General features: G+C 42.2%; 1 protein-coding gene and 1 pseudogene across 2 annotated transcripts; one reads left to right on the top strand and one right to left on the bottom strand.

The window, feature by feature from the left end:
* Positions 1-12,173: 12,173 nt before the first annotated feature.
* Positions 12,174-120,063, top strand: STON2 (stonin 2). Of its 2 annotated transcripts, XM_044917841.1 has the most exons (7): positions 12,174-12,334; positions 14,190-14,474; positions 34,253-34,450; positions 65,396-65,566; positions 109,050-110,888; positions 116,898-117,100; positions 118,463-120,063. In XM_044917841.1, exons 1-7 carry the CDS (start codon positions 12,247-12,249, stop codon positions 118,544-118,546), a joined length of 2,868 nt encoding a protein of 955 aa, XP_044773776.1. In that variant the 5' UTR covers positions 12,174-12,246; the 3' UTR covers positions 118,547-120,063. The 2 variants fall into 2 exon arrangements, with proteins under 2 accessions (XP_044773776.1, XP_044773777.1); XM_044917842.1 differs by lacking the exon at positions 65,396-65,566.
* LOC110571491 lies at positions 82,003-82,505 on the bottom strand (annotated as a pseudogene).
* Positions 120,064-122,377: the final 2,314 nt, after the last annotated feature.

Consider the following 122,377-nt stretch of genomic DNA (forward strand, 5'->3'; position numbering starts at 1 on the left):
GAATGACTGGTGGCCCCAGGGGCGTTGCCAGAGCACCTGCCTTTGTTTTCGGGGCCCTCACCCTTTCCCCATTCTGTTGCTTGATTGACAACAATGTGCAGACCTTACTTTTGGAATAATGCTGCAATCGCCTGACTACTCTCACCCACATTGTCTCACTTAATAATTATTCAGAATTGTAAAATTGCCTGTGGTTTCAGGAAATTCCTGCCTTTGTTATAACGTGTCTGGTACCTGCCCCTCTCCTGCCGACAGAGTTAGCACTGAGGATATTTGCTCCTGAATTTACTGAGTTCTTTAGCAGCATTTTCATTTTTTTTTTCTCCAAGCCTGGGATTCAGAGCATCTCTCATGGAGAACGCTCCGTTCCAAACTCTTTTTCTGTTTCCACGAGGCCAGGTAGAGAATGGTCTGGTTGGTCCGGGACCTCTGCCTCCCACATGTCCATGTACTGAAGAGCAGAGCATGGCAGCTCTCCCTAACTTGGGCTCCCTCCTCTTTTCTGTCCAGTTGGAGTCACAAGGTCCTGGGCTCTGAGTGGAGCTTCATGGTGTGTCTCCACACTGCCCACCCTCCTGTTTGGCTACAGTTTCTCTCTAGATGACCTGATCCATTCTGTGTTATGATGACTTTCCAATTTCTATTGCTAGCCCTGAGCTCCAGATTTGCATGTTGAAGTACACAGTTGACCTCTCTCTTGGATGTCTAGTAAGCATCCCAAATGCATCATATTTAAAAAGAAATATTTATTTTACCCGTAGATTCTGACTCCTTCCCTCAACCCAGTCAATGGCAGTACCATCCAACCCAGTCCTCAACCAGAATCCAGGAGTTACTATTCCACCCTTGCTCTCCCTACATATGGTATCCATCAGAAACTTGGAGACCCTGCTTCCAACATCTATCTCAGATATGCTTCATTCTCTCCATCTTCGTTGCCCCCATCCTGATTCTGGCCACTATAATTTTTTTTTTGATAAATGAAACTACTTTTGTTTTCAGTTACAGTGTACTAAGTCACATTAGTTTTATGATATCTTTATTACCCTGTACATTTATAATCAGTAGTAAGAGAGTTCTTAATGCTTTGACAAAAAGTTTTAAAGATCACAAAACAATCATATTTTTCCCTTTGATAATGAAAATTGCTTTGCATACTTTCAACTAACATGGTCATTTTTTAAGGAAAAAAATTTTTTTTTTAAAGATTTTATTTATGTATTTGATAGAGAGAGACACAGTGAGAGAGGGAACACAAGCAAGGGGAGTAAGAGAGGGAGAAGCAGGCTTCCTGCAGAGCAGGGAACCCGATGTGGGGCTCGATCCCAGGACCCTGAGATCATGACCTGAGCTGAAGGCAGATGCTTAATGACTGAGCCACCCACGTGCCCCAAGAAAAATTTTTAAATCTGTGTTCCAATACATAGAAAATTTACCATCTTAACCATTTTTAAGTGTTTTTTAAGTTCAGTGGCATTAAATACATTCACGTTGTTGGGCAACCATCCCTACCATCTATTTCCATAACTCTTTTCATCTTTCGGAAGTGAAATTCTTTACCCATGAAACACTACCTCCCCACTCTCCCCACCCCTACCCACTTCAGCCCCCAGCAGCCACCATTCTACTGTTTCTGTGAATGTGACTACTCTAGGGACCTCATATACGTGGAATCATATGATATTTGTCGTTTTGTGACAGACTTATTTCATTTAGCATATGTCCTCAAGGTTCATCCACATTGTAGCAGCATTTCCTTCCTTTTGCTGGTTGAATAATATTCTTTTGTATGTAGATAGCACATTTGTTTATCCATAACCCCAGGGATAGGCACTTGAATTGTTTTAGGCTGCTGTACCTTTCTTTCTTTTTTTTTTTTTTAAGATTTATTTATTTGAGAGAGAGAGAGAGAGAGAGAGTCTGTGTGTGTGTGTGTGTGTGTGTGTGTGTGTGTGTGTGTGTGAGTGGGGAGAAGGGCAAAGGGAGAGAGAGAATTTCAAGCAGACTCCCCACTGAGTATGGAGCACAACACCATGGGGCTTGATCTCATGACCCTGAGATCATGACCTGAGCTGAAACCAAGAGTTGGATGCTCAACCAACTGCGCCACGCAGGCGCCCCTTCAGGCTGCCATCATCTTTCATCTCAACTGTATGACAGCTTCCTAACTGTTCTTTCCACTTCTACTCTTTCCTCTTCCCATCTGTTCTCCACTCAGCTTCTGAAAAGGCGCATTAAATTTTGTTGTTCTTTAAATCCTTCATTGACTTCTCATCGTGCTTAGCATAAAATCTGAACGTCTTAGTTTGGCTTGCAAGATACTATATTCCTAAAAACGAACTGCCTTTACAACCTTATCTTAGGCTCCTTGCTCACTCTACTCCCAGTTCAAGGTTTTTCTTGTTTGTTTGTTTCTATCTCAGACTCTGCCTTTGGTTCCCTCTACCTTGAATACTTTCTACTTCCTGTCCAGTCATGGTTGGCTTCTTCTCATCCTTGAGGTAGTAATTACATGTCACCTCTTCAGAGAGATCTTCTTCTATCACCCTAATAACTAAGATCCCTTGTTATTCCTTGTCTTAACCCTGTACTGATTTGTAGGTATTTTACTTGTTTATAGCTAACTTGTTTCATCCTTGTTTTCCCCTCTTGGATATAAGCCCCTTGAAGGCTTATCTATTTCATATTTATCTCATTTACTTTTTGTATCCTGAACATCTAGCAGGTGTTTGCTAACAATTTAGTGGATGAATTAATAAATATCCTATTTAAAAAAAAAAAAGTTTGAGAGGCGATTCCACAATCTGTTCTACTTCTCCTTGCCTTCCTTTTTGCTCACTCTCCCCTCATCCAGCCTTTAATACATTCTAAAATGTTAACATCCCTTGTTGTTCAGAAGAGTCATTGGTGTGATATCATCATTACTGCACCAGTAAACTGGTTGAATATTCATTAGCCTCCTGATGTTCAAAGGAAAGGTACCCAAAATTGTTCTTTAATTTTTTATATTAAAATGATCACCCTTCCAGCCTTGCCCCATGTCTCTGGAAAGACAAGCTAATTTTGTAGTGGTCTAAGTAACTAAGGAAGAAATCCTATGTAGTATGTTCCAAAGTGCTACATGTGTAATTTTGTGTTCTTTTGCTGTTTGTATTATTTTTAATTTATTCCCTACTAGGGATAATAGTTGATGTCAGTTGAAATGCAGTCCCTTACCCATACTGGGAAGTTATTTTTAAAAGACTTGTCCCTCAAGATTTTGAGCTTTAGAATAAATTCTCCCATTTTTAAACTATGAAGCTGGCATGGGATGGGTGGGTCCTCTATCCACAGTATCACAGAGTTGAAATTAAGGATTGGCCCTCTGTGTGCTCACTTGGAACTGAGTCTTCTCCAAACTTATGCTTGTTGTTGGCAGGATTCAGTTCCTTGTGGCTTTAGGATTGTAGTCACCCTGTGGTCATCTCTGTCTCAGTAATGGAGACCTTTCCTCTCACACTTTGAATTTCTCTGACTACTTTTGCTACCAATGAGAGAAAACTCTCTGCTTTTAGTCACCCAGGATGTGGAGATCATATGGGGGTCATCTTAAAATTCTTCACAGTTAATCTAGAATTGCATCCATCTTTATGTATCAGAAAACCTTATTACAGTAGTTTAAACAATATCTTTTTCACATAATAAATATAGAGATGAATGATTATTGATACTGGCTCAGTGGCTCAGTGACTGTGATTCTCTTGTCCTTTCATTTGTGGTTGCAGTGTGATTATCATAGCTCCAGCCATCACAACCATATTCAAGAAAAAAAGAAAAGGGAGAAGGATCGGGGCTGCATGAGCATTATGTCTACTTCATGGAGACATGCAATGCAAAGCAAGACAAAATAAAGACCAAAACACTCTCAGAACTTTAGTTCTCATCATACCTCTATCTGTGTCTCATTGACCAGAATTTGATCAAGTGGCTACCGCTAGGTGCAAGGGAGTGGGAAAACAGGAGTAGAAATTTTTTGTGACTGGCTTAACCAGTAATGACCCATCCCCTGGTGCTGGATGAGGAGAATAAATGGATATTGGGTATCCAGCTAACATAACTGTTATACCTATTTTCTGAAAGGCAGAATGTGGTGTAGTGGAAAGAGTATAGAAGTTAGAGTCAGGAGACTTGTGATCCTGTCCCAACTCTGTCATGGTTCACTGTGTGACCTTAGGTTAGTCAAGCAACCTCCCTTAGTCAGTACATGTAACTATCAAATGAGAGAAATACCTGCTTTACTTAGGGTTATTGTAGAATGAATTGACATAATCCATGAAGTTCTGTGCATCCTGGAAATATATACTACTAGTAATTTTTGGTTTTTGGTATAAAAATAAGAGTATTTCTTTGATTTCAAGAAATGTATTATAAAAATATTTTATAATCTCTAAAATGAGATGCATTTTACAATCTATGGCATCTTAGTTTCAGTGAAATATAATAATATTTTGTTTAGCTTCTTGGAAAGTCTTAGGGTTATGCCTAGGAATATGGCCACCATTGGGACCCGCAAGATTCCTATAGACTCCTAGGCAACTGAGAGTCTTATGATGGAACATCTAAAGTGATAGACCTATGGCTCTAAAATACAGATGGAAAGAAATTATCCATACCAACTTCTTACTTTCATACAGGCAAAATATTAGTATTCCTATTCCAAATATGAAACTAAAGTGAGCTGAGTTTACCAAGATGGAGTAAGCCAGGACCTCCTAAGAGTTTGAGGTATTAGAAAGTCTTCTGCAAACCTTAAAGGGTGACTTCCTGCCAGGGTTATTCATTATATTCTGAATGTAACACACTGTTCAGGCACCTGGGAACGTCCTTCAGGGTCACTGCCTCAGGAATGCACCAAAGATCAGATACAGCCTGTTTTTTAGGCCAAGCATGACTTAGAGACTTGATTCTGAATGTGGAGCCATAGAGTTCTTTAATAACACAGCTATCAGGATTGTTTATTTTGAAGAAAAATCACATAATAAAATATTTGTAATTATAACCTTGAGATACACATATATGCATGCATGTATATATATATATTTATATGTATATATTTGTGTATGTGTGTATGTGTATATAATACACAAATAATGACTTTAGAGGGGACAAAAACAGACATGTAGGGATGGGGAATTATGGTGTATGTGATTGAAAGAGAAATAGTGGGGAGTTGGTTCACAGAGAATCATGGATACATACTGATGTTGGTTGAAATAGGATATATATTCCTTTTGGAGTTCTTATGTATGGTTGACTTGAGGCTAGGGTGTTCATTTTATTCAACAACTTCCAGGGGAAGAGGAGTGATCAGTCTTTTCTTTTTTAGTTTTTAAAGAATAATATATTTAAATGAAAGAAAAAATGGTAAAAAGATAGTAGAAGCATACAACCAAAGCTACTTACCTTTTCCTTTTGGGAACATCAAAGCACCTGTTAATTAAAATGTGTGTGTGTGTGTGTATGTTTGTGTGTGTGTGTGTTTTCTCCAGTGTTCAGATTCTGTTAAAATGAACTCTGTTCTCTCCTAAAGAAAAAGACTTGAGAAGAAGGAAGAGAAGCAGTGTTCCAGGTCTTGAATCTGATATAGGTCTTTGTCGTAGGGCAATTGTGCCTTCCGGGCTTGTGAAGTTGTGAAACAAGTGGCATGGTTACTTTAACTTCATGATTAAATCTTTGTGATTTCTTTAGCCCACTGTGACAGAGGTCTCAGAGTACAAAACCATGTTGGATATTATTTTGTATCATACATTGCAAATTCTGAGTGCGTAGTAGATGTTCAGGAAGTTGGTTGAATGTCTTGCTTTAGAAGAAAGCTTTGCAGAAATACATACGATCTATGTGGTCTTAGTTTTTCCTTCTTTCTTCCCAGTTTTCTTTTTGACCTTGAGATGCTTGTCTTTGATCAGAAAAAGGCTGAGGCCTTACTTTAGGGTTTGGAATCGGCAGTAGGACCTAGTTTGAGATGTTTCTGCATAAACCCCAAACAGATGGCTGGATAGCGTTTGCCAGTAGCCTCAAAACCCAACAAGTGGATGCAGACATGTCCAAAGTAACTATCTAGTTGAATACATATGGCAAAGAGATAGAAGAGGGAGCTGTCTAAATTCTCAGATTTAAATAACCTTTGTGGCTCACTAACCAAACAAGAATTATGTTACAGTATTATAACTCATAGTTAACCTAACAAAACAAAACATTTTCTCAGCTCTGAAGGGATGGAATTCATCCATATAGCTATATGAAACCCTCCTTTCCTTTTCGTATGATTTATGAAAGTTTTCTTAAACTTCTAATGAACATTTCCAGGACATCAGTATAAAATCACCCTAATTTAGATGATCTGAACTGGACTCTTTTTTTATTTTTTTAAATGATTACAAGTCAGAAGGAAATATTTCAGGGGAAGACTTCCAATTTTGGCTGTAACTGGTAACAAACTAGTCTTTGTGCAGTGTACAGCCATGAAACTACTGGATAAAATGTACGAGGCAACTGTTTTTAGGTATTGGTCAACAGAAATCACAGTATTTCAATCCTGAGAGAAGGAAAGCTCATGAGGTGAGCCTGATGATTACCTTGGCTCTCTTCCAGGGGAGAGTTTCCTGATGCAGCATCATATGCTGGAGTCTACACTGAGCACAGCAGTCCTGCTGAGCTAACGAAACAGAGATCAGAGTCTGGGGCAGTTGAAGCATCTGGAATCTGCTGGACAAGGCATTAGAGAAGAGAGAGTAGCATGGGGTAAGGGGGAGCAGAAATGTGTCTGGGTATACCCAGGGAATCCTTGGCCTGGCTGGAGTGCAAATGTACAGACTGAAACCATGTGAGATTTACCAAAAGTGGTGGCTCCAAGGTTGAGAATGGGACCAAAATACTAGAGGTCAAGCAATATTGGGAGTTGACAGTCCAGCCCAGCCACACTGGGAAGATCTCCTTAACACATTATTAACATTCTAAGCATCCAGAAAAGACACAGAAAGTCTTTGTCTTAGGGGTAAGGAACAAGCTTTCAAGCAGGGTTGGTAAAACTCTTTTAAAGAGTTAGATGGTAATTGTTTCAGGTTCTGTGAACTATACAACATGTTATAACTACTCAAATTTGCTGTTATAGAGCAAAAGAAGCCATAGACAGTATGTAAATGAATGCACATGGTTTTGTCTCAGTATGACTTTATTTACAAAAAAGGGCAGAGGGCCAGCCTTGGGTCATGGCTGTAGTTTGCCTGCTGCTGTTCTAGAGTAAGACCTACTTCAAACCCACCCTAATAAGGCGTAGAGCCAAGTGCTGCTGAAATCCACCATGGAGATTGAGTTTGGAACTTGAGTTCTGCAGTTTTAGAGGAGCTTTGGAGACATCTTTGGCTTTTCACAGATCCATCCAACAAAGTGGAAGCCTATACAAGATGAATGTGAGCAAGCATTTTGACTTCTGTCAAAAATCAGCTCTGCAGAGGAAGATCAAATCCAGAATGTCTTCAGTATATCATCAACAATTAATAGGTATGCAAAAAAAGTCAATAGAAACTAATCCCCAAATGGCCCAGATGTTGGATATGGCAGTCAAAACCTCTAATGCAGCTATTACAAATATGTTCAAAGAACTAAAGGAAAACATTGTCATAATGAGTGAACATATAGGGCATCTCAGGTGAGAAATAGAAACTATAAAAGAATCTAATGAAAATTTTAGAATAGAAAAGTGGAATAACTGAGATGAAAAATTCACAGAATGAACTTAATGGGAAATAAAGATGATAGAAGAAAGAGTCAAGGAACTTGAAAACAGATCAGTAGAGGAGGAGAGAAAGCCAACTCCTCATCAGAAACAATAGAGACCAAAAGACAAACTACTGAAGGAAAAGAAAAGTCAACCTCAAATTCTATGTCTACTGAAAAATATCCTTCAAAAAACAAAGATGGAATAAAGAATGGACTATTTTAGAGCCATGCTGTTCAATAGAAATAGAGTATAAACCGTATATGTATTATTTTAAATTTTCTAGTTGCCCCATTTAAAAAATGTTAAAAGAAACAGGTGAAGTTAATTTTAATTGAGCCCTAGCACAGAGCTCAGTATACAGTCCTGATGATGCTGGTCCCTGACTTTGCCCAAGACACTGAGGTCCTGTTGTGGCCGATAGCTTCCATCTCCAAGCTTCTTGTCAGTGCAGTCTGAGGAATGTTAATCTCCTGTAGGCACATTTCTTCAGTCACTCTCCCCTCTTAAACCTTAGGCAGCTTACCATTTCCCTCTGAACTCTTCTCCTCAGCTGTTAAGTCTACCAATCCTCTCTCCCCACATTTCCTCAGTAGACACCTCAGCTTTTATCAGACTGACCTCTTCACTGGTCTAGAAACAAGCCCAAAAAGTCTGACTCTTATTCTTCCCTTATGCTGATCCTCTGTCCCGAGGATGTCCTTAGATATCCTTACTCTTCCCTTCTGGTAGTCCAGAACCAAGGATATCCTTCCAATCCAAGAAATCTCGGTTTTTCAATGGTTCCAGCCCTTGCAGATCTCTCTCTGGCTAGACAGCATTTCTGGTATGTCCTGTAGCAGAATTATTTCCAGATTTGTTGTGTTTGCTCTTCTGTGTCCCCAGCTAGATTGCAAGCTGCTTGAGGGTCACTGGCTCAAAGGTGCTTAGTATATGTCCAAACACATAGGGCTCATGAATGTATATCAGAGGATTGGCACACAACAGACCCATTTCTGTGACTCCCATCTTATCCGCCGACTGTGTTTTCCACCCCCAGATTTTAGTGTGTAAGGGATGCTGAGAAAGAAGCTGCTCTCCGAAGTGGCAACCCAGAGACTTCAGTGAAACTTATAGTGTCTCTTGGTCAGTCCTGCTGCTGATACTGAGTCACTACCCATTTGTGGTGATTTTAAGCCTCACTTTATGATTCACATTCTAAAAATGGGGTGAGGTTTTTATAGAGAGCCCAAATTCCAGTGTGAACTTAGCCTCACGATTATTGGGTTCCTCTGTGGTTTCCAGCTGCTGGTACAACCACATCTCGTGGCTTATTGGATGTGGCTGTTTCATGGCAAATACCCAGAATCCGTTTCACAGGATTATGATAGGTGGTTCGCTGTAATAAACTTGTTCTACCAGGCTTTCTTGGGGCTGCTTATTATCCGTAACCAGCCCACGTCTGGATCTGGGATGGACAAGCTAAGGAAGTGTAGATAAGGCTTTGGGGCTTCTCTTTCACTCATACTTTCTGAGTAGTAGTCTTGGTCCCTTAGCCAGACCGTGCCTGTATCTGTAAAGAGGAGGTTGAGTGCTTGACTCCAAGTAACATCTGGGAGAACTGGTCTAAAAATGATTGAAAAGAGAAATCCCTAATGCCAGAATGTGGAAATGACAGAAACGGCAGGGAGAGGTTTCCATGAAATTTGCATCCTAGTCCCAAGACTTCACTAATGAGCTGGGTGACTTCTGGCAAGTGATTTAACAACAGCAGTGATGACTATAGCTGACATTCATACGGAGTTTGGACGGGAGCCCGGCATGTAGTAAGCCCTCTGTGTGGTCACCTGTGGTTACCATCGTCATTGTTACCGAGGGCTCATTACTCCCAGTACTAAGCACTCCGTGTATATTATCTCTCTTAAGCCTTAAAATTATGAAGTGAGTCTTGTTATTCCTGCTGTACAGGGGTGAAATGAGGCTAAAAGGCTGTACGGGATTCAAATCCCAGGCCCATGCTCTCATTCTCTGTTGCTACGTTTGATTTCCTTAGGCCTCAGTTTACTCATCTGTGAACTTGAGAGTTAGACTGTTGGTCTTGAAAACCTTTGAGCTCTAAAATTTCTTGGTATTTGTCCCATTGCCCTCACCCTTTCCCTTCTCCTCTTCCCTTGTCCCCTCTCCCCCACCCCCCCCACACTCATCTGTGAATTTTGCTGGATTCATCATCACGGGGTTGGGAGGATGTTTTCCCCATTGAGCTATGACGCTGCATGTGTCAGCACATGGACTTGTATTGTGGCTTTTTTGTTGTTGTTGGACCTGGCTTATATGCTGCTGTTATAGGGAGAGGAGGAGTCTTGACTCTTCTCTTTTGCTGTCTTATCTTGGCCTGCAGCCACAAACTCATGTTTGATAGGGCTTGAGAACAGCTTTCAGGGACAAGCCCGCCAGAGGCAGCCCTAGGGTCTCTGGGCTCTGCGTGGTTCTCTGGTGAGATCTGGTTTTGGAGCTCTGTACTCTCCAGGCTGTTTGCACACGTCTGGTCCCGTGGTTGGTAAGAATCTTTGGAGAGGGACTTGGAAGAGAGATTTCCAGGCTTTCCATTCTCTGCACAGCTGGGGTATCCTGGCAGATTTCCACATGGGGAGTTTTCACAGATCGTTTCATTATGGTTCTGTTGTAATTGATGTTTGTAAAGTACTTTAGTTGGGTGATTTTTGCATATATTCTGGTACTTTTTGTGTGTGTGTGTGTGGCTGTGATCCAAAGATCAGAGTGTTTTGGCACCAGAAGACCGAGGTTTCAGGGATGTATCGATCACTTCCTAGCTTGGTGCATCTAACACACCTGCTTATTATATCTCTAGTTGATCATTCTGTGGATATCAGGGAGAAAAAAGAGTCCATTTGTCACTGTTCTGGGATGTGTGAATTCTTCCAGTTAGAAGCCTGGAGGAAACATCTTAGGGCACCAAACAAGGGCCTGGAAACAATGAAAATGTTGGATAAGCCACTCCTCCCACCCCAAATTTCTTCATCTGTAAAGAAATTATAGTTATATCTGCCTTACTCAACTAAAATGGCTATAGAATCAAATGAAGTATCATTTGGCTCAGGTCATGATCTCAGTTGTGGGATCAAGCCCCGCATTGGACTGTGCTCAGTGCAGTCTGCTTCAGATTCTTTCTCCCTCTCCCTCTGTCTCTCAAATAAATAAATAAAATCTTCAAAAATATATAAAAAAATATGTTTCTGAAAATTATAAATGTATGCAAGCAGTTATTTTTAGGCAGTATTGTACAGCAAAACTGTTTTAGCTACCAAAAAAGACAAAAACTATTACATATTTCTGTTCTGGTTAACCCCAGCATAGATTATTTATGGCAGGTAATAATCTATACTACAATTTCCTCAACTTTTTTTTTATTATGCACCAGTCAGAAGGCTATGAGTTAAATTTTTCTAGACTAAAACGAATATTGGAAGTATTCCATTAATAAGAACTGATATTGTTCAGGACAAATAGTAGCTCTTTTGTGGAAACACATTAATTTTGCATTATTTCAGATTTTATTTATCATAAGAGCAAGAGCTAGGTTCAGATTGTAAATGGACATTAATAGTACAAACAGAATTATGTCTATTAAGTATCTTTCTATATACATAGAACATAATTGTGATGTGAGTAAAGGCTAGACTTTTATGTACTAATTCAAATTGGCCTAAATTGAAAATATGTTTCTTTAACTCACATTTTTTACTAAAGCAAATATTCCCTTCCCATTTACTCCAAATGAACAAGATGACTCCATTTCTATTTCTCTTGATTGGTAAACCATGCTTGGAGGTACCATCTGGAGGTGGTTGGGTTTCTGCCAAGGATTTAAATCAGGCTTGCAAAGAGCTACCTGCCTAAGGCAAGAAAGTGCTATGATTTAATAGGAAAGAACATGCTTTTATTTTACCATCTAGTAAAAGAAAGTGAAAATACTTTGAAAAGTTTTAATTTTTGTTTTACAACAATGGCATTGTATTATAAATAGAAGTATTTCCAAAATATAATAGTTGGAGAAATTTAGGATCTGATTGCTAAAATTTGCATGATTATTTACAAGTCTGATATGAAGGCCTATACAGAGATCTTGATGCTAAAGGCAGATATTTCTATACAAGACGTGGGGACAAGACAGGGCAGAGAGAAGTAATACAAGCTGGAAACCACCCACACCTTTTTGTGGGCAGTGTTGAAAACCCTAGACCTGTGTGGGTTAGATATAATGTGATAGTTGTCCTTTTTAATTTTTATTATTTTTTTAAACAGATTTCTGCTCGGCAGATTAGCCAAAGGCAAGAGGGGCCAATCTCTCTACGTTCTGAGTGCCACCCTCTACAAGATCCTCACACCAGAGCCAAGACCCAAGTCCACTGTGCTACCATACCTCCACCCCAGACATTACTCTGGGGTCTGTCTGAGGCCATCAGTGTGAAGATGATCAGTGCCTTCCTAGCATGACGACCTTGGACCATGTGATTGCCACCCACCAGTCAGAGTGGGTCTCCTTCAATGAGGAGCCACTTTTTCCTGTCCCTTCCGAGGGTAAGGAGCACTCTCATTTCTTAAGTGAAAAGATCAGCAAAGAACCACAACTGTTTATAATGACTTCTACTTGATCATTCTTTGGGTGGCATCTTAATATGTGAAAAAGAGCCGGTTTGTCACTTTCCTAAGGTGCACATTTTTCCACTTAGGAGCCTGGGGGAAGCATTTTTAGGAACCTTTGAGTCCCAAACAAAAGGGCCTGGAAACACCAAAAGTATTGGGTGCTTTCTTCTAAGGAGCGTAAACTTCCTATTTACAAACTACTTTATACTCGGCCTTTTAGGGTGTCACTCCCAACAGCAGTTTGGAGTTCCTCGGTTTTTAAAACATAGCTGTGAAGAGTGACAGGCACTAGAGACAGATTGCTTGGGCTCGGATCCTGGCTCTGTCACAGCTAGCTGAGTGATATGCCCTTGGGTAGACGGTCTCTTTAACCTCTCTGTGTAGTTCTTTATCTGTGCAGTAGGGGTAATCACAGTACCTTCCTCAGGGGGGCTGTGAGGATTAAATGAATTAATATATGTAAAGTGCTTAAAACAGTGCCTGGCATGTAGGAAGAGCTCAGTTAATTGTCATCCACGATACGATGAAGATGGCTAAATTGACTTCTAGGGACCTGGTCCTTAGGGATGAAGGTCAAGGTAGGGGACGGGAGATGTTTGCAGAGCCTTGTCCCACTGCAGCTACCACTGCCAACTGCTATCAGCCCAGCTTCATTGAGAGCACCTGGAAAGCGTGAGTTGACAGGTGAGCCGTCCAGTATGGTGGCCATGGGGCTATTGAGTCCTTGAAATGCAGCTAGTCGGAATTGAAATGTGTCTTAAGTATAAAATACCCACACTGAATTTCAAAGACCTAGTGAAAGTAAGATATTTCATTAATAACTTTTATATTAATTACATGTTAGAATTATAAATTTTCAACATAAGGAGTTGAAATTTATATTAGTAAAAGTAGTTCAGCTCTTTCTACTTTTTTGTAAATGTGGCTACTAAAAAAATTAAAATTACATATGTGGTTCAGCTTTTATTTCTGTTGGGCAGCGCTAGTCTAAAGGGTTTGGTTACATGCAGGTAGACTAGGTTGTGTGGCTAATGATGGCAGAAAAAAATTTTATATTAGTACTTCGATTTTTAAAAAGTTCTCATATAGTAAAATTGACCGCTTTTGGTATGCCGTTGAGAAACTTCAACAGATGTCTAGATTTGTGTAACCACCACCACCATTAGGGTATAGTTCTTTAAAAAAAATTTTTTTTTGAAGGCTGTTATGTGTTTCAGGACCAATAAAGTGCTAGAAAGTTAGGGGCCTCATTTAGCTGGGCCTCATTCAGCTGGGCCTCATTCAGCTGATTGTTGGTACAGAGTTTGCACCTGGGCAGTCTGCAGACACGTGTAGTGTGGACTGCATGGAGTTTGAAGTATGAATTTGAATGTGTTTAGTCCAGACAGAAGCTCTCCTATTCAACCAAAGTCTCCATCAGTCCCTGTTGCCTTTTGCTTTTCTTGTTCGACTCAGTTATATTTCTGTTTGGCCTCTATAAGCATTGTTGTTTGTGACTGCCAAGGCCTGGAGTAGATGCTAGGATAAGAACAGTGAATAAGATTTCCATTCTCAGCTTGCCTGGATACTGAATGTGGGCATGCTGAGGTTATCCTTCATACACATTATTAGGAAAACACTCCTTTAGCATAAAGGCAGTTGGGCGTGGCTGTTTCTTCATCCGCACCCACTCACCGGAATGGTGAGTCTTGTGATCACCCCTTACATATCCTTGGGATTTTCCTCCATGAGAGTTTTGAAGGGTGGCCTTCCTCACGTGATTGATGGTGGTGTCTGGTATGTGTTTCAGGGGTCGCCGAAGAGCACCTCCCAGCACTGTCGTCTTACTCAGACCAGTCTGAGAGCTCCTCCGGGGAGAACCAAGCGGCAGAAAGAGGCTCTCAGGAGCTTTCCCACTCAGAGCAGGATGACTCCTCTGAAAAGCTGGGCCTCATCTCTGAAGCGACCTCCCCTCCTGGGAGTCCCGAGCAGCCCCCACCTGACCTGGCCTTCGCCATCAGCAACTGGGTTCAATTTGAAGACGACATGCCCTGGGCCAGCACATCACCATCTCAGAAGGAAACAGGTGAGACAGGTGGGAGGCTGGGAAGGGTTTGGGCTTAGGTCCATGCTCACCAGGGGAGCTTTGCCATGAAGAGGTGTGTAAGGACTGCTGGGAATCTGCTTTACCAGAGCCCTCAGGCACCGGCCACACAGGATTGCTGGCAGAGATCTCTTCTGGCTTAATTCTACAACTAGGCTTTGTTATCAAAGCCTATGGAAGGATTTATGTGCTCTGGGCCATTTTTAGCCTTCTGTACTTGTCCCTGGCTGTTGACCTGTCTTTGGAAGTATGCATATTTATTTACCTATTAGGTATTGGAATTATGTTTACTCAGCCCCTAAATTATAAGCTCCTTACAGGCAGGAATGAATGTCTCTCAGAACATGAACCACCATCAATTTCTAATAGAGTCACTAGTTAAACACGGATCTTCTTGTGTCCCAGACCTGTTAGAGCTAAATCTTCAGGGGTAGGGACTGTCATTAATGATAATTCTCTTACTTTGTGGCATTGCAGTAGCCAGAAGCTGCACGGGGGAGCTTAGCGAAGCCAGAGTTGTTTAGTCCCCTCCCTGGTGACCTGGCTGCTTATTTTATTGTGCACTAAAGCATGCCAACACTGACTGGATAGCCTTTGTGACTGTCTTAGTTCTCTATTTGCTGTGTAACAAATTACCACAAACTTGGTGGTTTAAGCAACATAACTATTTTCTTATAGTTTCTGTAGTTCAGAAGTCCAAGTGTTGGACGTGGTGTCACTGGGCTAATTCAAAGCATTGGCAAGGCAGCGTTCCTTCCAGGAGGCTCTAGGGAAGAATCTGTTTCCTTGCCCTTTCTAGCTTTTGGATGCTGTCCACATTCCATGGCACGTGGCCCCTTCTTCTGCCTTCAAAGCCAGCAATGCTGCATCTCTCTGTGACTTTCTTCTGTAATCTCATCTCCCTCTGATTTCTGCCCGCCTCTTCCACTTTTAAGGACCCTGTGGTTACATTGAGCCCACCAGGATAATCCAGGATAATCACCCCATCCCAGGGTCCTTAACTTCATCACATCTGCAGAGTCCCTTCTGCCATGGAAGGTGACCTATTCCCAGGTTCTGGGGATTAGGACATGGGCATCTTTTGGGGGGCATTATTTTGTCTACCACAGAGATCTACTAGAGAAAAGTAAGGTAGATACGTTTTATTTTGTTGGTGGGTTAAATGTTTTGCTAGTTTTAATTTTTAAAAACAATTCTTTTGGTTTTCAAACATGTTTTCAGCACCAATAAAACAATTGTTAAGAAAATATAAAACATAATTCTATATAATTGACACTTCCATTTTTACATAATTTACATATTATGTATACTTTTTATATTTTTATTTTTTTTAAAGATTTTATTTATTTGAGAGAGAATGAGAGAGAGAGAGAGAGCACATGAGAGGGGGGAGGGTCAGAGGGAGAAGCAGAGTCTCTGCTGAGCAGGGAGCCCGATGCGGGACTCGATCCTGGGACTTCAGGATCATGACCAGAGCCAAAGGCACCAACTGAGCCACCCAGGTGCCCTGTATTTTTTAAAAAGATTTTATGTATTTATTTGAGAGAGCGAGGGAGACACAGCCTGTGCACGTGCATGAGCTGTGCATGGGGGAGGGCAGAAGGGGAGGGACAGACAGACTCCCCACTGAGCAGGGAGCCCGCCTGACCACACAGGGCTCATCCCCAGGACCCTGAGATCATGACCTGAGCCAAAGTCAAATACGTAACCAACTGAGCCACCCAGGCACACCTCTACTTGCTCATATTTAAACATCAGATTTGGGGGCACCTGGGTGGCTTAGTCGTTAGGCGTCTGCCTTAAGCTCGGGTCATGATACCCAGGGTCCTGGGATCGAGCCCCGCATCGGGCTCCCTGCTCCACGGGAAGCCTGCTTCTCCCTCTCCCACTCCCCCTGCTTATGTTCCCTCTCTCGCTGTCTCTCTCTCTCTCTCTGTCAAAATAAATAAATAAAATCTTAAAAAAAAAAAATACTGTATTTAAAATGTTGTTTGAGGGGCACCTGGGTGGCTCAGTCTTTAAGCGCCTGCCTTCGGCTCAGGTCATGATCCCAGGGTCCTGGGATCGAGTCCCGCATCGGGGTCCCTGCTTGGCGGGAAGCCTGCTTTTCCCTCTCCTGCTCCCCCTGCTTGTGTTCCCTCTCTCACTGTTTTTTCCTCTCTGTCAAAAAATAAATAAAAATCTTTAAAAAAAAATGTTGTTTGATTCCTGAGATTTTTGATTCCCCAAATTTTGTACCCAAAGGGAGTGTGCCTCACTTGCCTTACCCTAGTCCCAGCTCTGCATTCTAATAAGGTTATGGAATGTATTGATATTACTAGAGAACAAGTAAGAAATGACAATTTTCAAATGTGTTGAAAGCATTATTGTGGCTTCAAAACTGCTCAAACAATAATCTATATGTTTCCATATGTGAGTTTAACTCATCCTTCTAGAGGTGGAGCCTGTAGGCTGCCTCAGGAGGAGCCTGTAGGCTGGTTTTCTAGCAGCCTTGAGGCTTGATGTGTGGGCAAGAAGCAGGAATAAAGCATGTGTAGGGCCAGCCCCACTTCAGGTAGTGTTCCAGGGACCCAAGAACCATGCTCAGAGCATCAGAGTGGTAAAGGAAATGGGTAATAAATCCAAGGCTCCGATTCCACCTTTCCTGCCAATACCTAGCCTGACCCATCAATTTCCCTATTACCCAAACCAGCCCCACCCATGTAGGCTAATTCCCTCATGGGTTTCCTCACACAGACTGGGTTTGACAACAAGGAAGAGTGGTTGATGGAGCTAAGGTCATGTGATAAGGAAAAAGGAGGCTTCGACCCTGTCAACATGGGTAATGCAGACATCCCCCAAGATAGACAGTTCCGTTCTGATGGCTATTGGGCAGCTCAGATTTTAATTTAAATCCAAAAGGTTGAGGTACTGTGCATTGTCAGTAATATTATATATGTAACTGTGGGCATTACACCAAAATAACACAGATGTTTAACAGAAGTCTGTTGCAGCAAGTATCCTCATAGTGATAGAGACAGTCTGAGGCTTCTTGCATTCACTGCTGCCTGCTCTGTTCTTTTGGTAATACTGAGTTTTCCTGGTGTGATAGGCAAACTAATGGCCTCCAAAGATATCAGGTCCCACTCCCTGGAACCTGTAAATGTTCACTTATTTGAAGATAGGGTCCTTGCAGATGTGATTAAGTTAAGGATTTTGATTGTTTTTATTTTTTAAAGATTTTATTTATTTATTTATCAGAGGGAGGGGGAGAGATAGCACAAGCAGGGCGGAGCGGCAGGCTGAGGGAGAAGCAGGCTCCCTGCTGAACAAGGAGCCTGATGTGGGACTCGATCCCAGGACCCTGGGATCATGACCTGAACCGAAGGCATTCGCTTAACTGACTGAGCCACCCAGACTCCCAAGTTATGGATTTTTAGATTGATATTCCTGGATTATCTTGGGTGGGGGCCCCTAAGTGCAATCACCTATGTTCTTTTAAAAGGGAGGCAGAGGGAGATTTTGCCCACACAAAGAAGGCTATGCAAAGACAGAACAAAAAGGGATTTGAAGATGTGACCTGGAAGATTGGAGTGATGAGTCCACAGCCGAGGAATTCTGGCAGCCCTGAGAAGCCTGGAGAGGCGGGGAATCTGTTCTCCCCCAGAGCCTCTGAAGGGAGGGCTGCCAGGCAGACATCTTGATTTCGGCCTAGCGATTCTGACTTCAGACTTCTGGCTTTCAGAACTGGGAGGGAAGAAAGTTCTGTTGTTTTAAGCCACAAAGTTTGTGTTAATTTGTTATAGCAGTTCCAATAAACGAATGTACCAAATCTCCAAAATCCTAAAACGGAACCATTTGCATAAGACTGAAAATGAGTCAGTCTGGGCTAGGGGAGCATCTATAATAGTGCAGGCCATTATTAAGCATCTGTGTTATCCAGTATGTTTTATTTCCAAAGTTTATAGCCTTTTATAATTTATTCATTGAGTCACTGAATATTTATTAAGCACCTCCTCTCCGTAGTTATCTTAGGTGCAGATATTCAAATACAAAACTGGGTAACAGAGTGTTCAGAATTTAACAGAAGTCCGTTGAGCTTCTTCCTGGGTCTTTTAGTAGGAATCCACAGCCAACGTATGCTCCCATGATTCCCCCATCTGCCTCCAGTTGACCGTCTTTCAGTTACTGCATGTCTTAAAAAAAAAAATTTTCCATCTCATGGTAGCTGAAAATTTGAAGGTACTTTGAGGAAGCAAAGGAAGTAGTAGATGTGGGGAGAATTGCTTGCCTAGAAGCTTCATTTTATAACCAGGCCCATCTATCATCTCTTCCTGGGAAGGATCAAAGTTTGAATTTAAAGCATTTTCCCTCATTATTTATCATTTGATTGTGGGTCTTCCCCAGAGCTCTTGTTCAGTTTTGCCCTGGATCAATGGTGCCCACTTGGAGAAAACCATGTGTTGGCTGCATGGCCAACTTCTATGAAATGAGTGGCCATCTGGTTCTTTTTAGTCTAATCTGACAATATAGAAATGATTTGTCCAAAAATTTCTCATTTATCCACTCTAAAAAATGCTTCTCTTAGTGTATTAATTTTCAGCAAGCAGACCCTGGGCCTGTTTGGGGCTATAGCTTCACGCTATGTATATCAAGTAAACTGTTTTTTAGTATGGACAGCCCATGATTGAAATAGAATCGGGGCAAGAGAGATCCTTGATGTGCTGTATTTAAACATGCAGGAATTGGGAATCTGTTGGTGAACTGTGGAATGTATCGGTGTGTCTCAGTGCATGTAGGTGGTGAAGTTCAGCCAGAAATAAGGAAAGTCTGTGGAAACTGTTTACGGCTTCAGCTATCTTTCTAGCCGCATCAGTATCACTAGAGCAAACCAATTCTCGTCCCTATAATGTAGCTGTGGTTTCTTTGTTTCTTCCCACTTTATTCCCGTGTCCTGTCTGCTTCTGTTATGTGCCTAGCACTTTCTGGTCAGACATCTCTGTGTCAGGAGAAGGGGAAAAATGTGCATTTTGGACTTGGGAGAAGGAAAGTTTCCTCTACCTTTCAGAATTTCTTCTGGCTGGTCTGAGATTTTAAATTGACATGAGACAGATTCATAGGAGAAAATAAAATATAATTTTGTACTAGGGAACCCCCATAAACAGGAGGTTCATAGGCGGGTAAAATGAGGTATATATGCCATCCTGAGCTAAGGAATGGGAGAGGGGCCTGAGGCTTCAAAGGGGAGGAGGCCGATTCACAGGACAGTAAGAAGAGCAGATGCTTGAGAATTAGATATTTGCCCTGCCATGCAGATGAGTCACTCGGATAAAATTTATCTCTACTGGTAATAACCCTTAGTCTGGGAAAGATACTCCATTTAGATTCTTTAGGTAGTTAAAGGAAGGGCAAGATTTTCTCTCTAGCCCACAGGATCTCAGTTGCCTTCAGCTCAAAAGAGTCCACATGCCAAACTGGCACATTTTGAGGAGACCTGTCTTGAACCCCTTCAGCCCCGTCCCATGCAGCCTCTTTGTGAATATTTTTTATGAGATGATCATGATCTTGACCTAAGAGAAGGAGAATGAGAAAGGAGGATAAATGGAATGGATTAGTGCTATTCCTAGTCTGGATTTTGGGAAGCAAACAGTGGAGCCTTACTAAGCCAGCTGGTCCATACCCTCACATCCAGGCTGGCAAGAAGTTGGGAAAGAAAGCACACGTGTGCACACATGGAGTCGTTAGGTGGAGAAGTGTTATGTGGCGTACTCCTTTTCCATCCCCTCCCCCAGTTCCCATTCCTGCACTGTTTACAGTTTTCCTGGCAGACGAAGAGCAAAAAACCAAAAGAATTTATCTTTTAAGCTGTGCCACCTACAGATAAAACCAAGAGAGCATTGGATTTCAGCCTGGAATGGGACTGTACTACTTGCTCAAGTTAAAATGCAAGGAGGCTGAAGGCACAGTGGAGTAAGGGACAAAGAGACTGTCACTAGTGGTAAATCTCTTATTTTCGTGGCATATGATTGTCGGAAGCTGCCCTGGGGCACTTAAATAAGCCAGGGAGTTGCTCCTCCCCACCTTGGTGACCTGGCTCCTGATTTTATCTTGCACTGAAGCATACCAAGGTTGACTGGACAATGAGGAGCAACAGCTGATGGGGAAGACAACTCCAGAAATGCTTTAAGTCCATCAGGGGGACACCTTTGTTTTGGATTTAAACTAGTGCAAGATTTGAAATGAGTAAGTGCCGTCACAGTTGGTCTGGGAAAACAGAGACACATCATCTCTCTCAGAAAAAATATGAATAAAATCAGTCAATTGAGTGACAAAGCCTTTTGGTAACTACCTATATAAGAAGGATTGCTGGCATCAATTCTTGGACCTGAGGATGCTAAGAATGAGGTGCATATGAAGTTGTGCCCCTTTTGTAAATATGGGTTCCTCCATTAAAACCTCTGAAATCTGATGGAGGCCGAATGTGGAATTCATCTCTCTTTGACTTAACAAGAACACTTTGGCTCAGGCCATGTTGTTAAGTATTCTCTTTAAAAAAAAAGATTTTTATTAGAACCTTAACTGCCAAACACTTAAACTTAAGACTTAAAGGAGCCACGAGAATACTGTTCACATCTTAGTCTGAAAATGCCATGTGATTGAACTGGGTTACCCACTGGAAAATGTCAAGAAATTTAACTGAACACTCATTTGCTGAACCCCGAATCCTAATGCACAGATGTCCTGCTAAACCTTGGAAGAGCAGCAGAACACAGCAGATCCAAAGTGTTAAACAAGAAAAAACAAAACAACCCACCAAACTTCTGGTGAATCTGTTCAAATCAAAATAGAATCTTTATATTGTTCTCTAAAGAAATATTTTTGAAAATGAACCTAACCCCAGGTGGTATTTTATTCACATTGGGTCCCTTAGCACTAGTGTTTCTGAGTTTCCCTGGTGGCAAAAAGTTCTCCTAATTTAGTATTTTGTCTCCTACGTTTTAAAATTCCACCATGTGCCAGGAGGAATGTAGCAGTCAGCTTACATATCACCTAAAGTCTTTATAAAGATCCTCTCAGAGCAAAGGCTGATTCCATGTATATGCATTTTACAAGTGTATGTGTGTGCTTAGAATATGTTTGCAAATGCATGCAGATAAATGGACTTGAAAGAGCAAAGTTCATTCCCAAAATTAAAAGGAAAAAATTGTGGCACTATTTTCAGCATGAAGCTTCCTGTTCACTCATCGTGTTATGCACTGACCTTCCTCCACAGACATGGCAATTTGGGGCAAGGCCAAGGCTGAATTGGACCCATTATGCAGATGCTGCAGGATACGCATAATTACAAGCATAAAAAAATGTTCATTTCCGGAACATTTGTTGCACAGCCCAAGCAAAACACTAATATTTCCTTGTGCTTCGAATATCTTCCCCAAAAGCTTGGGCTAAGGCCTTCCCATTGTGTCTGGGGAAGCTAATTATCTGGGACCAGAGAAAGAGCCGCTTGTTTGGGGGAAGACCAGGGATGATGTCAGCCTTTAAGAGGGAGGCAGGGGTGACAGCTGAGAGACTTAATCCTGAAGAAGACTAGCCCAGTGGTTAATTTCTGTTATACTTTTTATTCTGGCTACTGAGGGGGAATTGGTGGGTGGGAGTGGGCTAAGGTCCCAACCATTTGGTGAACATGTAGCCAAGGCCCATTGCATTTGGCAGGCATATGTATTTCCCTCTTCAATAGAGGACGTTTTATTTTCATTTAATACCTTGAATTGTTCTCTGCTTTTAGGAGTAATTAATGACCTTTCCGGAATCCATCTTCGACAGTGATGTACTGAGGAATGGATTCTAACAAAGCCCTTCTTCCTTGGGGCCTGATGCCCTCTGCCTCTCTCCACTGGGCACCACTCTGCTCTAATCACTACCTCTCCTGCTGTTCCTGACAAGCTCATTTCTGCTCTTGCTGGTTCCTTGGCCCCCAGAACTCTTCCCCTACATTTTCACTCAGAGCTCTGCTCAAGCATCATTTCCCCTCGCCCCCACCCCCTTTTTCCTGCATTAAATATCTTTATAGCCCATGTTTCTACCTGAAATGAGGTTATGTTTGTTTGTTTATTGTCTCTCTTCCCCACTAGAGGAGAGAGATACTGTCTATCTCATTTACTCTCTATCCCAGAATATGGAGCATGGAACTTAGTAGGTACTCACTTAGTGTTTGTTGGATTAATGAATGAAAGATGAAAGATGTATATGAAACATCCCGCAGAATGACTGACTCCCATTTATGGGGCAAATGAGCTGTTAGGTAGAACTTGAGGCATGGAATCCTCAGTGAAGATGTTATTATTTTTTTTAACAAAATAGGCAAAGAAACTAGGCTGGCCTCTTCCCCATCATGCCCTTCGGTTATCAGCGGTCATCCGTTTTGATTTCCCATTATTATACACAGAATGCACACACACAAACGTGCGTATACATAGCACACAGATACACATACATATGTATACACACATAGTATATGTGCATAACATGTGCTTACATACACATGTGTATATAATATACGCATAACATAACTATGATACATATACAAACACACATATTTTTCCTTCTGGGAGCTGCCTTAGAAAGCACAATTAAAACTGTCCATTATATTTTTGTCATATTTGAAGCTATCATCATGCCATTTGGGCAGGGGAGAGGATCTTTTGAAAGTGACTTCTTCCAGTTATCTAAAAGGGACTTTAAGTATTTTACAAAAACTCCAATATTCTCCTCTTCCAGAATGTGCTAGCTTACCCAAGGGGTCCTTGTGGCCTATCTCACCCTCAGCATGGGACACAAAACACAATAAACTGCCAAGCATGCATTAATTAATTCATTCATGCAAAAAATATTTAGGTGCTGGGAATGCAATTATGAGAAAATTGGCCATAGTCCCTGCTCTCCCCATGCGGAGGTTACCTAACGGTTGGGCAATCTGTTACCAGTGAAGCCTTCTGGGGTAAGCAAGAGCTCCTCTGAACCAGTCCTGGGACAGCTGCTTGGTATTGCCAACTATGAGCTACCAGGGGACCACAAATGAAGAATGGAATTAGATCTATTTTATATTAATGCGTGGGCATGTTTACAGCATTGGAGAAATCATATAGCCCTAGTGAGTAGACATCAAAGTATAAATAAAGAATACGGCATCAAAATGTATATAAGTATTTAAATTTTAGTCTAGGATCCCAAAGGATAAGAAGAAAATATTGTAGTTGCTGTATTAATTGTTTTAGCTGACAGCTTGTCAGTTTATTATTCATTCAACCAATGGTGCTTTGAATTCTCACTATGTGCCAGTCACTGTTCAGGGCACTGGGGATACAGTGGAATATTCTGGCCCCATGGAGCATACTTTCTGCTGGAGAAGCCGTACCAGAAACACAATAAGTATGTAGATACAGTGTAAGTGTGTTAGACAGTGTGGTTAGCAGGAAGGAGAGAAACATGAGGGAAAGAAAGAGAATGGAGTGAGGGAGGATGTGAAGTTTTACATAAGATCAGGGAGTGAGTCTCTGAGCAGTAACTTTTGGGTGAAGACATGGGCGAAGTGAGGAGTGAGCCTTGCAGAAATTGGGGAAGGAGCTGTCCAGGTGAAAGGAACTATAAATGATGAGCCTCTGAAGGGGTGCGGTGTCGTGTTGGTGGTATGTGACTGGAGTGGAGTGACATGGGGAGAAGAGAAGAGCATGGGGTGGAGAGGTCATGAGGACTTAGACCACGAGGTGCTTCGAGGGTACAGGGAGGACCTTGGCTTTCGCTGTGGATGAGGTGGGAAGCCATCAGAGTTTGAGCAGTGATGTGGTGAGGTCTGACTTTGATGTGAACAGGTAATTCTGTGAAAGCTGTGTGGCTGTTGCTCTGGTGAGAACAGACTGAGAGGAGGAGGACACTTGGGGAAGCAGGGTGACTTGGTGGGGGGCCCCTGTCACCATCCAGAAGGGATGGTTTTTCCATGAAAGAGGGATGTGCAAAAATGACCTCCAAAGGCCACAGGAGCCCTAAGGCCAGAGAGAAAGGCCAACAGGTCCACCTTGATAAGAAATGGTTTATTAAAGGGACTTAGGGACAGACGCATGTCTGCAGCTGCAAGCTGAGTAGATCTCTGTGACCCCACTTCCCATAAGACCTGCTTTTGTAGTCCTAGAGGCTGGGGAGTAGTGTGGGTAGACCACCCCAGGGGGAATGTTTGAGAGCAGTTGTGTGTCACAGTCATCTCTCCTGCGCCGATTGAGGATGGTAAGCCCCAAGGGTGTACTTAAGGGTGAGGTTAGACAAGAAAGAATGTTGGGGGATGGGGCTGTGCTCAAGAAGATGTCAGGTCGTCATGCAGATTTTTCCGCAGATCTGTCCCGGGATGGCGTTAGTCTGGGTCACACAGCAGTGTCTTGGGTCAGGGTGGTAGCTTGGAGATGGTGGGAAGTGATTGGATTCCAGATGTATTTTGAATGGAGGACTAGCAGAAGTTATGATGGGCCAAATGTGAGAAGAATCAAGGGTGGCTCAGTGGGTTTGTTCTGAGCATCTAGAGGGATGAAGGAGCTGGTGTGGAGGGGATAACAGGAACTTAGTTTCAGATAGGTAAGGTTGGAGACCTAAGTGGAGATTTCAAGTAGATTTGGACCTAAGTTTAGTCTGGAAGTAATAACCACTTGACCCCTTTTCAGTGCTTCCTTTGTGCACTTTTCCACGTGGGTACAGTTTTAAGTCCCATTTTTAAAGGTGAAAACTTTACAGCAGAACAGATAGATTAAGTAACTTGCTTCAGGATGCAAGACCAGATGTAGAATGAGACAGGCAGTCTGGATCCAGGGTCCTTGTACTTAAGCTCTTAGGAAAGGAGGAGTCGCAGATTTCTATCTTTTTTTCACTTTATTCTTTGCTGGATGGATGTGGCTGCGAAGAGCCCTGGTGACAGCAATCTGCTGTCCTCTGGCCCAAGTATCAAAGGCCTGGCCCCTGGGAGAAGAGTCAGCTTCAGGCTCCACACTTCCTCTCAATAGTTCAACTCATCTTGTGGCCTGAGGACATTCACTTCAGAACCTAAATAAAGTGATTCATCTGAGATTTCTTTTCTTTCTTTTTTTAAGATTTTTAAAATTTTTTATTTGTTAGAGAAAGCACAAGCAGGGGGAGCAGGCAGGCAGAGGGAGAAGCCGGCTCCCCGCTGAGCAGGGAGTCCAAGGCGGGACTCGATTCCAGGACTCTGAGATCATGACCTGAGCCAAAGGCAGTTGCTTACCCGACTGAGCCATATATCATATCATGTAGATATGATATATGGCAGTATCTCCTACACATGGATGTAGGATAAAGTAGATGGTCTTTCACTCTCTTTATGGTTCCTTTTGTAAAAAGAAGTTCTTAATTTTAATGATACAAAATTTGTTTGTTTTTATGCTTAGTGCTTTCTGTGTCTCGGTAAAGGAAATCTTTCCCTATCCTGATGTCATGAGCATATTTGGGTATATGTCTTCTAAAATATTTCTTTCTTTTTTTTTTTTTTTTAAGATGTATGTATTTAGGGGCTCAGATGGTTAAGAGTCTGCCTTTGGCTCAGGTCATGATCTCAAGGTCCTGGGATTGAGCCCCACATTGGGCTCCCAGCTCAGCAGGGGGTCTGCTTCTCCCTCTCCCTCTGCCTCTCCCCCTGCTTGTGCTCTCTCTGTTTCTCTCTCTCTCAAATGAATAAATAAAATCATTAAAAAAAAGATTTATGTATTTATTTGAGAGAGAGAGAGAGAACACATGTGAGTATGGGGGAGAGGGGCAAAGGGAGAGAGAGATAGTCTCAAGCAGACTCTGTGCCGAGCTTGGAGCCTGATACAGAGCTTGATTTCACAACTCTGAGATCATGACCTGAGCCAAAACTAAGAGTTGGACCTCAACCAGCTGTGCCAACCAGGCACTCCTAAAATATTTCTTGTGGAGCCTTTTATGCTTTATATTCAATCCACCTAGAATTGATTTTTCCATTTGGTGTGAAGTAGGAGTTTAATTTCATTTTTTTCTATATGATATTTTACTATTATTTCTAATATTTTATTCATTTTTAACATATGTTATTAAAATTCTACTTTGTTCATATCTAAGAAGTGTGATTCTGCTTATTAATATGAGGAAAAATATGCAAGGATTTTGATTGAGAATGTAGTAAATCTATAAACCAGTTTGGGGAGAATTAACATCTTCACAACATTAACTTTCTTGAACCTAATTATATCTCTCCACTTATTTAGATCTTCTGTACAATCTGTTAATAAACTTTAGGAGTCTCTCCTCTGAAGACTTGTGCATCTTTTGTTAGATTTATTATGATATATGCTTGATATTTTTGTTGCTATTATACATGCTACCTTGTTTTAAGTTTAATTTTCTATATATTTCTTTAATTTTCAGAAATGCAATTATTTTTATATATTTATTTTTAAAAACACAAGTACTGTGCTAAAATTATTTGATAATTTATTAGGGTTTCCTGGTTATTTTCTGTACACAAAAATATCATCTGCAAAGAATAGGTTTGGTTTTTGTCACTCCTTTTTTTTTTTTTTTTTTTTTACTGCCTTACTATGTAGGTTCTGACCACAAATAGGATGTTGAATAGAAGTAGTAGCAGGTACCCATCATCTTGATTAGGATCTGCAAGGGAAAGCTCTCCAGCAGTGCACGGTGTTTGCAAAGGGTTTTGGGGTTAGCTCTCCTAGGTTTAGGGAGCTTCTTCTGTTTCTAGTCTGCCAAAAATTACTACCACGAATAAATACTAAAATTTACTCAGTGCTTTCTCTATATGTATTATGATGATAATATGGTTTTTTACTCCTTTAATATATTATTATGGCGAGTTACATTAATTGATTTAGTAACGTTAACCCACACATTATCAATAGAGTGATATTACCTCTAATGGGGCTAAAAATAGTTCTTGGGGGGGGCAAAGAAATCTTATTCTTTTTATGTGTACAGCATAGTTATATATACAATACATGATAGATATACAGTATATCTGTCTTATTAAAATTTAAAAGGGAATTGATAAACTGGACCTCATCAAAATTAAAACTTTTCCTTAATAAAAGGCCCTGTTAAGAGGATAAAGAAAGAAGCTATAGACTGGGAGAAGATATTTGCAAACCACATATCCAACAAAGGACTGGTATCTAGAATATATAAAGAAAATTCAAAACTCAACAGTAAAAAACACCAAGCAATCTAATTAGAAAATGGGCAACAGACATAAACATATGTTTCACTGGAAAGGATATACAGATGGTAAATAAGCACCTGGAAATATGTCCAATATCATTATCAATAGGGAAATGCAAATAAAATGAGTTATCATACACACATATTAGATGACTTAAAAATAGTGGTAATACTAAATGCTAGTGAGGATGCAGAGAAATTAATTGCATGTTTAGTTTTATAAGGAACTGTCAAACTGTTTTCCAAAGTCATTGTTACAGTTTACATTCTCACCAGCAATACATGAATGACCCATTGTATGACCTAGCAGTTGTACTCTGGGGCATTTACCCCAGAGAAATGGAAACCTAGGTTCATATAAAAACCTATACAAAAACCATACATGAATATTCAAAGCACCTTTATTCATAATAGCTAAGAACCAGAAACAGCCAAACTAACTGTGGTTAGTCCATACCGTGGAACACTACTCAGCAATCTAAAGGAATGAAGTGTTGATACATTCAATACCTTGAATGAATCTCAGAGGTATTATGATGAATAATAACAGCCAATCCTAAAAGGTCACATACCGCATGATTCCATTTATGTAGCATTCTTGAAATGACAAAATTATAGAAATGGAAAAACAAATTAATGGTTGCCCTAGGTTAGGAACAGGGCATGAGGGGAAGAGGTAGAAATGAATATAAAAGGTCAGCATTCCTTGTGGTGATGGCACTGTTCTGCATCCTGACTGATGGTAGATATATAACCTACACACTGATAACATGACATAGAACTAAATACATACCTAAGTATAGGTAAAACTGGGGAAATATGAGTGAGATTGGTAGGTTGTATTAATACCAATTTCCTGGTCATGATATTCCACTGGGGAGGGGGTACTTCAAGGGAGAGGATGATTGGGGAAAAAATTTGTCAGTGGAGCAGTAATGAAAAAAATTGAGAAATACTGTGTTAAACCGACCTTGCATTCACTGGATAAATCCAATTTAGTCATGATGTAATTCTCCTTTTCATCAGTCTCTAGATTCTCTTTGATAATAATTTATTTGGGATTCTTGTATCTATGTCCATGATTGAGGCTGACCTGTAATTCTCATTTTGGATAATATAAGTATAAATCAGATATACTTTGTCAGGTTTTGATGTCAGGAAATCCTTACCTCATAATGTGAGTTGATGAGTGGTCTCTCTTTTTTGTACTCTGAAGGACTGAAATATATTTTTTTCTTTAAAGTTTGCTCGTAATGTGAGTTGATGAGGGATCTCTATTTTTTTGTACTCTGAGAGACTGAAATATTTTTTTTTCTTTAAAATTTGATAGAATTTTTCAGTAAAACCACCTGGCTTGACATTTCCTTATGACAGTTTAAGGATTGATTCACTGTATTTGATGATTATTGGACAAGTCAGGTTTTTGACTTTCTTCTTGAATCAGTTCTGAAGTTATAATTTCCTAGAACTTCTACAGTGTTATCTTTTTTTCAAATGTATTGATGTAAAGACATTCATTATTTCTCCTCATTGCCTTCTACATGTATATAGCATTTGTAATTATGTCTTTTTTCATTCTTAAGGTTATTTGTGCCCTCTTTTTTCTAGATTTTTCTTGACAGTTTTTCAATTCTATTACATAGTCTTCTTAAAGAACCTTTTATCGATGTACTTTTTAAATTTCAATAACTTATGCTTTTATGTTTGTTATTTCCTTTCTAATACTCTTTATTTTATTTTGCAGCTCCTTTTGTAACTCAATAAGTTGGAAGCATATTGTATTAAATTTCAGTTCTTTTTTAATATAAGCAATACAGCTGTTCCTGATAGTACTGCTTACCTGCATTCTTAAAGTTTTCACGTATACTATTTTCATTATTGTTTGGTTCTGAATATTTTCCAATATTAATATTTCTTCGTTGCCAATAAATCATTTAAAAGTATGTTTCTTAGTTTCTAAATTTTTCAAATTGTCTTCTCTCTAGTTTAAATAGATGCTAGTTATATCTAGATAAGTGGTTTGGATAACTAGAAACTTCATTGTATTGTGATCAGTGTTCATGGTCTGTTTGATACCAGTTTTTGTTATTTGTTAAAATCTGCTTTATGTCATAGCATGTGGTCACTTGCCATAAGAGTTCTAGGTGTGGGTTATGAAGAATATGTATTCTTCATCTGTTGGTCTATGTATGACCATTAGATCAGCTTGTTCATTTTGTTGTTTATATCTTCTGTTTCCTTGCTGATTTTTCTGCCTGCTTGATCTATCAATTATTGAGAGAGGTGTGTTTAAAAATCTCCCATTATGATTCTTAATTGCAGGAAACAAACTGAGGGTTGCTGGAGTGGGGGGTGGGGTGGGAGGGATGGGGTGACTGGGTGATAGACACTGGGGAGGGTATGTGCTCTGGTAAGCGCTGTGAATTGTGCAAGACTGTTGAATCTCAGATCTGTACCTCTGAAACAAATAATGCAATATATGTTAAGGAAAAAAAAAAGAAGAAGAAGGTAGCGGGAGGGGAAGAATGAAGCGGGGGAAATCGGAGGGGTAGACGAACCATGAGAGACGATGGACTCTGAAAAACAAACTGAGGGTTCTAGAGGGGAGGGGGGTGGGAGGATGGGTTAGCCTGGTGGTGGGTATTGAGGAGGGCACATTCTGCATGGAGCACTGGGTGTTATGCACAAACAATGAATCATGGAACACTTCATCTAAAACTAATGATGTAATGTATGGGGATTAACATAAGAATAAAAAAAAATTAAAACTCAAAAAAAAAAAATCTCCCATTATGATGATGGACATTTCTTGCTTTCTGCAGTTCTGTCAGTTTTTGTATTAATAATTTTGAGACTAAGTTATTAAATATATACCAATTTAGGATTGTTATCATATATTTCTGATGAATTAAAACATGTAATTTTATTGTGACCCTTTCTAGTACTGCTTTTTACTTTAAAGTCTATAGGCTACAATAGATCAGGTTCTTTTCATTAATATATTGTCTTGTATGACTTTCTCATCCCTTTACTTTCATCGTTGACAAATCTTTGTATTTTAGATGTGTCCTTTGTAAACAGCATATTGGATTTCATTTGTTTTTTCAGCTTGATAGTCTTTTTCTTTTAGCTGGAACTTTTAGTCCATATATGTTTATTATCAAGCACTGATATAGTTTATTTCTGTAATATCATGCTTCTTTTTCTCATCTTTGTTTCCTTCTTTTAAATTAATTGTAGTTTTTGTTTGTCTAAATTGTCTTTTTATTCCACTGACCTCTGAAGATCTCCTCACTGTGCATATAATCCTATTTGACAGTTATTTTCTATCAGCTCATTGAAGTGTGCATTGGCTTCTCTTATTGAGAAGGTGGTAGTCAATCTAATCATCATTCCTTTGAAAGTAATCTTATTTAAGATCTTCTCTTTGTCTTTGGTCGTGTATGGTTTTGATGTCTACTTGCACAGTTATTTTTGGTTACCCTGCTTGAGATACCATGGAATCTCTAATCTGACAAATAAAATCTTTCATAAGTTCTGGGAAGTTCTCAGTCAGTGGTTTTGTTTTGTTTTGTTTTTTTTAAATATTGCCTCTCATTCTCACACTCTTCTTAGGAACTCAGGTTATATAGATACCTACAAGACCTTCCTGCTTTCTCTCCCATGTATTTTAAAGATTTTAATTTTAAGTAAGCTCTACACTCAAACATAGGATCTCAGACTCTGAGATCAAGAGTCGCACACTCTATGGACTGAGCCAGCCAGGTACAGTTCCCGTGTGTTTTATTAGCACCACGCTCTAACCAACTGAGCTAACCGGCCACTTGGTTCCCGTGTGTTTTAATCTGTCTTTCATGTTTTCCTCTCTGTCTTTCTATGCCTTCTGGACAGTTTTGTATTTACAGTGATATTTTCCTTCTCCAGAAGCTCATTTAGTTCTTTTTCAGTTCTGTGTGTTCTTTTCTAATATTTTCATTTTCTTTTATTCTTTTCTTGTATCCTTAAACGTAGTTAACATACTTATATTTCCTGCTTAGTAATTCTAGTGTCTGAATTCTTTGCAGGTCTGATTCTGTTTGCTACACCCCTCCCTCCCCTCCATGTGAAACTGAGGAACATTCTGTCTTGGAAGGCTGGCTTTGAGGTATCTTCCTCCAGAAAGGATTAGTATTTGCTCTTCCCAGGTGCCTGAGGTCACTACCAACCTGGAAATACTTCAGCTGTGTTCTCAGACTGGAAGGTTTTCAGACCACACAAGTAGTTTTAGCTGCAAGTCCCTATGTGGGACAGCTTATAGTTATAAATTCTCAGGAGATTTCTTTTCTCTACCCTGCACCCAGGCTTAAGGCTGAAAATTTTCTTTGCTATCCTTAGCTTGGGGGTGGGAGTTATTCCTAATCTACCCTTGAACAGATCCCTTTGGGAATTCAAGCTTCATGCATCAAATCTTCCGTTAGATTTCCCATCTTGAGTTAGTCCTAGGTTTTTCTTCCTTCTGCCTTCTTCACAAGACATTTAAAAAAACTCAAGCTGAAGAGTCTCCCTGGTTTGTTCAAAAGCCCCAGAGTGTGAAAATCAGGTTGTGTGCTGTTTACCATTCTGGGTTCTGACTTGAACTTGGCCTCTGACAATTCTTTGCTTTCTTGCTCATGCTGTAATGTATTTTAAATAGTGTTACTACATTTTACCTAATATTTTAATTCTGTTTCCCTAATAGCTTAAAGTGTTTAATCCTTAATACTATAGGAAATAGCAGTCCTATAAAAAGCCATTACAAGTTCAGCTTCGCTTTTGGCTTTTTGGTTGTTTATTTTTTCTTCTTTAGCCTTTTGAGTTTTATAGGTACAAGTTTGAACAGTCTTTACTTAGCATAGACTGTTAGGAGTGATTTCTGGTGTTTCTGTTGACATAACCAACAAATATTCATTGAGTACCTATTCACACCAGGCATTATTCTAGGAATGGGGGTGCAGAAGTAAACAAAATGGGCCAAAATCCCTGCCTTCCCACCAAGGAGCTTAAATTCTAGTGTGGAAGATACTGGATATGTAGTACATTAGATGGTGATACTGCTAAGGAGAAATGAAGCAGAAAAGGGACTTTGCATCTTCGGAGAGAAGAACTCAGGAATACCTTACTGAGAGGGTAACATTTTTAAGAGAGAGCAGGGGTGAGCCATGAGCACTCCAGACAGAGAAGACCTACATGTCTTGTAACTGTCTAAGAGAATACAGAATGAAAATCCTCTGTGGTTTCATATTTGTTCCATGTCACATATATTGCTATTTATTCTTTTTTCCCAATTTTCTCTTAACCCAAATTTCTCTAAAGCCAACTCTATAATTTTGATTCTCCAGCTAGGAGAACTGACCCTCCCTCCCCTTTTTAAAGATTTCACTTACTTTATTTATTTTTTAGGGAAGGGGGAGGAGCAGAGGGAGAAGGACAAGCAGACTCTGCGCCAAGCACAGAGCCCGACACAGGGCTCGATCCCATGACCCTGAGATCATGACCTGAGCAGAAATTGGACACTCATCCGACTGAGCCCCCCAGGCCCCCCAGAGAACTGACCCTTCTTGAACAAGCTATTTAACCTCTCTTGAGTCAGTTTTCCTTTGTGTCAAATAAGACCACTGCCTGTCGCTCAGGATTGGTGGTGAAATGAGGTAACATTTGTAAAAGTGCCTGACATTTCATGAGGACTTGAGAAATGCTAGATCTTTCTCTTATGTTCTTCCTTCCCTGTCCGCACTCCCTTCGGCGCTTGTTTTTGGTACTTGTCAATACATTTGCAACAAGATCCTCATGTAACACCAGGGAGAAACCATGTGGTAGGTTATTCACTGAAGACAAATGAGGAACATTAGAAAATTTCATTTAAAAAAAAGAAACTTTCCAGAGTGGTTTTGAAAGGCTGAATTTGGTGCTCAGGGTTCAGGAGAGAGTCAAGCCCTGTGCATTTCCCCCTGGAAGTTCTTGTTCATTGTATTATGAATCAGCAGCTCCAGGAATCTCAATTTGTATATGTAACAGTCTGCAGAATCTCCAGGTATAGTCAGGCTCAAGCAGGGGCATATCACATTCCTGGGCGAATACATACATATTCACCTATCTTCTCTTATCCCTTAACCTAACCTAGCTCTGATTTTGCAGTGTAATTTGGTGAATTTTCTTGAGATTGTTAGCATGCCACTAAGAATGGGTAAGGGTAAGGGTGAAAGTTTTGGTTTGGATGAAGCTGAAATCTCAGTTTAGAAATAGAAGTAGAGCTGATAGATCACTACTTTTCTTTAGTGAGATTTTCTTCAATTTGAGAGTCATGAGACCCCCTTCTTTGTGGTACTGGTTTTGATACTGACTCACCGTGGGCTCTCAGTCCATCATTTTCCCCTGTCTATCATGAGTGATATTGCCATCATTTCCTTGCCTTATATGGCCGTTGCGATTTCATAGGCTCTGAGCACCATCAAGGTAAGACAAGCACTAAAGATAAGCAGAGCACAACTATTTATATTGTATGCTTTTGGGTTTTGGTCTGTTCCCAGCCTTACCATTGACCGTGCCCTGCTGGACGTGCCCTTTCTTCGACTCCCTGAGGAGATGCCCTCTGACCTCCGAGAGCAGCTGGACCACACATTCTGAAGATACCAGTAGTCCTAGTTTTGATCCCTCATACACAGACCTGCAGCTCATCAGTGCTGAGGAGCAGAGGAGTGGCAAGGCTTCTCAGGCTGACTCAACTGGTAAGATGGAGCCCAGAAGGCTTTGCATATCACTTTTGGTGACCCTTTGCTGCTCCTAAAATCTCTGCAGCCAGCTTTGTTTGCAGAATGAGTTCAGTGTAGCAGTCACCCAGTCAAAAAGCTAGAATACAGAGTGGTTCAAAATTGCATTAGGAAAAAACACGTACACAGATTGGCGGATTGGTTGGCAGAGTGTTAATCCTGGGAAACCATTTGACATATCTTAATATGCTGTTTTCTCATATTCAGTACAAGTACTGTTCCTTGTCAGTTTATTTTCTCCTTGCATGACCAAACTATACGTAATATGCACAAGGCTGAATCTTTCATCCACTCACCTGTGCACCTTCCCTTTTCAGCAAGAGGGAGGTAGATTTAAGCAGAGAAAAAGCAAATGTTATGTGAAGCAGAATGAGAGTCAGGACTCAGCCGCTGTGTCCAGACTACAAATCATTTTGCAGTTATGTTTATTCTGTTGTGCTTGACTCGAGCTATACTTCAGTCTGTAACATCCTGTGGTCTCATTTATTAAATTTCTAGGTGTAAGAAGGATGCTGCTGACTTTGCAGGTGGAATAAGGGCCTGTTAACAAGCACTGTACTTGGGTTAGATTTAGGATGGCATTGAATAGATGTAGTGTGTTCTTGGTGTTTTTTTTTTATTTGGCCCAAGGGATTATTTTCCTTTGAAAGTGGTAGAATTACCGATAATTTCTCTGTGGATGAATTTGCCAGGTGTGTTCAACAATATTTGTTTTTCTTCCTCAAAAACATTGTTTAGGCATTTGTCTCTGGATCGCTTTTCAAACTTGGGTAACATTTGCCCTTATGCTGTGTGTTATTGGAGGGGTCTACACATAGAGTTCTTGCAGACTAAAGGGTTCAGACAGGATTTGGATTGGTATTTGATAATACTGCAAGGAATCCTAGTTTATCACAGTCTGTCTTCGCAAGCCACAGTCCCTTAGAGCATTTTGTTTTTACACACTCTCCATTCTGGTTAATCTCTGTGGCTGATGATCATGGTCAGTGGCTGAAATGTGTCCCTACAACCCCGTCTCCACTGTGGGGAGCCTTTCATGGTGGGAAGGCACCATCAGAAGCCGAGGCAGTTAGGAAGAGGCTGTACTCTGCCCTCTTCCTTCGGGTCTCCTGGCTCTCAACTGCCTTTCCCAGCCTTCCCCTGGGGGATGCATATAACACACTGGTTAGGAGCATGCAGACTCGGGTTAGACTGCTCAGATCCTCCTCCTTCCGTTTACCAGCTGTGTGACCTTAGGCAAGATCATTAGTATCTTTATGACTCTGTTTCCTTACCTGAAAATTGGAGATAGTAGTCGTACTTACGAAGTTGTTGTCCATTCCAAGTGAGACGGTCTATGTAGGACAACTTACATGATGCCGGACACAGAAGTGATCAGCATGGATGGAGTTTCTCCCCTCTCCTGCCCTGGGGTTCTTATCGCTTCAGAGAGGGGGAGGTGGGCTTCCCACTGTGGAAAAGTCAGGATCTCTAGGCTCAGGCTGGTTTTTTTCCCAGTGATCTCTCTACTTAGATGAAAATCCCTTCAATTCCTAGAGGTTCCAGGGATGAAAATCAGAGTCCCACTCTGAGTTGGGCATGATTAATCTGTCTCCAAAGCTTATAATTATTTTCAGTGTCTCCCTTTTCTGAAGCCATGTTAACAGTATTACAGTTCCCACTGAGAGAACCTCTTCCCTCATTGTTTTGGTCAGGGTCCTGGCAGTAGGCAGATGGCATCCTCGAAAAGTTCATCTGAAGAGGGTGTCATGAAGGGACTGCTTCCAGAGGCGGCATGAGCTAGAATCATGGAAGAGGGACTTCCTGACAGGTGCTGTGGCTGTAAGAAGGACAGAGCCACCTCCAGAGATTTGGCGCAGTGGGGAGTGACGGGGGACTAAATGCCCAGATCTTGTGCTAGGGCTTCCTCCTAGCAGATCCCAGCTGGAAGTCAGAGGTCATTCCACAGGCCGTAGAGCTGCTGGAGAAGGGGGAGGAGAATGGATTTGGGGTGAGGGTGTGGGTGAAGCAATTGCAGAATAGCCAACACACTTTAGCTCAATGGCCAGTGACTCTGGGTGACTCTGGAGAAGCAACGGCAAAATAGGACTGTAGAATGGGGAGTGATGAGCTTAGTTCTCTCCTTCAGCAGGAGACAGTTTCTGTAGCTACAGGAGGCTAGAGGGGGCCTTTTGGCAACCGTCCCTTTTTACAGAAGTAATAATAAATCATAGCCAGCACTTCCTGAGTCTGTGCTATGTGCTAGTATATGATGTGTGTCATCCCCAGCCTTGACAACAATCCTGCAAGGCAGATATTTTTCTCCCCATTTCCTACTTGATCCCGAGTCTGGAAGATGAAGATGCTTGTCTGAGATAATACCACTAAGAAATGGATGAACCTGGATTTCAGCCAACGGTCCAAAGCCTTTTACCGTGATTCCCAAACCTGGAAGTGACCCAGAGTCATCGTGTTTATCATTTTGCTGTCTTACCTTCCAGACCTTCTGTACAGATACACGTACTTTGCCATGGGGTTTATCTTTTTAAAAAATTTTTTAAAAGATTTATTTATTTGAGAGTGAGCATGTGCACACACAACTGGGGGAAGGGGCAGAGGTAGAGAATCTTCAAGCAGACTCCCTGCTGAGCGTGGAGCCCCATGTGGGGGTCGATCTCACAACCCATGAGATCATGACCTGAGCCAAAACCAAGAGGCAGACGCTTAACTGACTGAGCCACCCAGGCGCCCCAACTGTGGAGTTTATTTTTGACATAAATAGAATCAAAAGGTTTTTTAAATAAGATGTATAGTAGGTGGAGTCTGAGGAAGAAGTTCATGTTTCCTTAACAGATATGAGCACTTCTAGATAACTGCTGGGTTTGTGTTATGGAAACAAGTTTCTAGACACTCCACTTTGAAAAGAAATCTCCTCATTCGTTAGTAATCGGCCAAGGGCCCAGGTTGGCCCAGGGGCATGCCTCCATCTCCTTCCCACCTCACCTGCACCCAATCTTCCAGGCCCAGAAGTGGCAAGCAGCAAGCCTTGGGGGCCTGGAAAAATGAGAGGCAGTGAGGTGAGTGGCCCAGGCTGTGTGAACAGTGTCTGGATGCAGCCCCAGATAGAGAAGCCCCAGGAGCCTCTTTCTGAACACCCTGACCTGTGTAGTCAAGGGGGACTTCGGCTTTGAAAAGCCTTTAACTCATCCTGGGTAAGGAAGAACAAGGTTTAGGAGAATGACCCGATATTTCTAAACCTGTGGCATTTATCTTCTACTTCAGTAGTGGGGAAATTATAAATGCTTTCATTTGAGCACTTGAGAGCTTCAAAGAAATCCAGACACACTGGAAAGCCCCCCAGTCAGGTGGCTACCTGTCCGCCACCTGGCTCCAGGCCTGCGCCAGTGGTCAACCTCTTGGAAGGCTCTACTGGGAGGCTGGGTGGTTCAGTCAGGGTACACTAAATCCTTGTGAGGGTAAGGAGCAGATTCTGGTCTGTCTCTGTCTCTGGGCACATCCTCTCCTCGGAGCCGCCATTCCTCATCCGTGAAGTGGGGCTGAGTGTTTCTGCTCAGGCTGGGCAACAGAGTGTGTGTGGAGGTGCTTCATGCAGCGCAGAGTGCAGCAGGAATTTTTCAAAAATCCTAATTTCACAGCTCTGGGCCTCATTTCCCTTTGCCATGGGAAAGAAGGATAATTACTGCCCCAGAGGACGGTAAACCATACACATGGTGGGATGAGACCTGAGGAGAGTTTTGCAGTCTTCAGAAGTGAGCCGTGGGGTCATGCAGAGAGGTGCTGTGGGAAGTTCATTGTGGTTGCTTTCTGGACCAAGGGCTTGAGGGTCCTGGGGAGCAGCTGCCTTGGGGAGACTTTTGGTCTTTGCCCCCTGCCCCATGCCTTTTAGCACTGCAGAGGGAGGTATAGAGGGGGGAGAATCGCAGCCTCCATCAGGAGCGCCCTCGGCCCCAGCTGGCCCGGGCTTTCCCTGGCAGCTCGCTCTGCGAGCCTGCAGCTGGGGCAGAAGCTCTGTGATTCATCTTCTGTGTGCAGAGGGTTACAGGGGCCCAGGCCCAGCCTGTTTTCCTCGGCCCCATTGCTCTGTGCTGGGCCGCAGCAAGCCGCAGACTCCTCCCCGTCATCTGCCGCAGGACTTCTGCACGGCGTTGGCAATCCCGATCCCCAGCCTACTTGTGGGAGGGCAAGACTCTGTGATCAACCTGCACTTTCTTCTCATTTTCTCACCAAGGGGATAATGTGGAGGAGGAAGGCAAACAAATCCCCTCACCTTGGTTACATCACAGGTACGGGGCAGAGCTGGAGAGCATGTTGATATCTGCTCTGGGATTCAGCTCTCCAGAGCAAAAGGCAGGAGAACTGGGAACAGGCAGGATCCTTAATAACACTTGTTTTCTCTCTCACTCCCTGCCTCCCCGGGGGCCCCCTTTCCCTGGATGACAGATACACCCTATCTTCTTCACCAGACAGCCTCCCTCTGTAACGCCGGTAGTTTTCCATGGGATGATAAACAGGAAGAGTGTTGGGGGGAGTAAACATAAGCCTTTGGAAGTCCGTGGCAAGCAGGAAAGAGAAAACACAGAAATGTCTGCAGGAGCACATGCTGTTGTGAAGTGGTGGACTTCCATTTTGGTTTTCTTTTACATACAAGATAAGTGGAGAGTTCAAGTGTGGGATTAGAATGCTCCATTTGCATCAAGCCTGGATGAAGCACACATAGCAGGTGTTTAATAATTGTCCGTTGAATGGATCCTTGAATGAAAGGAGTGAGACTGCAGGTGGGGAGAGTCATCTGCATCCCAGACATCTGTGTCCCATTTGGGTTTAAGAGTCCAGCATTTCCCCAAAGTGTATCCCATGTGGCCGTTCAAGAAAAACCAAGATGCCAAGGGCCAGTATGTTAAGTCATGCTGGGCCCCCTCTGTTGGAGATTCATAGCGAGTGTTAGATTATTAAAGACTTCCAAAAGTTCTGAAATTGTATGTAGGTGTGTATATGTGTAATTTCTATGTATACATATATGCACATAATTTCTATGTGTATCTACACATAGAAATACACACACATATTTACGTACACACATATATTTACGTACATATGAAAATACATTTAGCCTTCCATTAGCTCATACTGCCTCCCTGGTCAGATCTCAATGTTCAGAAACCCAAAATATATACACTGGCAAATTTGACTTGGAAGTTCTTGCCATTGCTAAAGTGTTGGGAAACCAGAAAAAAATATTTCGATGCATTGGTCCAGATTTACAAAGTTAGCCCTGCTATGTCTCAGGCTCTGCTATACCTCTTGGCCTTTCTTTTAAATTCTGGATTCAGCAGACCCAAGACTACATTTTGCCAGACTTTCTTTGTACTTCAACCTTCGTGGGTTTTAAAACAAATGTAGATCGTATGTTCTTGATTCATTTGCATTGACCTGATCACAGTGGAATTCTGTCAGAACAGTAGGATATCCCCAGGGATCTTGGACTTTTTTTTTTTCCCCTCAGAAACAAGTATTTATACTAGGTAGAAAACTATGGGCTTGAGACCTCAATTTTTGTGATCTTTTTAGATGCTCAGAAAGTTTCTCTGGTTATTGTTAGTTAAGGATGGTGGGAGAGCATTATCAGGGCTGTGTGACTCCTTATAAGATAGGACATTTTTCTCTGTTGTCGGTTTTCTCCTAGTCCTACTGCAGTTGGTAGAGCACTAGACAGGAATTGGGGTCCAGATTCCCAGTAAACAGTAATTATCATTGTGCATGATGGAGTCATGGGGAGGTTCTTGTTCTCAAGACACATTCGTATTTCATGACTTTTTTTTTTACCTTGACTATATTTTCTTGGAAGACAAAAATAATTTGTTTTTAAAATTCTTTTGCCCAGCTACAGATTTCAGCAATATTCATAGTCTTCCAGTACAGTAGTCTCCTCCTCAAAATCAAAGAACAGTAGAACATTTTTTAAGAAACAAATTACATCCTTTTTGTCTTTCAATAATATATATAAATTTGGCCTCATTTCTGTATTTAGGGTGTCCCAGGATCCTTGATATTCTTGTCTCCATTAAGTTGTTCAATTTGGATTTTAATCAGTGCTGAAAAACAAACAAATGAAAGAACTCCCTCTAATGACTGGTTTCTTTGAAAGTTTCTCCAGAGAGGTTCAAAAGTTTCTCAGAAACACAAATGTTTATTGAGTAAAACTGGTATTTTACCAGTTGTTACAGATACAAAAATGAGTAAGTTATGTGATATCCCAGGACTCCTACAAAGAAATGATAATCTGCAAACAGATTTTTTGCTATTAAAAGGATTTTCAGGGCGCCTGGGTGCCTCAGTTGGTTAAGCGGCTGCCTTCGGCTCAGGTCATGATCCTGGAGTCCCTGGATCGAGTCCTGCATCAGGCTCCCTGCTCGGCGGGGAGTCTGCTTCTCCCTCTGACCCTCCCCTCTCTCATGTGCTCTCTCTCATTCTCTCTCTCAAATAAATAAATAAATCTTTAAAAAAAAAAAAAAAGGATTTTCATACAGGGGCGCCTGGGTGGTTCAGTTGGTTAAGTGTCAGGCTCTTGGTTTCGGCTCAGGTTGTGATCTCAGGGTCATGAGATCCAGCCCCGAGTTGGGCTCCACACTCAGCCTGGGGTCTGCTTGAGATTCTTTGCCTGTCCTTCTCCCTTTGTACCTGCCCCTGCTTATGCTCTGTCTCTCTCAAATAATTTTTTAAAAAAAGGATTTTCATACATAATTTCAATTTTTTTTAAAGATTTTATTTATTTTTTTTGAGAGAGAGAGAGAGAGAGAGAGAGCACGAGCAGAGGGGATGGGCCTAGAGAGAGGGGGAGAACTCCCTGCTGAGCAGGAAGCCCGACTCAGGGCTCCATCCCAGGACTCTGGGATCATGACCTGAGCTGAAGGCAGATGCTTAAGTGACTGAGCCACCCAATCATCCATCATACATAATTTTAAAAGTAGTTTCTATTTATAGAATAACTATTACATGCCAGGAATATGCTACACACACACATGCATTATCTCATGTAATCTTCACGCTCTTAAAAAAGTAGATATTACTACTTTATGGATGCAGAAACAATAGCTAAAGAGATTAAATGGTTTGGCTAAAGCCATACAACTTAAAGGGGTAGTGTAGGTGTTCAGCCCAGCTGTCTCTTCTGGGCTCACCTGCCCAGTGCCTGGTACCATGAGAGGTGGTGTTTATGACCCAGTGAACCGTGGGAAGCAGTCACGGAGAGCCTTCTGCACACCTGCTCCTACCTCCTGGCGTTCCCAGGGGGCTAAGTACAAACCTGCCTTATGCGCTCATCTCTGGACGGCAATGCCTTGTTTAGGGATCCCACTCGACCGAAGCCTTCTTGGAAGCAGGAACCCCCTTGTGTTCATTTCATATTCCCAGAATGCTGCCTGGCACATTGAAATTATACAGTGGATCTTTGTGGAAGAAATGAACAATTCTGATATAGGGCTGCAAGACCCTTCTTCCCAAACCTGTTCTCCAGTTACTGACGCCTAAGGGTATTTGCCGATTGAAATGTGGCTTCATGATGGGACGGAATTAAAAGAGAACAAGTAGGAGCATCTAGTGTGGAAGGACACCTCTTTTCCCATGTTTTCAAATAGTCTCCATTCATTTTGTTTCTCCTGTTCTGTTTTGGGGGATTACTCTAACCTTTTGAATGTGTTTTAAAAATTGATGTACATGGATGTGTGTGGGTATGGTGGGGGGGGAGTGCTCCCTAAGTTGGGAGTCTCAGATTCTCACCAACCTTATACTTTCTGCATGTCCCTTCCCTACTTAGCCATCTCAGACACTGGAGAGATGGTGAGATGGGGAAGGCTTTTCTGTGGTAGCGAAATGGGTTCTTGTGGCTGTTGGACCAACTGTGTGGAGCAAAATCTGAGAAAGACAGGCAGAGTTTAAGATGTTGTGTTCCAGGGCCGCCTGGGTGGCTCAGTCAGTTAAGCATCTGCCTTCAGCTCAGGGCAGGATCCCAGGGTCCTGGCTCTCGGCTCAGTAGGGAGTCTGCTTCTCCCTGTCCCTTTGCTCCTCACCCCACTCGTGCATGCACGCTCTTTCTCATTCTCTCAAATAAATAAAATCTTAAACAAAGAAAAGATGCTGTGTTCGAATCAGGGAATCTGAACTAGATATTGTGGGACCACTTAATTAAAAACCTGTGACCTTCAACCAGAGATTCTGCAAGTCCCTTGTAGAATTGCTAAAGCACTAATCCTAAAGAGGAGGTGACGGCTGAAATGCCTTTTATTGATTACCTTCTGTGGTGGTCTTTTTGGCCTTATGGTCCTCTTTTTATAGATGAGGACACCAATGCCCGGAACCACACATGAGTTAAGTGACAAAATTGGGATTGACTCCCAGAGTTGCCAACACTCTGCAGCTCACCCAGTCCCATAGGGTAGGGTTTAAGATGTTGTATCCTTTCAGTTCCAGACAGATGATCAAAACTGGGTATTTGCAACCATGTAGAATACAGAGGGTCCATGAATTTGGATGATAGGTCTTTATTGTCTCTCACCTCTGGGGGCTTAGTGAAATGAGCATATTCAATGATTCTGGATGCAGGCAACAAACCCCAGTTGATATTAGCAATACCACCCACTTGATAATCGAGAGAAATCACAGGTGTTTCCATAGTAAGTTAGAGTTGTGACAAATATCACAAATGATCACTTGTTTCATTGCTCCTTGGAAAGCACGGTAGTCATTGGTTGTATTACTGGTAGGGTTAACATGCTGCAGTAATCCAGGTAATGTATATGGTGGCCTGGATTAGGTTAGAGGAAACCGAACAGATTCAAAAGACATTTAGTATTTAGAACAGATGGAATCCCAATCGTACTGTTTCTCTCATTAGGCTTCAAAATGTTCCATTTCTATGTCTCTACTTACTCTTGCTTTTTACCCTGAATAACTCCTTTTGTTCCCATGTGACAGAGTCCTACAGATTGTTTAAGATGAAATTCAAGTGAGGTTTTCTCATGCAAAGCCCTTACTTTGTGCCTTGTATGGTCCTAAAGACTGGGCACTCCTGAGTGAGCTACCCAGAGGGAGTTCTTCCTTGGAGCTTTACTCGAGGTCCCGGTCCCTGTTCCACCTCTGTTTCTGGTTGCATGGTCCTTTCATCTCTGGACCAAAGTCAGGTCCTTGAGGGCGACAATGATATTTTCATTCTTGGATTGTCCCAGCAGTCTGGTCTCCAGCATAAATGCCTGGAACTAAGGAGGTGTCCAGTGGATGTTTTTAGTTCCGTCTTTCTTTGCCCCATTGCGTCTTCACGATACCCTTGCCTCTGACCTCAGAAAAAAAGAAAAGCTTGCCTCCAGACACCATGGCCCCAGGTACACCTGTCTAGAAAGAGAACTTAGAAAAATAGAAATGAGTTTATCAGGTCATAATTTTGAATTGTTTTACAGAATATTTTAAATGTCTGTCATCAAATTCCCCCTTTAAGGATGTTATCCCCCAATTTAAGTAGCTTTCCCGGTGAGTGATCAACATCACTGATTGAAAGGAGATTAGAAATTGCTCACTAAAGCTCTTGTGCAAACCACTTGACACCCAGCGAAGTCGGGCTTCAAGAATAATTATGAGCTATGCTTTTCTCAAGTAATAAAATGCTAACTCGAGCACAACAAAATATCAGTGGACATAAAGTGCCCAGACCACAGAGGCTGGTATGCCGTGCCCTTTCAAGCATTCATTGTCATTGTTCCTGAAGCTTTCTGGAAATAGATGTCTTCGTATTTGGTCTGGGCTCATAATAATTGGTTTGGATTCTTTAACTATCACAGACCTTTACAGTTAGAAGAAATTTAAGAGATTACCTAGTAAAATGTCTTCATTTTATGGGGGAGAAAACCAAGGCCTAAGTATTGGCAGCAGAGCCAGGCCTTATAATTCCTTATCCCTCACCCACCATTTGAATTATTATTGTTATTATTATTAAAGGTATTTATTTATTTATTTTAGAGAGCGAGCGAGTGGTTGGGGGAGTTGCAGAGGGAAAGGGAGAGAGAACCTCAAGCAGACTGTGCTCTGAGTGCAGAGTCCGACGCAGGGCTCAATCTCACGACCTGAGCCAAAACCAAGTCAGAGGCTTAACCAACTGAGCCACCCAGGTGCCCCCGCTTTGGATTATTTAAAGAGATTGGCCCGGCACAGCTGGCTCTTTTTCATTTTATTCCTCTCTGAATGTTTCATCATCTTCTTTTCTTTTTTTCTTTTTTTCTGAATTAAACCCTCAGGAAAGAGGGTTCAGTTCACTCGTGAAAAGGTTAAGAGCTCTGGAGCCAGTGGAGATGCAAGCCTTCAGATCCAAGGAACCATTTTTTGTTTTTTTTTTCCTTAATAATTTTGACATGAGATGTGACCATGGAAAGTCTCTAGACTCCCAAGCTAATGTGTTTTAGATCACACAAATCTTTTCCTGGTCCTGAAGTCTGGTGGGGCAAGGTCTAGGTCTTTGTAATTCTCTTTGGGGGCCCTTGTGCAGTGAGCTGCAGGCCATCTTACTGATGACACGCTGAAGAGCTTCTCTTTACCGATCTGTTCTCACCCACCTGACTTTACTGCAGGGGCCTCTTCCTTCCATTTGCAAATTCCTCAGAGCTTAGAACAGCTCCTTATTAATGTTTTATTAACATAAGCTTTCTTGAAAAATGGGATTTAACTTTTCATGCTTGTTTCAAGGGAGAGAATGAATTCTCATTTTAAATGAGGAAACAGATTGTGGGTCAAGTGAGGGAACAGATTTTACTATTTCCTATAAAAAGGCAGCTGTCTTTGGTAGAATTCACATCTGCCATGAGCCTCAAGAACAAATTCTTGTCACCACCTTGTGGTTCATCTAGAAACAGAGAGAAGTGCTAAACACAAGGTTATAAACATCAACAAGATGTCAGCCCTTCCCGAAAAATAAAATAAGATGAAAATTGAGAGGGAGGCGAGCCGTAAGAGATGCCAAACTCTCGGGAACTCTCTCTTGTTGGACAGGAGGTGGGAGGAGGGATGGGGTGACAGGGTGATGGGCATTAAGGAGGGCACTGGATGTAATGAGCACTGGGTGTTGTATCCTACTGATGAATCACTAAATTCTACCTCTGAAACTAATTAAAAAAAAAAAAGATGTCAGCTCTCCCCAGTGGTAGCACCACGGGTTGCTCATTGGCTCTTTTGCTGTGAAATGGACAATTGATTTTTTTTTTTTTTAGTTTTTTTTTTTTTAGTTTTATGTGGAGTGTTATTGGTATTAGTTTACTAGGGCTGCCGTAACAAAGCACTGTAGACCGGATAGCTTAAACAACAGAAATTTATTTCCTCATAATTCTGGAGGCCAAAATTCCAAGATTAAGGCATCAACAGAGTTGGTTCTTCTGAAGCCTCTGTCCTGTTTCTTCACGTGGTACTGTCTCTGGGTGTGTCTGTGTCCTGATCTCTTCTTCTTATAAGGATGGTCATACTGGACTAGGGCCTACTCTCAAGACCTCATTTTAATTTAACTACCTCTTTAAAGACCCTATCTTCAAATACAGTCACATACTGAGGAACTAGGGGTTAAGATTTCAACATATAAATATGGGGACACACAGTTCAGCACATAACACTATGCAAACAAAAGTTAGAAGTCTTCTCCCTTCCCTGCTCAAGATACACAGATTGACGCTATAAACCCATCCTCTGTAGTCTTTGTGGGGCCCATCATTAACAGTGCCACTTGCTGTAGAAACTGGAGTTTGCATCTGATGCTCAACTACCTCCTTCAGCGGTAGTAAGGAGAAAGGAACTGGTTATACCTCATAAATCCCTCACTGGGTGGCTCAGTTGTTTAAGCATCCTACTCTTGATTTTGGCTCAAGTCATGATCTTCGGGTCACGGGATCGAGCTCAGCGCAGAGTCTGCTTGAGACTTTCTCTCTCTCATAAGTAAATAAATAAAATCTTTAAAAAAAAAAATCCTTCACTCAGCCTTTTCACCTGCTTATCTACAGAATGTCTTGGTGGGTCAGCAAGGAGCAATTTATCCTGCTCGACTGGTTGGCTTCCATGCCAGTTCAAAAGTAAATATGTTAGTTCACAAAAGAAGAAATGCAAAGAAGTACTATGAAGAGATGATTAGCCCGCTTTCAGTCATACAGATTAAACAAGAACGTCTGTCTCCTTGGTAGAGTTTAAATGATTGAAAGCATCTCGTGTGGGGAGTGGAGAGTTGGGACTTTGCACGCCAGGAGTGTGGAAAGACCTTCCTAGCCCTTGGTGTCAGTTTAAATGTCACACTCTGTAACTCCTAGTTTATCCCTAGGAAATAACTAGACATGTGCCTGGGTGTACCATGCAGTACTGCTTACATTAGTAAAAGCAAATGAAACCAAATAGCCAATCACATAATCAAATAAAATGGAATGCTGTGCAGTCATAGAAAGTGTCTCAATTATATTTTTAATTGAAAAAGGTAGGTTAGAGAATAATCATTGTATATTGTATATACATTATACATTTTGTGTAATGTATAATCATTTTGCTGTATTGGCCTATATATAGTTTTGTTGTATTAGTGTGTGTGTACATATGTATATATGTGTATGTATATCTATATGTGTGTGTGTGTATATACATATATATTTGTGTTTCTAAGTATATACAAAAAAGTTTGATAAGATATATCCCAAACTGCTAATATTGGTTATCTCAGGGACTTTCCTTACTGTGTATATTTCTGTGGGATCTATATTGTGTATAATATTCATAGATCACTCTAAAAAATCTGAAAAGATAAGAATGAAAATATTTCCATTTAGAAAATTAAATATGTTACTGGAGCTATTTTTAAATTTTATTTTATGATGTGTCTGGGGGCAGGCTTATTTGTCAGGGGTGGGCTGTTGAATGCTGGTCTCTTTGCTTTGGGGTAGGGGGTTAGTATTTCAGATATTGCTGTCATGTACTTGTGTTTCACTTTTCAGCAACATAATGTTAGTTGCATATTCTTGGCAGGACGTAGATATAGTGTAATGGAAAGCTACAGTTCTCTGGGTTGGATAGAGTCAAACACCATCTCTCCTACTCTCCTGCTCTGTGATATTCAGCGAATTATTTAATCACATTGACTTTTAGTTTTCTAACTGCAGAATGGAAATAATAATGGTAATACTGAGCTTGCAAGTTTATTCTGAGGGTTAAGTGAGACCAGGTACGTAAAGTTCCTGGAATATAATAAGGAGTAGCCATTCTGGTGATAGCTGTATAATGTCGTTTTCAGAATTCCCCATATTTTAAGAGCTAGGATTCAGTCTGTGGGAAGAAAATTTCTTAAAGTTGTGGAAAAACAGCTAAATCAAACCCAAAATAAGTTCTGTTTTATGTCCATGGCTGTTTTTTATAAACCACCTTTACAGTAGGGCAGTTTCTTTTGTTCTCTCAGATCCCACTGATTGAAGGGTGGCTCACTCACATGCTTTGTGAAACCACTTTTGTCTTTGGCTTTTTTTTTTTTTTTTGGCATGGAAATCCGGAAGAAGAGCTTTCCTGAGAAGAGGTGGGAGGGAAGGTGGAGAGGGAAGGTGGGGAGGGGGGGCTAGGGAGCAACCACCAGGAGTTGCTCCCCCTGCCCCTTCAGGATTGGCTTGTTTGTACAAATTGGTTGCCTCAAGCAACACGTTATTAGTTTGAGCCAGAATGTATCCTGGGAGACTTACTGCTTTCCCTTTGCCAAGTAATTGTCCTTTTCCCGCAGAGGATGCTGGGATCGTGGGGGCATTTTCCACTTTGGCTGGAATTAGTATTAGTATGTGTTTCCCCCCCTTTCACTGAGTGCTGTTTGCAAGGCACTGTGTCATTTCACTGCATTCAGAAAGCAAACAGTTGTGAGCTATTAATGTTTATTTTCAACTCCTGGATTTTTTCCTCCTTCCTTAAATACCTCAGTACTGGTGTCTAAGGAAAGAAGATTCTATTATTGGTCACAATATTCACAGTCCCTCTCTATGATGGAGCCTCCCCCACCCCCAGCAGCATGTTCCTGCCCCACTGACATCAGGCTTGGCCAGTGAAATGCAGGTGGAAGTGAGACTTCTGGCATCAAGTTCTAGATGCTTCCACCACCAGTCCTTTTCCTTCTGTCAGACTCACCACATGCCACCCTCAGACCCTGTCTTGGACCCTGTTTTGGTGCTCTTCTGGCTTCACTTGTCCCCAGTCCCCATCTTCTAGATGGTAATCTGGGTAATCTATACCCAGGACTCCAGAATCCTCTTCCTAAACAGCCCCGGGCCTGCATCCCGGCTTCTTCCTGGATGTGTATCCCCCGTGCGCCTGCACTGCTAGTATGTGCAGCCCCGGGCCTCCGGGGGCTGGGAAGAGAGCTTGAGTGTGTGGCTAGGATGGGGTAGCCTTCATGGTGCAGGCTGGGGTGGGCTGGGCAGGGGGAGAGGAAGGGAACAGGCTTCAGGCAGGTCCCCTTCCTCTTGCATGCTGATGTTTCTGTGTGGAGCCCTGAGGAGTCTAACAAGTTGCCGTTCTACCTTGGCCTTTCTGGGGTTGTTATGAACATATATCCGTCAAGGAGGACAGGACATACTTTATTTAATAGGGTTTTTTTTAAAAGATTTTATTTATTTGAGAGAGAGAGAGAGCACGAGCTGGGGTAGTGGGAGAGGGAGAAGCAGATTCTCCACTGAGTGGGGAGCCCGATGTGGGGCTCAATCCCACGACCTGAGCCGAAGGCAGATGCTTAACCGGCTGAGCCACCCAGGTGCCCCTATTTAACAGTTTTTAACTTGGTCTGTACTTTTAAATACTGAGACGTACATTAGCCAGCATCTGAATTCTTAGGGCAGTGCCCGCCAGTGCTGGGGATGAGTCCGATGTTCTAGACAGGGCCTGCTCTTTTGGCTCGGGCCTTGGAATGATGTGCAGCAGAGCTGCAGCTAATTCTTGATGGATGTAATTGGAGAGAGAAATCCTTGTAATTGTAAGCCACTGAGATTCTGGGGTTATCTAGTCACTGTGGCATAATTTAGATTAAGGTCACTAATTCCAGCATGAAGAGGTGACGTTCGTTGAAGGTGTCTGACTTGACCCACCTTAAATATGATATTGGCACAACTTTTTGTTATTACATGCATGGTAGCGCTACCCAGGAGAGTCTGGAAGAAATCCCAGGAGTTGACTGGAGTTCTCTGAGTGGGCACATATAGACCCTGTACCTGCCCGATTGCTCTCATTGCTGCTGCGGAATTACTAGCATTTAGTGAAATTCGAGGCCCTTTTTTCCAGTAGTGATGGTTTGTGTTATCAGTATATCTGTCTTGTGTCATTTCCCTTGTGACCCTCCAGATACCGAATTCAGGGCCAGACTTTGGGAAAAAACTTATAAAATGAGAAAATACAAATGAAGCCCCCAACATGAAGAATAGTGGATAGTATTTTTATTAAAAAAAAAAATGTATCTATTATCTATGAATTTACATTCGAATGTACCTATTTGTCTCCCATCTTATACCAAAAAGAATGATCCCAATGAATGGTTTCCAGATGATATCTACTCAGATCGTATCAAGTATGAGGCACTTGCTAGAGTTAAGAATAAGGTCTTTCTGACTCAGAACAAAGAAAAGTCACCTGGACCTCACTAGACAAGTAAAACCATGAACTTGGCCTTAGGAAATCAAATAGAGACATTCATAATAGCAGTTATGGTAATTTTATTGTAGGTGAAAGACACTTGGTTTCAGAAAGCTTTCAAATACATAATTTTATTCATTCTTTATCACAGCCTGTGAGATAAGCAGAAAAATCTCCCTTTTCACAGAGGAGGAAACTAAGGCCTATTAAGTTTTAGTGATTTGCCCTCTATTCTGCTACCAATATTAATGTTGGTATTAGGAATATTAAGACATCAATCAATGTATTAATATGTATTATATACACATTATATTAATGTTACACTTTATATTTTATATGTTTAATATACTGCATATTATATATTGAATGTATTAATAACAATTAATTAATTTACATAATTCCTTGTCCAGGAGACTAACTAGTCAAACGAGCCCAAGATTTCAGTGGTTCTACACAGTTCCAAGTTTATTTCTCATTCACAGCACTGTGAATGCAGGGTGGGGACAGGGGCTGTACTCCAGAGTTCAGGGACCCAAGCTACTTTGTGTCCTCAGAGTCTCCTCCAGTCAGGTGGGGGGTGGAGGTGCGCATTTTGTTGGCAGAACTCAGGGCCTGGCCACGCCTTACAGCCAGAGGCTAGAAAATGTGGCCTAACTATGTGGCTGGAAAGCAGAGAATAGCAATATTCATGAATACAAGAAATCTCTGCCACAAAAGTTATAGAAATGCATATGATTATAGGGCCCTTGTTTAAGATCTATCTACCATTACATTTTCCCCCCAGCTTTACTGGGGAGTAATAGACATAGACTGCACTAACCATATTTCTAGTGTACAGTGTGAGGAGGATAATGAGCATATCTGCTGTGCCCATTTGTTGCTGGTGTCCATTTGTGACCCTCCCTTTCTCACTGTCCCCCCACCTCCCACCCCATGCACCCACTCTCTGCTTGTGCAGATTTGTTTGTGCTTTCAAGAATTTTGTAGAAATGGAATCGTACAATAGGCTCTTTCATTTGGCTTCTTTCACTTAGCATAATTATTTTGGGATTCAAGCATGTTGCACGTATCAGTAATTCATTTTCTCTCGATGAATTGCGTTCCATTATATTGGTATACTACAATCTGTTTTATTTCAAACAAACAGGTGCAACTTTTCAGCTGTGAGTCATTCCTTCCTGATACTTTGCCTGACAGTCTGAAAAGGCTAAAATGCCCAGTCTTCTTTGGGCAGGTGAGAAGGAACAGTCCCGAGTGTCTCCGACATAACCCTAATCACAAGAAAAGGAGGAGTAGATGGAACAGATGTGGTGCTTTTCTTGTTTTTGAACCTTAGATTGGGTAGACTATTAATCAAGTACTGACCACCTAATGTAGACCTAGCACTGTGCCCTGTGGCCTCGGGAACACAAGAGAAACATGACGCCTGATTCCAGGATTCGATAGTCTAAGATCGGCACTATCATCTATCTGCTTGTCCCCTGGTCCTGGAGCTGCCATCCACGCTGTGTGCCCGGTTCATGCCAGCATGGCAGCCCCGTGCCCTCCTGTGTCCACAAACGTTCTGTGATTTCCCCTGCCCAAACTTTGCCCTCCTTACCCCAACATCCATGGCTCACACTGGGGTAGAACCTTTCCTAGCTTCAGTGTCTCACCTATAGCATGAGGATGATGATGTGTATCAGGAACTGTTTACCAAATGAACTGTTTCTTTCACTAAATGAAATAAATTACTATTATTGAAATAAAAATTAAATCTTACAAAGTACTTACCCCATGCCTAGTGGATAGTTCACGTTCAAAAATTACATGTTTCCTTTCCTTCTGCCCTTTCTCCCCCCAAGCCCCTGAACCCCGCCTTCTGGCCTTATCTTACCTTTCCAGTCTGATTTTTAACCGCTTCCTCTATCAAATGTGCTCTTCATCCAAACCAAACTCTTTTTTGTTCCCCAGGTATTTACCCTTTGCTTTCCTCCCTTTGGGCCTTGGTTTATGGGGTTCCTTTGCCATGAGCACAAATGATGTTCTTCTGTCAAGGTCCAGCCCAAACACCTGCACCTCTGGAAAGCCACCTTCGATTCTTCGTCATGCTCCCCACACGTACACCAACACCCCAAGGTGGGAGTCACTTCTCTGTCACAGCAGCTCCGCTGTGTCCCTGACCACTTTTTGCTTTATCGTATTCATCCCAAACTGGCCCGATTGCTGTTCTGTGCCTCAGGGCTCTTTCTCTTGCTAGTCCCTCTGTCTGCAAGAATGTTCAGCAAGACTTGCACACATCTCGCTCCCTTCCTCCATTCAGGTCTCTGCTCGTCTGCCACCTCCCAGATCACCCCATCTAATGCAGGGCTCCTGCTCCCAACTTACGCTCTCCTTACCCTGCTTATATTTCTCCACAGCACTTAACCCCACCTGATGAAAGTTGCTTGTTTCTGATGGTCGTGCCCACATGAACTCCGTGTGCGCAGGGACTTTCTCATGTCACTGGTGTATCACTAGCACCTGGCACGTAGCACATGCTTAATAATTATTTGCTGAACAAGTGAATATTCCCCACCAGATTACACTGTAGTCTCTATCAGATGGCCTTGGGGGTAAGAGCTATGTCAGTGTCTGATTCATTATTAGATCACCTCAAACACATTGCCTATAATAGTATCAGTAAATAAAGACAAAAGTCAACAGTGAGGAGAGAATTCCCCAAGGCCCACATGACTCAAGTTCATGTTCATCCAAAGCTTATTGAGCATCTACTGTTTACCAGGAGCCAGATATTTTTATATACGTTGTCTCCTCTGAAGCTCATAGCAATTCTAGTTAATGTTGGAAGGTTCCATGACTTCTTCGGCAGCTGCCTCCCTTCCTGTCACTGATGGAGCTGCACCACCTCTTGGCTTGAGGTCTCGCTTAGCCCTGCTGTTGCTGATTATCCATTGGTGGTCAGAGCCCTCTGCCCTGCTCCTTTGGCTTTCATTCATTCACTTACCCTACCCTGAGCCATCTTGTAGCTTTCAGCCCTTGTTGCTGGTAAGGAAATACCTCCTGCCTTCTCTACCTGTACAGTGTGCTCTTTATAATTCCTTGTCCTGGGGGATTCTGGCTCCCCTGCTCTCTCTGTAGCCCTAATTTCCCGAACTGTGGGAGGACTGACATAATCCCCATTCCCCTGCATTACTTCCGTGGCACTGTTGAGCTGCCATCACTCCACACTTTTAGATGAACCTCCAGTGCCTACTTCTACCACTGTCTGTCCGGGTCATGCATGTCACACTCCTGACTTTGGCCCTTGACTTACGTCCTCTCCAAGCCTACTTTTCCCTTAAGGATATTTCTAGTACTCTGGAGTCATGGTGTAGTGAAATGAGCACTGGACTAGGAGTCAGAAGAGCTCATCTGGAAGCCTTGCCCCGTAAACCTCCCTGTCTTCATCTGGAACATGGAGATAATGATACCCACTCTTCCTGACTACCTCACAGGGTTTATTGAGGGATAAAGTGAAGTATGCAATGTCAAGTTACCTTATAAGCTGTGAACATTATGGAGATGTCAGCTATTTTTGGCAATTGCCCCCTTTAGCTATTCTGCGGCATGCCAAACTTTGGATCTCATTTGCAGCTGGAACTTCTCTGGGTGGCTTTCGGGCTTCACTTGCTTTCCAACCCAGGCCGGACCCCAAGGGCAGTTTTTTCTTCAATAGTCTACCAGTAGCCTTAGAATTCTTTGGCTCCTTGACCTTCCCCCATACTCCTTGGACAGTTGTCAATCCTGGGTAACCCCTACCAGATATTCAGAGTCCCTGTGCTGCTGAGCTCTGCTAAAAACCAAAGTCCTGAATTGATTCTTTGCCTCATCAAGAACCTTGCTACTTCAAGTACCACCCCCCTTGCACATTGTGTCTCTCTTTCTCTCCCCCATCCCTAAATTCTCTCTCCCCTAAATATGCTTCATTAATTCTTACTCTTAACAGAAGTTTTTTCAGTCTTGCCTTTGCTCATGTTGACATTTTTTGAAAGACCATCCTTGATTAAGTTTCAAGTCCTAGTGTAAATTTTGGCAGGACTGACTCCATAGTAAATCCAAGAATATTATTTATGAAGCTTGTGGAACCCATGGGCATGGTCTGAAATCCTGGTCTTCCTCTAATTTAGATCTTTTTCTCTCCCTCTAGTCTGTCCCATTATCTCCCTTTTAGATGCAGGATTTTTCACATGGCAATGGGACTGACAGTCCAGCTATGTCCACAGAACCAAGGGAAAGAACAGCTCTTAAGAAGTTAAACAGGCTCTGTTCTTCACCTAGCATCTTCCTCCCGTGTCCTCTGTCTCTCCGGACCCTCCCTGCATATCTCGTTAGATGGAAACAACAGGAAGTGTTGGGGTGGGAAGGGGCAGGCATACTTTGTCAGTTTTTAGGGCTTGTGCTGAGATCTCTTTCTTCCTAGCTTCTTTTTTCTTTCTTCCCGTTCTTTCTCTCTTCCTTTTTTCCTTGCCTTTCCATTACCACAGAGAGTTGGTTTTGGAGAATGTCTTGGAGAGTGTCTCTGGTCAATCTTCATACAGGGAAAGGATCACCATTTTTAGTGCCGACTCTTGTAGTTAAAATTGGCAGCAAGTCTTTTTTTTGGCTGGGGGAGTGGAGGAAGGCATTCTTTTTTTTTCCAGTTTTATTGAAAAACAGTTGATATACATCACTATATAAGTTTCAGGTGTACCGCATAATGGTTTGAGATACCTAAATTGTGAAACGCTTACTACAATTAGTTCAGCGAACATCCATCTTCTCGTATAAAAGAAAAGAAAGAAGAAAACTTTCTCTTTGTGATGAGAACTCGTGGGATCTACTCTCTTAGTAACTTCCCTGTACGTCCTGCAGTGGTGTTAGGTATCCTCAGTGTGTAGTACATTACATCCCTGATACTTACTTCTTCTAGAAGTGAGGTGGCTTGGCAGTGGCAGCATGTCTTCCTTCAGAAGGGCAGCCTGGTTCCCCGTGTGGCACACCCCTCGCTGTCTGTCAGGTGTTTCCAATCCTGTTGTGTTTGTCCTTCCTCGGTGTTCCCTCGGCTCTCTCTCTGCCTTCTGCCGGCCGGTGCTTCCTTGCACCAGCCTCACTCAGGGAAGCAACAACAGCCCCTGTGCTTCGGATCTCTAAACGAAGACACGTCCCTCTTTCCTTCCAGATGCCCATTAAAAGGCATTTTGGAGGCAGTTGGCAAAGAACTGGAAGCAGAAAGGGAGGAAGCTAGGAAGAGCTTGCTGAAGGCCTAGAGTTCTGGTTGTTGGCCCTCGGAACAATACACGGTGGTTGTCGTCACTATTTTAGAGGTTCTGGAAACTTGGTGAAGATTCTCATCTTAATGAATTCAGGGCTGGATGATGAACTTAATACATTATCAAATTCCTTTGTTTGGAAAGCTCTGTATAGTGTGTGGTGGGACTTAAATGGTGTCCTAATATTTAAGTAAATGAAGAGAAGGAAAAAAGGGAAACAATGAGCAGTCTTTCAACAGATCTAATACTTCACTTCTGCTTTATAGGTACTTCTTAGATTCAGCACTTCCAAAAGAGAGGAAGTGGGCGTTGGTTTGACCAGTTACGAATGCCCTGGAGGTGGCACGGTGGCTTATGGAAGGCTGGTTTAATGGAATCTTACGCGGCCTTTAATTATCAGGATTATCTTTAGCCTCATTGCCGTGCTTGAACCTCGACATCCATTCTCACTGGAGCTTTCAGGGGCCATGTAGCATCTTCCTCACTACAGAGACTGGCTTTAGAACAGCAACTTGGACAAACACACATTTACCACCTGCTTCCAAGGTGAGGAAAGAGGCAGTTTTGGAACGGGTGTGCAAACCTAAATCTTTTCTTCAGATAGAAATCTGAATATTACCTGTGGTGACAGACTGTTTCTCTGCTTTTTAAATGACATACTTTCTGCCAGAGAGGAAAAATCTAAATCTATCCAAAGCTAGAAAATAAAATCATGTGGCTACTACGTAGTGCAACACCATGGAACATGAAGAACTGAGCCTCACCAGGGACCTGAGACGGTCGTTTGCCAGGGTCCCAAGTGAAGCTGACGTTCTCACTGTGGTGGTCACTGCCTGACACCTCTTGTTTTGAAGGATGCACTCACTCTCTAGAGAGAGAACACATGCAATGTTCATGCAGTGAACGAGGCATCACTTTGCCATCTACCCACTAGTCCTTTGGCAGCTAACTGCCTAATTTGAACGCTAGCTTCCCTACTTACTAGCAGTTTGGCCTTGTATAATACACTTCATTTTTCTGAGCCTCAGTTTCTTTGTAGACAAAATTAGAACCTAGTAACAGTTTCAGAGAGTTGTTGTAAAGGTCAATGAAAACACTGTATTTAATACTCCTAGAAAAATGCTTGATAGAGTAGATGTGTTTCATAGATGTCAGCTTTTCCAATAAAATCATAATTATTATTATGGTTACTATTATCCCCATGTCTTGGATCTGTAAAGGACAAATGTATCTTTTTTCCCTATGACAACTTCTTCCCTTTTTGCAAAGAGCTAGACACGATCAGTCCCAGAAACAGTCTACTTGTCAGCCTAGTTCTACGAAGATGACAAAGAAGTTCAAAGCACTGAGGTCTGTTTGATATACTCAGACCCATTCAGAGACCTTAACAGTAAAATATTGTAATATATGAATAATGATGATTGTATTCCCTGGAATTTCTATCCCCAAAAGAGGGAGTTAAAGAATATTTAAAAAAAAATAACTTTAGTAAGAAAATGATTGGGTTTTCTTTGCTGGATTCAAAGATAATACTTGCTTAATGCTGTATATAACGTACTTATTCATTCATTCATTCATTCACTGTCTGTCATTTATGTGCTAGAATCTTGGAGTGAATGTGACTTTTTTCAGAATCATCCCAGATCTGCAAAGCAAGCTGGATGTTCTCATTTGCTGGTAGGTGGCCTCAGGCAGCTCAGCCTGCAGCTTCGAGCCCAAGGAGGGCCGCCTACAAAGCGCACCATCTGTATTAGTAGGTGCAGTAAGAGCCATGACCTCCACCAACCTTCCCCCTCGCCCCAGTGGTGACACTGAGGAACTTCCTCTGGAGTTTGGTTTTGACAGGCCCAAGAGCTGGGAGAAATCCAGTCACCTCAAAGGGCTTATAACCTCACATGTTTATGACCCATTTTATTGCTGACTTTTGGTTTCAAAGGCAGATCTGCTGTGTTGTTTGAGAAGAAAAATCAGTCTCTTTCAGACAGCCATGGAGTTTGTTCCCTGGGAAGATGACAGGCCAAATCTTCATTAAGCTGTTGAGGAATGAAGGAGGGAGGGGCTCCTTTTTCCCCTTCCACAGTGGCTGGCAGCAGTTAGGCTAGGCTGTGTGGGCTCCTGGGAGCCTTTTGTTTGGTTTCTATGGCTCTAACCTCAATTAGCTGCTATGCATGCAGAGGGGGGAGGATGCAGCTTTTCAACTTACTTTGGTGGCTACAGGGGGTTCTCTTTTTCTCCTCTGTCCAAGGTTGGAGATATGCATAAAGTCCAAGTCTGTGGAATCATTTGAGTCTCCAGTCAAAGTTCATTGCTTCACTGGTGAGCTTCAGGTATGGAACAAAAATGGCCAGGGACTAACGGTTTTACCTGCTCCTAGTTCTGTGAGCACACCCCGCCATAGTGTTGAACTCTGATCATGCAGAAAGTCTCTGCTGAACTCACCAAGGCATGAGATCCAATCCTGGCTCTGCCCTTTTCGGGCAGTTTCCCAACCACTGAAACAAGTTTAGGGCGACCCGGTAGGGCCTCTGAACGGGAATAAATGAGCGTAGATGTAAAGAACTCAGCACAGTGTCTGGCACATAATACTCCTACCCACATATCCAAAGATGTGCAGGGCCGAATCCTCCTTGTTGCTTCCAGCAAGTATGCCAAGCATCTGTGGCCATCACAATGGAACAGTAAAAGTCTAAATTCACCGAGAAGGCTCTCATTTGCTTCAGGCTTCAGGTGTGGTACACGTGTGCACACGTATACACACGTGCTCACTCCTGTCTCCCCGGCACTGGTGCCTCGGAGGTGGATCCCTTGGCCCCACTTGCATGTTTTGTTCTATGGTCTCCGGTGGTGCCATTTCAGGGCAAACCAATAGGAAATGATTAAGCAGACCCTCACAGTGAGCAGGACGCTTAGTCAAAGTCTCTTCTGCCTCTTTCCTTGCCCTAACATAACCACTGGGCAGCTTGTCGTGGCTCATTTTCCAGAAAGGTAGCGAGAAGTCAGTTACATAGTTCCATCTGCAAGGCCAGCTAATCCTGGGGCATGGTGGGCTTTCGAGTAGGTGCGAACAGATGGTGTGAAAAGAGAAAATTCCTGGGGCACCTGGGTGGCTCAGTCGTTGGGCGTCTGCCTTCGGCTCGGGTCATGATCCCGGGGTCCTGGGATCGAGCCCCGCGTCAGGCTCCTTGCTCGGCGGGAAGCCTGCTTCTCCCTCTCCCACTCCCCCTGCTTGTGTTCCCTCTCTCGCTGTCTCTCTCTCTGTCAAAAAATAAATAAAATCTTAAAAAAGAAAAGAAAAGAGAATTCCTACCCTGGGGGAGCCAGTCTGGGAAAATAAAACTAGCACATCTGAAATAATTAGCTACCAATTAAGTGTGAAATCGTGTGTTACTGACCCCGTGTTACTATGCAGTGTGGGTGGGGGTAAAGTGGAGGGCAGCACTGTCTCCCTAGGTCCCTAGGGCATTGCCTTGGTGGAGGATTGAGCAGTGTTGTAAATATATACGCATATATTTGTTAAATAAATAGTAACAAAACAGCTGCCTCTAACAGCTCTTCCCGCATCTTTTCAAAGAAAATTAGCTCTGAGTTTTAATTTTAAGCATTTTATTATAAAACATTATTATAACATTAAAAGGCATTTTAAGAAAAAAAAAAAAAAAAAAAGAAGCCATCCCTAATCCTGCATTCCTAATACAGTTAATTTATCAAAGACTTAGTTTCTTTGTTAGTTCTTAGTTTCATTCTTAGTTTCTCCAGTGTCCAGCCCAGTGCGTGGCACACAGAGGGGGCTCAGTGAATGTTTGTGAATGCCCTCCCCCCGGCCCCCAGCACTATTTTGTATTACAAATATCCAGACAGTGGTTTTGTAAAGGGTGCCAAGTCAGGTTCTCTACCACATCATTTCATTGACTTCTCACAGTGCAAGGGGTGATATACTGCAGCTCAGCATGGTTAGGCGACTAGGGGAGTGCTTGGGAGCATCACCATTAGACCATAGACCCTTCCTGAGTTACAGTAAGGATAGAAAGGTGGTGCCTAGGCTAGCGTCCCCCCCCCCCAGCGTGCCTGCCCGGACAGCACCGTTTCCCCTTTCCCCCTGCCAGGCTCCACAGAGATCGTGCTTATTCCCAAAGTATCCTTGCCAACAAGTTCCATGACTTCTGCCTACCTGCTTTTCAGGTAAAGCAGGCTTGCCTGTTGGTACTTGCATAGCTTTGAAGAGTCAGTCATAGATCCAGTTGAAATAGGATGAATTAAAATGGATCCGGTTCTCTTGTTTAGGATCTCTCCCCTCCTTTGCTCTCTTTCTCACTAGATAGTTGAAGCCAAAGCTAGGCTGATTGGTGCATACCTTTGGTCTCGGTTCACTGGACATATTAGTTTCCTAGGGATGCCATAGTTACTTAACTACAAACTGGGTGGCCAAAAACAAGAGAAATTTATTCTCTCATAGTTCTGGGGGCTAGAAATCCTATACAGTATGTCAGTAGGGCCATGTTCCCTCAACAGTCCCCTCCAACAGTCCCCATGAAGTAATGCCTAGACACTGATTCTCAATGCCTGCTAAGTGCACAGAACCGGAGTAATCAACTATTCTATCCAAAAATCAAATATGAGTTTGATCAAGCCCCTAGATCTGACTATGAGTTCACAGGAAATATAGGGGCATATATGGTTATAAATCACACCATCAAATCAAAATGTGATTGTGGGACAATCTCTATGCCAAAAGAACGAGCTGCTTTAACAAATAAATTGCAAGGAAAAAATAAAGGTGGAAAAAAGAAGCTTTAGATTAAAAAAGACAACATTTATCAATCAATTGCCTAATTGATTTGAACAAAGTACCAAAAAAACACCTTTAATAGAGTTGGAGAAATTTAAATACTGATAGGATATTGGATATTAAATAGTTATAGTTCCCTTTTGGATATAATAATATTTTGGTTATGTTTATACACAGAATCCTTATCTTTTAGAGATACATACAAAAATGTTTGTGGATAAAACGATATGATCCTGGGGATTTGCTTCAAAATAATCCAGAGTAGGTAGGGAAATAGGTGAAACAAGATTTGAGTGAATTAGTAATTGTTGAAGCTGCTGATGTATGCATGAAGGTTTGTTACACCTTTGTCTCCACTTTTATATATGTTTGAAATTTTTTATAATAAAAAGTTTAAAAATAGTTTTATAATTATGCTAAAAGTAAGTAGTTCAGAAGGTCTGATAAAGCAAGAAGAATGGAGGAAAAGGTCTGTGTTCACATGAAAATAAGCGGGTCTGTTTTCTACCAGAATTGTGCTCACCTTCTAGTTAGTATCCTGGTGGACCTACCTTGGGAACTGCAGCTGAGCAGGCCATGAGCTGGGAGATCGTGAACAACAGAAACAAGTTGGTTCCACTTTTGAAGTAATTATCATGCTCTCCCACCAACATATTTAGAGAGCCAGAAGCAGTGATGGTCACTACCTGATACTCGTGTTGTGCTGTGCCATTCACGAAATGGTTTACAGTTAATCTTCAGTCACAGCCTTTTGAGGCGGATGATGATATTTGCCTCGCTCGTGAGACTGGGAAGCTGGAACTCTGACCTGTAACTTGATCAGAACATAAGTAGGACTGGGACCCAAGCCCTGTCTTGGATGCAGTCGAGCACTGTGTTCCTTCCCAACTCCTGATTGCAGAACAGCCAAAGCAAGCGTTTATGTCTTTTAGATGCGTGCATACGTCAGAGCAGGGCTGTGCTCTCTCTACCTGGTGCAGACTTCTTTCTGCAAGGATGGTCACTGCTGAGTGTAATGGAGGATAAGAAGTAATGCAATGGACATGAAGATTATGCTAACAGGATGGGGGACAAATCCCCCCAAAATGAACAAGCTCCTACCATATTCTCAGCACTATGCTGAGCTGTAGTCTAAGGTGGGTATGAGAGTTAGAGCTGGAGGAGGGGAAGAGTTATGTCCCTGTCTTTTTTTCTTTTTTTAACCGTTAGAGTAAAATGCATAGTATCCACGCAGCTGTAACCACACCAAAGGCATGTGAGTCTCTCTTCCTCCTTCCTTCTCTCAGGTGGGTGGGGAGGAAAAAAAAAGAGAGAGAGAGATAGGAGGATCAGGTCAAAGCATGGACATCCTGAACCAAAGCTAAGGCCTGGAGTGATGTCTCAAACTATAGAGATGCTTCTGCTACCATGTTAATGGGGGAAAGTACCCAGTGGACTAATTTTGAAGGCCTGTGGCTTTTACAGAAAAATAGATTGAGAGAATAAGGTGGTATCGATTCACACCATTCCTCAAATGACCTCTTAAATTCTAAGGCAGGGAAAGCTACGTCTAATTAAATGTCCAGTGCTTGGTCTAACTTGTATATTAATACTATCTCAGATTTGTGATACAATGTATTTTGTATATATGTATAGAATATGTTGGAGTCCCTTAAGCGATCATATGGGGTTGAAATGTATGTACATTTAAAAATTATTTCATGGCTGAGATAGTGTAACAAGGTATATACCCTTAGAGAAGACCCACATATTTTCTGGATTTGATTTTATTGATCAGTAAAAAGAGGGGTTTGTAGGAGCCAATCTCTCAAAATCTCTGAGCCATGGAACCTCATTTTGTTATTTTGAATGATTATGAGATTTGTTGTAGCTCTGTTTTTACAAGATTTTATTATGCCTAGAATGTATAGAAAGGCAAGGTGAGGTTTAGGAACAGAACCCTTAATTACAACATTCTTCTTTTTTTTTTTTAATCCCCTATTCTTTTTTAATTATTTTTTTTTTATGTAGTGTTCCATGATTCATTGTTTGCATATAACACCCAGTGCTCCGTTCAATACATGCCCTATTTAATACCCATCACCAGGCTAACCCATCCCCCCACCCCGCTCCCCTCTAGAACCCTCAATTTGTTTCTCAGAGTCCATAGTCTCTCATGGTTCGTCTCCCCCTCCGATTTCCCCCCCTTCATCTTTCCCTTCCTACTATCTTCTTTTTTTTTTTTTTAAACATGTAATGTATTATTTGTTTCAGAGGTACAGGTCTGTGATTCAACAGTCTTAAATTTTTTTTTTTTTAAGATTTTATTTATTTGCGAGAGAGACAATGAGAGACAGAGAGCATGAGAGGGAGGAGGGTCAGAGGGAGAAGCAGACTCCCTGCTGAGCAGGGAGCCCGATGTGGGACTCGATCCCGGGACTCCAGGATCATGACCTGAGCCGAAGGCAGTCGCTTAACCAACTGAGCCACCCAGGCGCCCCATGTGATTCAACAGTCTTACACAATTCACAGTGCTCACCATAGCACATACCCTCCCCAATACAACATTATTCTTAAGGGGAAATGGGATCCACTTTATAGTGCCAATTTGAGAAGTAGTGTGGCAAAGATCAGGGTTGCTGACATCACGTTTACTTAATTGATACAACTTGAAGCATTTGTTGTGGACTTGTGTGCTGGATACGCACAATGAGATGGCTCTTTCAGTCTGTGAATGGGCTAATGGTAACACCTACCTCACAGGGTTGTCAAGAGCAAGGTTTAGTCAAATTAATACATAGAAGGCATTAAGAAAAGTGCCTGGCACAGAGTAACTGCTCAATAAATGGGGTTCTTCTGGGGTGTCATTGTCATCATTGTTATTGATCCTCACAAAAACCTGTGATATGAGGTAGGTTTTAGATCCTTCCTGTCGTATCCATGAGTATCAAGTGTGCAGGTTACTACACAGAGCTGGCAAGGGAGGCTGAGCATCTGATGCTGAGTCATGAAGCATACTGTGACCCACACAGGGGTCCCTTTTAAAAGCAGTAATCCCAAATTATAGATCAACCTTTTACTTTTCTTGGCTCCAGTTTATCAGTAGCAATTCTCTGTGGTGATATGGAAAATTTCAACTATATAAAGATTTTTTTTTTTAAGTGCCAGATAACACATCGTGGGCCTACTTTAATCCTAATTATCTTAAAAGTATTCATATATGCTTCATATGCATAAAAACTTCTAAAGCAGATTCCTAAGAAATTCCTGACGGTAGTTACCTCTGGGGGATGGGACTAGTGTTTACAAAGAAAAGGTCGATTTTTACTTTTTATTTTATACCCTTATATACTGTTTGAACTTCTTTGTCATGAAATTTTTTTTTTTTTTTAAGATTTTATTTATTTATTTGAGACAGAGAGAGTGAGAGGGAGGAGGGTCAGAGGGAGAAGCAGACTCCCTGCCGAGCAGGGAGCCCGATGCGGGACTCGATCCCGGGACTCCAGGATCATGACCTGAGCCGAAGGCAGTCGCTTAACCAACTGAGCCACCCAGGCGCCCCTGTCATGAATTTTTTTTATAAATTAAAAAAAAGACAAGGAAAGTATCCTAGTCCATTTGGGCTGCTATAACAAAGTACCACAGACTGGGTGGCTTATAAAAAACAGAAATTTATTTCTCATAGCTCTGGAGGCTGGAAGTCTGAGATGGGGTGAGAGCATGGTTGGGTAAGGGTCCTCTTTTGGGAGGAAAACTTCTTGTATCCTCACATGGTGGAAGGGGCTAGGCAACTGTGTGGAATCCCCTTTAGAAGAGTTCCCATTCATGAGGATTCCACCCTTGTTATGTAATCATAGGCCCCACCTCCTAACACCGCATTGGGCATTAGGATTCCACATGTGAGTTTTGGAAGGACACAAACATTCAGATTGTAGCAGAGGGGGAGAAAAATACAACAATAACCCATCTCTAGAACAATGTCTCCCAAACCCAAAAGATCCCCTCCTCCCACTCCAAAAGGCTTTGGGAAAGGAAACAGGGCACACTAGGTGCTGAGCTTGGAGACTCACAATATATGTTAATAAACTAAAGATTGTGAAAAGCCACCATAAAAAAAAAACCTATATAGAATATTCTTCTTAACCTTTGTTATACCTGTTAACATCCTGCAGAATTATATCTCATGGCATATCTGTTTTGGAACTGGTATTAAAACTTAAGAAAAGGCAACCTAGCCTTAGGTCAACTACAAGTGGAGAAAAGGTGACTAGTTCTTTAGGAATTGTGGGTGAATACCTGGTGGTAGTGGTGTGATAATACTGTGTCTTCGATTCAGGCAAACCTGGGTCCAAATCCTGGGTCTTCCATCCCCTAGCTGGCCGAGCCCTCGCCAGGTTACCTAACCTCTGAGTCTCAGTATGCTCACATGTGAGAGAGGAAGAAGGCTACCTCCCTCCTAAAGGCATCGCAGGATTAAATGAGAAAAGTACCCGGTCCGTGGTCGGTACGCCTCACCCTTGGCTCCATCTCTCTATCTCCTTCCACTGAAATACAGACAAATTGCTGAAGGATCCCTCCATTTTCGAAAGGCTTCACTTGAGGATTTAGCAGAGGCCAGGCTATCAGGTAACAAGTTCTTGCATCTTCAATGGGCATCCATTTCTAAAATCTTGATCTCTGGATACCTATTTCAAGAATGTGTCTCTTGTACAAGGGAAGGTTCACCGACTCTGGGAGACTGTTGAGAATCCTGTTTCTCTAAAAGTTAGAGCCTAAAAGAGAAATTCATTGTCTAAATCACACACCTAGGTTTGCCTTGCTCCAGGCCTTTCCAGGCCCTGCACCAAGGTTGCCCCTTGCTCTCATTTCCTGTGCTAGTGTTAATGCTCACACACAGTGGAAACCAGTTTCAGAGTTGAATTTAAAAGTATGTGCACTAAAGCATTGCCTTTTCAAAGTAACCTTTGTACAAAGCTCCTGGAATCTAATTACCCAAGTGTTATTTACCTCCCCCAAAATACCTGCGCCTGTGCAGATTGAGTTTAAAGTTCAGGAAGTATTAACAAAAGGAATCAGAAGCAAGATCTCAGGCACAGCCTCTGAAGAATCTCCCTGTCTGTGCCTGGCCTCTCCCTCCTGGGTGTGCCCGCCTGGGAGGCCAGTGAGTAACCTGCACATTTTTTTTTTTTTTTCATCTTGGCCCTTCCCACCCAGACGAGAGGACGGAGTGGCAGACAGGCAGGCAGTCGGCGGTGAGCCCTGTTCAAGCATGCACGGAGCATACCTCTACCTGCACCCAGGGCCTGGACCCCTCGGCACCCCTGCCCCACCCCAGGAGGAGTCAGAGCCCCTGCGAGGGTCCGGAGGGGGCCTCTGCTCCCAATGGTAAGGGCTGCCAGCAGCAGGAACACTTCATTCATTTCATTTGCTTTGGTGTTGGCTTTTCTTTCCAATTGCGTTTAGATGGGAGAGTTTCTGATGGAGTTAAAGGTGTTTTGTTTGGTTGATTGGTTAGTTCTCAGTGGTCCCAAGACAAAGAAATGCCTTCCCCCAGCAGGGTTTATTAGAACTTGTAACCTGATAGCCTGGCCTTGAAACAAAACTTAACATACTAATTACTTCTGGTTAGTACAGTTTACCCTTTGGCCCTCTTAAAAAAAAAATATATATATATATATAAATATATATACCGGATAGGTTTTGAAGGAGGAAAAGTGCTAAGGATTGTGACCATTTTAATACATGGGCACCTCTGACTAATTGAAAAGTAGCTTGTTACTACAGTTTTAAAATAGACCAAGATGACGTTTTGTCTCAAAACGAGCAAACAGAAAACCCTTTTAAAAAGATTTCAGTGTTGGACGAAAGATGCTAGCAGAGGGGCTTGAGCAAGGGAGTTACAAGATAAGTTGGTCTAATTAAATATATATGAACATGGAAGTATTGAAGCAAATCTGTAGTGCTCTGGGAAGAAGGGAGTCAGATGTTCGATGTGGGATTCATGTGGTATTTAAGGGAGAAAACTGAGATCTTTGTATAGTGTGCTGAGACTTCTTTGAGTGGAGCATTGGAAGGCAAATGGAGCAGGCTGGGAAGCAGGTTTTCTGCGTGGGGCTGGTGCCAAGGATTTCTCCCTCAATTGCTGTGGGTGAGAGTAATTCAGAGTAATCAAGTGCTGCATTGTTAACAGGCTTCTGAGTTTCAAATATTTATTCTAAACACAGGCCGTTGATTGCACTGAATGTGAGGGAATAAAGCTGCTGCCCCTGGTTCCTGGCCTAGCCGAAACTTTAATACCTGGGGAGATTTCAGGAAAAAGGTTGTAGGAAAGATAAAGCTATGTGTAATGTGAATTTGATACTACACTATTAGAGTATATTTGAGATTGCCCTGTTCCTTGAACAGCCATGAGGAATTATACTGTGGTTACATTAGAGTGTTAAGATGCTGAGCTAAGGGGTTTCATAGGAGAATGGTGCAGAAACTGCAATAGAAATTGTCCAAAGCCGAGACACTCCCCTGACACATGTGGAAGTTTGCCTTGTGCCCAGATGTTCCTGCAAATGCAACACGGGTTCGTCCTTGGCACCGCTATGCAGGCAACGTAAAGATTCTCTAGGAAGGAGCACCTGGGTGGCGCAGATGGTTAAGCATCTGTCCTCAGCGCAGGTCATGACCTCCAGGTCCTGGGATCGAGCCCCGCATCGGGCTCCCAGCCCAGGGGGAAGTCTGCTTCTCCCTCTCCCTCTCCTTCTGCCTCTCCCCTTGCTTGTGCTCTTTCTCAAATGAATAAATAAAGTCTTTAAAAAAAAAAAAAGGATTCTCTAGGAAGAGCAGCCGGTACTTCACATAGCTAGGTCTTTTTTGGGTTTTTTTTTTTTAAGATTTTTTATTTATTTATTTGACAGAGAGAGAGCGAGCGAGAGCAGGAACACAAGCAGGGGGAGTGGGAGAGGGAGAAGCAGGCTTCCCGCGGAGCAGGGAGCCCGACGCGGGGCTCGATCCCAGGACCCCGGGATCACGACCTGAGCCGAAGGCAGACGCTCAACGACTGAGCCACCCAGGCGCCCGACAACACATAGCTAGGTTTTTAGAGCAGCATTAAAAAGCACTACTAAAAAGTAGTGTGCCAAGAAGGGTATGAAGTTGTGGTGTGTGTGTGTGTGTGTGTTCAAGTGGGGAGGAGCACAAGCAGGGTGAAGATCCCCTTCTTAGACTGCATAGCCCTCTTCTGACATTCTGTCTTTTTCTGAAAAGAAATCAGTAATTCTTCATCGTTGTCACTATCAATGTTCCTGTGGTGATAATACCAGTAGCTTACTTTCTTAGAGCTTTGGTTTCCCCTTAGCTAATTAATCAAAAGCATAGTCTGACTGCAGCCCAGTCCTCCAGCTCATTAAAAGACCATCCGAGAATGCACTTTTATGCCGAGTGAGCAGAAGATGGGGGTGGGAACCCTTATGGTGATTTCACCTGGAGATGCATTTTGTGACTCTGTTCAGTTGTGATTGAAAAACAAACAGATGCCGCTCGGAGCTGCCCATGGAGTGAACAGCACTGGTAGCAGTTCTAGCCTTTGTGAGCGTTTGCAGTTTGGTTACTGCATGTTCAGGCAGAAAACATCACTATCCCGGGGGCCGCCTGGGTGGCACAGTCGGTTAAGCGTCCGACTCTCGGTTTGGGCTCGGGGTCCTGAGATCGAACCCCATGTCGGGCTCCGCACCCGGTGGGGAGTCTGCGAGAGATTTTCCCCCTGCCTCTGCTACTCGTTCCCTCTCTCAAATAAATAAATCTTTAGAAAACCTCACTTAGTGCTGCCGCACCTGCTTGTCTCCTGGATCCCGTGCCCAGTGCTCGGGAGTGGAAGACCGTTTAGAGGAGAACGGGCAGTGTTTCCTCCTGTTGATGGCCTGTTTTCAGAACTTTGTAGAGTTTCTTCTCAAACTCAATTAAATGCAGTATCTTCTTGAATTTGGCTTTTCTGAGGCGTCTTTATGGTCAATTTAGCATTTCTTTTCATTTCATTGTGTTTTTCACTCACTCCTCTTGCTTAACCTTTTGAACAGTGATAGCAAGCGGAGTGAAAATTGGCCATACAAATGGGAACCAAATATGCACTTAAGACAACCTTGTGTGTGAGCAGCTCATGCTTTCTCCTTCCATCCTCCATGTCCCTTCCGAAGAGCCTCCAGGCACTACCCAGCCCTGGCCACTTCTCTGCCATCCTGTATTTTCTGGTTACTGGAATTCTTATCCCTACCGAACCTCACAAGTAGGTGTTTAGCGAAGTTAAGTAGAACTAACCCAAAGGTCGTAGTCATTTTTCTAAAAAAACAGAACTGTAATAACTCCTGCTGCATCCCAGCCAGGCTACATACATCTTCGGGCGTGGGTCAGGGACACAGTTGTGGATTCAGCCACCATCCTTTTACTGCACTTCCTAAGTGGGCACAGTCAAGCACGGCTGAGTGAAGCAGCTGGTGGCTAGAATATAATTAGCCTCAGCCTATAATCTTCAGTAAGCGCCAGTTTCCTGCTCCTCGGGGCGCTTCAGCCTAGTGTGTTATCTTTTTCCTGTAATATTTCTTACACTTTGGTGCTCCTCATGTCAAGGCCGTGGAGTCCTTTGCAGGATGTAGCCCTGGGGATCCTTTGGTCACATTTATCTGTAGGCACATCCTACGCCAAGAAGAGACATCGCAGAGAGACTCGCCCTGAACAAGTCCTCATAAGGATGGCATGTCATCCACATCATCTTTAAAAACCTCAAAGGATAATATGAAATAGTGCTGAGAAGAAATAGATTTCTTTTGCTTTCATTTGAGACTGAGGTCTTGAGGAATAAGTAAGGTATGTGTATGCAGGCAGGAATAGAAATGAGGAATATCAGACAAAACTTCACCCTGAGAAGTGTATAACTTCTTGAGATTAGGTGAAAACTTTGGCCTAGAAATCCTATTTGGCTTAAGGCAACCTTTTCTCCCTTCGGTTGTGTAATAGACTTTGAAGCTAGTCTCTTGTGATAATGACCTTGTAGCTCCCCTTATCAAGAGGTAAAGTCTGTTTATCCAGCCCCTGAATCTGAACGAGGCCCTGTAACTTACTCGGGCCAATAGAATACGCAGGAGTGAAAGTGTGCATATGTACCAGTCCCCAGCGTAGGTCTTAAGCAGCCTCACACACGTCTACTTGCTCACCTAGAATCTAGCCTGGTCACCCTGTGGATGCTCCTGGACTCAGTTGCTGTGGCCCAGAGACCCTTGTTTCCCTGCTGATAGTGATCTTATACCAGATATGTGAAGGGGATATCCTAGACCAGCCAGCTGACCTGATACATGAGCGGGCCCAGCAGAGATCACACAAACTGATCCAGAGACTCAGGAGGAATAATGAGTGCCTATTGTTTTAAGCTACTGAGTTTTGGAATGGTTTGTTATGCTAACAACAACTAATGGATTCATGTGGTCACCTGGAGATGGTACAACTATTTTCACTTTTTGGTCTGTTAACATCATCACAAATGCTTAGTGCAGCTCAGCATAAGAAATTCAGTCAATGTTTGGAAGGGTTCTATTAGATGGGGGGCATTTCCAGTTCTTGTGATCATCAGCATTACTTTGAGACCTTTTTAACATCACATGTCGGGGCGCCTGGGTGGCTCCGTCAGTTAAACATCTGCCTTCAGCTCAGGTCATGGTTCCAGGGTCCTGGGATGCAGCCCTGCATCGGGCTCCCTGCTCAGCGGGGAGCCTGCTTCTCCCTCTCCCTCTGCTGCTCCCCCTGCTTGTGTTCTCTCTCTCTGTCTCTCTCAAATAAATCTTCAAAACAAAAAAACCCAACACACGTCTGGGCCTTATGTCAGATTATTCAACTAAATATCTGTACATGGGGACTAGGAATCTGTAATTCCAAAAGCTCTAGTGATTTTCTAGGATTGAGAACCAATAAGCTAGTGATCTTGTTGGTCCCTTCTGTTACTGAAAGATGCTGTGATTGCAGTTCTTCCGTACTTAGGAAAACAACACTCCCATGGTTCAGAGTTCCTTGATATACTTCAAGCCACATAAGTAAACTTTGTCATCAACTTTGGACAATCACACTGACCTGATCTTACATGGGGGAACATTCACAGGTGCAGACAGATGGCTGCAGTTATATGTTGTTTACTATTGTATCCCCTGAGATTTACAACGTGGTATAGACTTCATGAAAAAGTCTTTGGCATTGAGGAGGTAATAGGACCCTGCTTTGAGGACCTTATAGCCCAATGGGGAGGAAATATCAGAAATCTTTTACTTGTTACATATTAAGAGAACAAAGCAAACAAGTTGTTTTTTTTTTTTTTAAGATTTTATTTATTTGACAGCAAGAGACACAGCAAGAAAGGGAACACAAGCAAGGGGAGTGGGAGGGGGAGAAGAAGGCTTCCTGCTGAGCGGGGAGCCCCATGAGGGGCTCAGTCCCAAGACCCTGGGATCATGACCTGAGCCGAAGGCAGGCGCTTAACACCTGAGCCACCCAGGTCCCCTGCAAACAAGGTTTTGACCCTTAAACTACAGGTGAATACAACACAAAAATCTCTGTAGCATACAACAGTATGTTTTTATTAACCCCTCTGTCTGCAGGCTAGGGTGGGGAGAATCCACTGATCTTGGCTTGGCTTAGTTGGGGGTGGCTTTATTCAACATGTCCCTCAACCTTTCCCTGAGATCAGCTATTAGCTTGGGCACATTCTTCTCATGGTGATGGCAGATATAAAAAAAAGCATAAGCCACAATTAGCAAGTTCATTTCAAGCTTCTGGTTATGTCATTAATCTGTTAACATCTGTTGATCAAAGCAGGTCACATGGCCAAATCCATTGTCAAAGGCCAGGGAAATATAGATTTGCAGAGAGAAACTGTAAAGTCAGGATGAAGTCATTTCTTTAGATCACACATTTGCTACCATCATTTCTTTCTCAGGCTAAAAAAAACCAGTTTTCATGTAGTCAGATCATTTGGGATCTTTTCCTAAATCTTAGCCCAGGGTTGCAGTGGTTAAAAGAGATTTGGGTGAATATCCCTTTCTGATGGGCCCTCTCCCTGGATTGCTTGGTGAAAGACCTTTAGCCTGTGCCTCTGGTTAAGATAGGAAACTAGTGTTCTTAAATATGATTGAGCTGCTCAAGTGTTCTCCAGGGCAGAAACTATGTTTTACAGTGTTACTAAGAATAGCAACGGAGTACAGTTAGCATTGAACAATTCGGGTTTCAACTGAGCAAGTCCACATAGACATGGGTTTTTTACAGTACTGTAAATGTATTTTCTCTTCCTTATGATTTTTTTTTTAAGATTTTATTTATTTATTTGAGAGTGAGAGACAGCCACAAGCAGGGGGAGGGGCAAAGGAAGAGGGAGAAGCAGACTCCCCACATGACCCTGGGATCAGGGCCTGAGTCGAAGGCAGACACTCAACCGACTGGGCCACCCAGATGCCCCTCTTCCTTATGATTTTCTTAAGGAAAGATTTCTTACTTTTAATGTTATCAATAAGGCTTCTAGGCAACAGTTGTCTATTAGTGGTCAGGTTTTGGGGAGTCAAAAGTTACATGTGGATTTTCAACTCTGTAGGGTATTGGCTTCCCTAACTCCCAGGCTGTTCAAGGGTCAACTGTATTTCAGGCCACTGATGTATAAGCATTGCTATTGATCAGTCTGTGCCTTTGGATCTACAGAGTGTATCAGATTTACCTCTGAGGAAACTGAGGTACAAAAGATTATGGAACTTCCACGAAACCGCATCTCCTGGCCATCCGAGATTAGCAACCTGTCCCGTTGGTTTTTCCACTTTTGCTCGGCAGCCTGATCGATGCTGCCTTGTTTCACAAAAAGCGTATGAGGATATCATTACCTAAAGAGTTTAGCTTCCTAAGAAACCCCTCCCTCATAGTGCTTATGCTCCGTGGGAAAAAAAGAAGTCCAGCAGGAAGGTATTCAGTACTGTAAGATTTCTGCACTGCAATGTTAGGGAAAGTAAACTGGATTATAAGTCCTTTCTAAATTCTCTTTCCTAAGGTTTCTTTGTTACTGTCTTGACCACAGAAGTAAAATGGAGTGGGGGCTGTTTAGATAGAAGTCCTCAGTGCTGCTTCCATAGGTTCTCTGAGCCCTCACCTGTTGTTTCTGTTGCGGAGTGACTGACTTCAGCAAATGCCTGAAGTGGTTCTCTGACAAACAGGGCTATTTCTGTTTTATGTGGAAAGCTGACTTGATTAAACAACTCATTCAAATTAATGCTTTGTAGAAGGCATGATATGGGAACAGGCATTTCTAATGGTGTTCTTGTCAGATTAGCACGTGCAAACAATCAAATAATGGCAGTGGCCCAGAATATGTAGAGACCGCTACAATTAATGTATAAGCTGGTTATCTTGGATAGGTTGTCTCCATTCTGGCGATGGCTTTGCTGAGAACCTCATGTGTCTTCCATATAATGCTGCATAATATGTTGTTATCTGAGCAATGATTTAATATCCTACTCCTCCTCTTGCTCATTGCCAAGGGCCACATCTGCATTGTTTACCACTGAAAACCTAGGGGCCAGCACAAGAGAATCTAAATAGATATTGGGTGAGTGCACGAGTGAGTGGATACTAGGACTACAATATCTAGTGCCTAAGACAAATTTAGGGTTCTTTCCAGGTAATTCAGCCCCCAACAAGGGGCAGTGAAGGGTTAATGTTCTCTTTGGGAGCTGGAGGGATTTGGATATGGATCTCAGCAGAGCTGCTTGAATCACATTCTTTCTGCTACTATAGCAACAGGTTGAGAATTCTGCAGGCTTTGTCGACTGCCTCCTGCCTACGTTGGAAATAAGAAATGCCTGTGTGCAGGCGACTTCATTGTCTGAGGGACAACTTTTTTTTCCTATGATGTTTCAATGAAGCAGCGTCTTTGCAGAGACAAAGAGGCCAACACAAAGCAGGGGCTAAGAATCATGGAAAGGCAGAGAGAGATCTTGTTTTGATTGGAGGGACATTTCTAATCTTTTGTCTCCTGAAGAGGTATGAAATGGGGAAGGATTTGAGGTTTAGTGGTAGTCGGTAGTATCTCTCCCTCCCTTCTTCATGAGACTTCTCTTCTGAGAGACACCCCCTGGCAGCTTTTGGAAACCTTTCTTACTATCTTTGCTTAACAAATAGGGTGGTGGTGAAGCTCTTGGATTATTGCCCATGTTGTATTCACTTCTAAGTTTGGAGAAACCAGAGTGGACCAGAATGTAGGTTTTCCCCTCTGTATTCACTCTGTATCTTTGTTGTGTACTGAGAAGGAAGGGCAAGCTAACTGAGACTGAGAAATGGTGGTGTTAGTCTTTACTTGGTGTAGCAGTGTTGTAAAGAGAGGGACGAAGATGGGAAAGCTGCTGAGGAAAGTTGCTTTGGTGGTATTAGACTGCCAGGAGGTGTCACAGGCATTGAAAAACTGCCCTGTGAACTCAGGGCTGCTTCTCAGGTGTGGTTAAGCTTAGCGTTTAGGGCTAATTGTAGTTCCTGCTGGGCTAATGGGTGAAGTCAGTAGACCTTAAATATCACTTTGAATTGGTTGGATCACATTGCCACAATACCGTTTTCGCTTCTACATCTTGTTTCCACTTTGCATGTAGACGGCGAAATCCGCCTGGTTCCCTCTTTGTTCCTGGTTCACAAAAACGTTTTGGTCAGAAATACCTGAACGTGTCCAGCCGTTCTGCAGAAGCAGCACTAGGTTCTTTTATTAAAAGTTCAATTTTAGGGGCACCTGGGTGGCTCAGTCGGTTAAACACCTGACTCTTGGTTTCTGCTCAGGTCAGATCTTGAGGTGGTCAGATCAAGGCATTGGGCTCTGGGCTGAGCTTGGATTCTCCCTCTCCCTCCCCCTCTACACCTCCCCTTCTGTACCTGCCCACCTACTCCCATCACCCCCACGCTCTCTCTCTCTCTCTCAAATAAATAAATAAATCTTAAACAAAAATTTAAAAGTTCACTTTTAAAAATCTTTTATCCCCAACCCACTACATACCATTTGAATATGGGATAAGCCCTATGTCTGTATGTCTCAGAGTTCCCTCAGCTCTGCTTTTTAAGTCTGGTGTGGCCACCGAGACTGCGTTCTTGTGGTGTAGTCCTAAGGGCTTTAGGCTGAGAGCCAGCAGCCCTGGGGGTCTAGTCCTAGCCCCAGTGGCCTTGGGCAGCTCATAGGGGGATCTTAATTCCTTTGCATGTGGAATGAAAGATGTGGATGACATTGCTAACATTTCATTCACGTCTCCCCTACACACAAAAAAATTGGTACTGCAGTTGTTTGAAAAGTACAAAAAAGCCTTTGCTTTATTGAAGATCTTATAATTTGCAGCTCCCTTAACTCCTACTCATACTTCAGGTCTCCACTTCAGTGTCGCTTCCTCAGGGAAGCCTTTCCTGACCCCTACCCCCCCCCAAAGCACCCCCCCCTCCCCCGGGCTAGAGCAGGGCTCCAGGCTTATGCTCCCTGCTAAGTGTGTTCTTTTATTTCATCACACTTAGCACAGTTTGTAATGATCTATTTCTTGCTTGGGGTGGGGGGGTGGTTTGTTTTTATCAATTTTCTCTCTCATTCTGAGACTGAGGACTCTGGGAGGCAAGCACCCAGTCTATTTTATTCACCATTGACTCTGCCTAGGAACCACTCAGTAAACATTTGTTGAAGGCTCAACAGTGCTACATTAGGCTTTCTAGAGGGTACAAAGATGATTATGTGACCGTCTCTGCCCTTAAAGATCTTCAGGTTTACTTTTCCTGTTTCTCTTCTCTGCCATCCCACCCCACACCCAAAATATGCTGCAAGAAATGAAAACAAAAAACCCTGGGCTCTTGTCATTGACCTGATCATGAGACAGGTTTTAATTTTCCTTGATTGGACTGATTAGTCTTTTGTGACAGAATCCATGAACTGAAGCAAGGTCCTGGAAGGAGGTTATAGGAGATAGTACACAGAATGAAAGTGGTGGACACAAAAAAAAAAGGGAGAGAGGGAGGGAGAAATGAGGACAAGACAGCAAGAACATTGAAATCATGGAATTCTATCTTTTTAATTAATTTATAAGTGTCCTTTTTTGACTGATGGGCTTTATAAGCAAGGACATGTTTCTTAAACAGACTTCTTACCTTAAGTGTTGAGTAATGGAAACACAAAAAATTTGCAACCAAAAGGTGATTATAAGCACACAAAAAGTTGACTTGGCTCCAGAAATCTCTTTGCTTTAAAAACCAGAAGGATACCAGTTTTCAAGAGGATTGGCAGGTTCCTGGAAACCAGTAGAGTTATGATCAATATAAGCATTTGCACTGGGAAACTAGAGCTAGCCATTGCAGATCTAAGCAGCAAGCCTAGACTAGATGCTGCCGGGAGGGAAAAGCAAGAATTCCTTAGGTTGGAGGTGTGATGGATATTCATCAACCAGGTACAAGAGGCATGGAGGGAAGTTGATTGAATTAGAAAGTACAACTCCTTCTGGTCTCACTGAGTTTGCAGTTTATAAGGGAAATGACTTAGGGGAGATTTACTGATTACGTTTCTGTAGAAAGCATGAAATCTCTAGCTTCAAAAAGCCAAATAGCTTCAATTTATCTTGAGAACAGGTAGAGAGGTAGAGAGTATGGACAGTTGAGATAAGGTAAAGTTTCCCTTCTGGCTCCTCTCCTTAGAAAGTTCAGCTTCCACGGCAAAGGACAGCTTTTGCCCGCATAGTTGCCCCAGCTTCCGTTTCTCACCAAAACCCACAGACACGGAGGGTCTCGGTAGCCTGCCTTTACGCTTGGTCCTCTTGGGAGCTTAAACCCCTGCCAGACTATATCCCTCCCAAAGCCATTCCAGGAAGAAAAGAATGACTAAAACAATCACACAATCACTCTTCTTTATGAGGAGGAAGGAATTTTAGCCAAGAATGCAAGGTGTGCCTGTGGGCTTTGTGCCTACACTGCACAAATCCTACACACGCCCACACCCACACACATGTATGTCCATTCTGCTTTCCACTTAATTGGCGGGGACAGTATGGTATGCCTTGTTGGCCAAAGACCAGGAAATAACTGTGTTAGGTTGACAGGTAGCCAAGCCATCAGGCTCATGTATCTCACTAGACAATGTTAATTGGCCCCTCCTTCATTTACAAAAATATACTCAACAAAGATAATATGTGGGAACGTGGTGCTTTCCTATCTGATATCCCCTTCCGAGTGAGTTCCAGAGAAGGTCTGCTCCAAGCTCTGTCTTGGTTTCCTAGGAATTTGCCCCTTTCCAGCACTTTCACACAATTCTTTACAAAGCAAATCCCTTTGTTTTCAGTGGCAAAGCTTCTCTTTAATCTCAGCTCTACCACTTCCTACCCGTACAGCTTTTGGGCATGTTATTTAACCTCTCTGAGCCTCATTTACTTCGTCTTTATATGGAGTCAATAAGAATGTCTCTCTCAGAGGAGCCTTGTGGGAAGGAAATAAGATCATCTAAGAAAAGTTTTTTTTGCACAGTGTCTGGCACATTGTTACTGTTTTTAGTCCGATAAAGAGATCTCACCCTTTTCTCTTCTTCTTTGCCCCTCCTGAGTTAGAAACACCTCTTGACATTTGGTACTTCTCAATATCAGGGTTCTGTTCCAGTGTGGGGAGAGGAGAGCAGAGCAGAGATGGCTGGGCAGGAATGGGGGTGATGGAGACCTGTGCCCTTGTTCTTTACTCCCTCCTATCACATTGCTCTTTCCACCATACGACAGGTTCTATACCTGTCGATGGCTGGATACAAAACTAGGTGCAGTGCAAAAAGGAATGTGGATTCAGCTGTGTCTTCCAGAAGTGGTAATCTAAGTTCCAGGCTCCCTTTTACCTGTTCTCCAAGTCTGTAACACCTCTTGCTGTTTAGCTCAAATCCTAGCTCAAACCTACCACGTGAACTAATGTGAACTAATGTCGAATACAACAAGCACTCTAGGGATACCAGTGGTACCTCTATATTTGATCATGGAAGACAGGAGTAGTCATTGAAGCATTTGGCACTTAGAGGAAAACACTTGTGAAAAGTCAAAGAGCAGGTCAGCTAGCAAACTTTCTGAGCTATCCAATCTCTCAGGACTCATGGGCTTAAGAGGAAGGAGTGTGAATCACTGGAGCTGGAAAGAAGGCACAGGAGAAAGGACACAGGAGCTCCCTTGTCCAGTTCCCCTGTGAAAGAGTGGCCATTACAATGCCGCTGAGTAGAGCGGCTGGGACGCTGAGCTGCCGTAGCCCTCGTCTCTGGACCCACCCAGTACAGGGGATGATCAGACCTTCCATAACGTATATAAAGCACATGGTTTTAAGTGCTGGCATAAAGTCAATACTCAAGAAATGTTCACCATGATTAGCTCATGAATAACACCTGGCTGTTCTGCAATTGGATGCAGAATTCTGCTTCCATGTCACCACTTGTTGCTGATGCTGTCTGCAGCTCTGATTAGTCTTGACAGTTTGTAAGTTGGAATTGAATGAGCCATTTTGAGGGTTCAGAGATACTGTTCTGCTGTTACCGTAGATGGTGAGAAAGAGCATATGACAAGCAGGCTCATCACACCATGAGCAGGCAGCTCTCTGGGGATGATGGCAGGACGGCACTGTATATATTTTTATCTTTAACGTAAATTCATATTTTATTGTTTCTTTCATGAGTCTCATCAAGGCAATGTCTTATTCATTCTGGTGAAAGTGGGGTGGCTTTCATTGCTATCTTTCACAGTAAAAAAAGTGGAAGAGTAGGTATAAATTATAGAGTTTTAAACACTAGACAAATTCAGGGTTATCTGATCCAACCCCCTCACTTTCCAAATGGGGAAATTGAAGCCCAAGTGTGTTAAATGAGTTCTCTGAGTGGGGCAGAGGGACAGGTCTTCCAGCCCTAATTCAGGGTCCTCTATGTGTGGTCTTTTGGTTTATTGCTCTTCCAAAGTGACCATGGGCATCAAACGATTTGAGAGCCATTGTTTTTGAAATGTAAAGGTGGTCATCTGTGTGGAGGATTCTCAAGATAATGACACCTTTCACCCAGTCTCTTCCTGTCTTTGGCACGTTATCCCTGACTCGACACAGGAAATACACATCTGTTATGTGAAAGAGGCAGTGATGACAGAATGAACAGTTCCTGTTTTTCCCCTCTGAAGGAGAACTCCTCCACTAACTCTGTGCGCTTAATACAGTCATGATCAAAACAGATTCAGATCTCTGAACTCCGTATCTGGCCCAGAGGATTGATTGAAGGAATATTTCATCATCTATTGAATATCCATCTTCTATGGAACCTCATCCTCTAGCTCTGGTAATTCAAAGAAAAGGTCAGATCTACAGAGCACAAGACCTGGATATTTATGAGTAGATTTTTCTCAAGGATGATTGGTTAAGTGATTTTTAATTCTTTTAACTAAGCAAAATTTCAAGATATATGTTGATAAAACAAGAAGGTATGGAGAAAATATGCATTCAAGATATAATACCAATTGTTCAAAACCAAGATTCAAACATTGTAGAATTATCCAGACTAGATTTAAGTTTTTCTCTTGATCTATAGATTATCTTCTTAGCAGTTCAGATGCAACATTTGGCATTTCCTTCTCTGTTTAAAGCCAATAATTACTTATTTATCAAGCAACTGCTATGTGTCAGACTCTATAATGATGCTTTTCATGAGATCTCATTTAATTTGCATAGTACCCTGAGGTAGGTGTGGTTTTTCTCATTTTATTGATAAGGACACTAAGGGGTCAAGGTAACCATATTTTTTGGGTGTTTGATGACCTATTTCTGTTCCCATGGAAGCAGGGCAGAGTAAGGTTTTAGGCAAATATCAAGGAAAGATTGTTAATCCAGTTGCTGAACCAAATAAAGCTTGGCTATCAGAAGACCAGCCTATTCTACCTGGCAAGTATCATCCTAGAAACCCGCCCTCTGAATTTTGAAGTTGCAGCCTATTAAAGGAGCCATTCTGCCCCTGATCCTCCCACAGTCCCTTAGCGTGTATGTCTATGGGTAAAAGATGTTCTCTCGGTAAATCTGGTTTCTTTTGAGAACTTCTGTTTCGTCCATCACTTCTTTCAATTTTCCCTGCACCAATAGCTAGCTACCCTTTCTTCATGGGCCCCTTCATGGGCATTGCTAGGGATGGATTCAGAATTAGGGCATGAGTGTCTAGGTCTCCTCTGACACCAAGAGGCACATCTGTGAATAAATGCTCCAACTACAGTACTTGGGACTCTATGATTGTGTTTTGTTCTTAGAAATAATTTCTGGGTCTGAGCCGGATTGCATAAATCCAGAGACATTGCAAGTCTTGTCACTTACTAATGGTGAAGCCTAAAATCTGTAAACTTTTTTTTTGTGAAGTCCTTTCAGAACCAATTTACATTCGACAGACAAAAGCCATTCTCCTCCCTTAGTCACAATAATAAAAGCTAAAGATATAATAGCTTCAGATACAGTATCTCATTTACCAGCCACACCCATCAGAAAGAATGTTAGTCCCTTCTTATGTATAAGGAAATTGAGACTCAAGTAGACGCTCCTGTGTTCAAGATCACATGCTGGGAAATGTCGGAGTACATTTCTCTAACTCTGAAGCCCACACTATGGTGTATTGTCCCTTTTTTAAAAAAAGGAAATACAGAAACTTACTCACCAGCTTTGACTCTGAGTTTTGAATGTTTTTGAGAAATCAAACCCCGTCAACCTCAAGGAATGAAGATTTGCCACCACTAAGGTCATGTTGAAGAAAACACCATAGTTTCTAAAACACTTCCAGAAGATGCATCCAGAAATGCCTAATGTTACAATTGTATCAATGCAATATGTGTATGATTTGCCAGCTCAGACTCGTTTGGAGGTATAATTTCTTTTTGTTTCTTAAAAATCTCTCTTGTTGGGCGCCTGGGTGGCTCAGATGGTTAAGCGTCTGCCTTCGGCTCAGATCATGGTCCCAGGGTCCTGGGATCGAGTCCCGCATCGGGCTCCCTGCTCCTTGGGAGCCTGCTTCTCCCTCTGCCTCTCTCTCTCTCTCTGTCTCTCATGAATAAATAAATAAAATCTTTAAAAAAAAAAAAAAACTCTCTTGTTAATGTTGGCCTGTGCTCTTATTTTGTGAAACATGAAGGGCCTGAGCACGTGATTACTGAGATGATTTCCCAAACACCCTTCCAGTTACAACAGTGTTTCTATAGATTGTCACCCCTTTTCCCCCTGCTGCCTATTCAGGATAATTTAATTTTTAGAAGTGCTCCTTATTTAAATAATATTCTACACAACGTATTATTTGCTCTTCCACTTAAATTATCAGTACTCATTATTATAGCCGTCAGCACACACACACAAAAAAGTAATTATCATGCTTAGGCACAGCTGCAGAGCTGTCTTTGCTGGATACTTTGTTAAGGGGTTAATGTACCTTTTTATTGTCTGCTTTATTGGAGAATGTGCAGTTTTAGCTAGATTTCCCCTTCTTCATTTCCCTAGGAGCCAATGAGTTGAAAATGCCATTGTTTTTCCTAATGTGAGTGTCTGGCAGAACCAGCCCTGGGATGTCAGAAAGCTCATAGTTTTTTTAAAAAATCATACTTCAGTCATGAAAGGATGAGGACTGAGTTTCAAGAAGGTGAAATTTCTTGTTTGCACAGTGTGACTAGTCAAGCTGTACTTTTGTGCTTAGCACCAAATATAAAAATAGATGATGTCACTACAGAGAGAGTGAATGAAGGAATCAGTGGGATTCTTTGGTTGTAAGCAACAGAAATGGACTCTGGCTAATTTGAAATTTTCTTAGGAGGAGAGTGTATTGGAAGGATATGGAGGGGCAAAGAGAAGAATGTGCTCACAGAACTGAAGGAAGAACAGAAATCAAGCTGAAAAGCCATACCCAGAAAGGGGGGGTAGAACAGAATTTGGGTCTCTGGCAAGGACTCTCAGATGGTTTCTTCTACTGCTGTCAACCATTTTCAGTTTCATTTTCATTCCCTATAGAGTAAAATTCCAGAGAAAGAGCTTTGTGGTGACTTAACTTAGCTTATTAGCCCTTGTGGCTTTGGGGAGGCTTGGGCCTTGTCTGGCAGCCCCACCAGTCAATCTCTAATAAGGCAGCCCCTAAAAAATGCATTTTAAACAAGAGTCAGAAAGTAATAACTATAAAGGAAAAAACTGGTAAATTAGACTACATTAAAATTAGGACTGTTTACCAGTAGATACTATTAAGAGAGTTAAAAGCAAGCTACATCATGAGAGGAGAAACTTGCAATAGACTTATCTGACTGGAAACTCATATCCAGAATATATAAGGAACTTCTACACATCAACTCCAAAACAGCAGACCACCCAATGGAGAAAAGCCTTGAAAAGGTACTCGCAAAAGAGGATATCCAAATGACCAGCAGGTGTACAACTTCATAGCCATCAGGGAAAGCCCAAATAAAGCCACAATTTGACACCACTATACACCTACCATCATAGCTAGAATGAAAAGGACATGGGGCGCCTGGGTGGCTCAGTTGTTTAAACATCCGAAGAACCCACTGGTAGCAGGAAGAAGCAAGAGTCTTCTAGGATCGGGATGCCTGGGTGGCTTAGTCGGTAAGCGTCTGCCTTCGGCTCAGGCCATGATCCCAGGGTCCTAAGATCGAGCCCCGCATCGGGCTCCCTGCTGGGCAGGGAGCCTGCTTCTCCTGCTGCCTGCCACTTCCCCTGCTTGTGCAATCTCTCTCTCTCTCTCTCTGAAAAAAAAAGGAATCTTCTAGGGTCTGGCATTTGATGAGATAGATACTAAGTTACTGGGCATTTCCATTGTTTTTCCATGGGCAGAACATACAGCAGAGACGTGGGAACATGCATGCCTGAAGCCAGGTTACTCTTATGTGCCATAACTCTGTTGCTTGTAGGGCTGTTGTTGCTACAGTAGTTGGCTGTGCCCCAGACAAATGGGGTGCTGGTCTATTCCCACTGAGCTTTCTCCTAGTCTTCATCGCAAAGGGAGGGGTAAACCGCCTGTGCTCTCAACCAGAGTCTCTTGTCCGAGGTTCCTGGTTTGACAACATCCTGCTCAATACAACTTGTGTCTTCACAGCTTGAGATATGATGACTGATTTTTGGCCCAAGGAAGCTGGTGGTGAGCATTGAAAGGACAAAGTAGCCAATTTGCTTGCGACATCAGGATGATTCTTTCTGCCTTTGATAAAATGATAAGACTGCAGACCCTGATCTGGTGGTTTTTATCATAGGAGCATTATAATAGCTTTTCAGGGTCCAGGGAATTGATGTAAGTTTTTTCCATGTTGGAAATGAAGGAGCTGAATCCAGGTGCTGGGTCGGGCACAGTCTCCCCACAGCCAAAGCGCATTGAACTTTAAATGGGTGATTTATGTTGTCTTTTTTCTATGTGTGTTTTATACTTGAATAAAAATTTTATAAAAAGAGAACAGAATAATGAAAGCCCTCCAATTCATGCATTTCCTGGAGTAACCATGCCTCCTGACTATCCCTCCCTAACTGTAAGACTTTGGGCAAGTTACTTCTTTTGCCTCCATTTTGTCATTTATAGAAGGGAGAAAATAGCAGTACCTACCTCACTGGGTTGTTGGAAGGCTTAAATGAGATAATCCAGGTAAAGTGTTTATAACAGTGCCAGACACACAGAAAGCAGAAAGTAACTGTTAGGTTCATATATTGTGCAGTAAGTTCTCCATACTAGGTATGCTAGGGTTGATGTAAAGAAGTATAAAACCTGGGCCTCAAAGAGCTTATAACAATCGTAATTAGAAAGACAAGGTATGTAACAGAACAAATCATTGACACTCCAAGAGGGTATTGGGAAATTACAGAGAAGAAAAACCTAAGAATTCAGTGGAAGGAGAAATTACTGTAGGTTGGAATGTTCTGGGCAAAACTCATAGAGTTGTGAGAAGTCAGAAGAGGGGCTGCCCTTGGAGGGGGCATGACAAGAAAGAAGTACAAGGAGATTTATTTCTACTTCTGGTACTGGTTACATGAATGTAGTCGGTGTGTGAAAACTTTTGATATGTACGCCCTTCTGTATGTGTGTTGTACGATATGATTTTGAAGCCTGGTTGATATCTGATCTGAGGCAAGTTACTTCACCTCTGTGAATTTCATTTTCTCCACCTATAAACTATACTTAATATCTTACATAGCGTTGTCACGAGGATTAATGAACAAAGAGTATGTAGAACGCCTAGTCCAGGACGGCACAGTAAAATAGTTCATGTACCTGATGTGCTAACTGGGCTAGAAGGTGACAGACTGGGATAGACCTTTCCCATGTTAAGATTTGGAGCCTTTATCTGGGGCTTATTGCTTTGTCGAGGGAATGACCTCATGCCATTATTGGTGTTGTGAATGGAACCTGTCACAGTTTGTCAGTGTGATGGCGCAGTGACTCAACCGCTGGGACAAAGGGCACTTCTGCTTATCAGAACCGCTGCTCGACAATTGTCCCACACCGCCACTGTCCCTTTCCTTTTCCTGTTTAGTCAGAGCTCCACCTGCGAGTGCGAGTCAATGCCCGATCCAGGTGTGCATCAGTAAACATTTACTGAGTGTCTGCTGGCTGTCAGGTATTATGTTAGACGCTGATGGAGCTAGTAATAATGAACAGAAACAGGCTAAAATGTACATAAAATAAGACCTGGGCTTTGCCTTCCAATAGCTATAGTCTAGTAACAAGATCTATGTGCTTCTTCTGAAAGCTATTTATTTTCCCCCTCCTCTCCCCTCTTTGTCTCTCCTGTTATCCTCCACTCACCCACCCCTTCCCCCTCACACACCAACCCTTCCCTGAACTCCACTCCATGGAAGCAGGCTACGAGCCATTTAACATGGCCTCTATCCAACAAAAGCAATCAACCCGTAGCATATATCTTCTTCTTGGCTCCCCCAAAACTCTAGACGGCCATGCCTTCCATTAATTGTGATAACAGAAGCAGCCATTTATTAGGTGTCTGGTACCTGCAAGGCATTATGCCAGGCGCTTGCCTACATTATCTGTAACTCTCACAACATGCTGCAGGGCATCATTATCCCATTTTATAGGTGAGGGACCTGAGGCTTGGAGAACAGAAATCACTTGCCTGACGTTACCCACAGCCTGTTTGCGTTACAGTGCTCTCTCCCGTGTGCCGTGCTCCTTGTGGAGCTGTTGGCAGTGTTCGCTCTGATGATTAAACATTGTAAACACCCTTCTGCGTCAGTTCATCAGTCAACTTCGCACCTATAAACCTGTGTGGTTAGGAGAGGCTGGTGCCAAGGCCACTCTTGCTGTAATTATTCTAGCTTGACTGGAAATGTCAATAAAGAGCCACTCAGCCTCGCAAACAACTTCTGACCTCTTGTTTTGTAAATGCCTTAATATTCAGCAGCACTAACCTGCTGTGCCATCAGGAGGGATACTGAACCTATTTCGTTATCTATATTAAAATCTTGGATGCAGGTGCCTCAGGAAGAGCCTCTGTGTATTGAGAAAATTCTGCCACTTTGGCCCTGCCTTACTAGGCTGTCTCTCTCGGATTAATTTAGTACCTCCCACTAGCCTCTGTTCTAGGAATCTGGAGACCAATAGGGCCGTGTGATGCAGGTTAAAGGGAACATTGCCATGAGCTGGGCATAGAGGAGGCCCCGCGATCAGGTGCATGTTCTGGGTGGTTTTGTGTGGAAAGGCACAATGCAGAGTGGCTGTTTTTCCCACTAGTCCAGGTGTTTTGGGGGCCTGGGCTCTAACCCCGTGGAAGCCACTCAAACTGAGATAGCCAACTCTATGTAACACAGTCTCATGGCGTATGTTGGGCACAAGTCATGTTCACACGAGGAGGGGGATCAAAAGCCAGCAAATCACTGTGGGTTGCAGGTCTAGTCCTAAGCTTTCCAAGCCTTAGAAAGGTAATCACATTCTTGTTTTGAGAGGTAAGCCTTTCTGGGGATTGATGCACCATCTACAGTAGGAGACATATATTGGCAGTCTGACTAACACCAGTGATTTGCTCAGAAATAAAAGCTACTCTAATTTGAGTTTTCTCTGCCTGTGCTTAGATTTTTAGGTATTATTTCCAGTTCCCACAACCACCCCTCAAGCTGTTGGATAGTTACTCGCATTTCACAAATGTCAGTACTGAGCCAGCATCCCCACCAGGTAGACTTGGTTCCAAATCTTGAGCTCTTTCCACTCTTTCTCAGCACCTGAAAGCACTCTGTCTGCTGTTAGATTTCCAGTGGAGATGTCAGCTGCTTTGCCAGTTTGGCTTCAACCAACTCAGGCAGAATTATCAAGCATTTCCCTTTTTGGGTTCACACAGCACTTTGCACATACCTATAGGAGCACTTTGTATTGTATGGTAATTGCACTGATAATGTCTTACTCGTTTTTTTGATGTAGGGCCCGTTGCAGTACCGGGCAGTGTTGTGTAGTGGAAGGACTGGGTTTAAATCTTGTGTCTGGTTTCGCTAACATTTTATCCTCAGCATGTGACACACCACTTGTTAGCGAACGTATATGCTCAGTAAGTATTGAATGAACTAATGAATGAGTAAATACAATCTTGGCTATTATTTTTCCTCTGTGAATCTTTTTCATTATTAAAACTGAAGGATAATTGTATCTACTTTATAGGGCTCATATGAGATTAAATGAATCAGTGAAACCAGGGTAAGTGATGGTGTGATAGTGACTTTTGAGATTCAGGTAGTGGTTTTAAGATTTGTCATGTTGCTCTATGTCTGAACAGTTCACTTAGGTTTATTGCTACAGTAGTACTCTATTATATGAATATGACACAGTTTGCTTAGCCATTCTCCTGTTGATGGGTAGTGGGGGTATTTCCAGTTTTTTACTATAATTAATAAAGCTACTATGAACATTCTTGAACAAATCTATTTGTGGACATATTTTTCACTTCTCTCACATATAAACATGGTAGTGGAATTGCTGGATCATAAGTTAGGTGAATGTGCAAATTTATTAGGCTGCTAAACCATTTTTCAAAGTGATTTTACCGCTTTGTACTCTTACCAACAATATAAGAGAGTTCTAGTTGTTTTCCATCCTGTAACATATGATATGATCATGCTTTCCAACTTTAGCCTTTCTGGTGGATGTGTCGTATCTCATTATAGTTCAATTTGCACTTCCTTAGTGTCTAATGATGTTGAGCACCTTATCATGTGCTCTGTGGCCATTCATATAGCTTCTTTTATGAAGGGCCTGTTTTTTTAAATTGGTTATTCTTCTTTTTATTATTGATTTGTGGGAGTTCTTTATGTATTCTGGATATGTCTTTTTTTTAATAGCTTGCCTTTTAACTTTTTAAGTGATATCTTGATAAATTGATAAGATGCAATTTATTAAGTTTTTTTTTCTTTCATGGTAGTGCTTTTTGTGTCATGAGAAATCACTGCAGCCTGCAAGGTCATGAAATTTTTTTTTATGTTTTCCTACAAAAGTTTTACAGTTTTGGTTCTCATATAGATCTATGACCTTTCTCACTTTAATTCCTGTATATATAGAGAGAGAGGAAAAGGTTAAGGTCTGTTTTTTCCCATATGTGTGTCTAGTTGCTCCAGCACACTTTATTGAAAAGAACTTCCCTCCCCCATTGAATTCTACGGCACCTTTGTCAAAACCCAGATGAGTATATATGTATGGGTCTACTTCTCGACTCTCTATTCTCTTCCATTAACTTATTTGTCTTTCCTATTATACTATCTTAGTTACTGAGTCTTTATAGTAAATCTTAAAATTTAGTAATAAAGCCCTCCAACATTTTTCTTCTTCAAGATTATCTTGGCTATTGACAGGCTTTGATAAAAACTGAGTTTGTCAGTTTCTACCAAAGGGAAAAAAAAAAAAGTCCAGGGATTTTGTTTGGATTTGCACTGACTCTATAATTCAATTTCAGAAACTTTTTCATCTTAACATTTTGAGTCTTAAAATCCATTAACATGAAATCTCTCCATTGTTTAGGCCTTCTTTAATTTCTCTCATTAGTGTTCTGTAGTTTTCAAGTATAGAGGTCTTACATGTTTAATTTAATCTGTGTTTTTGAAATTTTTATGATATTGTAATTTTTAAAATTTCATTTTCCAGTTATTTGTTACTAGTATTTATTTATTTTTAAAGATTTTATGTATTTACTTGAGAGAGAGCGTGAGAGAGCGAGTAAGAGAGCACAGGCAGGGGGAGCTGCAAAGGGAGAGGGAGAAGCAGGCTCCCTGCTGAGCAGGGAGCCCAACATGGGGCTGGATCCTAGGACCCTGGGATCCTGGCCTGAGCCAAAGGTAGACTCTTTTTTTTTTTTTAATTTCAATTCTATTTTATTTAAATTTTGATTGTATTTCAAATCTGATCCTCTTTTGTATATATTTCAAGGTTATTTTTTATCTGTTTTAAAGGATTAAACATAGTTACTGTAAAGTCTGTGTCTAATAATTCCATTTATCTGAAATTCTTAAAGGTCTGTTCCGTTGTTTTTTTTTTCCTCATTCATGGTACCTTGTTTGTGTTATTTATTTATTTATTTATTTAATTATGTTATGTTAATCACCGTACATTACATCATTAGTTTTTGATGTAGTGTTCCATGATTCATTGTGTATAACACCCAGTGCTCCATTCAATACGTGCCCTCCTTAATACCCATCACCAGGCTAGCCCATTCCCCCACCCCTCTCCCCTCTAGAACCCTCAGTTTGTTTCTCAGAGTCCATAGTCTCTCATGGTTCATCTCCCCCTCTGAATTCCCCCCCTTCATTTTTCCCTTCCTACTATCTTTTTTTTTTTAACATACAATGTGTTACTTGTTTCAGAGGTACAGGTCTGTGATCCATCAGTCTTACACAATTCACAGCACTCACCATAGCACATACCTTCCCCAATGTCCATCACCCAACCACCCCATCCCTCCCACCCCCCACCACTCCAGCAACCCTCAGTTTGTTAACTGACTGAGCCACCCAGACGCCCCTGTTACTAGTATTTAGATAAATAATTAGCTTTTTTTTTTTTTTAAAGATTTTATTTATTTATTTGACAGAGAGAGACACAGCGAGAGAGGGAACACAAGTAGGGGGAGTGGGAGAGGGAGAAGCAGGCTTCCCGCGGAGCAGGGAGCCCGATGCGGGGCTCGATCCCAGGACCCTGGGATCATGACCTGAGCCAAAGGCAGACGCTTAACTGACTGAGCCACCCAGGCGCCCCTATAATTAGCTTTTTTAAGTAATGACTTTGTATCCTGACACCTTGCTGCATTCGCTCATTGCTTCTATGATTTTGTTGATATTTTTGGATTTGCTGAGTACACAATCATGCCATCTATGAAAAGAGTTTTATCTCTTTCTTTTGCTTTTCATTCCCTTTCCTTACCTTGTTGCCATGCATATGGACTCCACTACAGTACTGAATAGATGCGATGAGATTGGGGGAAAACATTCAATATTTCACCATTATGATATTAGCTGAGGGGTGTGTGTGTGTGTGTGTATGTATGTACACACACATACACACATATGCCCTTTATCAAATTGAGGAAATTGTCCTCCATTTCTAGTGTGCTGAGAGTTTTCATTACTGATGGGTGTTAAATTTTACTTTTCTTCATCTATTGTGATGGTCTCACAAGGTATTCTTGTACAACACATTATTCTGTGCATGTGTGAATAACTTCTCTAATATTCTGCAGAAGTTCAGAGGAGTTGCGTAAGAGAACACAAGTCCAGACACGTTTTTCAAAGTGACCACCAGATCCTAGTGCTATGTGCAGTTTCGTGTCCCGTGAGTCCCACCTGTGTCCTACAGTTAATTTGGGAACACTTTGGACTGTTGTAATTTTCAGTTTCTCCTTCATCAGCCTTTATAATAGCACAGATGTCTCTTATCGTGGTGGTAAACGTGGGACTTTGGGTGCTCCCCCCGCCTGCTTGCCTGTATCTTCTCATTTTTTTTCGGTGAACATAGATTGCTTGTGTTAAAAGAAAGTTTTTAACCTTCTGTGTAATTAATAAGATTACAGATTAGTAGACTTTAGACCCAGTCCTATCAGTTCTTTCTGAAAACTTTTCCTCTATACTCCTAAGTTCTGAGACATTCCATGTTCAGGTGGAGAAGAAGCTGTCCCCTTGCAGAACTGTACGATCACCATTTTTTCTTTTTAAAATATTATTATCACAGGACTGATTGTACACAGGGCTCATAATAAAATGTTAACACTGTGCTGTGCAACCACAGTGGTAAATCTCCATTGAAGGCGACTTCAAAGGCACCCGAAAGTGGAGTGTTACATCTATGACTTTATTTCTTGCTTCCTCAGTACATTAAACCTAATTTTCACCCTTTCCTTGTGTTTCAGCCTCCTGTATAAAAAGTACTGTATTTTCTGCCCATCATACTTTGTGATAAAACTTGAACATGTATAGATCGACTGAAAAAAGAATTCATTTAATGGTAGATGACTAAACTCTTCTTTGCTGACCCTTCTATCCCTTAATTTCTGGAGATGTTCCTTTTTTCCTCTTTCCCAACTTTGGGTTCCTAGGTGAAGTTCCCAGCACAATTCAGTTCAAAAGGCTGTTATGTAGTGGCCAGAGTGGGAAAATAAACACAAAGAGATCATGCCTGTGTGTGCTGTGATGGAAGTGTAGATCAAAGACTTGAGCCCTGCTCGGGAGTTTAATGACTTCCAGCAGATTAGTCTGAGTCCAGGGTGGTTTTGCTCAAAGGTAACTCTCTCTAACCTTCGCTTTAAATTCTGGCATTTTTGTCTATCCGATTAACAGTTGAGGATTTAGAGGCCTGGAGCTGGAGAAGCCTCTTTCAGACCAGACTGAGAATGATAGCTCTAAGATGTGGAATAAGGACCAGAGATAGGCTGTTATTTCCAGTGGCTGTGCTTTGTTTTCGTGGAACAGGAAGTCATTATCTGGAGAGCCACAAATCCTTGAGAATACATTTCCACTTCCAGAAAGGGAAGTGTCTCTAGCCTGCAAGCACTTAGAGCAAGCTTTATCGCTGGAGCTACAGAGCTCCCTCCCCACTGCCCCCCCAGAGCCATTCTAAGTCACTGCCTTGTCAAAATAATCACGGGGTTTTTTTTCTTTCTAATCACAGATTCCTGATAGAGGGAATGTTTTCTGCTTTTTCTCCATGTTTAATGTGAATATCGGTTACTTCCATTGCCTGATGTTGATTATTAAAATTAAAATGTTCACACAAAACAAAGAACAAACCTCAAAATGAAGAAATAAGTGCCCTTTTTCTTTCTTTTCATTCATCAGTAATAATGAAAGTAATTGAAGATGGATAGCATGCCATATTCTGCAGGTGGCATTCCCATGCATTCCCATGTCTTCTCATTTGGTTGTCACAGCCATGTTGTGGTGGACAGACCAGATTATTTTTATTATGCTTTTTAAAAGTGAAGGAGCTGAGACTTGGAAATGGAGTCACTTGCTCAAGATTAGGTAGTTAAGCAGACACAGAGTGGCGGTCGGCCTTGCGGGAACCCACAGCGGTCAAGCTGAGGGTCATGAACTCCCAGTTCCTGGGTTCAGACTCTAACTCCACCACTTATTTGTTTGTGACTTTGGTCACTAACCTCCATGCCTCGGTGTCCCCGAGGTAGGACCTACCTTATGTCGGTGTTCCAGGATCAAATCGAGAGTTTCAGTGCAGTCTGGCGGAGCACCTGGCATCCAGCACATGACTGGTGAGCGTTAGCCCAAGCCACTGCTGTGGTCTTGAACGTGGAGGTGGGTGGGTGGGTGGGGTTATTATCTTTCTCTCCTTCCAGCTCCCTCTCCTGCCTTAAACCTCAAGTCTACTCCCCAAGTCACCAGAGAACTCCAGACACACTCCAGAAGTCACCAGGGGCTATGTGGGTTTAGACAATCCAATCCCAATTTAAATACCCTGAAGAAAAACTAACACCATAAAGATCTCTCTCCTTGGCTCAGTGTTGGCCTGATTCTGAAGACGGTTGTGCTTCTCTCCACTGACACATGCCTTACCCCCCTTAATCTTAACCAGAAATCTTAAGGTTTTAGACAGAATAGTTACATTCCTCCTCTCTAAATATTTTTGGGACTATTTATTCTTTATTTGCTAACAGCCTTTATCAAATGCTGACTGGTGTATTTGCCCCTGTCTGCTCTTGAGGATAGGATAGAAATTCCTATGCTATGCAGTGCGTGCTCTTGAAAAGTCTTTGAGGAGGCAAACCTCTGTTTTATGTTGTGCAACTTGCCCTCTAATGTAACTGAGGTTCATGCTTTGAGGTGGGCAGATGATTCCACCTTTATGTCCTTCGCTTGACTTCTCTCATTTATGCAAAGAAGGGGCAACAAGTAGGCAAACGCACCAGTCGGCCATGAGTCCAGCTGCAGAGGAGGTTCGGTCTGACCTTAGGAAATGCCCTCAGTGTAGGAAGCAAAGGTTACTCTTTTTAAAGAGTGGAAGGCAGCATGTTTGTCAACATTTCAGCATGTCACAGCCAGGCAAGCTTTCGATTTGAAAATAGAAATCCTGATCCCATTACCTCATCTCTGTCTGCTGAAGTCCCTGACTTGAAATGTCAGTAGGATCACATTTACTTCCTGAAACAAATGATCAACATCGATCATCCTTTATCCACGATCACAGTTTCTTACTACCTTTCACATATCCTGCACGTCCCCACCGAGGCAGCCAGATGTTGCATATATGTACTGAAATGAATACCAACTGCCCTCCAGACTCTCTTGGTGTATGTAATGCTCGTAGTAACAGCTTGGTCGGATACCACCACAGCTGCTGGCCCTTACTGTCTTGCACGCTGCCGGTTTGGAATGTTGTCCCATAGAAACTCTCATCTATGAATATTAAGCAAAAGAAAATGTGGGTTCTGAAACTGTACATGCAGAAGAATCCCTGCTCTGTAGATAGGTATATGTTCATGAATGTGGATGTGCACAGTGAGACAGCTTGAAGGAAACACTGTCATAGTGACATCAATAATCTCAGGCGGCAGCAAGATTCAGGTGCTTTGATTTCATCTTAAGCAGCCTCCACACCCTGCACGGAGCCTGACCCAGGGCTTGATCTGAGATCATGACCAGAGCTGAAATCAAGAGTCAGATGCTTAACTGACGGAGCCACCCAGGCGCCCAAGGTGCTTTTAATTTTATGTGTTTCTGCACCATCCAAATTTTCTAAAATATAGAAATGTTCCTTACTATTCCTTAAGATGTTCCTTAAAATCATTAAAATCATCAAAAAAGTTCATCTTTATATTACAGAAGCAAATTGTTACTTAGTTTAGAACTTGGTGACTGGAACAATTATAAAAAGCAGTGTGCTTTAAAATGAATTCACATTATGAGTGCCTTAGATTCAGTGGGCCTTAAATCCCGAGTTATCCCCAGCCGAGGCAAAGGACACTCAACCCTGGTCCTATGGACAGTTGGGGAACATGTCAGTTAAGTGGCACCTGTCAGCTCAGGAGGTAGAAAGGTATGAGTGTGTTCTTGGCCTTCCACTTTCCCCTGTTCTCTGGTTACTTGATTTCATGTACTTTATCAGAAATACTAATGGTCTCTGGGAGACTTTTGAAAAGGCTGTGACCTCTTTGATCTGACATGTAACCAAGCCTCTCAACACACAGGTTTTGGTTTAATGTATCTGTAAATAAGTCTTTATTCCAAGATTGCTTTTTGCGTTTCTCTCTCTCTCTCTCTCTCTCTCTCTCTCTCTCTCTGTCTCATGCAACAGCTGCCCAGTTAGGACCTACTCAAACAACATGAGAAATTGTAGGACTTATTTGGAACCCAGAACTACCTCACTATCTGAATAGTAATTACAGACCTTACCAAACAGCAGTTAAGCACTTTTGAAGGTTTAGAAACATTCCTACATATGTGTTATTTCATATTTGCTTCCAAACTAGAACAGAGATTATGACTATCCCATGTTACAGGTGGGGAAATGGCACAAAGAGACTTGCCCAAGACCATAGCAAGTTTGTGGCAGAGCCCGGACTAGAAATAAAACCTTCTGTTTCATGGCTTTATCGAAGCTCCCACAGTGCCAAATGTCTCTTTCCAAGTTGTTCCCCAAGGGTACCTAGACTCTAAGGAATAATCATTATAATAATAACACCAAATATTTATAAAATGTTTACTATGTTAACTTTACATAAATTAACTCAGTCCTCACCACAACTTAAGAGGTTAATATTAGGGGCGACTTGGGTGGCTCAGTCGGTTAAGGGTCTGCCTTCGGCTCAGGTCATGATTCCGGGATCCTGGGATCAAGCCCCACATCGGGCTCCTGGCTCAGCGGGGAGCCTGCTTCTCCTCCCTCTGCCGCTCCCCCTGCTTGTGTTTGCTCTCTCTCTCCGTCAAATAAATAAAATAAAATAAAATAGGTAAATATTATTATCTCCATTTTACAGTTGAAGGAAAGCCCTAGTACACTTAAGTAACTTGCCCAAGGTCACAGTGTCAATAGATGGAATAGCCAGGATATGAACCAGCCTCGAGCCACAGCCCATTGACCACTTGGCAGTGCAGTCAGAACCTATCCACTTCCCACCTGTTTTTGCCTATGGTGCCCCAGACCAACGATGACAGTCCTTCAGAGAAGAGTCTTAAAATTCCTCCCCTCCAACCTTACCAGAGTTTGAAGTATGTGTCTTGTATTGTTTAAGCCATAGGAATACTGTTCTATTTCCTTGTGAAAAGAATGAGGGAGAATGGAGAGGAGCAACAAAATAGTTTGGCTCAAAGCCAGACACGTTTGGAACGTTCTAGAAATTTATATCTGCCCATGGTTCCTACAAAGATCTTGTCATCTGTCTCCTGCCTGGCTACTAAATAATTTGGATTGCAAGCAACAGAAGCCCAACTTTACTAACTTTAAGCAAAAGGAATTTATTCTAAGGATATACTAGTTTACAGAATCAGAAGAAAACCTTCATCATGGTCTCCAAGTACGGCAAAAGAGGGCAAGCCCCAGTGCACAAGCACCTTTCAAGTTTCTGCTTGTGATCTATTTGATCCTGACTAAAATAAATCACATGCTCCAGCTCAGAGGCAGTGTGGGAAGGGACTGCCCAAGAGCATGGATAGAAGAAGGAAGAATCTGAGGCCATTTTTGCTTTCTCCCACAGATGGTCAGGAACCTTGGCAACTTTAAGCCTCAAGTCAGCAAGAACTAATGTTCAGGCTCTTCAGCGTGCCTCTATCTGAATACCTCAGCTCCCACTATTTTCCTGTGCTGGCGTCAGTCTGTCCAAGATTTCCAACAAGTATCTGACTTTGCTTGGGTCATATGCATCAGGGGTGGGGCACCTTGATTCCTGAAGACTTGAATGAGAGGGGGGGAAAAGGTTTGGTTGTGAAGTGGTTACCCAAAATCGTGGGGGAGGGATGCAGGAGAGGCAATATGCGATTTCTTCCATCTGTACTGTTCCCTCTATTGAATGTGTCCTTCTGCTCTGAATTATGTGGGTTGAATTTTCCTCTAAAACTTTATTGAAAGCAAAAGTAACAGTTTCAACATGTTACTTGAACAACAGGACATTTAAAACATTTAATTTAAAGACACTTGCTGAGGGGTGCCTGGGTCACGCAGTGGGTTAAGCCTCCAGCTCTCAGTTTTCACTTGGGTCCTGATCTTAGGGTTGTGAGATGAAGCTCCGCTTTGGGCTCCATGCTCAGCATGGAGTCTGCTTGAGCTTCTCTCTCTTTCTCCCTCTGTCCCTCCCACTCGTGCTCTCTCACTTTCTCTAAAATAAATAATAAATCTCTAAAAAATAAAATAAATAAATAAATAAAGACACTGTGCTAGTGATGACCCTGGCATGGGTCAGGATCTCACAGGCTCACAGACCTCCCTTCTTCCTGCCATTGCTGTGTCTTCACTGGGTGCCGGAGTCCAGCTCCAGCCAGGGTGGGTCTCTTGTAGGAAAGGACGGCGTCGGCGAATGAGGAGACACAGACACAGGGTCAGGTTGCAAGCATCTCCTCCTGACAGCCTCGGAGGAACTTTATTTATATGTTAGGATATTTTTGTTTTTCCAAATCTTAGATCATTTTCTGGATTACAGCCATAGCCTTCTTTCATTTTTCCTTTGTAATGATTAACATGACCTTTATTGATTTCTGCTTATTGGCTTTCGCTAAAACTAAAAAACAGTACGCAAAGAGAAAGGTGCTAGACAGAGCGTGACCGTTTTGTTATTTTGTTCTATAGAAACTAATTCTTCGTGGAATTAGTTTCATTATGATTGCTTAGATAGACGTAACTAAGATGAGTAGTCACTTTATCATGAAACCCCAGAAATATTCCCACAATTATAAAGATTGCCATAAACAAAATGAAAGAGAACAGCAGGAGCCAGCTGTGGAATCTCCTGTTTTCAGGATCATCCCCCATACTTGGACTTTGTCAAACAGCATGAGTAGCTTGGCTCGTGCCAACTGGGCACCAAGAGGATAAACCAGAAAGGGAGATAAGACTGGTGGTCTGATACTGAGGTCGTGCCAGTTCTTGACCCTGGCAGGAACTCCGACATTTATTTAGGTTAATTTCATAATTTCTGCAGAATTGGAAGACTGTTCTTAAAACTCTCCAGAAAACAAGGAGGAGTGGTGATGAAGTCATATTTAGCTAGGTTCTAGGCAACAGGGAAAGCCTGAGGTCATTAGCATGATCACAGGGGAGCTGGGGCATTTAGGATTGAATTACTGCCCAAATAATAGGAGAGTTTAAGGGAATAATAGATTCTTCTTATTTAGCAAGATACTTCTCCCTTTGGACTGACAACCAAGACCATTTTTCTGGTTACAATAGCCCACTTTTACAAAGAACAGGGAAGAGGTGATATCTTTTTGTATATGTGAAGTCATGCTAAGTATTTGAAACATGCCTAATGTACTATATCAGTTCTCTCCAAATGTTTGGTCACATTTCTCCAAAGACTTGATCATGAGTCTCTAATGTGTGTGTGTGTATCTGTGTATAATATTATTATTTATAAATTACAAACATACTAGGTATTTTAGTAAATGTTTTATAACATGTAGACAAACATTAGAAATGTTTAAAGGATGGGTTAAAAAGTAAACAAAATTAGAAGCTCTGATATTTTCTTCCCACACCCCAGTGGATCATTCCGTGTACATCTTTGGGTGCATTCCCCCACTTTGGGGACTACTTATCTGGAATATGAAAACATCTTAGACCTGCCCAACGATTCCATAGGCAATTCTTAGTACCAGAGGGATAATAGAAAGTTGGATGTTCTGTCTTGAGCAGAGTGTACTCAAGACTTAACACTTCTCTTAGGTGATAGACTAGTGCTGCTTTGTTGTAGTCACAATGATGCTGTGAATGCAGACCCTCCTATCTCTTGTCATCCCCAAGCCTTTGGGGATTTATCTATGCAATAATTATGGAAAGATTTGGACTCATGGAATCATAATCTGAGACAGTCCTCTCTCCTTCTCCATCCCTCTTTCCCTTCTTTCCATTTTTCTTCCTCCTTTCCCTCTTCAATATGTCCTTCAATCCTCATCAGATTAATAATACAACTTCAAAGGCATTCTCTCTCTCTCTTTCTTCCCCCTCTCTTTTTTGCTTCCTTGAGAACTCTGAAATAATGTTTACATATTTTTTATTGTGATAGCTAACATTTATTGAGCTGTGGGCCAGTTAAATTCAGTGTCCATTAATGATCCCACCTACCCTCACGACTTTATGTTATTTGCCTTGACAGTTGAGAAATCCTGAGGTTTAGAGAGGGTGAAGTAGGGTGCCCAAGAGCTCATAGTTTTCTAATGGCAGAGCCAGGTTGACCAGACTCCAGGGCCCAAGCTTTACCCTCTCTTGCCTACAGTGACACAAAACAGGCAGTAGAGACCAGCACGAAGCCAGGAATTTAATCTGTCGTTACTTCAAACCACTTTTAAACTAGCCTTTCCCTTAGGAGTGTTGTGTCCACCCAGGAGACGCTGGTGTATATATGCTAGACAGTGTGGATGCTATACCAAGTCAGGAAAAGTACCGAGTGGGTGAACCATCTGGAAATAGCATTTCACTGTTTGCCTGCAGATTATCTACCTCATGAGGGCTTCTGAAAAATTTGAGATGTTCAGAAATACAGATCATCTCTACCTGCAAGAATAAATCTATTGTGCTAGAAATTAGTTGCTGTCCTATTTTTCTAAGAAATTATCTTAACTTGATGTGTTGACAGTTTATAAATTTCATCTACCATCAGTCTGTATAAGAATGTCTCTTGGGCTACCTTGATGGCTCAGTAGGTAAGTATCCGACTCTTGATTTTGGCTCAGGTCATGATCTCAGATCTCATGATCTCCTGAGATCGAGCCCTGTGTCAGGCTCCACACTGAGCATGGAGCTGCTTAAAATTTCTCTCCCCTCTCCCCTTGTCCTTCCTCCCACCCTGTGTGTGCATGTGCTCATGCTTTCTCTAAATAAATAAATAAATGAATGAATGAATGAATGAATGAATGAATGAATATAGAATGTCTCCTTTGATCTTGGTAACTAAACAGGAGCTGGATAAGTACTGAAATGAAAACAAATTACCAACTCCAAATTTAGTTGAAAAGAAGTAGCTTATTTCATACAGGAGCTGTTGGTGGTTTTGTTATTGTCATTGCTGGAAAGTCCATATAAAATAAAGTAATGAGCTTTGGGCAATATAGGTGAAAGGGTATCATTTATGGAGATCTTTTCAGCTAGTGGAAATTGCCCTTAACCTTTGTATGGGTGATCTTAGACCAGCTGATGGTACCCCTGCCACCAAGAGACCTTTTGAATTTCTCCTGGAAGCTATATTATAGCCTAGCAGTTCACACATAGAAGATAGGCTTGATACAGACTCAGTCCGAATGCCCGCTCTTCTCCTTATCCCCAACAGACATGTACCCAAGCCTATGTAATACTGTGTGAGAGCCCCCAGCTCTGTTTCTTTGCCCTTATCACAAGCCCCCTGCTGAATTTACAGAGTCAGCCTTGGAGAAGTAGCAGTTCCTGTCACTAAGGCTCAAATGGGTTGTTGCTGGGCTGTTTCCTCATGTGGTAGCCAGAAGAATAGTGAGTAAGGTTAGAGGGGCACACATGGGTGAGACTTCCACTGTGGCAGAGGGACAGGCAGGCCTGATGAGTCACCTGTCCTGGTCACAGTAAGGGCATGGACACTGTCCCAGTGCCCCTACAGATGGTCCTTGTCCTGGTCCCCACCAGGGTATAAAAACTCTGCTCAACTCAGAGTCAGGATGGAGACCCTCTCTTCCCCTCGCATACGTTCTCCCTTACAGTAACTTCTGGATGCTTCTCCTTCTCTTTTAAGCTCCTGAACCAAAAGAACCTTTTCCACTTCTCCTTTTGCCAGAGATGAGTTGTTTTTTTGAATTTCTATTTAAGTATAGTTGACACACAATGTTACATTAGTTTCAGGTGCAGAACATAGTGATTCAGGTTCTTTATGCCTTATGCTGTGCTCCCTGCGAGTGTAGCTACCATCTGTCCCCATACAATGCTACTACAATGCCATTAACTATATATTCTCTATGCTGTGTCTTTTATTCTTTTTTTTTTTTAAGATTTTTTATTTATTTATTTGAGAGAGAGAGAGTGAGAGACAGAGAGCATGAGAGGGAGGAGGGTCAGAGGGAGAAGCAGACTCCCCGCCGAGCAGGGAGCCCGATGCGGGACCCGATCCCGGGACTCCAGGATCATGACCTGAGCCGAAGGCAGTCGCCCAACCAACTGAGCCACCCAGGCGCCCTGTGTCTTTTATTCTTGTGACGTATTCATTCCATAACTGGAAGCCTGTGTCTCTCACTCCCCTTTATTCATTTTGCCCATCCCCCCACCCCTTTCCCTCTAGCAACTATCAGTTTGTTCCCTGTATTTATAGGTCTCATTCTGTTTTTGTTTCTTCATGTTTTTTAATTCCACATATGAGTGAAATCATATGGTATTTGTCTTTCTCAACCTACTTACTTCACTACCATAATACCCTCTAGGTCCATCCATGTTATTGCAAATGACATGACCTCATCTTTTTTTATGGCTGCGTAATATTCCTGTGTGTGTGTGTGTGTGTGTGTCACATCTTCCTGATCCCTTCATCTATCTATAGACCCCTTAGGTTGCTTCCATATCTCAGCTATTGTAAATAATGCTACAATAAACATAGCGGTGTATGTATCTTTTCAAATTAGTGTTTTCATTTTCTTTTGGTAAATACCTAGTAGTGGAATTAATGGATCATATGATAGTTCTATTTTTAATTTTTTGAGGAACCTCCTTACTGTTTCCCACATTGGCTGTCCCACTTTACATTCCTACCAGCAGTGCACAAAGGTTGCTTTTTCTCCACATCCTTGCCAACACTTATTACTTGTCTTTTTTATTTTAGCCATTCTGACTGGTGTAAGGTGATAGCTATCTCATTGTGGTTTTTATTTGCATTTTCCTGTTGATTAGTGATGTTGAATATCTTTTCATATGTCTGTTGGCCATTTTTTAAAAGATTTTATTTATTTGAGAGAGAAAGAGCACAAGTGGAGGGAGGGGCAGAGGGAGAGGGAGAATCTCAAGCAGATTCCCCACTGAGTGGGGCACCCCAGGCAGGGCTCGATCCCAGGACTCCGAGGTCATGACCTGAGCCAAAGTCAGATGCTTAACCGACTGAGCTACCCAGGCACCCCTCTGTTGGCCATTTGTCTTGGGAAAATGTCTATTTAGGACATCATAGAAGAATGTTATGGTCCATTAAGCAGAGCTTCATTGCCCATCCAAAAAGGCTTACACCCTAGAAAGCCCTTTTTGTTCACCCCTCTTTGGTGTGCTCAAATGGTCAAGGATGAGAGGGAAATACGGGGGCTTTTTGCTGTGACAATAACAAATAAATAAAACACAGGTAAGGTTCTCAGCAGGCCTTATTACTAGTTAAGTCTTTGATATACCCTAATGTATAAAACGTTGAGATTAATTTATAAAATGGAATGTTGATTTTTCAGTTTGTTATAGATATTGGAATCTATCCCTGCTCCCTGCCTGTGATCTCTGCTGGGGAACTGGACGTGGTTCCCTCAGACAACAGCAAGGTGTTACAATAAGATCTCTGCCCTGGTGGGAGTTGAAGAATAGCGTCTTCATCTAAGACAACATGAGGAGGTGATATCAGAAAGGCATAGTAAGCCAGGGAACCAGTAAGCCAGTTGAGTGGAGGTTTAGTTCTTAGAGGAAGAAGCCAAAAGCAGGGATCCAAAGATTGAGTACTGGCAAAGTGAGCAGGGGCAAAACAGAAGCAAAGGTTTAGAACCAGAGAGAACAGATTCATCAGGAACACACAAGTTCCTGGGACATTCATCAAACTTAAAGTCTGATGCTTGCTTTTCTGAGCAAAAAGGAGATAAAATGTGTTGGGTTAGCTCATCTTGATAAACAGGGAGGGAGTTGGCAGGGCAACTCAATACTGCTTCCTAGGTCCTCTTAGCAAATAGAAACTAGAATATAATGTCAAATGCTCCTGCTAGGGATTTGGTCAAACAGTTAAGTGGTAGTTCTATGAATCGGCTTCTTTACTTTGAGGATCTCTCTGACCAGCATCAGTGCATCCATCCTATCTCCCGGAGAATGCTAAGTACAGATGAATAGACTCAAACCCTCTGGCTCTCTTTATCAGTGTATTGTGATGACTAAGCAGGTCTCAGCTTTTTTTTATCCCAGTTAGAAGCTCCCTTGATAAAGTTCAGACGAATGACTTTTCTCTCACCCTTACACATTCACACATCAGGGGATGACATCACCTGACCTTGTGCCCAAAGGCTTCTTTGTATAAATGGATGTAAATCCTTGTTTTAATTTCTTTTCCCCTACTGAACAATGCTCCTGAAAAGCTGTGGGTCAAGGTGACTCTTGCCAATCTCAAAGGCAATAGGATTTTAGCTTAACAAACAAGCATTAAGAAAATACCAGAGTTAGTGAAAAGTAGGACTTTTTTTTTTCTAAGATTTTATTTATTTATTTGACAGAGAGATCACAAGCAGGGGTAACGGCGGCCAGTGGGAGAGGGAGAAGCAGGCTCCCCACAGAGCACGGGGAATCCAACATGGGACTTGATCCCAGAATCATGACCTGAGCCAAAGGCAGTCGCTTAACCAACTGAGCCACCCAGGTGCCCAAAAGTAGGACTTTTTAAATGTCACCTTGGGCAGTCCGCTTAAACTTCCTGAGCCTTGGTCTTCTCAGCAAAATGAAGGGGTCAAGTTTCATTATTTCTAAAATCTCTTCAAGCCCAAAAATTCCATGTGCCTCTTTTTACTCTATAGATCGATCCACAAATATGTAAGGGCCTGCTCTGCATCTGAGGCTTTCAGTATATGCTCTTGTGTAACAGTGACTGTGGTCTCATCTTGAGAAAACTGCAATAATCTCAGAATATGTGTTCTTGCCACTGAAAATAACTTCCAATGAATAGCTCTCAGTAAGTTTTTTGCATTTGTCATTGAATGCACACATTAGGTTAACAAATGGGGAAAGAAGATGACAGAGTATCTGCTGTATTCAAAATACCATAGAAACTTTATCTTCCCCCATAGTTCTGACGACTTCTTCGGATTAGTGACTTTGACTACCATTGTAATCATTTAATTTAATCTTTAGGGAACTTAAAATAGATTGTGGTCTAACATTGAAAGAATCCTCCATTTCTTTTTTTTTTTTCTTTTCACTTTTTAAATTTAAATTCAATTAATTAACATATAGTGCAATACAGAGGTAGAGGTTTCAGAGGTAGAAGTCAGTGATTCATCAGTCTGATATAACACCCAGTGCTCATTACATCACGTGCCCTCCTTAAGGTCCATCACCCAGTTACCCCGTCCCCCTGCTTCCCTCCCCTCCAGTAACTCAGTTTGTTTCCTAAGAGTCTCTTATGGTTTGTCTCCCTCTCTGGTTTCGTCTTGTTTTGTTTTTTCCTCTCTTACCCTATGATCCTCTGTTTTGTTTCTTAAATTCCACATATGAGTGAGATCATATGTGGAATTATTTATTCCATTATCACATGATAATTGTCTTTCTCTGACTTATTTCGCTTAGCATAATACCCTTTAGTTCCATCCACACCATTGCAAATGGCAAGATTTCTTTTTTTTTTTGATGGCTGAGTTGTATTCCATTGTATATATATATATATATATCACATCTTCTTTATCCATTCATCTGTCGGTGGACATCTGGGTTCTTTCCATAATTTGGCTATTGTGGACATTGCTGCTATAAACATTGGGGTGCAGATGCCCCTTTGGATCACTACGTTTGTATCTTTGGGGTAAATATCTAGTAGTGCAATTCTTGGGTCATAGGGTAGCTCTATTTTCTATTTTTTGAGGAACTTCCATACTGTTTTTCAGAGTGGCTGCACCAGCTTGCATTCCTACCAACAGTGTAAGAGGATTCCCCTTTCTCTGCATCCTCGCCAACATCTGTCGTTTCCTGACTTGCTAATTTTAGCCATTCTGACTGGTGCGAAGTGGTATCTCATTGTGGTTTTGATTTGTCTTTCCCTGATGCCAAGTAATGTTGAGCATTTTTTCATGTGTCTGTTGGCCATTTGGTTGTCTTCCTTGGAGAAATGCCTGTTCATGTCTTCTGCCCATTTCTTGGTTGGATTATTTGTTCTTTGGGTGTTGAGTTTGATAAGTTCTTTATAGATTTTGGATACTAGCCCTTTATCTGATATGTCATTTGCAAATACCTTCTCCCATTCTGTGGGTTGTTTTTTGGTTTTCTCTACTGTTTCCTTTGCTGTGTAAAAGCTTTTTATCTTGATGAAGTCCCAATAGTTCATTTTTGCCTTTGTTTCCCTTGCCTTTGGAGATATGTCTAGCAAGAAGTTGCTGTTGCCAAGGTCAAAGAGGTTGCTGCCTGTGTTCTCCTCAGGATTTTGATAGATTCCTTTCTCACATGTAGGTCTTTCATCCATTTTGAGTCTATTTTTGTGTATGGTGTAAGGATATGGTCCAGTTTCATTCTTCTGCATGTGGCTGTCCAATTTTCCCAGCACCATTTGTTGAAGAAACTATCTTTTTTCCATTGGACTTTCTTTCCTGCTTTCTCAAAGATTAGTTGACCACAGAGTTGAGGGTCCATTTCTGGGCTCTCTATTCTGTTATATTGATCTATGTGTCTGTTTTTGTGCCAGTACCATACTGTCTTGATGATTACAGCTTTGTAATAGAGCTTGAAATCCAGGATTGTGATGCCACCAACTTTAGTTTTCTTTTTCAACATTCCTTTGGCTATTCGGGGTCTTTCTGGTTCCATGCAAATTTTAGAATTGTTTGTTCCAGCTCTGTGAAAAAAGTTGATGAAAAAAAGCTCTTTGATAGGGATTGCATTGAATGTGTAGACGTTTCTAGGTAGCATAGACATTTTAACACTATTTGTTCTTCCAATCCATGAGCATGAAACGTTTTTCCATTTCTTTATGTCTTCCTCAATTTTTCATGAATGTTCTATAGTGTTCTGAGTACAGATCCTTTTCCTCTTTGGTTAGGTTTATTTCTAGGTGTCTTATGGTTTTGGGTACAGTTGTAAATGGGATCAACTCCTTAATTTCTCTTTTTTTCTGTCTCATTGGTAGTGTATAGAATTGCAACTGATTTCTGTGCATTGATTTTATATCCTGCCACTTTGCTGAACTCTGTATGAGTTCTACCACCATTTCTTTTTTTGTTTGCACCAGTAAAGACATTAGGAAGCTCTTAGGTACTAGCAGTTCTCCCTGTAGTGTCGAATGAGAACCTGATTTTTATACATGGCTTTTGTTTGGCAGCAGCCCAACTCATAATATAAGTAATTTGGAGGTAGCAAGTGGAAGAGATAGTAATTAAAATTATGCTGGATTTTTGGCTTTGGCTTTGGCTTTATTTTATTAAGTCAATAAAATGGAATTCTGGATGATTGTTACTTTTGTTCTGAAAATAATTAGTTTTTGCCTGTTTCTTACTGGAGAAATTTGCTGGCTTCCCCGCTCCCTACCTTTAGTGTTTCCAGTATCAGCCACATCAGTCATAAGTGTCATGGGAAAGATCTAACTACTGCTTTATCAACATGAATTACAGCTAAACTGTTTTCTTTCTCTGAGGTTAATTAGCAGGAGTGCTAAAGGTGCGTTTTGACCTTTTATTTCTTTATTTTTGTAAGCAAACAGTATTTTTTTTTTTTAAGATTTTATTTCTTTATTTGACAGAGGGAGACAGCAAGAGAGGGAACACAAGCAGGGGGAGCAGGAGAGGGAGAGGCAGGCTTCCTGTGAAGCAGGGCGCCCGATGCCGGGGCTCGATCCCAGGACCCTGGGATCATGACCTGAGCCGAAGGCAGCCGCTCAACGACTGAGCCACCCAGGCGCCCCAGCAAACAATATTTTTAATACAGATTTAGTATTTTTTAAATCACCTCTTACCCCATAGGAGACATCTGTTTTCACATCAAAATACTATGAACTATTATATTCCAAAGCTTTTTAATACATGTATGCTTTATATCATGAAAATGTACCATTCTAGTAGTAGTAGTAATAACAGCTGACGCCTACTGAACATTTATTACTTGCCAGGCACAATTCTAGCATCTGTATTTTCCCAACAACCCCGCCAGGTAGGATTTAATATTTTCTCAGGGAAAACTGAGTTGCAGAGAAATTAAACAACTTGCCCAAAGTCACTTAGCTAATAAGCTGCTGGTACACAATTGAAACCAAGGCAATCTGACTCCAGTTTGTAGGTACCCTTTACTATTCACTCAACAATATATATCATGATCAGCTTCCACGTAAATAAACATGCATCAGTAGCATTGTCTTGATAGCTGCATGGGATTCCGTTTTCGGGGTATGATACTTAATATGACCAGTCTCCCATTATTGGGCATTTAGGTTGTTTCCAATTTTTCTATGATACAAACATTACTGTGATAAACATACCACTATATACTCTTTGCATGCCTGTCTTGTTCTTTCCTTAGATTACACTCCTGTGAATAGAGTTTTTGGATCACATTTTTTGAGACTTTTATGCAAATTTTCAGATTGCCCCTCAGAAAGATTTTTTGAACACTTCCATCAGAGTGTAAATTCCTTTGTGTCACAAATAATGATTATTAGTCATACTAAATTTTTGTCTCTTTGACACAGAGATAATTGTATTTATTGTTTTATAAGGTTAAACTTCTTTCCCAAATAGTTATTAGACATTTATATTTCTTCATTAGCAAATTATCTGTTCTTACCCTATTTTATTTTATTTAATTTTTTGGTGAGGGTGTATCTTTTTTTTAAGAATTTTTTTTTTTTTTTTTAATTTGAGAGAGAGCAAAACATGAGTGCGGTGGGGAGGACAGAGGCAGAGGGAGAAGTGGACTCCCCGCTGAGCAGAGAGCCCGCCTTGGGGCTCCATCCCAGGACTTTGGGATCATGACCTGAGCCCAAGGCAGATGCTTAACTGACTGAGGCACCCAGGTGCCCCAGGTGTATCATTTGTATTAAGAATACACTGTCATATTACAAAAAGGATACCAAGTTTTTGTCATGTATGATACAAATATTTTCCTCCAGAAATGTTACATACAGGTAAGTTGTTTTTTTACATATGAAAGTCTCGAATAATATAATAAAGAGATTTTAATAAAAAGAGGCTCAGAACTATGGACTCAGAAACAAACTGAGGGTTTAAGAGGGGAGGGGGTGGGGGGATGGGTTAGCCTGGTGATGGGTATTAGGGAGGGCACATATTGAATGGAGCACTGGGTGTTATACGCAAACAATGAATCATGGAACACTACATCAAAAAAATTAATTAATTTTAAAAAAAGAGGCTCAGAAAATATATGACCTAATCTTTGCAAAAACAACTGAAGATGTCTTTCAGTCAATGATAAATGATGGAAAAGTAAGAGCTTACAAATAAGGAAGTCAGTGTTAATAAGGGATTACTTTTTAAAGCTGTATTTGTCAGTCCTTGGGTTCACCCCAAGAAATGCTTTATTTTCATGTGAACTAGAGACCACTTTTGCTTTTCATCTGTAAAAGTATCTTTATTAAGACATTTTTTCTTTATAAATGATTTTGTAGAAAGAAAATCTCATTTCCAGAAATTTGACGTAGGCCCCACTACTGCCCCAAATGATGGATTTTTAAAATGGATTGTAATCATGGGAGATGAAACTGCCAACAGAGAGAATATTTTTTAACAAAGTCTTTTGATTCTTTTTAATGGCTGTCAAAGAGAATACAGAATCTCTAGAAATTAATTTAATTAAAAATTTTCCCTGCAGATTTAAAGAAACTTCATTTAAATTGTATTCCAAGTCTAATGCTTCAAAACTGTCTAGGACTCTGTGTGATTTTAAATAACTTCATTTAGAAAGGAATTTATTGTAAAAAAAAAATTATGTTCAGTGGGGACAAAGGCTTTTTTTTTTTTCCCCTCCTTTCTTTTTTGGCTTCACAGAGGAAAATGAGAAATGCTATTTTGGGGACAAGATTCTCAACAGAAGGGAATCCTTTGGCAGCAAGAATAAACAGCTTTGGCAGAAAAGCACCCTCCAAAGGAAAAGGACTTCGGCTTGTTCAAACTAGGGAGTGGTGATGAGCCCCAAGGCAAAAAGGATATCCCTGGTACAGGGTCTGGGTCAATACCAAGCTGTTTGGGTGGGAACAGTACTGTTACAAAAGTGCCTTAGAGCGGCTTCATAAATAATTGATGAGTTTTGAGATGCACTCCTTTTCCAGTTGTCTAGGGAGGATCAGTTACTGTTCCAAGGAAGTGATTATATTTTACTCAGGGCCACATTGTTCCCTTTAGCCTTTGATACAATAATAATAGTAGTAGTAGTAGTAGTAGTAGTAGAAATGATAATGATAATAAAATATAAATCCTAAAAACCTGGGTTGTTTACTGACCCTTTTCCCTTCATTTTCCAGAAAATAAATCACACATCTGCAAAAGTGGATTAATTAATTTGAAGGAAAGTCTCATTTTTAATTTTAAAATGCTTTGAAATCCTTTTGTAGTTGCTGTGCCTACAGAAAACACTTTTTTTACCCATTGTATATCTGGGGTGAGTGTGGATATGTGTGTGTGCATGCTCACATACTTAGCCTACATTTTCGAAGCGACGTTTTCAACAGAGGGAATTACTCTTTGTTTGAATACATACACTCGGAAAGATGAATAACAAGCGAGCCATCCCGTCCACATGTAATTTCACTTGCAATTACGTATGGCATTGCTGATTTCGTTTGGTTAGATATTTGTGAGGGTTTAGTGAGGTGGTCAGAACACTCAACTACTTGACTCAACCACTGAGCATCGATTGATTTCTCTTTGATGCCAGATTACTGGCAGTAGAAACAGTGGGTGGAATTGGTAGCAGAGATCCCCATACGCATTCCTCCAGGGACAGAAGATAGAGCTGCCCCCATGCAAAGTCTCTTTTCTCACTTATTCAATCAACAAACCTTTCACCGAGTATCTACTATATGCCAGACACAGATTTGTTTTCTGTGCCATTCCTTCATCACAGTCCACTCCTTGCTAAAGGCTTCAATTTCCCCCTCCCTTTCCACAATCCCAGCAGATACACAGGGTCTTTATGCTACCTGAAAAGTTTGGCTCTTTCCCACATGGAAACTCAAGTCCTGTATCACCTCCCTTGAAGGCCCTGCTAAGGTGGAGTTTTATTTATAATAACGCCCCTTTCCCCCCATAAGATAAACAAGCCCCAAGATGGAAAAGTATTTTAGAGGAAAAAGAAGAGATTATATTATGAGTGTTTTCTCATGTTACTGTGTACTTGTAAATGTTTTAATGGCTAGGTATTATTCTATTGTATACCCTAGTTTCTTAACATTTACCCAAAACTTGGTTCACAATTTGGATGTATTTCCCTAGGGCAAAATTACAAAGTTACTGTTTATGCACATTTGTAAAACCCTTAATACAAATTGCCAAATGGCTTATAGAGAGTTTATAGCAACTTACAGTCCCATTAAAGGTCTGTTTACTGTTCATATCATGGTACCCTTACCCTCACTGAAGACTAAAAACTTTAAAAATCTTCACTGATTGTTTTTAATTTACATTTTTTTTATTACTAGTGAGATTGGACACTTTTTCACATGCTTATTAGACATTTTTAGTTTCTCTCTCCTGAGCTATCTGTATATGTCCTTTGTCTATATTTCTATTGGAGTTTTTATAGTCTTCTTATTCACTTGTATGAACTTATTTCATCTTAAGGGTGTTAATAATTTGTCTTTAATATTTATTGATCACATTTGGGCAAAAATCCCTCCAATTACATTATTTGCAATCACTTAGAACAGATAATTTGTTTTGTTCAATGAGATGAGATCAGCTTTGTATCATTTTATGTAGGAGGTGGTTTTCAATGTCTAAAAATTAATGTATACCTTAGAGCATAGTAAGGACATCTATTCTAGAAACTTCTATCAAAGGGAGAATGTATAAGAGTTAAACTACAAGGGACCTTGGTCCTATCGGTGCTTCTATATCGATAGACCCATTTGAATTCTTACTGCATTTGATGTGTGGCCCCTGTGCTGTGCTTATTACAAAATTATAAGATCTGTGCCCAAACTAGCACTTGACACAGGTAATGGGCTGCTTTGGAATTTCCAGATAAAATTCTAGTCATCCTTCACTCCCATACCTCAGTTTCCCAAACTTCTAAGAGGCCCTGAATAGCAGCCCTCATATGTTCTCCTTTTTCTTTTAGACAGTTCTTCCTCAGTCCAGGAAGATGAAGAGGTAGAGATGGAGGCCATCAGCTGGCAGGCCAGTAGTCCAGCCATGAATGGACATCCTGCCACTCCACTGACCTCTGCTCGTTTCCCCAGCTGGGTCACTTTTGATGACAATGAGGTCAGCTGCCCTTTGCCACCAGTCACCTCTCCCCTGAAGCCAAACCCACCACCTGTTGCATCTGTGATCCCAGATGTGCCTCATCACTCAGCTGGGTCATTTAAGAAGAGGGAACGTCCCAAGAGCACTTTGATGAACTTTTCCAAAGTTCAGAAGCTGGACATCTCATCCTTAAACCATCCACCTTCCGTAACCGAGGCTCCACCTTGGAGGGCAACCAATCCTTTCCTGAATGAGACTCTGCAGGATGTCCAACCCTCCCCTATCAACCCTTTCATTGCTTTCTTTGAGGAGCAGGAGAGGCGCTCCCAAAACAGTTCCATTTCCAGTGCCACAGGCAAGAGCCAAAGAGATTCTCTCATTGTCATCTATCAGGATGCCATCAGTTTTGATGACTCAAGCAAAAACCAGTCCCACTCTGATGCTGTTGAAAAACTCAAACAACTCCAGATTGATGATCCGGATCGTTTAGGCAGTGTGACATTACCAGATGATGACCCTATAGCCTGGGTTGAACTAGATGACCACCCACCTGGTTCAGCACTGTCCCAGCCCAGGGATGGGTGGCCAATGATGCTAAGGATCCCTGAGAAGAAAAACATCATGTCATCTAGGCACTGGGGCCCCATCTACATCAAACTGACAGACAGTGGTTACCTGCAGTTGTATTATGAGCAGGGTCTAGAAAAACCATTCCGTGAGTTCAAGCTGGAGATCTGCCATGAAATTTCGGAACCCCGGCTCCAAAACTATGACGAGAATGGCAGGATCCACAGCTTGCGAATAGACCGTGTCACCTACAAGGAGAAGAAGAAATACCAGCCCAAACCTGCTGTGGCCCACACAGCAGAGAGGGAACAAGTGATTAAGCTGGGCACCACCAATTATGATGACTTCCTGAGTTTCATCCGCGCTGTTCAAGACCAGCTCATGAACCTGCCAGTGTTGTCAATGGACTTGAGCACAGTTGGCTTGAACTACCTTGAAGAGGAGATTACTGTGGATGTCAAGGATGAATTCTCTGGCATTGTGAGCAAAGGAGACAACCAGATTCTCCAGCACCATGTCTTGACACGGATCCACATTCTGAGTTTCCTCTCTGGGCTGGCAGAGTGCCGCCTGGGCCTCAACGATGTCCTCGTCAAAGGGAACGAAATAGTTTCCCGGCAAGACATCATGCCCACCACCACCACAAAGTGGATCAAGCTCCATCAGTGCTGTTTTCATGGGTGTGTGGATGAGGATGTATTCAACAACTCACGGGTTATTCTGTTCAACCCTTTGGATGCCTGCCGGTTTGAGCTCATGCGGTTCAGGACAGTATTTGCGGAGAAGACCTTGCCTTTCACACTCAGGACAGCAGCAAGCATCAACGGGGCAGAGGTGGAGGTGCAGAGCTGGCTTAGGATGTCAGCCGGCTTCTCCTCTAACCGAGACCCGCTCATTCAGGTTCCCTGTGAGAATGTGATGGTTCGTTACCCTGTGCCCAGTGAGTGGGTGAAAAACTTCCGCAGGGAAAGCGTCCTGGGGGAAAAGTCTTTAAAAGCCAAAGTGAACCGGGGGGCGAGTTTTGGCTCAACTAGTATGTCTGGCTCTGAGCCTGTCATGAGAGTAACTCTGGGAACTGCCAAGTATGAACATGCCTTCAACTCCATTGTGTGGAGGATAAACCGACTGCCTGACAAAAATTCAGGTAGGTAGTGGTTTCTCTTCTGTGAAAACTGCCACATGGTCACACGAGAGCTGGGGTCAGAGTTCTGCATTCTGTTCCCCTATGAAGGGCTGGGTTTTGTTGTGTGACAGAAATAAGGTTAACGGAGAAGTGGGACCAGAGAAGCAAAAATACTTGAGCAAAAAGTAAGTAAGAAACACGAATGACCTAGTTCACTCCGTTTTCTCACTCCCTTATTATCCTACTTCTAGAAAACTCTGCGTTATTCTTCTCAGCTGAGCTGCTAAGCAGATTTGCATAGCAGCTTATGAATTTGTATTCTTTTTCTGACTCATTCAAGTATTACCTGTGGTGCCGGAAGCTGTCTATTTCTAGATCCTAGAAAGCCTCTGGATTCTGAAGAGGTATCTTTCTCACTGCCTTGAGTAGGTAAAGGGGCCAGTCATATATACACTACAGGTGAGGAGTCAGACTAATAATTCCAGTCTCCCTGTGTGAGACCTGTCGGTCATAACATCTCCAACTCAGAGTTGGGATTTGAGGATGGGGAAGAGGACAAAGGGCTTCTGATCAGACTGAAGATCCGGCCAGGACCAGAAAGGCCAAAAGGGCTGAAATTCTATCAGACACAAAGTAAAGGAAGGTATGTTTGATTGAAACAAAGAAAGCAAGCTTACCGGCCCGAGCTGGGTTGCTCACAGCTATTGGGGATGCTGTTCTGCCTGAGTGAGCACGGAAGGCGATGACTTTCCTCGGGGGTCCAGTGAGTTTAATGAAATGACAAAACCAGAGAGTAATCCAGCCAGCTGTAATAGCCTTATTTCTTAGAGTAAGTCTGAGTGACCCCAGTGACAGGCAGTAAGCCCGTGATCCTATGGTCCGTTAAACCACTTCTCTTCTTGTTTATTGTAAACTTCGCCCGTTTGTTAACGAAAGTAGATATCCTAGCCAAGCAGAAAGGGTAAGCTTTGGAAGAACTCTTGACGGAGATGTCCTTCTCTTACGCAAATCCTCTTCTTCCATTCTCACTATTAAACCCTGATCGCACGTTTGGAGTCTTCATTTCCTGTGCCGAGTGTGGCTGTGTCATCCTACCCGGCATGGGACATGATGTGACTGCAAGAGGCAGGACGGTCTGGCCACCTCCCCAGGCCGTCCAAGCCGTGCACACACACACCGGGGCATTCTGTGCCAGACACTGGGTGTAGTGGTGCAAAATGAAGAGACAATGGGACCTCTGTGTTTGCGGCTGGATTTGCCAGACACCCCCACTCCCACCCCCATTTCTAAACTGACAGGATTTTTAAAAACAAAGTCTTCCTCTCTGTGCTTGCTTATTCATTTCTCCTGAAATCGGCACTGTATTCTCCTGGTGATAGCACTGTGATTTCTACCTCAGCCACAGAACCCGTCTGAACTGACGGAGGAAAGGAAAAGCCCTGAACTCTCCTTTGGCACAGAAGCCCTTGAGAAGAGAAGTGAGGTGGAAGGGGGCAAGTTACCGTTGAACCTGCTGGAGACTTGACATCCTAAAAGACAAGGCCTCAGGCTTATGTTTATCAGAATGTTTGGCCCTTCAGTTTGTGAAGCATGGATTCAGATCACTTCATTATGGAATTACTGAGTCTTCAAGGTGGAAGGGGCCTTGGGGATAACTCAGTCAAACCTCTTCCTTCTAGAGATGAAAAAATTAAGGACCGGGAGCAACATGACTTGTCTGAAGTCACAAAGCCACATCCAGGGGTCTTTTCTCAATAACCAAGCTGCCTCTTAGTGGAGGACACCAGATAGACACAAACGTGAAAGAATTTCCTCTAAGAGAAGAGAGATTTGCAGTTTTCTCAGTGTGTACACATCTATCTCATTTGTTTCAAAGTTCTTTCTCTCAGATATTTAACAGTACTGTATGAGGGGGTTTGGGTTATAAGCAGCAAAGACAACTGAGAAAAAAAAGATTGTTGGAGGGTGGCTCAGGGAACTGAAGGAAAGGTTGGAAAGGTTGAGCATGCAGGCTTACAAAGGATAGCTCTTGGAAGCAGCACTGAGATGTCTCCTCAGGCTGCAGCCATTGGGACAAATCATCACAAGCCACTTTCTGACCTTGTGCCCCTTGGCTCAGGAGTCAAGGGGAGGATAGCGCATTTTGACTGACATGCAGTGCTGGGGAAGATTATTTCCCAAAGCGAGGGTGGGGGGGAAGATTGTTACCAAAAGAAAGGGGGAAATGGGTGCAAGACAAAGGAACGTGTAGGTCTTCAGCAAACGCTTGCCTTAATGCTTCCCAGCAGGTTAGTGCTCAGTAGGCTCAAGGCCAAGGAAACGCAGCTTATGTATTGCAGACGTATTCCCTGATTACTGGAACCTTTATTTGTGAAAGATTTTTTTTAACATTTTTTTAAATTATTTATTTATTTGACAGAGAGAGACACAGCGAGAGAGGGAACACAAGCAGGGGGAGTGGGAGAGGGAGAAGCAGGCCTCCCGCGGAGCAGGGAGCCCGATGCGGGGCTCGATCCCAGGACCCCGGGATCATGACCCGAGCCGAAGGCAGACGCTCAACCATCTGAGCCACCCAGGCGCCCCTGTGAAAGATTTTTGAAATACAGGACAGCATAAGGATCTTTGGGAATGTTTCTCACTTAAGCTACCCCCCTATCACTGCTTTTGCTGTTCATGGTTATACATTTTTATTTTATTTTATTAAAGATTTTATTTATTTGTCAGAGAGAGAGCACGAGCAGGGAGAGCGGCAGGCAGAGGGAGAAGCAGGCCCCCCGCTGAGCAAGGAGCCCGATGCAGGGACTCGATCCCAGGACCCCAGGATCATTACACTAGCCGAAGGCAGATGCATAACCAACTGAGCCACCCAGGCATCCTGGTTATACATTTTTAGTAACACCCCCCCGCCCCCCCACACACACACCCAGAAAGGTCTTCTTATACTACTCCTGGCCAATGGTATATTTCTGGATAGATTCAGGAAATTGGTAAGACCCTTTTCTGGAAACTTGAGATGTACAGGATCTGAATTGCAGTTAGATGGCAGGTTCTTAGCATCGCCACTGCTCTCTGTGACCAGCTCCTATTCTCCCCATCCGGTGTGCCCTCCATTAGTTATCATCCGTTTTCTGAGCTCATCTTGGTCTTCAGACAGCTTTGGGAAGGTGTCTTTTACAGGTGATTTTTCATAATTCTCACCCCTCCACTTACAGTAAAGGAGAGCAGAACCTCTGCATGCTTACTCCTGCCTGCGGTGGTCCTGTCCTCTAGCCCCCAGCAGGCAGGGCAGTCAGACCGTAGGCAGCATGGGACCGCAGGTCAGCACCCCTGATCGCTGCAGCTACAGCAGGCTTGTCCCAGTCTAGCCGCCAAACAATTAACAAGCTGCCGCTGGAGTCCAGCATGGTTTAAACTGGCAGGTCCAGCCCAGCCGTGTTCATGTACAGCCACCCCTGCCTTCCCACCGGGCTATTCAAGGGCCCCTCTCACCCTGATCCCTAGAGCTTTTCTTAGTCCTAGAAGGTACCAGAACAAGTCCTACTGCTTGCCCAGATCATCTGCCAGGAAACAAAACATTCTGTCCTGCATAGGTAGCTTTCTTTGCTGGAACTCCAGTTCTCTAATATTAGACCAAGAGAAAACAATTTCAATATAGTTTGCCTTTTATGGAAAATGGAAATCTGAATTTTTTTTTTTTAAAGATTTTATTTATTTATTTGACAGAGACAGAGACAGCGAGAGCAGGAACACAAGCAGGGGGAGTGGGAGAGGGAGAAGCAGGCTTCCTGCCAAGCGGGGAGCCCGATGCGGGGCTCGATCCCAGGACCCTGGGATCACGACCTGAGCCGAAGGCAGCCGCTTAACGACTGAGCCACCCAGGCGCCCCTGGAAATCTGAATTTTAATGTTAAATTTTCTCACCTTCATCAAGGAAGAGGACAAAATGTGTAGGCTCACTTAGTTCATTACCATAAATTATATTAGCTCTCAGAATTGCACTTTCCTACCTGTCCACCAGCCCTATACATCCATTAGTTGATGCTGGGAATCACGAAAGAATGCCACATTCATAGAGTTTGCTGTGAATATACTTTGGAGGGGTGAGCGGAGAGGTCAGCTTTATGGAAAGTAATGATTTCTCATTATTCCAACAATGTGCAAATAAGGGTAGTTAGGTAAAACTGTTGTTCAAGTTGCCATTTAATTAAAGTAAGAAACTCTTCTGTAATTTATAGTGATCTAAATCTATAGCAATACACAGAGAGGAGTTTAGGACATAATTCAGCATCAGATCTGAGTTTTATTCCTAGTGCTGCAATTTAGTAGCTGTGTGACCTCAGGCAATTTGCTTAAACCTCTCAAAGAAATCTTATTGTCCTCATTTACAGAGGAGGGTTATTAATACCTAGCTCATTAAGAAAGAAATTAGATAATGCTTTTAAGTGTTCAGGACAGTCTCTGGCCTGTAATAAATGTAATGGATAGCTATGTAATTACAAATGTAATTTTAAAAAAAATCACATGGATTCATTTTAGATAATGTAATTTTTACTATTATGTGTATCCAACTTAAAATTTCTTTGCTAGAAGCCAGTGCAAATTTCTCAGTTTCCCAGAGTATTACTCTTTGGAAATAACCACTGAAAAATGTTATTTGTGAAGTAGAGCAAAACAAATACTTCACTCTGTAATGTTTTCCTTGGAGAGCGGGTGTGTATGTCCTCACTCTCTGAGATTAAAACGTCCTGCCCAGGCCAGTAAAGAAAATTGGAATTGTTTATTTGGGGAAGCTCAGATAACTAAGGGCCATTGCTGTTACATAATGAAGTCAAAGCCATGTCACATTGTTTATCCATGGCAAGTTGCTGTATGGGGGTCCTACAGCTCACTTCTCCACTCATGTCACCCTGCCAACCTGGTCTTGAGGTTGGGGACCCTATGGGAGGCTGTGACTCAGAGTGGTTGAAACACCTTGGAGTCAGAGTGCTTGGGTTCAGTCCTCAGTCTGCCACTTTCCAGCTTTGACCTTGGCTAGTTCGCTTTCCCTCCCAAAGCCTTTGTTGTGGCCTCATCTGTAGAATGCAATGGCTATGACCTCAAGGGATTGTTACGAAGATGCAGGGAGAGGGTGTGCGGGCAGCATTTGAGACAGTACAGAGTGCTCAGCAAACCATGCTTTCAGAGGGTATAGCCACAGAACTGATCTCTCTCTTCACTCAGACATCTAATAACAACCCTCAAATGGAAATCCTTAAGTTTTCCATCCAAGTACAGTAGAACTAGCCATAGATGGATAGAATTGAAGAGCAGGAAGGGACTATGCCTGGCACTGTCCTTTACTACGCATTCCGTTTCTCCACTTTCCAAATCGGGATTTGAGGCGAGGAGAACAAAGGACTTGGGTGCAGGATCTCCGCCACTTCGCAGGAGTGCTAGGAGCCACACGCAGTGCCCTGTTAGTCTGTGTCCTACCCAGTGCACCATGCACACCCTTCATGCATCTACGCTGTTTATAAGGGCTTCGTCATTTACATGTGCCATCCACCCACAAAAACGTGCCAAAGCATTTTTGCAAAAACACGAAATGCTGTTGAGAAAACTCATCTTTCCAAGGGAACCCATTCCTTTGCTCCACGTGGCTGTCATTGATGTTTTATTCGGTGCTAAGTGCTGCTCCCTTTTACTCCTTTCTGCCGATCTCCAGATCTGTGCCTCTGTTTCTGGCATTGGTGCTGGGTTCCCATATCGACCTGACCTCAGCGGGCAGAATGACCCGTTTTTCAGGCTGTGGGTTTTATTGCTAGGATACAAGGCTACTGCAATGAGATAGTTCTCTCAAAGGGTCTGAGGCACGGGCAGTGTGATTTCTGTGGAAGTAAATCCTCTGCTCAGCACTGGACGCTCTGAAAGACTGCCCAGTGCTGAGCTGGCAGGCAGTCTTCAGGCCTTCTTGGTAATTGAAGTGGCTCTGTGGGCCTCTCCTTCCAGTCTCTCCGAAGAACCTAATGTCTAGATTCTTTTCCTTTCATAGCTTCTGGTCACCCACACTGTTTCTTCTGCCACCTTGAACTTGGCTCTGACCGGGAAGTGCCTTCCGGATTTGCCAATCATGTGAATGTTGAGTTCAGCATGCCCACAACTTCTGCCTCCAAAGCCACTGTAAGATCCATCTCCGTGGAAGACAAGACTGACATCAGGAAGTGGGTCAATTATTCCGCACACTATAGCTATAAGGTAACCTCGGGAGGCATCTGGCTAATGTGTCCAAGATCATTTGCTTGCTCCTCTCCCCTCCTCCCCCACCCCCATCTTGTTCCCTTTAGCAGCGCCTGCCATGAATGCAAGGTGTTCTCTTACTGCCTTAGAGAGAGGTACACCACACATGGCTGTGGATGAGTCTGCTCTGATTTGAATGACTAATCTAGTGAGCAAGAGAAAGGTTGGAAAAAAATAAAGAGGCAGACGAAAGAGGAGAGTATAATGTCTTTCAGTCATCGTGAACATCAAAAGAGTCATGGGGTAAAGGGATTATTATTATTATATAATATATATTATTAATTGTACATTATATAATATGAATATTATGATTGAGTATATCATAATATTATATTCTCATTCATAATATATGTTACAGAAGTTGTGAACTTGGAAAGTGAGGGGAGTTCAGGAAAGTGCTAACCCAAAGCATATATTTCAGCCTCAGAGTTGATGAAGTAGATCTAAGTAAAGTCAGGACACATATGACCTGGTCACTGGACTATAATCGAAAATCTTAAACTACCAAAAAGAACAAATACTCCATCTTGTGGCCAGGAAAAAAAAATAGCACTTTCATCAAGCATGACCCTAGTCAACTGTTTTGTTTCCTTCATCATAAATATCCAAAGTGGTAAAGAGAGGAACAGCTTTAATTGTGAAACTCTCTTGCTTAACGTATTTCTTTTCTGACTTGTCAAAGGCTTCAGTGTGTGTCTCTTTCAAGGCAAGATGAATTTATTAATCCCTTTACAGTCACAGCTACAGTATTTTACAGAAAATACCAGTAGAACTGTAAACACTACCGTACTTACCAGTTTGGAGACTTTGTAAAGCAATAAAGTAAGAGAGAGTATAAACAGCCGGCTGAAAAGGAATCCATTCATTTGGTAAACCTTTGTGCTTGCCTGCTGCATGCCTGCATTATGGGGATACAGTAGTAAAGGAGGGCCTGCCCCTGTCCCGCGGAGTCTGTGGAATGCTGGAGCTGGGCACGTGTACCAGGGACGTGGAAACATGCGTAGGAGGAGCATCGAACTCCCTAATGAGTTGAGAACAGCTTCACAGAAGAGGTGACCTTTGAGCAGCTGTGCAAGGCAAAGAATAAAAATTTTCCAGGTGGACTGTGAGGAAGAGGGAATTCCAGATCGAGTGAAGAGCATGTGCAGAGAATCATGACGTCCTCAGGGCCAGTAGCTCCAATGTGGCTAAAGCCCAAAACAGTGACAAAATTACAGGGAATCTCAGAGAACCTGGTGAGGTACTCTCTTTGCGATTATTTCTTATTGGGATGTTTTTCTCCTCTTTCTGATATTTCTTTCCAACTTCTGCTCTCAACAGGTGGAAATTGAGCAAAAGAAGAGTTTGAAGCCGGACTTTGAAGGAGATGAAATGGAAAATCCCAAGGAGTGTGGGGTCCAGTGATGAAGCCCTCTTGCAAGGGGGCCTGACCCAAGCGTCATGATAGGATGTCTTCCTGAGCAGCCGGAGTTTAAGGCAGTACCCACCATGGCTACTCTGGGCTGGGAACAGTATATTGGACCTTCCTGTGTGTAGTTACCTGTAATCTAACAGGAAACCTTGAGGTGATTGCGTTGGAGAGCCTCTGATGTGCCTGAAGCAGCTGGTTCCCCTGACTTTTGGAGCTTATTGTCTAATTAAGCCTCCCTCTCTTTGCTCTGTTTCTCTTGTAGTACTTGAGTGTGGCTTGTTGTGACTACTGGAGTCAGGAAGAGAACCTTCCACATCAGTGTTGGCAGGATTTCCTTCTGGTGTCCATCTGTCACTTCCATGATTTTCTAGAAAACACAGTCTTGAGAATCCCCCTCTGTCACGCCCTCTAGAAAAGGTTCAGAAGAGGTACAAAACAGATTTCCTCTTTGGGTCTCCTAGGCTTGGGTATGTGTCTCCATTCTTTCAATGTTAACACTATGCAACAGAAGTTTTCAAGACATTTCCCTCCCAGTTTTGGATTGTTTTGATGGAAACACTTTTTCCGTCTCTCTAGTCCCAGGGTTCACCACCCTGAGTCACAATACACAATGGAAAAAAGGCACAATAGGATACTTTTTTATTCTGTGATTAGCCCCACATTCTGCAAAGGGTGGCTATGGAAGGGAAAGCAAAATTGAGCTTATTTTTCTTCATTCTGGGGGAAAAGGGACATTAATTGTAAGATTATATTCAATTCAGGAGACATTTTCAATCTCAGTGAATTCTCAAATTCACACTGAAAAATATAGGCCATTTCCGATTCCTGAAACAAATAGATCTATCTTATCTATATTATACCTCAGGCATTTGTCAGGAGCATTTGGGAGCTCTTGTTATACCTCAAGCCTATAGACAGTTGCATGTCTCTTTAACTCAGAATTTACAGGAAATAAAGTGGAAAAGATCATTTTAAAAGCTATTTTAAAACTGAGCTTACATGAGCTTTTCCCCCAAATTCAGAGTTTGATAATCACAGTATTGTAACAGATCTACAAGGCAGAAGTCTCTAGGGTAGAGATGGGGGAAAGCCATATTTTTCTAATGTTGGGAACATTAAGTTCCAATTCCAAGAGTCTGGGATACTCAGTCTTCTTACCTTCATAGGTTCCCGTTTACATTCTGTATCTCCACTTCTTACTTGTATCTTGGTGTTTTCTTACCATACACGGACCTATATTGGCCATCCCAAATGGGACACGTGCTCAACAATTTACAGGGACGTTCTATCTGCCTGTTTCTCCTATGAAGAAGAGAGTAAGGGGACTGAAAGCATGCTTGTCAGATTTGTCAGATGACACAGAGAAATAAACGATATATCCAGCCTCGACTGGCAGATTTAGGATTAATTTATTCAGTGAATATTCATTGAATTATAACTATGTACTGACACTAGAATATAGACATCATTCCATTTTTCTTAACTACCTGAACATAAGACTGAAACTAAAAGGATGAAATTCAGTAGACATTAATGAGAAACTATATTCTAGTTGCTTAAATGCAGCCCTCTAAATACAGAGAGGTATTACTTACATGTATGTTGATGGGAAGGGTATTGAAAAGTCCTAGTTTCATAGCAGTTCATGTCAAAATAGGAGTTCAGCATTGAATCAGGTGTGCATTATGACCATTCACAAAGTCAGTGCATTCAGCCTGTGGTAACAGAAGCCCAGGGAGCCCTGCATGCTGCATTGGTCAGTCCACATCTGGATGGAGGGTTGAGTTCAATTCTGGGTACCATATTTTAAGAGAGACATTAATAAATTGTGTCCAGAGGCAGGTTACCAGGGTTGTGAAGGGTCTGATGATACAAGGAAGAGGGGAATAGAATAGGAGAGAATAAAATAATATAGCTGCCTTGAAATTTCTGTGGAGTTAGAAAAAAAAAAAAAAAAGGAGAGGAATTAGACTTACCCTGTGTAACTTCAAAAAGGGCAAAAATAGGAACAAAGAGGAACTTTATAGATGACAGATGTTTGCTTCAACATAAGAAAGAATTTTTTAATAAGAGTGGTTCTAAAGAGGAATAGACTCGAGCAGTAAAATTTCCTGTTGTGGCAAATGCCCAAACAAAGGTTAAAATAACCATCTGTCCCAGATGCTCTGAAAGGGACATTGGATTTGGGCTGGATGGCTATCAAGATCCCATCTGCATATAGGTTCATCTCAATAGTAATAGGACTCTCTAACTCTAGTTGTTTTTTTCTTTGATAAGTGGTTTTGTGTGCTCTTTGAAATACAGTGGGGTTCCCTGGAAGTCTTTGTCAAGTGAGGCATAGCCCTTCCCCTGTTGTACGAGAGGCACATGAGATTCCTCATAGAAACATCAAGATGGGCTGAAGAGCTGGCTAAGTGAAGGTCATTCTGGCACCTTCCTTACCCAAGGTCAGTGCTCATGTACCCTCTCAAGATCTCTGCCTCACCTGCTGGCATCACATGTGTATTGCTTATTGAACTTTTCCCCCCCACCTTAGTTAATTCTCATTGCCTTTGTGCTTTTACCTGGATTTTTTTTTTTTTTAAACCAAAGGTTAGGAAAATCCTTCCATGCTATCTACATTCAGCAAGCAAATTATTATTAATTTTAAAAAATCTATCACCTTGATTTCATCAAATTTGCTTTCCCACTACTATTTTTGGGAAACTAATTATGGGTAGCATTTAGGGGCTTGGGGAATATAATACTATATATTTTTAGAACTAGTGTTTTGTTAATAGGCTACATAGAAAACACAGGCAGATTACCTTTTTGGTGTGTAAATTCTAAGTTTGCCTCTCTGGACCTGGATTGTGTGTGTGTGGTCACAAAAATCCTTGTCTGTGTTATCAATAATGTGAAAATATTAAAAGTAAGTTCATTTTACCAACACATAGTATTACTATTAGAACATAAATTAGATGTCACATGATATTAAGAGCTACGCTTTCTTTTGAGTCTGGTGGCTTGCTTTGTGACTTTATTGTGAAAGAGAATAAGAAATGTACTTGTTAACGATAGGTCAAACGAGAAGTTAAGATATTTTGGGGGGGGCATTAAACCCCCTTTGACACTCTTGTAAACATAATACTAGTTATTTCTTACCAAAATTTTGCATTTCACTTATATTAAATATTATCTGGACAGTTTTTTGTTTTTTTTGGTTTTTTTTTCCTATTTGGTTCTTTCCCCACTCTCAGCATTCCTGCATTATTGGCAGGACTCAGAACTCTTGAGAATTTTTTTTTTATGTAATATATTTCTTATTTGAAATGGGAGTAATTTCTATTCAAATCCAGTGGGTGAGAGCAAGAGTTTATTTCCCTGGAAATTAATACCCCCAAGAAATATAATCCATGATGGCAAAGAATGTATCTTATTCCTTGTTTTCAATACCTAGAACAAAGCTTGGGGGTATAATAGGTTTCAGCCACTTTAAATCCTTGCTGATAGGACAAACATACATTAATGAAATAAAAGGAAATTATTAGGGGGTGCCTGGCTGGCTCAGTTGGTAGAGCATGCAACTCTTGATCTCGGGATTGTGAGTTCGAGCCCCACGCTGGGTGTAGAGCTTACTTAAAAAAAAAAAAAAGGGGGCGCCTGGGTGGCTCAGTTGGTTAAGCGACTGCCTTCGGCTCAGGTCATGATCCTGGAGTCCTGGGATCGAGTCCCGCATTGGGCTCCCTGCTCAGCAGGGAGTCTGCTTCTCCCTCTGACCCTCCCCCCCCATGTGCTCTCTCTCTCTCTCTCAAATAAATAAATAAAATCTTTAAAAAAAAAAA

The sequence above is a fragment of the Neomonachus schauinslandi genome, chromosome 9 (genome assembly GCF_002201575.2).
Source record: "Neomonachus schauinslandi chromosome 9, ASM220157v2, whole genome shotgun sequence".
Classification (NCBI taxonomy): domain Eukaryota; kingdom Metazoa; phylum Chordata; class Mammalia; order Carnivora; family Phocidae; genus Neomonachus; species Neomonachus schauinslandi.

What these genes read in the sequence shown, in the direction of transcription:
- STON2 (XM_044917841.1), top strand. Translation starts at nt 12,247, where the DNA reads ATGACGACCTTGGACCATGTGATTGCCACCCACCAGTCAGAGTGGGTC. An exon ending in GAAGGAAACAGGTGAGACAG is followed by an intron (nt 14,475 to 34,252) that starts GTGGGAGGCTGG and finishes GTCTGTTCCCAG; the next exon opens with CCTTACCATTGACCGTGCCC. An exon ending in GGGGGCCTCTGCTCCCAATG is followed by an intron (nt 65,567 to 109,049) that starts GTAAGGGCTGCC and finishes TTTTTCTTTTAG; the next exon opens with ACAGTTCTTCCTCAGTCCAG.